We start from the raw sequence: 144,179 nt of genomic DNA on the forward strand, positions 1-144,179 counted from the left end.
CACTGTGGTTACTGGATTTAAACCACTGCCCTGTGTTGTACTTCCTCAGTTTAATGGGTCTTGCACCTGCTGAACCTGAAGCAAATGCTGGAGGAAGCCGAGCATGGCTGATAGGAAAAGGAAACTTGCTTTGCCTGGGACTGAGTTATATTCTGCCATAGTCCCTTGGCTTGCCAGAAGGGAAGAGCTGACCTGCAGGAATGATGAGCAGAAACCAGAAGAGAGAAAACCTCCTCTGTTTTGCAGCACAAGGCAATGCAGTGCTTTGATAACCACAGGGATGGATAAGACTCACATTAAAAGGAGTACCAGAATTTCATCTGACAAGAAGAACTGAATGATCTGGAAGATGTGGAAGAAAACAAGGCCAGACCCTGGCTCTGCTGTGTCAAGCTCTGGATACCATGAGGCTGCCACGTTTTCAGTTTTGCATTCCTCTCCCATCAGTCTATTTATTCAATACTGTTTGAAGTAATACAGTCAATGAAATAATATATCCCCACCAACCCTTTTCACACTGATCCTGCACTCTACTTAGAGCTTGGATTTCAAAGTTCCTCATTCATTCCCTGAACATAGAGCTATTACGTTGGACAGATGACAGACCACATTACTCAGAGTAACACTAGCAAACCCAGCAAATTAACTGAGGCTCACATAACTTCACAATCCCCATTTCGATGAGACATTAAAGTTAAAACCCTCTTCAGAGTTGTTGTTCTCTAGTTCAACCCCACCTCCCAAAATGATTTGGCCCAAGAGGGGGGCTACAGATGGAGATCAATAAAATTGAATTTTCAGGAGCAAGAGCTATTCTGCTAGCATCTTAATGGGGGACTGTACTGTTTTTCTTTCTAGTACTGCCTGTAGTATTTTTCTTTGATAGAAAAAATTACATGGAATTGGAATAGAGATCTGATCAGAGGAACTGAACTGAAAATAGGAACCTATACAGTAAGTATTCATGTGGCATTATCCATAATAGAAGCAAATATATTGCTGCTATTTGAATTAATGACCAAAAAAAACAAAAAAAATAAACTTAAAGGTGATCCCCCAAGGCAAAGGATGTACAGTGTTTTTTAAAACTACCAGAAAATGCTGTCTCTCCCTGGCCTCATTTTAAGACTCAAACTAGTTCAAACTGCTAATAAGATAAATACTCATCTTTTTTTTTTTTTTTTCCTTCCTCTACCATCTACTTCTCCTATTTTTACCTATTAGAATTATCGTAATATAGGCTCATTATATTGTACATTGGGCTGAATTTTGAATGCCTAATAAGAAATCCTCACTTACTCATGTACCCCTATTAACCCAATGGGACTATTTGTGTGTGAATTATTTACATAATTAAGGTTGTGCTACAAGATGTGGAGCTGACTTAGCAACATGTTCTCTGTATTCAATAATTTCTATTAACATATTTATTAACCAAGTCAGTATGTCTAGATGTATAATAATTGCTGTTAGTCCGTTGTCTTACAATAAACAAGGGAGGCAGGTCTCCTACCATTGCAATAACCATAAGGCAAGTCTCAGAAAAAAAAAATGGAAGTATGGAAAGGAAGGAAGACACCACGCAAAAGAGAAACTAAGAAGAGTAGAAGGAAGGGAATACCAAGAAAAACGCATGGACAATGGCAAGAGACTGTTGTGGTTTGACCCAGCAGGCAGCTAAGCATGACACAGACATTCACTCACTTCTCTCCCTCCCCCTCAGTGGGATGGGGAGAGAATCAGGGGGAAAAAAAGCTAAAAGCTCATGGGTTGAGATAAAGACAGTTCAATTGGACAGAAATGGAAGGGAAAATAATAAAAGAAAATAATAAAAGAATATACAAAGCAAGTGATGCACAATGCAATTGCTCACTATCCACTGACTGATGTTCATTGCATCCCCAAGCAGCACCACCACCCCACCCGTCTTATTCTTCATCATGACCCCATAAGGTGTGGGGCATCCCTGTGGGCAGTTTGGGGCAGCTGTCCTGGCTGCGTCCCCTCCCAACTCCTGGTGCAGCCCCAACCTCCTCACTGGCAGGGCAGCACCAGAAGCTGGAACCCTTGTCTCTGTGCAAGCGCTTGTCTCTGTGCAAACCCTTGCTCTCTGTGCAACAACTTCCCTTTTCCAGCACTTGTGGCTTCTCAGTGTTAAATTTCAAATTTCTTTTGACTATTTACTGTTTGAAGTTGTAATATTTCTTTTGCCCAGAAGATACCCACTCACACAGAAATGACTTGGAAACTCGACACAGCAACATACTCACCCTAGCTGTAGAATCTCCTGAGAGGGGTATACATGCTCTTGGGATTCAGTTGTGAGAAACACTCCATAGCCAATAACTTAGGCTCAGGTGAGGATCTCAGTGAAGCAGTAATTTATTCGCAATTGCAATGGCGGGTGTCCCACAAGCAGGAGCATGCCTACTAGTCACACAGTATGGTTTATATACTTTATTTCTTGATGACAGGGACCCTCCCCTGTTTCCCCATTGACTGGGTAATCCAGGTTCACAACCTATCTTTTAGCTTTTGAACCCAACTCATTCTTTTCCAGGAGTGAAATCAGATCTGCTATCTGACATCTTTTTTTTTTTTTTGGTGGTGGTTGAAAAGGATTTCATCACTCTTATGTGAGAATAAGTACCTTTAGCCATGTCTTTCCAAACAGGTGAAAGTGCGTTTGTCCAGTACTGAACTGAAACCTCATGTGAGAAACACTCCGTAGCCAATAACTTAGGCTCAGGTGAGGATCTCAGTGAAGTAGTAATTTATTCGCGATTGCAATGGCGGGTGCCCCACATGCAGGAGAGCGCACCCACTAGTTCCAAAACACAGTTTATATACTTTTTGATGACAGGACCCTCCCCTGTTTCCCCACTGGAGTGGGTAATCCAGGTTCACAATCTATCTGATGCTTCACAGACAATGCCTGGCCTTCAGTTGCCGGCCTGTTTTTGAGGTGGTAATGTTTTCTCCCCTTATCTGGCTTGACTTAACATAGTGATTTTTACCTGGTTGCTCTAAGGAGTCTGGTTGTCTGCATTTACGAGGTCACCTGCTGAGCTTTCTTATCACTGTAAGCATATCTCAATACCACATTCCTTCCTTCTAAACAATGTAACACTGCAAAAACAACATTTCTATTCCCACACTCAGCATCAACATTAGCTGTTTTTAATGCAATTTCTGTTGTTCTGTACATACCCTGAAAACTCCTCTCTCCTAGCACTGACAGTCCTAGATCTTTCCCTGGTATCTTCAGCATAAACTCAATTTTTTCATGTCTAGAGGAATAAATAAATAAATAAATAAAAAGGGAAAACTAAACACATTAAGGAAATATCTAGAATCAACTCTTTATGGATTATGATTTACTCCATATCAGTTTCTAATGGTTTCAGTTTCTCTTTCTGGTTTTTAATATCAGCAATTACTGACTTTATCGCAAAACCAGGGAGTGCATTTAGCCAAAGGACAGGTTTCGCATCAGTGCACTAGACGCCTTCTGTAGATGGTGGTCAGGATACGATGGTGCCAGCATACTTTTGGGCTAGCATTCTTTTGCCCAGAAGATGCCCACTCACACAGAAATGACTTGGAAACTCGACACAGCAACATACTCACCCTGGCTGTAGAATCTCCTGAGAGGGGTATACATGCTCTTGGGATTCAGTTGTGAGAAACACTCCATAGCCAATAACTTAGGCTCAGGTGAGGATCTCAGTGAAGCAGTAATTTATTCGCAATTGCAATGGCAGGTGTCCCACAAGCAGGAGCATACATACTAGTCACACAGTATGGTTTATATACTTTATTTCTTGATGACAGGGACCCTCCCCTGTTTCCCCATTGACTGGGTAATCCAGGTTCACAACCTATCCAATGCTTCACAGACAATGCATGGCCTTCAGTTGCCGGCCTGTTAAATTTCAAATTTCTTTTGACTTTTTTACTGTTTGAAGTGGTAATGTTTCTTCACTTATCTGACTTGACTTGACACCGTGATTTTCACCTAATTGTTCTAAGGAGTCTGGTTGTCTGCATTTTACAAGGTCGCCTGCTAAGTTTTCTTATGGCTGCAAGCATACCTCAATACCCCATTCCTTACCTTTAAACAATGTAACTCTGCAAAAACAACATTTTTATTCCCACAATTCCCCCCCCCCCCTTTTTTTTTTATGAATTGTTGATTTTTGCAAAACTTTTCTCTAAAGTGTAATTTGGTAGATATCTTCTTCTTCTTCACCTTCTTTGCTTTCCATCTCCTCTAATATCATCACCTTATCTGAGTAAGGTGGTGGCTTCGCGGTCATTTGTTTCAATAGTGCAATTTCAGTTAACCACTGGACTAGTCCTTTTACACAGGGGATAATGCAACAACCAACGGCTGCCAAAACTCCTGCTACTGCGATCAAGGATGTAAATATGCCTAATTTTTCTGCCAATTCACTGGCAAGGGTGGTAAACCCTTGCAATGCTCTAGTTACTATGCCATCCGGGCCAGTATTGTTGGGTATAAAAGTGCAACAATGATTGCTCAGTATCACACACACACGCCTCCTTTCTCCGCAAGCATCATATCTAATGCTATTCTCTTTTCCCAAGCCATTTTGCTGGTGGCATCTAGTTGTTCAGCGATTCCTCTTATAGCACCCCTTGTATAATTTATGAATCTCTGCTGATTATAATAAGTATAATTAATCCAATCCACATTCTTATTGATTGCTACCCACCAGAACAGTGACTCAAACCCTGCAGCAATTTGATTCCTGGCTTCCTGTTCATCGGGAACTCCTCTAGGCACCCCAATAGAATCTATGTACACTCTATCGTCAAATGATACTCCTAAGCTTCTTTTACTTCTTCTGGGTATTTGTGATGTTTCTCTTTCAAATGCCAGGGTGAAGGGTATAGCTAATTGCACAAGTGCACAAGTGCCTCCCCAATTAGATGGTAGGGTGGACCATAAGGTCTTCCCTCCACAGTACCACCAGAGATCTGCCCTGGGGATCTCAAGTCTTGAGCAGTTTCCCATCAAGTCCTTGGTAGCATTCAAGGTCCTCGTGCACAAGGCAAATTCTCCCAGATGCCGGGTAGCACTCACACCCTGCCGTGAGAGGCAAGCTGTATGGTTACCTATAGCTGTAGAGAATGCAGGGGGAACCCTGATATTGCTATCACGCGAGGAAGGGAACAGCAAAGAGAGAGACTTACAAGCCTCATTTCCCCAGGCAGTCTTTTCTTGGTACAATGCAATCATACATCGCATCCCCTGGGAATCCTTGGTCCACCCCAATGGGAAGGGCACTGTCTGGGCAATCGGTCATCCCGAGGCACAAGCATAGCAAGTGCTATGGTTGAGACTCTGGACAGTATATTTGACCCATTCTATCCAGGCATTCACATCCCCATACCCTGTTTCAATCTCAAATGTTTGAACTGCCGCATTTCAAAGTGGGCTTCCTATTTTCTCTCCCGTTTTCTCCTTGAGTTTCTCCCTTTCTCTGATGGCAATAGAGGATCATTTCCACACAGCTATTCTCAATCTGGCTGTTGGGTCTCTCCCAGTTATTTGTTCTCTCTGCTCAGTTGTCGTTGGGCATTTAAATCTCCACAAGCTAACACCTCACAAGCATCAAACATGACAGATTGTGGTACATAACCCTCTGTCACGTTCACCCATATTTTGACGGGGTATCCCGTCTTACTATTATCTGGTCATGCCTTTTCCAAGTTGCCAATTGACCAAGGCTTTCTCTGAGGCCTACAATCACTAAAAACAAAATTAATAATTGATTTTTCCCTGTCATTATTTTTAAACCTTAGGTTTCCAAATAATTATCAATACAAAGAATAAGATGCACGCTACTACTATAACAAAAACCCCTTGGGAGCACTTCAATTCGCTATAGGTCTGTCCTTTCTCTCAATCACAAGTCACACTCATTAGTTACCTGTGAAAATAAAAGGCTAGTTTACAATTGTAAGCTTTTATCCCGCTCAGAGTCCACTATGAGATTTTTCTCTTCGATTTCAACTTCCAACAAGTCTTCTGTAGGAACGGCTTCCCAGGTACTAGGGTTGATGGATGCCTTCACTCGAGTATAGTGAGTCCAACTTTTTTCCGCAGTTCCTATGGCTGTTTCAGTGGTTAGTAGTACTTGGAAGTGTCCTTCCCATTCAGGCCGGAGTTGATCCTTTCCAAGTCCGAATCAGGACCCAATTTCCCACGGGTCCTGAGAGATGACAAAGAAGAGGACAACCCCAGAATACAGTTCTTAAGAAAACTCTCTTGTTTCAAATTGTGGTATCTCACCCCTTCTGCCCAGATAGGGAAATCCGAACAGCATCTCATATGGTGAAATTCCTATATGCTTTCTTGGTGCTGTTTGAACCTGTAGGAGTGCTAAAGGTAAGTATATTACCCAAGGAAGTTGGGTTTCTAACACTAATTTAGTTAATGGCTTTAGTTAATGTCTGGTTCATTCGCTCTACCTTCCCGGAAGAGGAGGGGTGCCAGGGGGTGTGAAAATCCCACTCAATCTCTAAAGCCTGCATTAACCCTTGCAGTACTTGTGAAGTGAAATGACTTCCTTGATCTGAATCAATGTTTTCAACTATCCCATATCTAGGGACTATTTGCTGCAGTGATACCTTAGCCACCGTGTTCGCAGTGGCAGATACCAAGGGGAAAGCTTACACCCATCCAGTCACGTGGTCAATTAGGACAAACAAGAACTTAAGTCTCCCTGCTTTAGGTAACTCAGTAAAGTCTACCTGTATACTTTGGAAAGGTCGAATCCCTGGCTCCCGTCCCACCCTCTAGGTGGGTTACGGATGACCTTTTTATTTACCTTTTGACATATGGTACATCCTCTGCATATTTGCTTCAGTAAAGTGTATATTCCTACACAGACATACTTTTTTAGCTCAACGTCACACATTGCTTGCACCTCCCAGTGACTCTCTTGATGTAAAACATCATATTTGCCTCATTGGTGCTTTATTCAGCATTTCTCTCCCATCAGGGAGTATCCATTTTCCCTCTGACTTTGTGGTTCCTGATTCCTTAAAAAAATCTTTCTCTTAAAACTTTTTAGTTCTTTCTTAGTTTTCAACAATTCCCTGAATCCTCTCTGGATTTATTCTCCGTTTTCCCTCAGACATTAGATGCCTTAAATACCTGACTTCTCTTCCTACATATTGTAATTTATTTTTCAATACTCCCAAGCCCTGCTTTCCTAGAAAGTTGAATAGCTTGTTAGTAGCTTTCTTCACAACTGTCTTCTCCTGTCCTGACAATAAACGATCATCCACATATTTGTAACAGTAATACCTTCTCCGGAGGTTGGAATTGCTCCAAAATCTGTTCTAGAACTTGCCCAAATAAATTGGTGGCTCTGTAAACCCCTGAGGTAAAACTGTCCATTTGTATTGTTGCTTCTGCCCCGCCCCCATTTCAGGGTCTTCCCAGTCAGAGGTGAATATATCTTTGCTCTCAGGGCCTGAGAGCACCCCATTAATGACACTGTTATTCCAGTCTAACAATTTACTACTTGAATGCCCAGTTTCATCATCAAATCCCTTCCCAACAAGTTAGTCCCTGCCTTGGGTACATACAATAATTGCCCAGTAATCATTTTATCCCCTAGTCTCAGCTTGGTATCCCCCAAAGGTGGCACTGTTATCCCAGCCCCTTCTACCCCCATCACTTTTTAGGGTTTCATTAGTTAATTTAATCCCTGATACTTTACAGGCCAGTAATGACCTAGCTGCCCCAGTGTATTGGGTTCGATGGCAAGGTTCCGGGGGGGCTGCAGTGGCAGTCCCCGTGAGAAGAATCCAGAAGCCTCCCCGTGGCAGATAAGGGACAATTTCATCCAGCCCCAAAGGGGCCCACCGCTGCCCAGAGCCAGGCCATGAGCAACACAGTCCGTGCCTCTGTGAGAGCACATCCAAGAAAACAAAAACAAACAAACGAAAACCTGCTGCTCAACAGCAGCTGGGAGGGCGAGGAGCGAGGAGCAAGAAACCTCCCCGCAGACACCAAAGTCAGCACAGAAGGAGGGGGAGGAGGTGCTCCAGACGAAGCCTCCCTGCGGAGCCGAAGCCCCCTGCGGCCTGTGGAGAGGCCCCTGGTGGAGCAGGCTGCCCCCGTGTCGTGCCCCCCCCCCCCCCTTCTCGATACTTGGGAAACTGACCAAACACCACAGCAAATATACCAAAACTTCTAGACTGTTACTTAGATTATGCCTACATCCTTTTTCCCTGCTCATTCAACTTTCCCAACTCATTCAAAAAACATTACATACCACAACTTTAACACCTTCAATAACCCTTTTAAACACTTCTTTTTATCTTTCTCCAGCCTGTACTTCCCAATTTTCCTTTTCTCCTCCTATTCCTATTTGAAGTGGCCAGCCTGGCCACACTTCAAAGCCTGTCCCTGAGCTTTCCTTGCCTGCCATTCCTTCATCTCTCTTCCTCTCCTTTCCATCCTGGCCCTGACTCCTCCTGAAAAGTTTCTTCCTCTTTCTGCAACCCTCTGCCTCACTACCTGCTACACTGTCAATACCATTAGTTTCGCTCTCTGCTTTTCCTTCTCATCTCCCCTCCTGACATACACCTCCAGGGCCTCCTGCAGGAGGGTCCCCCCCAGTGACTGTTCACTACATCCCCCCACCTTCTGGAGCTTTTTCTGTGTATCTTGCCAGGCTTTAATCACAAAATGTACTTTCAAGAGCCCCCGGGACACCGGGTCCTTGGGATTCATCCACGAGTACATTCTCATTCTGACCCCAAGTCTCTCATATGATTTCTGTGTTGCGCATTACTATTATTCCAGACACGATTGGCACGTGGGTATTTCTACACCCTGCCGGTATTACCCGTGGTCCTGGAGGATGAGCTCTCTCCCATTTTTGTATAGCAGCTCTCCTCCTGATCATTCCCATTCCTTTCCCTGTAAACAACATACTTATAGACATAATTTCCCCCCAAGAGTATAAGTGAGGTCCTAGGAACTGGTCTAATAGTTCAGCTAGCCTGTTGGGGTCCTCAATTAAAGACTTCATCTCCTCCTTAAAACCCCTAACACCTCTCTGCCGGTAAGGAGAGGGGGGAGTTCACCTAAGAGGATTCACAGTTAGTGTTATTACTGTTAGTATCAGGGAAGGCAAAATTCTCAGAATCTCTTCTACCTTGTTCTAATTCTTGCCGGAGCCTAGAGTACGCTCTTCTCTAGGGACAGTGTTAATTGCAGTCCCTGTCTCCCTTCCTGGAGCAACTGCTGCTGCCACTGGTGCAATATTAGGATTATAGGGAGCTTAACTTGTCTTCTTTTCCAAAAAAAACCAAAAGGAATCTTATTGTTTACATATAAATTTAAAGCCTGAATTTTCATCAGACCCATATTTTGGCCAAAATACTGCTGTTTCCTTAATTGGTCCTTTTGTCCAGACTGATACACAATATTTAACCTTTTTTTTTCTTTTATCATCTACTCTAATTTTGAGATTATTTGTCCAATTTCTTATCATTCTTCAGGAAGAACTTTCGGTAGGCACTCCCCCAGGGATATCTCCCTGTCCCCTGGAACTCATATTTCCCATTTTTCCTAGCCCTTGTCAGTGTGCTGCTACAGAAATTTCCCTCCTGCAGGGTACCACACACTAAGGTTCCGATTTCTGGAAAATGGGGGTGTACTGCCAAACACTTCACCGTGCAAGGGGTACCGCACAACTATGAGTCTACCAGATTCCCTGGTGTACTTCCAAGCACTTCCCCGTGCAAGGGCTTACCGTACACCAAATTTCCCTGGTGTACTGCCAAGCACTTCCCTGTGCAAGGGCTTACCATACACCAAATTTCCCTGGTGTACTGCCAAGCACTTCCCTGTGCAAGGGCTTACTGTACACTAAATTTCCCAAGACTTTCTTTCTCTCCCTTATCTCACGCTTTGTCCGTCTCCGGCCACGCCCCTCGCAGAGCTATGGAACCACGGATCAGGACTCCACACTCGCTTCGTACAAAAGTACGCCTCAATCACACGTCACACAGAGTCTCATCCGACCCCCAAGGCAATACTTGATATTTCTTACCTTGGTCTGTGCACAGAGTTACCGGATCAATTCTTAAACCCGGAGTGCCTACCTTCTTCCCTTCCCCACTACTTCATGGATCCTGCCTCTTTAATCAGTCTCGGGCCCCTCTGTCAGCTCTCTGCAGAACCTCCACCTTCGATGCACAGGACCGCTGAAATCAGCGGGGCGTGCCTTCCTGCTGCTGCGGCGGTGGGGCTCCCCGGTAGGTGACTGGATCCCGGACGAGCCCCCAAATTGTGAGAAACACTCCGTAGCCAATAACTTAGGCTCAGGTGAGGATCTCAGTGAAGTAGTAATTTATTCGCGATTGCAATGGCAGGCGTCCCACAAGCAGGAGCATGCCTACTAGTCACACAGTATGGTTTATATACTTTATTTCTTGATGACAGGGACCCTCCCCTGTTTCCCCATTGACTGGGTAATCCAGGTTCACAACCTATCCAATGCTTCACAGACAATGCATGGCCTTCAGTTGCCGGCCTGTTAAATTTCAAATTTCTTTTGACTTTTTTTACTGTTTGAAGTGGTAATGTTTCTTGACTTACCTGACTTGACTTGACACCGTGATTTTCACCTAATTGTTCTAAGGAGTCTGGTTGTCTGCATTTTACAAGGTCGCCTGCTAAGTTTTCTTATCACTGCAAGCATATCTCAGTACCCCATTCCTTACCTTTAAACAATGTAACTCTGCAAAAATAACATTTTTATTCCCACAGTGTCTTTTTTTTTTTTTTATCAACACATATGTAGGCATTTAATTTCAAACTTTCTTCTGGTTATTACTGATCATGTTTCATTCATGTGTCTCTCATTGTCTTGAAGTGTTAGGTCTTCCTAACACTTAAGTCTTGGGAGAGGTGTTGAGGGTATCCGTGGGGCAAAGGCTGTGGGGAAGCTGTGATGGGGAGTTTGGGGAATGACAGAGGCCGTGTGGGAGAAGCTCCTCCTAGTAACACTATTCAAACATAAGATAAGCTACGTGGAGTCAGGACCTATCTGAACATGGTTTGGACTGCATGAATTTAGTGGCATGTGTAAATGTAGGAAAAGTGGGAAGTGCTGCTCTATTGAATCTCTAATTGTGTGTATTTGTGTGTAATTGTGCTGCATCTGTTTGCTCTAGCCCGGGTGGACATTGCTGTTGGAGTGGTGCTCCTGCAGGAAAGCTGGTTTGAATCAGTGGGTATTGCTTTTTGCCCTGATGATGCTGAGAAAGCATGCACAGGACCATAAAAACCTAGGTGGCATCTCCTGAAAACACTGCTGTGATTCCTGCTATGGCCCATCAACTCATTCCAGCAGGTGGAAGAAGATATGTGGATGCAACTGAAGATGAGGAGTACATGTGCTTTGCTTAGACCTGGATGGAAGGGGAGGTGCTGCAGGTGTCCTTGCAGGCTGCAGGTGGGCAGGGCTGGGCTGGCTGATGGCCCCAGGTTGTTCCTTCCTGCATGAGAAAGTCCTGGTAGATGTATGTATTACAAACTCAGCTCATCTAATGGTGGGTACAACTAGTGCAAAGTTCTCTAAGTTTCTCGCTCTCTTACAGCATTGCTTTGGTCTGCCCTGGATTCAGTTGCAACTCCTGGTTCAGCTGATGTGTTAAATGCTCTGGGCTGCATGGCACATCTACAGCATTTCACCCCAGAGTATTCCTTTGGAAACTGCCAAAGGAAAGTGCACTCCATGCTCAAGTTATATTATTGAAGTGCTGTTGCCTGCCATTATTATTACCCCGAGTTATCAGGGGACTGAAAACAAGGCAATGCTGGGAAACACCTAAGTTTCTGACCCTCAGGTACCAGCACACCTTGATTTGGTAACAGACAGCCGTGCACTTCACTTTTTTAATTATCACACTGTTCCCTTAGGATGCTAGGAAGATAAAGCATGTCCACTGCCCATTACCAAAGACTACATGACAGGCCCAAACTTGCTCTGAGACATCTCATTTGTATGTTCCAGCCCTATCTGTCTATTGTGTTATTTATTCCTGTGGCTTTCCCCCTTTAATCTCAGTTTTCAGTGATTCAATTTTCCCTAGCTATCACGTTGTGTTGTGATGTGTCATGAGTCATGCCCCATATACTGTGCAGTAATAGCGCATGCAAAGAAAATTGTTAGAGCCAGCATATTTGAAGAAAGCATCATTTTTGTGAAAGCTGAATCTGCCCTGCTGCAGCAGAGCTAGTTTCAAGTTTCCAGTCTGAACAAAGTTGCTACCTGAACATTTATTTTCTTTGAGATTTATTTTGAATACATGCCATTACAACAGCCTTGGTATCTTTTATGACAGGGGAATCATTCTTCTCTGAAGCCAGCAGGACTGTAATTAGTTTAATGTCCACTAAATGACAGCCCAGTGTGTGAACTTTAATCACAGCTTCTCTGGGTGTTATTGGTCTTTCAGGACTTTGACTGAGCCAAGCCATGCAGAAATGGTGTTAATCTTGCACTGCAAATATGATTGAGAGCTTATTATGAACTTCTCCAATTTCTGCAAGATTGATGCTTTAGATCAACCTGGCACTGTGAGCTCCAGCTAGCAGATGAACAGGATATTCATGCAAAAAAAAAAAAAATATTGCACCAAATATTGAACTTTGATTAGAAGGCATCAAGGAATTATTAAAATTGGTCTTTTATTCAGCAGGAATGAAAAAGTCATAACTGGATGCTTCACACATGTGGCACAGGGATCAGTTGTCAGCTCCAGGAGGTAAATGTTTTTTTATTTTGCCAGCCATTGCAAAGCAAAGGGTATCCTTTTTATCCAGTTTGTTTTGGATTAAGGTGAAAGGCAGAGTGATGATGAGAGGCTGCTAATTTATCTGAAAACCCTCACTTTAGGACAGCAGCCTGTTCCAAGGTGTAATTTCCAAAAGACCCTGGCCTTCTGTGGTTTGATGTGAGGATTCACTAGGAAATGGGCATCTAGGGCATAGAGAAGCCGAAAACTTAGTCCTGGGTGCCAGTGCCCCAGTGTAAATACTATGAATTGTTCAGTAACAGACAGAAAAGAAATTTTGACTTCTGAACACGTGGTTGTCTCTGAAATGTAATTTCACTCCTGTTTCCTCCCTTCTCCCAATGAGTAAAAATTTGTAGCAACCTCATATTATCAGTAAATTTAATTAATTTTTCCTTCTGGAAACCTTTCCCTTCTTCAGGTTTCCTCTGAGATGAAAGCTTGTTTTGACAGCTGCTCAGGTGGCAAACTGGGATCCTGCCTGCTCTCTGGAATGATTTCAGTGTGTGCACGCACAACTCGGCCGAAAATCCAAACGGGCTCAACTGTGAAACATGGCAGGCCCTGCTGATAGGCACCATGACACCCTGCAGCCCTACTGCAGCTTTACAAGGTCTGAGTATGAGAGGCAGCACTCATTGCCATCTCTGTTGAATGGGTTAAAATTTTTCTAATGAAATTTCTTTTGTAGAAATTGCAATTTGTAGATACTGAAGCATTTGTTCTGAGATTTTGTTTACGTTGATGAAATTCCAGCTCTGAATATGCCACAGGGAAATTGTTTGCATAGGTATGCGATATCAAATTTCTTTAGCAGAGGATATATCAAGCTTAATGGAAAAGTAGAAGTAAGCCATGTGAAAACTGATTGTGGTTAAAAGGTCATGTGTTGGACACATCGTATCTCCCACAGACTCCTACGAATATGGGCTTTTCACCATAAAACACCAGTGCTACATTCCCAGTTGTCCTGATTATTTTGTTATGTTGTGTTGGCTCTTCAAAACAGGCCATTTCCCCAGCTCCTGGGACCTCCTTTAGAAAGGAGTCAAAACCACATGGTGTTTTGGTGACATCATCTGCCTCTGTAAATCAGTGCTGGGAGTCTGCATCAAATGTGAGAGGAGCGCAGAAGCAGGAGCTTCCTCGGGTTTCATTCACACACAGGCTCATGTGAGGAGGAGGAGGATGGTGGCATGGATGGTGACTGTGCCAAAAGGCCAGGGTGAATTGCATGTGAGCAGCATGTTGCTAGAAAAGGAAAAGCTTAGCAGTAAGGCAGTGGAGTCTCTGTTACTCTCTGTCATACATAATAAGCCCTTAATGCAAACATACTTCATCAAAAGGGTGGCATCCCTGAGAGATCAAAAAATGGGTGGCAACAAGTTTATTCATTCAGACAGTGGATTTTCACATCAAAAGGGATAAGCAGAAAGGAAATACCATGCAGGCATTATTTTGGGGTGTGATAGGGAGACAGGATGCACAAAACCAGTAAATATATATATATAATGAGAGCTCATCCAACCCTGCAGCTGCAGCAGTCTAGGGCATATATCTGTGGTGACTCCAGAGCCTAGATGGGAGAGAAAACTTTGTCACAGAGATGCATAATGCAATCACTGTCTGAAGCATACTTCTTCTGGAGCCTCAAAGGCAGCTGACTTTCAGCTCCTACTGCTTTGTCTGTGTAGTACCAACATGGCTAACATAATTAGGAGGAAAGGCAGAGTCAGAGGTTGCCAGATGAATAATTTAAATCTGTAAATATACTCATCGCCATAAATATCTTTCTCGATTCCTTTATTGTTTTTTTTTTATTTTTACCTTATAACTCATTTTTTTCTTTTCTTCTTGTCAGCTAAGATTTCTCACTCAATTTTTCTCAATAACTATCCAAATCTGTTAACTATCACCTGCTACTTAGCTGTCCCCATCTTACTCATTTCAACTAATTGCCATGCTTAAATGATCTTTTCCAATCTGTGCTAACCCCAAGGCAACTCTTATCTGCCTGTCTTGATAGGTGATTAATGACTTTCCATTCTGGGAACCAATGTGAAAGACAGAAGAGAAATAAGACAACCCAGAAAAGACTCTTCTTCTAACCTTCCTTTCACCTCAATCATTTCAGGAAGGAAGGCAAGAAGAGTAATAAATGTTTCACTCTTCTTCAAGCAACACCAGCTCTGATGGTGCCCAGTGTTAATTACCTGAAAAATATTTAAATGAATGAACAAGACTGAAAAAGAAAAGTCCTTTTCTCTTGCCAAGTTGGACTGGTGGCAAAAAAAAGAGATTCCCTTCATGTCTGCTGACACTGTTAACATTCTCTCCCTTTGAGGAAGGTCTTACATTGCTCCCCACAACCCAGCCAAGCCTAAGAGCAGGAGCGATGCATTTCATGGGTGTGATTTCAGGCCTGCCTGTGTATGGCCTTGGAGCTAAACTAATTCAGTCTGCAGTGATTTACTGAGCACCAATTGCTACTGCCAGATGTCTGTGTTGCGATAATGCTTTGGACTCCAGCACTAGCTTGGGTACAAGATTCTTGATGTGTTTTGCAGCTCTAATTCTCTCTAATGGATTTTTATCACTCCTGCCCATTTGTTCTCAGCCCCCAGTAGCACGAATGAACATGAATCCAAGCATCAAATGATGTCAAGTTGTTCCTGTGCTTGGGCCCTACAAGTTTTATTTGACCTACAAGGTCTTCCTGATTCTATTCATCCTCCTTAAGCCAAAATTGGGTTCCCAAACTTGTCTTGCCTGTTATAAATTACTCTTAGTCAGAGAGAATTTGAATTAAGTCAATTAGTTTATTGAGTAAGCGATCAGCAAGCAAAACAGTGCTGGGCGGCAGGGGAGCTCATGCTCCTCCAAACGGCGCGCAACTTCCCCCTTTTGCAGTCCCCTTTTATCATCAGGCTCTTCCGGGGTTACGTGGCTTTCTTCTACGCGGCTGCATCAGTTGTTGCTAGGGAGTCATCTCTGTCCCTCTGGTGGTCGCACAGATGAAGGCAGTCATCCCTCTCTCCCTTCCTTATTTGGTTATATTAGTCCTCAAGACAGGGGAGTACGTTATCGGTTTAGCAACCCACTATTTACACAATGTTCCCTTAGCCATGTATCTGAGATATCCTGTTTCTGGGGGATGTCTCAGCATTCCAACCTTGAGCAACTCCCTTTGTTCCCTTCTTAATGTAGCAAAATAATGAACAAACATTCTTATTGTCCATCACATTGCCTACTTGAGTGATGATCTCTCTTGTAAGGCTTTATTACTGGTACCTGACTGTGATACACAGCTGTGGATTTTTACATACCCAGGTCTCCCTATACCATTTCCACTGCAGTTCACCAGCACTACTTTGATCTGAGCAGGCAAGCATCAGCTGAGCATCAACCCAAGCATCAACCCTTCTTATGGCAGCCTCAAGCCCGTGGTTAACTAGCATATCACTCAGCCTGTGGCTCAGCATGGAGTCACCGTTCCTCTGCAGCTCCATGCAAAGCTGAGTCCCTACCTTAAACATTCACCAGCAGTGACAGAGCTTGTCCCCATGTCCCGACCAATGACTGCTGTCTTCATCCCCACGTGTGCTGCTGGGCACCGCTTGCATCCAACCCTGGCCATGCAGAAAGTGTGAAATCCAGCATCACATCCAGAGGGGCTGGGCCAGGCATGGGTTGCAGAGATACTGGAATTGCTGCAAAGACAGGGGCACAGGGCTGGGAAGGAGGACTTGTGGCGATGTTCAAGCTTGGAGACAGAGTCTCAGGATGCAAGAGTATTTACCTTATTTAAGAGTGATTTATGGCCTCATTTTCAATTCCTGCTGGGACTCCCTCTGTTTAAGGGCAGCCTTGAGAATGGGTTTGATATTGCCTAGAGGGTTTTGGTTTAACTCATACCAGCTCGTTTTATATCAGGCTGATCAGGCTGCGTCTGGTGTGGCTGGGGGGTATCATGCAAGCTGGCTAGCAGATATCTCTAATAAAGCAATGAACCCTGAAAGCAACATCTGTCTCACCCTATTCATGCTCTCAGATGATACTTGCATCACCTGCTCTGTACCTCATTAGCACTGACAGCTCTTCCTTCCCTTGCCCCCAAGACAGTGGGGGTAGGCACTTATCCCATCTGTGTTTGAATTTCCACTAAGCATCTGGTGAACCTTCATCTTGTGTGGAGAGACTCAGAGGCTACAACAGCACCTGAGATGCTGCTCCCTCTACCCATCAGGTCCTTCCCTGGCTGGTCTGAGACCAAAACCACAGTGGCAGTGGTACTACTTAAAAGAAGCTGGGATCATTAAAAGAAGCTGGCTATGAAAGTGGCATTACTCTGAAGAGCCAAGGGGTTTTCCCCCTGTGGGAGGAAGGTCTGGCTCGTGTTGGCAGGTCTGCTTTTTAAGTGAGAACACGCACAGAGCTCTAACCAGTGATGCTTGCCTTAAAAAAAAAAAAAAAAAAAAAAAAAGAAAGACTCCTTAGACTCTTTGGAGCAGGGGATGATCTGGCTTAGTCCTGGGGGAGAAGCACCCTACAAGAGTGAGAACAAAAATTACCATTCCTGTTACGTCCGCCACCCCTGGCTGCATGGATCTGGCAAGCAGAGGAGCTCTCTTGCAGAGGCTGCGCTGCAGACAGGAGGCTGCTTTGATGCCTCTGGCTTGCTGCAGACTGTTTCATTAATTGCTGGCATTAAATGTGACAAGCATACTGAATCTATGAGGGAGTTAATTGGGGCACTGAGGCAGCATGACTTCTTGAAGAACTCTTAAAACTCAAGACATTATGGAGCTTCCTTTTCAATTAACAGCTTTTGTGTAATGGAAGATGAGGGGGTAAGCACAGTGCTGTTAGAGGAAGGACCACAAGTCTGCTCCAGCACCTGATCTCTCAACTGATACATTATGTTAACTGGGTTCATGTGTGGTTTTGTTTGTTTGTTTGTTTGTTTGGGGGTGTTGGGTGGGATTGTATAGAGAGGCAAACTGTACCTTCACAACCCTTACTAATGTCACATAAGCCAAAATAAAGGCCACTGAGATTTTTGACAAACCAAGCTAGAGCACTGTGACCTAGGAAAAAAATATGCAGTCCACACCAGGCAGAGCGCTGCTGCACAATGGTGTTGCCTGAATGCAAACAACAAAGTAATGCTTTTATGCAGCAAAAATCTAGCCTGTGCACCAGCAGTGCTGCAGAGAAGCTGAGACTGAGCCCACAACCAAGGCTTCATTACATTACAAAAGCACAGGATACAAAGATTGTCCCACTTAGGATTGCATGCAGGTTTGCATATCCTGTTGCACTCTTGGTTTTCTGATGGGAGGCCAGCACAGTGTCTTCATGGTGTCTTTGAGGTGCTTACAGAGCAGAGCTTTGCAAGCCATGTGGAGAATAGTGATAGTCTTGGAACTGTGGTCTTCACGAAGAAATCTGTCTCTTCCAGTCCAGGTACATGGGACTTTTTGCCCTTCTAAGAAAGGCTGAAGAAAACATCATTTACTGCCCAGTACAGGAATTAAACTGATTCTTCCTTCCTTCAATAAAGCACCTGGGAGTTCTTCTCAGGATGTCAGTAAAGCAGATTTGCCTCCCATTTGTACTAATGATTCATATTACAGTAGCCTCTCGAGGCCACAGGACCATACACATCTCTACAGGAAGTCAATCTACAGCAGACAGTTTAAGAGCTGCATGTTTAAGATGAAGGGTAGGAGCCAGGGAATAATTTTATCTTGGGCTATGTAAGTGTAATATAGCATGGTGAAATGATGCAAACTGGATAAACACAGAAAAGCATATACCTGCTCTAGTATGCTTTTCTAGGCTGTCCCACCACAGCATTAACTCCTGTACTGTTGGATGAAGTGCCTTCTCCATGGTTAAGCAAGAAACTGAACCTATGGAGTCTAGGTACTATTTTTATGGGGTAACCTTCTCCTTGGACCGTAACAGTCTGGGCATGCTTCTTCCTCGTGCTGCTGACAGATTGTTCCTGGCAGGACTGAGGCCCAGGTTGCTCAGTCAGTGCAGGCAATGCTTGGTGCTGCAGATAGCAGTGCTTCAGGGAGACATTTCTCAGGTACTGTCAGCTTAGCGTCCCCTATGCCTGCTAACATAGGAGGATGTACTTCAGGCCTGGATGTAAGTGTGAAGAAGTGGCAAGCAAGTCTGCTGTGTGTGATTAGGAGCCTGATCTCTCCCCATCAGTCAAATAATTCTCCTTCCCAGTGCCCATTTGGCATCTACTGGCTTCTGGTTAAGGTGTGTACGGTGGTTTAAAAAAAAAATCAAAAAAAAAAATCTTGACCCTACACCTCCTTGCGAGAGGAGTGAATTGCAAATCAGGTTGCTGCACTGGCCATTTCAGACCTAACTGTGGAACAGGTCTTTCAGTGGGTCCAGATGCTGCCCAGCTGCAGATCAGGCATTTTGCATTCCAGTTGCTCCAGGCACTGCCCAGAAAACGAAAGCCTTAGTGAAGATCATTGCGCTCCCTCCCTTCCTTCTGCTTGGGCATCAGTGTCCATGGTGTTAACTGTGTCTGCAGGGGAACTGCTATGAGACACTGTCAACACAGAAAGCCTAGCCCTAGCATCCTGCAGAGGAATGTTTCACTGCCGCTTGGATAATCTCTGCAAGAATTGCCTTTGACAGGAGGAGCCAGAGAGGGGAACCCTTTGTGAGGCTGAGCACAAGGACACAAGGAAGTGGCTGATTAGGATGTGCAGTGAGTGCAAAAGAGAATAAAAGACATTTGCATTCATGTTGCATTTCTTGAGGCAAAATATGCTGACACAGAGTACTAAACCATGTGAATGGGCTGGTCACTGAAGATTTTCCTCCTGTATTTAGTATGACTCATGTAACACTTGGGCCTTAGGGACCCAGACTTCTCCCAAAGAGTCAAAATAAGGTAGCATCTGGTTTTCTCCTTCCATCCTTGGTCACACAGCAGTGGACCCTCTCCATCCTCAGTGCTGGAGGGGCTGTGTCTCACAGCAGCCCTCGAGTGAGGGCTTCCAGCTAGTTTGTAGGAGGTGCCATGTAGGAAAGCTGTTTGACTTGGGACAGACAGCAGGCATTTAATGGAGCAGACACACTAGGTGACCCTGAAAGGTTTTTCCTAGCAGGACAGGGAGTGAGGCCACTGTGCTGGTAAGAAAGGTGCTGCAGCCCGCCCAGCCAGAGGAGGACCACGAGTGGTGGAGGGAAGTGACTCCTGGCAGGGAGGCAGCAAGAGTGGCCATTTTCTGTGGCACAGTTAGCAACATGTGCAATAAAGCCGGACCCCCAAGGTTTTTGGGGGTATTGCTGCTTTGGCTGCTTTGGTTTTGTCTCTGTTCACTAGGGATAATTTCAGCTTTCTTCTTCTGCCAGACGCAAGGGCAAGCGGTGACCAGCCAACAAGAGGACAGGTGATCCCTGGAAGGAAAGCGGTGGGAAGAGGCTCTGCCAACGTGGGCTGGGCACGCCGGGAAGAGCCTGGGGCTCTGCTCTATGGTTGTCCTGTCCCACGCACAGTGCTGCTCTGGGGCGAGGGCATGGGGTGGGAGCCGCTGCAACCACCACCCGGACTGGCTGCACTAGGGAGAGGGCTGCAGGGAAAAGCCAGAGCACCTTGAAGGGATTGCTTCAGTGCTGCAACTGGACCATTTCCTTTAAAAGTCAGATTTTACCCTCAGCTGCCTCTCTCTCTCTTTTTCGTGATTCAACGCTGAAATAACTCTCAAAGTCTTTCAGTTTTGTGTTGTCAGCTTCTGACCCTACCAGCTGGCAAACCTCTGGTAGTGAGACAGGGAACAAGATAAAGGATGGTGATTCCTAGGTCCTAGCTACCACAATTGTATGTTAACGACCCAAAGATAAGGGAACAAAAGACTCTACGCATAGATAATGGAACCAGCAAGAACTGGCTTGACTGCTGAAGTCTGTCAAAGACAGGAAAGGCCAGAAGATAAGCAGCAAGGAAGACTTCTGGCCTTCAACAAAAGACCACCAGAGTATGCCAGATGACTGACCACCCAAGGACTCCAGTATGCATACAAATAGAGACGGAGCCTACGTTAATGATTCTTCGGAGACCTGATGAACATACAAGAGACTTACGGGAAATGGAATGAATATGTATTTGTCCCACTAATATAAGCACACTGCCAGTAACCGTTGGTGCGCAAGTTAGGTGGAGCTATCCCCCTTGTGTCCAACGTGTGTGCGCAGCACCAAATAAACATACCTACTTACAGATTTACATATTTACAACTTTAGTTTTAAGGTCTGTTTTCCGCAAGTCAGTAGCATAGTAATTACTCAGACGATGATTTACTTTATTCTAATGAAGGTAAATTTATGTGCCCTCTTCATGGTGTGCGTATTTGACTGACTAGCCCTTTTTTTTGTTAATTTGAAGCCCACAGGAATGCTCCCTGTTTCTTCCTCTCCTTCAGGCCTCCAAGGAGAAGTTATTCTTTATTTTCAATATCTCATTATTGTGAGGCAGACAGGTCAAAGAGGTATGATTTACAAGTTGCTCTGACAATGTTTTCAGGCTGCCTGTTTGTATGCAGCATACGGTCCTAACTTTGCTTGATGGATGACACGCATTACAGATCAGTGAGTATCTTGACTGTGCTCAATGTGTTGCATATTTGCAGTTCAACTGCCTGCAACTCTGGGTTTATATGTTATATGCTTTGTCTAACACAGATAAAACTTGTCAGGGCTACACTTCTCTGTCCATATAGCTGTCTGTCTCAGTACTTGTAGGGCACCGATTACTGTCCTAACCAGGTGCTAAGCATGTTAAGGTAAGGAAGAAATCAGCTGAGACAGATTTTTAAGGGAATGGTGGTGTGGTTTAACTCGACTGGCAGCTCAGCACCACACAGCTGTTCACTCACCCTCCCCCCTCCCTCTCTGGGATGGGGGAGAGAATCAGGAAAAATGAAGCCTGTGGGTTGAGATAGAGACAGTTTATTAGGACAGAAAAGAAAAGGAAAATAATAATAACGATAATAGTACTTCTACTAATAATGTATACAAAACAAGTGATGCACAATGCAATTGCTCACCACCCGCTGACTGACGACCAATCCCTGAGCAGCTGGTCCCCTCACCCTGGCTAGCCACCCCTATATATTGTTCAGCATGACGTCACATGGTATGGAATACCCCTTTGGCCAGTTTGGGTCAGCTGTCCTGGGTCTGTCCCCTCCCAGCTCCCACTGCATCCCCAGCCTGCCCTCTGGCAGGACAGAGCGAGAAGCTGAAAAGTCTTTGGCTTGGTGTAAGCACTGCTCTGCAACAATTAAAACATCAGTGTGTTATCAATGTTATTCTCATCCTAAATCCAAAACATAGCACCCTACCAGCTACTAGGAGGAAAATTAACTCTATCCTAGCTGAAACCAGGACAAACGTCCTCTTGCCTTTGGCTTGATGTTACTGAATGATGTTACTGAATGTAATAAATAATTATATATAGATATTCATATATATCTATCTATATGTTCGTGCATTGTCTGTATGCATATATGCAAAACAAGAAAAGAATGTCAGCTTATCTGATAGAACAGGTGATGTTAATTCGAGTAGGTGTTGAATAGAGTTCCTTGAACCATTCAGGAAAAGGACATACATTCAGAACTGAAGCAACCCTAATGTAGTTTTTCTGGGCCTCTTTATGTTGAGTCTGCCAAGTGTTCATTCCCTGGGCCCATGACAATTTTCTATATAAAGAATGGTTTTAAAAATAACACTGATGTACCTCTTAGATTCAGATGCTTTTTTTTTTTTTTTTTTTCCCATGGAAATCTCAACATTGTGATGACATATATTCCCACTGGGGAAAGTATTTATTCACCCTGCTTTACAAAATGTAGTGCACACATTCTGGATGATAATTTGAGTCTACATTTTTCCGAAATGTCTGAAATAAGAAATGAAACACTTGTGTTGTTCTGAGCCTACTTGTAATACAGTAAAATATAAAAGGAGTATTCATGGGAATATCATTTACATTTCCCCCTCTTATTATTTTTTTTAAACAGGGCCTGACCTGTGTTGTACCTGTTCACTTTCTTTTGTGCTGTGAAATTTTCAGTGCTGTGATACACTGTGAAATATTAATGGAAAATGAACCATACACTAGTCTACCTCCCCAGGACTATGGTCCCTGTGTGCTACTGTTGCTGTCAGAATTTTGGGCAGACACTATTCTTGCAGGCAGGGATGGGTCCAGGCTAATATTCTCCATTTTTTTAAAAATTAAAACATTTTAAATTAAAATGTCCTTAGGATTAGTTCAATACTGTATTGAAGTTATATTTTTATTTAAATGCAAAATATTCTATTTAGAAAGCTGCCCTTGCCCACCAGCTAGTGAAAGAAATTCTATAGAAAGAAAACAGGGAAAAATGCACCTCTTTTTTTCTAATTTCTGATAATAATCATAATTAGCAACTTCATAAGCATTGTAAAAAGCACCAAACAGACACATGGTAGTCACATGTATTTGTTATGCACATGTATGTGCCACACCTACACATCTAGAAACTGGGGCTAAGAAGTCTGTCCTAGTATAGACCTTTCCTCTACAGAGGTCTGCATATGATACAGCTATCCAAGGCTTCCTGGAGTGTCAATGAATAGAAACAGGCACTTGTGAGGCACAATATAGCTCATACAAAAGCAGAAGGCTTCAGTAGGTCAGATGAACCACACTATTGAAGTGCCCATTACTCTCTTTTCTGGGGAAGGGGGAGAAGACAATTGAGTTACTAGCTTATTTGTAGACATTTTCAGTTAGATCAGATAAATTACATCACAAAGTTTTGGAAGAATGGTAATACTGACCAGTCTTTTCCAAGATAATAGATGAACTCCAGTCCCCGTGGAATTCAAAGATTCTTTTTACAGTGGACTTTAAATGAGACAAGACTGATATGGTTAGGTGCATTTATTCGGTGTCCTTTAGGGAAAGAAAGATGTAATTTGAGTGCCCAATAAATCAGACTTGTCTGCATACATTTAGAAGAAACGAGTTGGGTTCATTCTCTAAATATATCTGTCCAGTGCCATTTAGACGATTTACATGGTTTCCAGTGGCTTCTTCAAAAGGTCACGGCTCTTCCAAATCCCCAGTGTCACTGCCTGATAGTCTTCTCTAATGGCAGATCATGCCTGACAAATCTGGTGGCCTTCTAAAAAATGGTTACAGTGTTGGCAGATAAGGGAAGAGCAACTTACATCATCTACCTGATTTGTGTAAAGCATTTGGTGCTGTCCCCCATGACATCCCTGTCTCTAAATTGGAGAGACATGGATTTGATGGATGGACCACTTGGTGGGTAAGGAATTGTCTGGATGGTCGCACTCAAAGAGTTGTGGTCAATGACTCCAGGTGGAGATCAATAATGAGTGGTGTTCCTCAGGGGTCAGTATTGGGACCGACGCTGTTTAACGTCTTTCTTGGTGAAATAGACAATGGGATCGAGTGCACCCTCAGCAGGTTTGCCAATGACACCAAGCTGTATGGTGTGGTTGGCATGCTGGAGGGAAAAGAGGGACCTTAATAGGCTTGAGTGTTGCGCCTGTGCGAACATCATGAAATTCAGCAAGGCCAAGTGCAAAGTCCTGCATCTGGGCCAAGGCAATCCCAAGCACAATCACAGCGTGGATGGGGAGAACAGTTGATAAGAATCTCAACATGAGTGGGCAATGTGTGCTTGCAGCCCAGAAAGCCAACTGTATCCTGGGCTGCATCAAAAGAAGCATGGCCAGCAGGGTGAGGGAGGTGATTGTCCCCCTCTGCTTTGCTCTTGTGAGACCCCACCTGGAGCACTGCATTCAGCTCTGGGGCCTCCAGCAAAAGAAGGACATGGATGTATTAGAGTGAACCCAGGGGAGTCCACTAGGATGATCAGAGGACTGGAACACCTCTCCTGTGAAGACAAGCTGAGGGAGTTGGGGTTTTTCAGCCTGGAGAAGGCTCTGGGGAGACATTATAGCAGCCTTCGAGAACCTGAAGGGGGCTACAGGACAGCTGGGGAGGGACTCTTTGTCAGGGAGTATAGTAATAGAATAAAGAGTAATGGCTTTAAGCTAAAAAGTGTAGATTTAGATAAGATATTAGGAATGAATTCTTTACTCAGAGGGTTGTGAGGCATTGGTGCAGGTTGCCCAGAGAAGCTGTGGATGCCCCATCCCTTTTGGTGTTCAAGGCCAGGATGGATGGAGCTTTGGGCAACCTGGTTTGGCAGAGGGTTGGATTTAGATGGTCTTTAAGGTCACTTTCAACCCAAATCATTTTGTGATTCTGTGACTCCATGATTCTTGTGTAGGCTCCTCAGTCTGTAATGGCACTCGGTGCTATACTTAGTTAATTGAACCTCAACCAATAATTACAGCAAAAAGGCCTGTAAGCAATGCTAAAGGCACACAGTGTTTGTAGGAATAAGGAAGTGTCTTGTTCACCAGTGCAATGAGTCTGCAGCTAAGCATGTACTGCAGCATCTGTTGCTGAAGTAAGTCACCGAGTCAAAGTGGTTGGGTGTAGAGCAAGATGATAATACACTGAGATAGATACTGTGTTGTTTATGGGTGGGAGTAAATCAAGGCTCAGGCAGCTCATGCTCAACTCATGTTGGTCAAGTCTCCCTAGCACTTTGAAAATATTCTGTAGCCAGTTTTATGCTGTGATGAGATGTGGAATGGCTTAAAATATGTTCTGATCTGCCAGAAACAAAATTTAGGATGGCTTCAAGACAAAACTTTATGTATGCAGTCTATACTTACTACATACTTTACAGAAGAAATACTTTAGGAATGGTTTGCTAAATATGGCAAATGCAAGAGCTGTATTTTTAAATGGCAATGCTCAGTAATGTCTGTTGCTGATGATTTTACTAAATGCTCTTGAAGGTGGCTAACTGAAAATGATAGAAGTTGATGCAAAGAAACCAAGAAACATACACTTCTATTCTCCTTCCAACCATTGTGTATTCTTTATTAAGCAGAATATTAAAGTAAATGTGAACAGCATTCATCTCCGAAAGTTCAAATTTTCTGAGCAAATGTCAGATAAATTCCATTCCATCTTCTGTCTGACTTTTAAGTGCTTGCTAATTCAGTATCTATTGCAAACTGCATATGGTAGGAAAAAAATAATGGGATACTCATCTGGATTCAGAGTAAGGCATCCAAAATTAACTTGAGGAAAATGCCTTTAATTCAGCAAAGTGCTTCAACTTTAAGCATGCAAATAGCCAATGAATCACATGCTTAAAGTAAGACTCATGTATGTGTTTCTTGCTAAATTAGGCGTAAATTATGTCTCCATATCAAACAGCAACAAAAACTCAGTAAAAAGGCAAAACAAAATATACAAAGAAAAAGATAACCATGAAAGCTTTGGTTCAGAATCAATACTTGCTCAGATGTAGTACAGTCCACATAGGTTTGCTTTGTTTTACTCAATCACTTTATTACTTATTGCTCAGTATCAAAAGGAATCAAACTGACATTAATTAAAGGCCATTGTGAGTTGTAGGTAATATTCATATCATTCTTAGAATAGTATGATGCACATTGTAGGGATAAATTGAAATCATAGAAGACTCAAATAGGGAATCACAGTATGATGCAATCATGTAAACAATAGCACATATATATAAGTTAATACAGATTTCCTTTGCCTACTTTACAGGCCTGATCAAAAATAGCAAATATTTCAATTCTAACAAACACTTGAGCTTTTTCTTTGAACTGGTGAATATATATATATATATATATATAAATAAAATCTTATAAAGCAGAGTGGATTAACGTCTCTACTGCTTTCCTCTTGATCTTTAAGGCTTATCAGAATCCTCTGTCCTCCCATTGAGTTTACTGTTACTTTGGAAAATGAACTGAGCAAACATTCATTGTTTGCACTGAAGAAAAGCCATTTATAAATTGCTGATATTCTCATAGAGGATGATATGAAATCAGATACTTTTAATCAGCCAGAAGGACATGAATTATCGGTGTAGACCATTTGCACTACAAAGGACGAAGTTTCAGCAGTCAACAGCCCTGCATCTCCTTCCTCTGCAATTAAGTAATACGTAAGAGCTGCAAAACGTGTCTCTGAGTGGCTGCAGCTTGATCTACCATGTGAGCTTCTGGTCATGTGTAGCATTGCGCTGGATTTCTTAAGGCTTTGCGTAAGATCAGCTGTTCAACTAGGGCAACCAGACTATGACACTTGGGCTGTGCAACACAGATTCAAACTGGAAGCAGACTGACAGCATCTTTTTAGAAATTGTGTCAACTTTGCAAAAAGGCTTTTACAAACCTAGCAGCATCTGGATTTCTTTCTGCATTATTGGCATTTAGGGCATCCATTAGGGGCCAATTACAGTGGTGTTAAAGACTGGCATTCAATCTCAAACTGGTCAAATAAGGCATGAATTCAGCAGAGAGCTTTGGGATAGGATTTAATCTCAATGTCATAATGCATGCTAGGTAGTTTAAATGTATTTGGTGCAATTACATCCAATCAAATACTTGGAAATTAGGTTCCCTGAAAGATCATCCCTGAAAGGTCTTGAAAGATCATAAGGCCCCTGATCTACAACAGGATTGGCACCGGCTGACCTGTGTAATTTGGTCAAGATCCATGGGTCCCATGGGCTGCCCTCTGGGTACCAAAATGTTCATATGCCCAAAACATATTTGAAGGTGGAGGCTTACGCAGCAGACCAGACCTGGCTGCACTGTCTCACTGGGATTGAAAGGATTTATGGGAGGCTCCTGGTGGTTTATGCCAAGGTGGAATTTATGTTAGTGTATTTACTGCTGAATCTGCAAAACTTCTGTTTTAGCAAATGAAAAAGATGGCTTTGGTGGGTGAACAAAATGCTAAGACACTTTGTGCCTTTCTGTCACAAGTTCTGGATTTTGGTAATTACAGACTTCACTTCTATGTGCAGTCTGTCCTTTCCTACCATTTTCAGTCTTCCAGGGTTAGTTAGCTGCCTGATTTTTTACAAATAGGATTAATATATAAAATCTTTTAAGTGCAATAAACACAGAAAAATATTCATTTCAAGTCTGTGTCTCTCTCCCAGCATTTTTTCCCATTTTCTGCCTCACCAGATAAAGGTTCAGGAAACACAGAGAGATGCTTCCAAGCAGGCTTCTGAATTGGAGGACCAGCTATTGTTGTGAGCTATGAGAGCAGCCATCACACCTGATGCAGGCTGAGAGATTTTGTTTGTATACAGAGAAAACAAAGGACACACAAGGGTCGCTACTGTTTCGTGTGGTAAGATGGCACAGAAAGAGAAAGCTGACGACCTCCAGGGCACAGTGCATTTCTTGGACTGACGTTCACATGGTGACTCCAAACTGCTTTGTTATGAGGCTAAAAATCAGGATTAAACGCTTAAACTGATCGGCTGATGCTGGAGACAGAACTGTAGAACCACAGCCACACTTTACTACAAGCATTGGACTGAAGTACGAGGACAGTTTGAATGGTATTTTCTCCCCTCCCCCCAAATACACACCTCAAAAAGGAAAGCTGCCCAACAGTTACCTATGACACAAGAACAGGACGTGAATTTAGTTGTTCAGAACAGCTGTCTTTCTCCATCAGGGTCGTAATAGCCATCTTGCACTAGAAATCAGCCCAGACTTCTTTTTCTTACCTGATTCCTGTTAGTTTCCAAGGACCTCTAATTTTCCTGCTGTTTTCTGACTATATTTTCTTCCGATCATTTCACTTCTCTTATTTCTTAGTGTTGCTGTGGCAGTCTTTTTCTTCTTGTGGCAATCTTTTTCTTCTTGTAGTTGCAGTTTTCTCACAGTTTCCCTGAACATCTGCAAGATAGCCCATCTGGGTTGACACAGTGTGAGATGAGGCAGACAGGCACTGCCAACAAAGGGCAAAGTGGGGTGCTGAAATCAGATGTTTTCTAAGATGTCTATGGGGACAAAACCTTTCTTCTTCCCACTGTATACTTTGATAAAGCCGTCGCGTTCCTTTTCTGAAGTCACGCAAATCTGAATGCAAAGAAGGTACAAAACCAAAAAACTCTTTGCCATGATCAAAAGACAAATTATTACACGCTATTTATCAGGTGGGTTAGACACTCTGCTAGTTACTTCTGTAAGCATAAGAATCTTTTGTTTAATTCTCACTGCTTTGACAAGAAACTTGAACTCGTATTCAGAACATTACCTCTCCCCCTGCCTCCCTGAAGTGCCACATATGCATGAGACATCAAAATCATTAACAACTTTGTAGCAGATCAAAGATTTTGAAGCTTGAATTATGACTTCAACCTACTCTAACTACCATGACTTACTTGTCTGTATATGAGAAGTGTGGGTAATTCAGACCACAGGCTACCTGGCTCCCTCAACAGTTGGTGTGGAAAATAATCATGATGCCAAGGTGGGTCACACATAGCAGCTGATCTGAATGCAGGCATATTTTTTTTGGCATGTTTAAAGAGCCCAGGCACTTCTCAGATGGGCAGTGTATGTTATTTACTCGTCTCTCTCACCAACAGGCGTCTTTGTCTGTTTTGGATACCAAAGTATGTGATCTGAATACAGCTCTGCAAGTGTGTTTGTACAACACATGCTCCTAATGGAGGCAATTATGGTGGAAACCATATGGTCTTTACAATAGTACAAATACGACAGCAAGGTAAAGATTTGCATTTCCTAAAGACCTTTGTGAACTCAGATATTTCCATTTTAGTGCCTATCCTGGGGCACGTTTGATAACATCTGAGCTATTTGAAAGCAGAGGTACTGAGCAGATGAGCATTGAGGCACACAGAATTAAGAATTGTTTTCAAACTTCTGTTCCAAAGAAGTATGTATTTCCTATTAATCAATTATGGCTAAAAATAGACAGAAAACTGATTTTGAAACCAACTAACTAATTTCTCATGATGCCATGTCTTTTAAGCATTCTGTCTGGACTAACAATCACAAATGCTCTGTCTGATAGCTATTTACAGTGTTTAATTATAATAATTCAGAGAGTATGAAGTGAACAAAAATGGCTCTAAAATGTTCCTGGCTAAATTAATTTCAGCATGACTGTTACAGATTGCATGGTGATACTTCAATACCACATCTGAATTCTGGGCTGGATTGTCCTCCTTTTGTGACACATATAAAATTTACTAGGAATACTAATGCTGCCAGTGAGAAATGAGTGGTCTTAAGATGGAGCTGAAGTTGCTTCATATTTGCCACCTCCAGTATTTGGAAATGGTCAGGTGCATTTCTGTAGCTACAAACAGGGGTTTGGAAAGCAAATGTACTCTTTAATATTCTTACTTAAGCTACCTATGTAATTCTAACTGAATTGCATCCCTGGGGCAGAATGACTGGTCTGTGCCTCTGAGAAAGACTGTGGAAACTTCAATGACAACAGAAGAAGCCTACAAAAAAACCCACCAGACTATAAGAATGACTGAGCACAGCAGAGAATCCAAAAACCACTTCGGTTGAAAGAGATAAAGTAAGATATATTCAGAAATAACTTAACTGGGATCTAGTATTATAAAGTTACTTCCCATTCTTTCATCTATTTTTTCTGCTTCTGAAAAAGAAAGAAAGAAACAAAAAACACACAAAGAAAACAAAACAAACAATTGCTCAGATCCTGACTGTTGGCTGAACTTGTCAACATCTGCCCTCAGGATTTTTTATCCATCAGTCAGCCCTGAGCAAGATGAGGGACACAAGCAATCAGGAAACAATCCTTCAAGCTGTTCAGTCATTTATAATTTCCTGTTCTTCTAAGTCCTGTGTTTTGAATTTGAGCTCAAGTGGCAAATTCTCTTTGTCCAAGAGTAACTTCAAATTCACTCTAGTTTTCTGCAGCTGTCTTTTGCTTATCTTCTCTCTCCCATCTGTTTAACCTGTATGTCAGCCACAGGCTGGTTCTGATGATCTAGGAATTTGGTTATGAGGACAGCACGGTTTTGAGGGCTGTTCTGGAGCCTGCAGCTTTCCATTTCTGATAGCTCCCTACCACACAGCAGGATCTGTCAGTGAACAACACATACTACTTTCTGTCTTCTGGCAACTCATTATATGGTGGTGCCTCTTCAGCACGGGTTACCTCTTCTGTCGGCACTCCGAAATCTCTGCCTTCTCGCCAGTCCATGATCTCTTCCAGGATTCCTGGGTGGTTAGGTTTTCCCACTTGAGCCCGCTGTGTAATTAATGCTATCCACTTACTCCACGTACTGTCAGTTGCATGGTGTGTAGTGGGAATTTTCCCTTTGAACATCCAATGTAACACAGGTAGCCGTGGTGCCAAGAGGAACTGTGCTTCTCTACCCACAACTTCTGAAGCAGCTCGAACACCCTCATATGCCATTAGTATCTCTTTTTCAGTTGGGGTGTAATTGGCTTCTGATCCTTGATAGCCCTGGCTCCAGAAACCCAGAGGTCAACCTCGAGTTTCTTCTGGGGTTTTCTGCCAGGGGCTCCAAGTGAGGCCATGCTCCCCAGCTGCAGTGTAAAGTATGTTTTGCACAGCTGGTCCAGTACGGACAGGCCCAAGGGCTACTGCATGAGCTATTTCTTGTTTGATTTGTTCAAAGGCCTGTTGTTGCTCGGGGCCCCACTTGAAATAGTTTCTCTTCTGAGTCACTCGATATAGAGGACTCACAAGCTGACTATAGCCTGGAACATGCATTCTCCAGAATCCCACAAGGCCTAGGAAAGCTTGCGTTTCTTTTTGCTAGTTGGCAGAGACATTGCCGTTATTTTGTTGATCACATCCATCGGAATATGGCGACGTCCATCCTGCCATTTTACCCCCAAGAACTGGATTTCCTGTGCAGCTCCCTTGACCTTACTCTGTTTAATGGCAAAAATAGCTTTCAGGAGAATTTGGATTACTTTATTCCTTTTCTCAAAAACTTCTTCTGCTGTGTTGCCCCACACGAGGATGTCATCAATGTACTGCAGGTGTTCAGGAGCTCCCCCTTGTTCCAGTGCAGACTGGATCAGTCCATGGCAAATGGTAGGGCTGTGTTTTCACCCCTGGGGCAGTCGATTCCAGGTGTACTGGATGTCCCTCCAAGTGAAAGCAAACTACAAAGGTCTGCATGCTGCTGCCAAAGGGATGGAGAAAAATGCATTAGCAGTATCAATTGTGGTGTACCACTTGGCTGCCTTTGACTCTAGTTCGTACTGAAGTTCTAGCATGTCCGGCACTGCAGCACTCAGTGGTGGCATGACTTCGTTCAGGCCGCGATAGTCCACCGTTCGCCTCCACTCTCCATTAGACTTTCGCACTGGCCATATAGGACTATTAAAGGGTGAGCGAGTCTTGCTGATCACTCCTTGGCTCTCCAGTCGATGAACCAACTCATGGATGGGGATCAAGGAGTCTCTGTTGGTGCGATATTGCCGTTGGTATACTGTTGTGGTAGTGATTGGTACCTGCTGTTCTTCAACCTTCAGCAGTCCTACAACAGAAGGGTCTTCTGAAAGTCCAGGCAGGGTAGACAGCTGCCTAATCTCCTCTGTGCTCAAAGCAGCTGTGCCAAAAGCCCACCGGTACCCTTTTGGATCCTTGAAGTACCTTCTCTTGAGGTAGTCTATGCCAAGGATGCATGGAGCCTCTGGGCCAGTCACAATGGGATGCTTTTGCCACTCATTCCCAGTTAGACTCACTTCAGCTTCCAATACAGTTAGTTGTTGGGATCCTCCTGTCACTCCAGAGATACAGATGAGGTCTGTCCCTTGATAGCCTGATGGCATTAAGGTACATTGTGCGCCAGTGTCCACTAGAGCTTTGTATTCTTGTGGTTCCAATGTGCCAGGCCATCGGATCCACACAGCCCAATACATCTGGTTATCCCTCTCCTCTACCTGGCCAGAGGCAGGGCCCCTCTAGTCCTGGTTGGACTGTCTGCCACTTAATTCTTACAAATGAGAAGCAGAGGTCCCTTCATCAGGGTCCAGAATAGCATCAGCCCTTCTACTGCCTCTGGAGTACTGCCCAACAGAAAATGGAGCAGCATTTTTCTTAGGAGACCCTCTTCTTGCTGCTGTATTTCCTTGCAGTTCACGTACTCAAGCAGCTAGGGTTGAAGTAGGTTCACCTTCCCACTTCTCATATCTTCCCCGTGGTCATGCAGATAAAACCACAAGGCATCATGTGGTGTGCATCTTGGGTACTCTCTCCCTCAAGCAGGAAAATACTGATTCTTAGTGGCTGAAATATCACTCTGTCTGGATGAGGAGGGATATGCTTGTTCTATGAGATGGTCAAGCCTTTGGGAGAGTTTCTCCACAGCTGAGGCACATGCCCATAGTGGAACAGAGAGATTGTCCTCATGTTTTTGAAGCTGGCAGGACAGAGTATACACTGTTGGTCCCATCCCCTCATCCCAATTAAATACTGCCAGCGTACTGGCATGTGATGATGGTGCACTCTGCACAAATTTATGCCACATGGATGCTGTGCACTGGACTTCATCGGGATCCTTAGGTATCTGGGCATTGTCCAAATCACTATAAACCATCTCCAGCACAGCTAATTCCCACAGATGCCGGAGACCTTTATCCATAGTGGTCCACTTGCCTATTTGATATACAATATCTTCCTTGTGGGGATACCTTTCTTTCACACCTGCCAGGAGTCGCCTCCAGAGGCTGAGAACCTGTGTCTCTCTCCCAGTTCCTTTGTCAATTACCATTTCTCTAGAGAGGGACCCTAGCTGCTTGGCTTCATTGCCTTCTAATTGTTGGCTATTGGCCCCAGTGTCCCAGCATCGAAGCAGCCAGGTGAGGATGTGTTCACCTGGGTGCTGACCATAATCCTTTCATACTTCTCGCAACTCACTCAGGGATAGGGATCAGGTGGTTTCTGTTTCCTTTATGATTTCCATCTCTTCTTCCTGCTGTTTTTGTGATGGCTCCGCTTTAGAGGTGCCTGCCTTTTCCCCTTCTCCCTCCTTCTTAGAAGAGGCTTCTTCCCTTACTAAATGAGCTGACTTCCGTTTCCATTGTTTTGACTTGACTATGGGGACAACTGATACCATAGTCGGTTGGTCCTCTGGGTCAGCCACAGCTTGTGTTATCTGGTCATCAGATTCAGAGACCTCCTCCCTCCCTTGAGGGTGCTGGGCAGTGTTAAATAGTGTTTGATAGGCGTAAGCCAGGACCCAGCACAGTGCTGCAAGCTGTCGTTCTCTGGCGTTGTCAGGGTCAGGGCATACGACTCTCAAACATTCTATCAGGTTTTTAGGATTTTGCACTTGTTCAGGGGTGAAGTTCAAAACTATTGGAGGAGACACCCGTGACAGGTGTCTATATCCTCCCACACACCTTGCCACCCAACTGTTTCAGGACAGATTCCCGGGTAAGCTTTCTAAACAGTTGATTAATCTTACAGAGAAGAGGAAACCAATAAGTCAGAATTAGAAATAGCAATATATGGGTTACACATGGATATTCAAAATACTCAAAAACTGTTGTAATTAGCCCACTGTGAAAGAAGGAGGAGGTACCATTCCTGATATTATTCATAAACTGACTTCCAGATGAGGAAAGGAAGGCAGTGTAATTCTGAATATTCTCTAAAAGATAGTTTCCATGAGACCCAAATGGTAACAGTGCAGAGCCTGAATGCCAGATTAAACTCAAGGCCAGTGCTTGGCAGCACAGCGAATTAAAAAAAAAAAAAGAACACAGACTGTAGCACGCTCTCAGATCGGATATAGAGGAGAAAGGAGAACATGACACAGACTACATGACACATGATCAAAAAAGCAAATATTAACAGGACACTGAACACGGCGACTAGCAAGTAAGTGTGTTAGTTGTAAGAGTTTTAATCAATTCTATTGTTATCTCAACCCTTAGAGCCCCACGTTGGGTGCCAACAAGGACTGTAGTGGTTTTACCATGCTAGGCAGCTGAACTCCACCACAACTGCGCTCTCACTCCCCCTCCTTAGAAGAGGAGGGGAAGAAGTAAAGGAAAGAACAACTCATGGGTTGAGATAAGGATTATTTAATTTAAGGGAAAAAAATAATTATTAAGGAAAGATTATTATTAATTAAACAACTTAACTAAAGGGAAAAAAGGGAAAGGGGAAAAGGGAGGGGGAAAGGGAAAAAAAAACAAAAAACAAGTAAAGGCTGTGTGGATGTGCAGAGGAAAGAAATTATTCTCTGCTTCCCACAGATGAACGATGCTTGACCACGTCCTTGAAGCAGGGCCTCAACACACGTAGCCAGTGTTTGGGAGGACAGACGTTTTCACAACAAGAGCTCATCCCTACCCTTTTCTTCCTTTTCCTACCTTTTATTGCTGAGTGTGACATCATATGGTATGGAATATCCCTTTGGTTGGTTTAGGTCAGCTGCCCTGGTGATGTTCCTTTCTCACTTTTTTGCCCACCCCCTAGGAGGGTTAGAGAGGTCCTAATGCTGTGCCAGCACTGCTCAGCAGCAGACACAACACTGGTGTCATACCACTTATGTTCTAGCTACAAGTGCAGAGCACAGCACTGTATGGGCTGCTGCAGGGAAAGTTAATATCCCAGCCAGACCCAGTACACCAGGTCAAGAGGTCTTCTGTTTGTCTCTAGGAATGACAGGGACACCATGAATTTCTACATCTGCTGCTGTCTGTGCACTGAAGTACTTGTCTAAGTGAGCTCTGTGGATGGAAATGATAAGTAATTCAGGTTTCATGCCCATTTTTGCATAGTGCAAATGATAATGACAGGTTTTATATCAGCAGCTTCACTAGCTTTTGGACCAAAAACACCAGCATGTTTTACATATGGCACTTATTTAGGGTTTTAAAGTTGACGTGGATGTATAATGGGCTGTGTTCGCGTTGTAGGTCCTTGCAGAATTTGTGTGCCACTCAGTGTCTCTGAATGAATGTCCCTGTTGAGAAAGACTGGCATCAGTGCAAATCAAAAAGCTGGAAAAAAAGACCCCTTTTCCTTCAAGCCTAGCTCTCAAGAGCAGCATCTATTGCAGGGGAGCACAAGAATAACTGCAGCTTCACTTTCTGAGCTGGGTTTGTGTCAGCAGTGCAGCTGATTTTCAAAGGCAGCTGAGTCATGCTTTTAGAAATTCAGCTCCTTTTAGAGTACTTCAGGATGTACAGTGTGGGGACCTAAAGTAATTCCCAGGCAGTGAAGTGAAAAACCAGATACCAAAAAAGCACCCTGACTAACCAGAAGAAGACCTGAGCCTGTTGGATCCCCTAGGCTGCAATCCTGCCCTGTTGAGCCCAGCCTCAAGGTTGGGAGCCTGTGCTTGTGTTTAAGTCCATTCCCAGGCTCTCCTCGGGTGGCTGGATCAGACGTACACATAGCTGCTTATGTACATGTACCTAAAAGTTATGCCTTTTGAAATTTGGGTGACCAGGTGTTGGGGGGTGCCTCGGGGACAGCAAGGCTGACAGCTCTGGTTTAGAGGCTATGACCATCGCAACAGCAGAGGACTGTTTGCAGTCACTGTAGAACCTGACTGGGAGATGCTTTCTGCAGTGGGGCTAGTTTATGTCAGTAATATTTAAAAACTACATCCATTGCAAAAAGTTGCACTGACCTTTACGTAAACTCACAGTCCACATTTGGATAAGGCAGTTTCTAATTGGCAATCTTGTTACAAATGTCGTGGTTTGGGGTTATTTCTGTTGCACAAGAGCACTTGTGCAATTTAAGATCAGTTGTGTTATTTAATCACAAAGAGCTAATCCCTAAAGTGGTTTATATTTGTGAGCCTGTAAACATCAGAAGAGCTGCCAATGAAGGGTGTGAGTAGTTTTTTTGTTTTTGTTTTTGTTTTTAAGAGTTTATTTCCTTTATTTAAATAGGATGTTAGAAGAGGAGTGAAAACAGACATTTAGACAATAGACTATTATGACTTCTTTAAAAATAAGGATGACCAAAAATCTTAGAAGCATTTTAAGAGAGATGCTTTTCCAAACCCTGATGATATATTGGATATAACTTTTCAAAATGGCAACTTTTTTTTTTTTTTTTTTTTTGTGAAAAGAGGTCAAAACAGAGCCTGTAGGTATGCAAAGAAACATTTGTATAATATGAGGTTATGAATTCAGGTAGACTAGAGCAAAAGTTACAGGCTGGAGAAAACTTTATATATCCAAGTGAAGCTGCAATCACAGCTGGAAACTATGAAGACAGTATTGTGTGTGGGACAGCTTAAAAACATAAAAAACAAACAAACGAACAAACAAAAAAACATAAAATGGCCGGTTTTGTTTTCCCTGTTAAGAATCCTGCTTTATTGATATCAGGGGCTAAGTCTGCCTCTGTCTTGTAGATTTCTGATTGAGCCCAGTGGTGCCCAGTCACCTTCTGCATTGGTTTCAGGAACCACAAGTCTGCCAGTGAACCCTAAACTCCAAGATGCTGGTGTCTCTGAAGCAGTACACTTCTTATTCCCCAGGCTGAGTTCCATATTCCATAATGAAATTTTCAAGGAATCCTTTGTGAAGACTAAACCATGCATATTGCACAAGATGTGCAAATGTGCTGTTTTGTTTTTCGCTTAGTGCTGCTCTACCTGAGTACTGGCTTTGCCAGAAAGGTCTGCATGAAGCTGAAACCCAACATGTTCTTCACAGGACCTGAAAATGTCAAATGATTCCAGAGAAAGCCTCACCCACTGTGTTTCAAACTTTGAAAATGGCTCTGCTTGCCTGAAATGGCTTTTTTTAGGCGTTGTTAATGTGCTTATATTCCTTTGTGTAAAGAATACCCATCATTTTTTGCCTTTTGCTTTATAAGTCTAGACTCTCAATCTGAGAATATTCATGTAAGCTACAGAGGAGATAGAGAATTGCAGTATAAACCATGGATGTTATCAAGCAATATACTGAAAATTCATATTACTGTCACTGAATGTTTTTTCCTGTTGGTATATCTTCCCTGCCTTCATTGTATGAATGGCTCTGGCCCCCTCTAAAAGCCCTGCAGAATTTTACCCAGTGAATTAAAACAATAAAATGAAGGTGGTCTGCCATAAGAATAGTTACGGGAATTTATTAGATGAGTTAATGAGTTTTTCTAGCTTAAGTGAGACTTGACAGGAATTGGTAGCAATGAATGATCTCTCCTTCTTGCTCATCTGAAACAAGCCAGTGCTTTGCACATAGTACATATATTGTGCTCATGGGGCTCTGGACACTGTGCCCAGAGAAAGCTAAAAAGCCTGCTTATATCCCACAGATATTTCCCAAATGGAAATGGAATTAAAAAAAAAAAAGTGATTTTTTTTTCCAGAAGTCCTATTCAGATGATTTTTTTTAAACTTTCTATGCATTCCATGCTGTTCACCTCTCCTAGCAGGAGAAATAAACGATGGGAAAGTAAAGGACAGAAAATAAGAGAAGTGTCTGAAGAAAGAAGGAAGGAAAATTGTCTTTGGAAATATAACAAATTTTTAAAGTACAAAATTCCCAGTAAAAATTAAAATGTCTTTTTTTTTTTTTTCCACAAGAATTATTTTTCCACAGCAAAGGAAAAGTTGTTCTGCTAAAAAAAAAAAAAAAGACAACTAATTGTGCCATTAAGGAAGTGATCTCTGAGGCAGGCACATGTCCTGCAGGCTGGGTCGTGGAGTCCTTGTGCTCCTGCCTCCACGCTGCAGCTGCACACTGGTCCTGTGCAGGCTGCCAGCTCCCACTGGGGACTACTATGGAGCCCAATCCCTTCATGGAGCTACAGGGGGAGGCAAATGACTGTCTGGAACTCATACCACTTAGAAATTACTCAAAATGTCTTTGAAGCTCCTTCAGTGTCCCCTCTTTGCATAATTTGTGTGAGGACGGAGCAGGCTTTGTTGGCTCCACTCCTTTTCTTTCAGTGCCCTGCACTCAAATGCTGGTGCAGCCTGATCTTTGTCCCCTGTTTTACACCAAACATCTATTTCCTTTTCTTCCTCTGAAGCTTCACCCATGTGGAGCAAGAACATGTTAGCACTCACTTTCACCCTCAGCATTTTTATGGATTTGAGATAGATGGGGTTAAATAAGTTTGCCAAAAAAAGGAGGGAGTAGACAGACAGGATGGATTCATCCCCTTTTTACCTCCTGCCCTACCACAGACAATAATTGACTCAAGATTGTGAGCTCCTTTGTAAACCTATTAAGAACTAGGGACAATCTGAAGCCCTTGTGTTCAGATGCAGCTGCCAGACCTTCCCACTTAAAAACTGTGGTCTTGTGAGAAATGAGGCGAGAAACTGTGCCCTTGCTGTCTGCTCTGCAGACACACTGATGGAGAGAATATGGTACGCCCACTGAAGAGGAAGGACTCAGACTGTGACCATTCCCTCACGCTGGCACACCAATTCCACACTCTCATTTCCCCAAGCTTTGCCTTTGTGCTTGGTTTATACTAGAGCACAAAGGGTGCCAAACCTACAGTTCTGCTTTGGTAATGATTTTCCCTCTGCGTGTGTATATATAAACAATCAGAAGAAGAGCTGGGTTAAAAAAAGAGAGAAAGAAAATTAGGCACCTTATCTCTTTCTAGCAACTTCAGGGCTGCCCAATGTAATAAGTGCACAGGAGCAGTTAAAATATATTCTGGTTACTGTATTGCTATGCCTTCCTTTAAAAGCTGCATACACCCAAGGACTGTTAGCACTTGTACGTTTTGCTATGCCACAAGGCAGCTGCAAAAGTACAAGTTAACCTTATCTACCCCTGTAGTGAAACATTACAGAGGTTCTGCATGAAAAAAATTATGGTCCTGACGTCCACTCTGGTTTTTGCCCTGCTTATATTAAAATCAGTGGCTTTCCAGGCACTGTAAGGCAACCACCTCCTGGTAATGTGACATAAATTAGCTGAGGAAAGGAAATGCCTAATGAAGTGGAAGAAAGCTGGACTTGACAAGACACAGTGAGAAAAATCTAGCTTCCTGTTTCATCCAGGTGTTGTAGAACCTAGGCTGTACATGGCCGTTAGTCAGCGGTCCTCCCATTTACATGAGCTTATGCCCCAAACTTGACTGTCCCTTACTACAGATTTTGAGCTATATTCTTCTCTCACTTTACCCCAGCAAGCATTTATTGCAGCATCACTAGACTTGACACCTGGATGTATTAAAAGTCCAGTAAAAATTGTCTTTAAAAATGTACTTAGAATCAGATCAAAGGCACACAGCAAAATGGTGGCCATAGCTTTTATGTTGTGAGCCCACCGAAACAGCACAAAGTAGAAGAAGCTGCTGAAAATTCAGCAGGATGAATGGACCCTGCAAATCTTCTCTGTTTGTGGTGTACTATAATTCAGAGCAGCACTTGTAGTTTAGAATAAATTACGACTTGTAGAGAGGATGTGTAAGTGGCATCAGAAGCAATTAATGATTAGGGATATTTTGTAACCAGTGAGTAAGGGGTACATTTAAGATTCAGAAGTTTGTTCAGTGCTGTCTTAACTCTGCTCCTGCTGAAGCTGAAACAATACACTGTGCTAAATATTTAGGTAAAGTAAAGTCTGGGGAGGGAGCTAATGTATTTTATTAGATTAGCTCTAATTGTGTGGAGAAAAGCAGACCATTTGTCAGGCCCTCAAGGTCTATTTCTAAGACTCTGTGTTTTCAAGCTGTTCTTCTGAGGTCAGCAGGTGAGTGACATGTAAAGCATCTTTATGAACATCTGTGAGACTGAAAATTTAGGCCACAATAGGCAGGGAGTATGTGTTCACACAAGGCCAATGCTGCTCTTAGCTGGTTGCTAGACTATTACCACATCAATAAAAAATCTTGAATATGTAGTTAAATTGCAATGAACAGTATCTGCTTGTGCTCAGTTTAGACAGCTTTCCCTCCAGTCACATCAGACTGCTGGATGCTCAAGTCTCGTGGGGATCCAGCCCAGGGGATCCCCATGCAGTTACCTGGTTCTCTTTCAGAGTTATCTGTCCCTGCTCCTTGCAGCCAATGAATGTCCTGATACACCTGTAAATCTTCTCATCATGTTGCACTCTCTGAACAAAGTTAGCAGGAAAAAATCCAGTTCTGTCATCAATTTTGCCCTGTAGAGAAAACATATTGACAGAAGAACCTTATTAACACTTGGAGCTTTAATACAAGTTCAGCATTGAAAATAACATATTTTTTTCCCTCTGGAAACAAGATAGATAGATACAAAATAATTAGCACATACCTTCCACCAGTCTTCATTGGAGTCTTCCAGAAGAGTGATCATATCCCCTGGCCTGTAATTAGAAGAGGGAAAGTGGATTAAGATAACTCAATAGTTATGCTGCATCAGCTTCCACAATTAGCTTCTAATAGGAAGGCGGTCCTTCCTTGGTCATTTTATCTGAGCATTTACTGCAGGTAAACTCAATGAGGCAGCAAGGTTTTCTTAAATCAGACTCAGTAATGTAGGAAAAGAGTCTGTATACTGAGGCTAGATCTTTACTGGGAGACAACATCTTCTGTGAACTGGAATTTTTGTTTCCTGTTTAATAATAAACTGTTTAAAATACAGTCTCTATTTGTTACACGCATTGTCTTGTTACTTCAAGACATTTTCCACTGTTGGGACACACTACTTTATCATCTGTGTTTTCAAGCTGTGATTGCAGAAGGAAGGCAGCAGGAGAATAGTTCTACTTAACTGACAAAGGCAATTAGCAGGAAATATAATTCTGCCCAGGAATGTCTTTTTGATTTGAATGGGACATATTTACCTTTATAATGCATGGTGCAGGGTTGTAATTGCTAAGTATCAGCATCCAGCTGACTAGTTCCAAAGCAGAGCTAGGAGAATAATTCGGCTGGAAATGCTAATAGTGAAATGTACTGAGCTGATTTTTTACAGGTAGTTGAACAGTAATTAGACCTCCTTCCCCCCACTGGTAGCACTTCATCAATGTTATTATGTAATTATAATAGTGCTGTGTTGTAGAAAATAAGTGGCAGCCCATTTGCAAATGGATTAACCTCAGAAATCTGTCTGCTTGATAAGAGGTATCTCTTTGATCTTAAAAAAATTAATGGTTGACCCCTAATTATTCAGCTTTCCCTGCACACCGTGTTAGGATTATTGTGTCACTGAGGTATCAGCAAAAGAGCTTGCATCACATCTGAAGTAAGTGATGAACAGAGGGTTCAATTTAATGGGCTCTCACAGAGTACACATAGAAGATACGGTCTTCTCCAGCTGGAGGTGGGGGTAGCAGTGGACCTCTGGTCTACTTGCCCAACAGTTATCACTGCTGCTTATGAATGGCGAAACAGGCATTTAGTCTTTCCTCTAACACTGTGGGATCTGAACCAGAATGTTCTGGTTTCAAAGAAAGGTGTTAATCAATAGGGCAAGAGGGTGGGATTTTCCTCAATCCTTCCTCAGGAAGCTGTTCCACTGTTTTTGGAATAATTAAATGTTACTGCAGTGAGAAAGGAAGCTAGAGAAAAAGCATGACTTGGTACCCCTGTGGTAAAAGATTTCTTCCATGGTAAAGGACATCCAAGTCCTTTATTCCAGTCAACATTTAATATAAAATACTTAGGTTTTGAATGAGCCCAACTTGTCACTTCAAAGCAAATAGGCTGTAATGTCACTGGTGCCCTTACACTGCAACGGGGAACATTTTCAGAAAGAAGGATTTAGGGAACTCCATCCTCCAAACACCTTCCAACCTTGTGGATACAAGAAAAAATAAGAAAAAAAAACAAAAGACAAAAAAAAAAACACATTTCAGGCTGTCAGAGAAAGAGGGCAACTAAACCTAAAGTTTTCCATGTCAGTGGTCTGAGCACTGAGATTTTACATGCAAGACCTGCAAAGTTTACTTTCTGATTATTTTAGTACAGGACTAACAGATGTATCTAATCTCCCCAAAGGATTCACAAATAGAAGTATCAGGTGAATCTATATTACTTTTACTGCCTAGACTTAGGCTGCTAAGTGCCTGAAAAGAGGCAACCTGCTTGGTGATTACTGCTGGTTGAAATGTCTCTCTGGCCTTATCCTTCTTCACAGCCCTGGACAAGTTGTCTGCTCAACATCAGTGCTCTAGATTTCAGTAGGTGCCAAGATAGGTGCTCATCACTTCAGAGTCTGAAACACAGGGGTGCATGTCTCCAGGACTTGCTCTAGGCATTGTAAAATACGGCTATCTCTTAGAATAAGATTATTATTGGGATATCCCATTTTGCTTATGCGACAGTTTTGGAAAACCATGCTGGCTGTTCCTGCTGTTGAAAAAGAAATCACAGCTGTGTCAAATACTAATTACTGATGTCATCAGGGCTGGCACCTCTCAGCTGCAGCAGTCTGCCACCCATTGCATCCCCTCTGACATGAGCTCAGATTTCCAGAAATCTCCCCTAACTCTTCATCCCAGCTCAGCTCCTTCCCCTGCTAGTTCCTGTCATTCTGTTAGGCAGGATCAGTGTTCAACTGGTCCCTGACTCGGGGTCCCAGGACAGGGCATGTCAGTCTTAACAATGCTGCTATGCTGAACCCATCTCATGTGGGTTAACTCAACTATGTTAAATGAAAAGTCATTCAAACAACCTGAATCCTTCCTGGCTCTGCAGCCACCAAACAGCATTTTGGTGCTATTGGCTATTGGCAACGTGTATGTAATAGTGTTAATCCATCCATTACTAATTTATGGCCATGGAACAAACAACATTGCTGTAGCCAAGTGACACAAGTCCAAATTGTGACTGGTGTCTCAGTGGAAGAATTGTCATGCCTAAAGAAATGCTAACAAAGCAGACTAATAGGGAAGCTTGTTATTTCTGCCTTACATCCCACCCATTCTTTCCAGAGCAATGAGAAGCTGCAGCTGGGAACACCAAAAAGGCTTTCTGTGAAGGAGGTGCTGACAACAGGGACATTTCTCTAGCAATTCCCTACATTCTGTGGCATGTGCATGATTATTTTCATGCGGGGGATGCCTTGAAGAGAGTTGACACATTTAAAGTCAACAGCTCTAGCAAGGTCCTGCAAAATGTGAGGAGCATGAGTCAAGCTAATTGTACCCAAAGGAAAGATGCCCTTACACTTCAGTGGGTTTGGATTAGACCTTGCAGTGCTAGCAACTGATGCAGAATTGAGGCAGGAAGTGTTAAAAATGATAATTAACAAGGTTATTTTGCAAAGCTTAGAATGCATCTTTCTGGTGAAAACACTGCCATCCAGCAATTGGACATCATTCTTTTTTTCTTTTCTTTTCTTTTCTTTTCTTTTCTTTTCTTTTCTTTTCTTTTCTTTTCTTTTCTTTTTCTTTTTCTTTTTCTTTTTCTTTTTCTTTTTCTTTTTTTTGATATAATCTGAATATGAGGGAAAATTAAACAGGACTATTAAAATGTTCAGCATTAGCTGAACACAGGGGTGCTGAGAGCTGGTGAGGAATTCCTAGCTGAAAACTTCTGTTTGAAAAAAAAAAAAAAAAAGGCAACTAAAAACTGAATGCTTTCTAGCTGAAAGTCATCTTCCTCCTGAAGTGATGTAGGTATCCTTGAAACATTTTATCTGTTGTGTCCTTGCCAAAAAATTGGTCGCCAGTTTTGTTTCTATGAGACTATGAGTGGTTTCTATGAGTGGATACCTATATTAAAAAAATGTCTAGAACAAATGTCAGAATAAATTCTCCCTTCTTCCAAATACCCTCTCTCCCCTATCACCTCCCTAAGTCATATGTAGCCATATGAGCCTCAGTTTGCTTGGGTCAAATCAACTAATAAACATTTTGGGACTTTACCTCATCTCTAAGTCTTCATTTTCTTGTGGTACAAATTTGTACAAGGCAACATAAGTGTTCATTTGTAGCGTGCTTTTATAAAATGGTCCCTTTAAGAAAAAAGATAAAGAGAAAATGTAAATATCTGTCCTTCACAGAGTTAGAAATGAGGTGTAACATGTACCGATATCTGGTGCTTATTGACGTGTAGGAAAACTCAGGAATTTGGTTGACTGTCACAGTGAGGAACCAGAGCCTGGTCTTCCAAGAGATGAGCCAGAATCTCATTGCTTTCACATCTTGGAGGACTGTCACCCAGAAACACTGTGAGCCACTAAGGCAGTAAATGTCTTCATGTATGTGACACAAGATTCTTTGAATACCAAAATCCAGTTTCAGGCTTCCAGAGGAGACAAGCAGAAATCTGCACAAGTTGGTCTTTTGGGCAAGCTCTTAAAAATGAGTCTGTCTTTTGTTCTCTGTTAAAGTATGAATGTTGCAAGTCCAGTAATATATTACTGGCATTATATGATGTGTCTATTATACAGTCCTCATTACGGATGAGCTAGAGCTGTGCAATGCATAGCTCCAATGAGCACAGAGGGAAAATCACTTTCTTAAACAGAAAGCTGTTTGCACTGAGCTTCCCATGGAGAAGACTCTCTCACCTCCTCTTCTCCACTGGAAATCTGGAGCAAAATAAAAGCACCTAAAACAAACCCCAGGTAATTTTTCAGATTGTGTCAGGCCTGTGATTTTTATGTTACTGCAGTTCTGTTGTAATGACATGGCCTCCACAGTGGATTTTTTGTGTTCACAATGTCAATTTGTAATAAACAGAAGAAAGAACACAAAAGGCTCCATAATGGGTCAACCAAAGAGGCATCCAATCCAGTATACTGCTTCCAACTGTGGTCAGTGGCGCAGAAATGGTATAATTATGTGATAGTCAGATACCGACGCTTCCCAATAATAGTGCCCCAGCAGTCGCACTACAATTCCACAGCCTAAGGTAAATTCACAGCTGTCTGTAAAAATAAGCTTTATATATGTCTTCCCATTCCCATTGCATTCTCAGAAAAAAATGCCCATACCAGGGAATGTATATTTTTTGGTTCTTCTCCAAAGTGTTCTGTGCCATTTTCAGAATATGTAAACACTGAAATAAAGCAAACACATGACATTTTAGGAATAGGTTAAGGCTCTTGACCTCATCAGAACCAGCTTAATTTTGTTAAACTCTTCCTTTCCCCCCCTTACTTTCTTTGATCCCCTGTGCTCTCCTCTGAACCTTTTTATACCCCCAACAAAACCAGGTATCCCACTAACCTTGGCTCATGGCTGGAAACAATCTCTGTCCTGAACAATTTACAATCATAATAAATAAGCCATTTTTATCAGATGAATATGCATAGGTACAGCATAGAACCTAAGTCCCCCGGTTGCATTGCTACTTAAAGCCCTGCAGCCTTTTCTTCATACTCAATGCTGCATTTTCATGTTTAGGACCAGCAGGATTTCCATTTAAAAGCAACTGCAAAACCTGATGACCACACATGAGTGATACTGAGGGAAGTTTGTAGCCAACCCTGCTTCTGGACTCTCTGTCCCTGAATGTTTGGGAGGCATTGCCCTTTGTCTCCAGTAGACCCTGCCTGGGGACACTAGATATGCTGCCTCTCCTTCTGATTTCATAGGGCTACTTGAAATGCCTTTAAGTCGAGATGGGTTATATGAGACACAGGCCTGTATGTTTGGAAATTTGCTTCTAAGTTACTAAATCAGAAACTTATGGAATAGGGCACAGAGGCAGCATCTAACAGTACATGATACTGATCAGTTATGCTGTATTCGTAATTGCTTTGTGAGCTGACAGATGCCTGTCTTCACTTATGTCCCTGGAAACACCACAGTGGCTTTATTACATTCACTGAATCTCCCTTCACATTTGAAAAATCACTTGGTGTTTTCTGCTTCTGGATAAAGTTTGAATATGATCTTAATAGCTGGAGTCTTTGAGCAGCTAGAACCATCAGCTTCTCCTCCCACCATTTACACCTGCAGGTGTTTCAAGCAGAAGCTGTATTTTGTAGTCTCTAACAACATTTTGCAAATTTCAGAAACAGTAATAAGGAGCAGGCTTATTGCTTGAGTTTATTTTCTTTTTGTTTCATTGTGATACTGCTTCATGTGTTCAGAGAAAAGAAGTGGCCAGGGAACCAATAAATGGTTGAACTTTCTTCCCCATCTGCTCCTCCTCTTGCTCAACTTTCTGCCATGAAAATGTATTACTGTGGCTATTCTAGATTGCCAATGACCAGGTAAAGAGTCTTTGAAGAAGTTTTAGGAGTTAAATAGTAAGGATCCTTTAGAGTAGACAGTTGTATTTAGATCTTGAAAAAATGTAGTGGTCCTGTAAAAGGGGAAAGATAGATAAAATGGCAGACAGCATGCATGAGAAAGACTTCATACAAAAAGACTTCATACACACAAAAGCACATATACTCCTATAAAATGTAAGACAATTTTGAAGTCATAAAGTCCAAACTGTGAATGTGAAGGCTGCACGTGAGCTGACACCTACAGCTTTTAACCCCCAAAATGCCTTACGCTGTCTCCAGGTGGTGTGACTGTGGCTGACCTGGAGGCCTCACTGCTCACTTCACCAGGTCTTGTCACAGAGGGACACTGACCCTGCACACTGTCACCAGCACCAGAAGGGGAAACCTTAAGAAAAAAAAAAACACTTTGCAAAATCTTCTAACAGAGAGGTATACAGGTACCTGGCATGTGTACAAAGGGGTATAAAGTGCTCTAGCAGTGTTTAAATCCTACTCAAATTTCTATGCCTTTCTTTTAATTATTATTATTATTATTTTTTATTATTTTTGTTTTGGTAGAGGAAAAGGAGATAGGGAAGCAAATTGAATAAGTCCTGGTAAATGAGTTGAGTAACCAGGAGCACTTTGGACTTGCAGAAAGTCTTTCACCAGGGGAAGTGGAAGTACTGCAGCAGAGCAGCATGCTCAGGGTAATTTCTGCTCAGTGACAGAAAATAAAGCCTGGTTACTAACATGTCTTGTGAGCTGTGGTGCTGACCCAGGTGGTGGGGAGGGGTCATGGACCATATCCTTGTGTATGCAGAGAAGTGCCCACCAAACCTGGCTTTGCCAGGAAGAAGTCCCATATTTCCTGAAATCCCTGTTGATAACAGGCTCATACATACCATTTAAAGTACATTTTGGCCTGTGGGACTTCTGTTACAGATGGTAATTCACAGTAACGATGGAGTGTAACTGGCTTAGAGGAGGCTGAAGGGCTGGAAATTAAGTATGCTATCTTACAGTTCTAAACTAGGTAGCTTTGCTATATAGTTCGTGTGCCAGGGCCTGAAAGACACCATCTTCCCTTGAAGTTACTGTCATATGTCTATAGGATTGATTACATTGCCATCCATGTGCTGAGTCCTTTCTGCTGTTTGCTGTTCCCATTGTTCCCATTAAACAAAGAGGCTCAAATGTGCATATTCCTAAAATCTTATTTCCAGAAGTCAGCTTTTTTTTTTTTTTTGGAAAGAAAAGAAGTGGAATGGACCTGATTCATCAAGGCATTACTGTGGAACCACCTGCTAAAGAGGCAGTGGACAACTGAGGAAAAAGGAGTGGTGAATCACCCTGTAGCAATATTCTGAATTTACTTTGTTAAATTTTTAATCTCTGTTTAGCTCATGGTCTCTGGATATTACTAGGAGGCACTTGGAAAAAAAAAAAAAGCAAACAAGAAAAAAGAGGGATTTTGACAGTCTGAAAAGGATTTTACCATTTCCATAGTTTGTGCAAATAGTGTGGGCAGTTTATTAAAAATCTACCAAGGGGAAATTTTTGGAGTGACTTATGCATAATTTATACCCTAAGCCTCTGAAGGATGGACTGTAAAAAAGCCAGTAGTGATCAAAGGAATTGTTAATGTGCCATGGAAGTTATTTGGAGGTTTGACACATGCTTGGTTTTTAAACTAACCTCTTTGAGTAAGTTCCTTGAATGCTTCTTAGTGCATTCAACGAAGGCAGATCTCACAGTAAAAAGTATCTTTGGATTTCAGAAATGAAACTCCTGTTCAACAATGAAAAAAAAGTTATCTGGAAACTCAGACAGGGCCAAATTAATCTCAGGTGGGCAGGATTACAAAGTGTGAAGCAGTATGAATTCTTTATCTTTAACCAGGTCAGGACAACTTACACTTGCGAGATGGAAAAGCTAAATAAATTGTCAGAAGAGAAAAGATAATGTAGATGGGATGTTTACAAAATGAAAGGAAGGGAATGACTGAACACAGTGAGGAGAAGTGATGGCACCATGTGGAAAGGAAAGGAATGAGGAGACGGTAGCATAAAGGGGGAATAGACAGCTAAAGCTGGCATTTCACCTACATATATTACCAGCTGTATGTAAGGATCATGGGGGTCTAACAGAAGAAACCTATGCTCACTGTGATTTATTTTTGTAGCGTATATCTCATGTGAGATTCAGCAAAGTAGACTCCTTGTGCTATTAGAAAAGATTTGCTAGAAGTGCTTCAAACGTGTTTGTACTTATTGCTTCCCTCACCATGCACCTCACCATTCAAGAAGAGGGTCACGAACACCATCCTGCAGTGGCTGAGATCTCACCCCTAACTCTGGTCTTAAAAATCCCATCACACCAACACTGTAAAAACATTACTCTCACGCCGCAAAGTAGACAAAGGAATTGGCTACTAATATTACTGAGGCACATACTGTAGTTGTACTGAGAAGCTGCAATTATAATCAGGATTCATTGTGATAGATATTTTACAGACATATGGATATTATATGATTCATTTCCTATCCCAATAAGATTATGGTATACAGAGATATGTAGACAAGTTAGACATATAGAAAAAGAAAACAATAAGGTTTATTTTTGTTCCCCTTTACCAATGTGGAACTGAAGCTTTTAAAGTGATTACAGCAATGTTCATGAAGCACGGGAGATAGGGAATGGGCCTGAACCTTGTCCCATGTCAGGACACAACAAATTAAGAAAACCAATGGCTTGGATCTCATCTGACATTCAAAAAAAAATCACTGAAATTCTTTCACCAACTACTCGTGCCACCCACCTCCCCCTTCTAAAACCAGAATACTGCTGAAACATAGACATTCTATTAAAAAAACATCCAAAATAGGTTGCACACATGCCTAGCATAAGGCCAATACATCTGAAGATGCTATCCAGGAGTTGGACTTGATGATCCTTATGGGTCCCTTCCAACTCGGGATATTCTATGATTCTATGATCCTGGCCTGGCAGCACTCACCACTGTTGCTGCGTTTCCTGGTTATGTCAAGGCTGCTGTCAGCTTCCTCAGGAACTTCTGCCAGGTCAGCTGTCTGCAGGGACAGAAAGAGCAAATGAGATGGGAAAAGCCAGAAAAAGCAAGTGACAAGGTGAAATAGGACCACACATGAGCCTTTGGGGAATGCAGCATTTGGGTGCTATCAGAGCAGAGCAAGCCAGCCTGATGGGATTGCAGAAAACATTTTATCTGGTGGTACACAACAAATACCCTACTCCACAGGGAGCAGTAAAAGCCCAGAAAGAACTCCAGAACAGATTTCCAGCCTGGAGTAAAAAACTTTTGCAGTGAAAAGTGAAGTGAAAGTTAAGGAAAAAAAGACTATACGTTAAAAAATGTAGTTGTCTTTATATAATAGAAGGGATTTTGTAGAATTTGTAGATGATGCAGGTTTTCTAAAAAGCTGTCTACAGAAGAAACTGACCGTTAATTGAAACTATTGACTATCAAATTATTAACCTTAAATATTTTTTTCAGTAAAATAACTGTAGCATAACTGTGATTTTAATTCTGTTAACATGCTTTGAAAGAAGGAGCTGGAGTGTGCTGGAGTTGGTGAAGTCAGTTTTGAAATATCTGCCCTCAATTTCTTTTTATATAGTCATCTGATTGGTATAGTTAGAGACAAATTAAACCCAAATATTGTTGTTAGAATTACTATGATTTCTGATGTGTACAATCTTAATGTTAATTGCTATTAGGGACCCATTGTTCTAGGATATAGGGAAATATGGGATGACAAAATCCCAAGCCTTGGCTTCTCCATGTATAGCCTGAGAGGAACCACGAGCTACTCCAAACAACTCTCCAAATCTGACCTTACGGATCTTCAGTTTCTGAACTCTACCCCCGTGACTTCTTTTGGGTAAAACATCTTTTATAACTATACAAACAAACAAACAAAACTTTACACTGACGAATGAGAGAGTATTTCCAGTACGAAAAACTGCAAGTCCTCATATGCTCCTAAGCTTTATTTATTTCTTGTAAACAGGATTTTAAGACACATGGAAGGATTTAACTTAATTATTCTATGACACTCTAGAATTACACTGTATACACAACTCTATCCAGTGATTTGTAGACCTTTGCCTGAATTTCAGGAAGAAAAGCCAAATGAGAAACATTAATTGCCTTTGTTCAGGGAGCAAAAATCAGAATTGCTTTGCAGCTTTTGATATTATGTTTTCCTTTCATTAATGCTGACAACAAATATTTTTTTTAGAAAATACTTTAGCAATTTAGTATATTTCCTGGTAAATTTATTTCCAGTATTACGTACTTTCCTAGCTACTTCTCAACCCAAGTATACTGATGAATGAAGGAGTTAAGAGTAGATTTATGCCACAGGCATCCTGTGATTATCTTGTTTCCCTTGCTGTTTTCACACCCTTATATTTTACTGCTCTGTTAAGCATTGTTTTTAGACTCAACCTTTTGGACCAGGCCATGCTTGTCTTGCACCTTGCACAAATGGGTCACCCCTGGATGAGAAGGCACTGCAATAGAAATGATAACTAGGAGTCAATGTAGAACATATCTAGGGATTTCTAATCAATGTGTGGGGAAGGGAAAGACTGGTTTTGTTGAAACAGTAAGTACCGGCTACTTTTCAGCTCATTGCTATGGCATGTTTCTCAGTCTTCATAGACTAGCATCAAAATTGTTAATTAGCTTCATACTTTGTTGGGTACTACTGCATGTGGGATGTGCAGTGTCTGTCTTTTCAACATATATCTCATCTGAAACCTCAGGCATGCTTAAGGACTAACTCAGTTAAGAGTTATATGACAAAGGGTCTAATAGAAATCACAGAGGTACAAAGCTGCTTTTGAGAGGAGCTGATCCCCCAAACACTAACAAGAACTGGAATCACATTTACATCACCTCAAGTGACTTTCTGTATAAATGTGGGTTGCAGAAACACATTTTGAAGGAAGCAGTAGGTAGTAAATCTGGAGCATATGGCTACTTTCTTTTATGGGAAATGCAGAATCTGGGCTGAAAATCATAGTGGGTGCATCCACACTGCTTAGTTGTGTTAAAAATACCTTGGCTAATTCAGAACAAGACAGTATCTCTACGCTGCACAGGCATGAGCTGCAGTCCTGGAAGCTGAAGAGGCAAATCCCAGCTCCTGGCCTTTTAACTAGCCTTGGCAGGTGCAGCTATACTGCTCTGACCCGGAGCTAGCCTTTTGATGGCTTGGACACACCTGCAAGGTGCAGTAGGCTCCCAGGTGTCACCATATCCCTGGTGTCCATGGTTTGGTCCCACAGCAGAACCCCGAAGCAGTCCCCAGCTCCCAGGACTGAAGCACGGATGAGTGCAAAGCCCCAGTGATGCTGTGAGCCTCACAGCTGCATTGCTGCTTCTGTTTTCAGAGGAGTAGAGCAGCACAGAGTTGAGGAAGCACTGGGGAAGGATTTTAGTCCCTATGTGTTGTTAACTGCACAGTTAGCATGCATACTCCAGTACATTTTTACCTGGGCACTAAGGGCTCTGTGTCACTCTCTGCTCTGGATACTGGTCAGTGCCTGCTCCCTGGTGACACATAATGGCTGTGAAGCTCTATGGCCCCATCATTTTGGATAGGATTGGGTCTGCCCCTGGTTTTTATCCTTGACTTAATCTACAGGCTTGCACTGGCAGAATGTATGGTTTCACATGTCTGTTTATTCAGTTCTCTAGTGTTCTCTATTTTCTGTATGCTGACACGTTTTATATTCTCTTTCAGTGTCAATACCCTGGAGAAATTCCCACAATGAACCCGCGTTCCTCATTCTACACCCACACCCCACCTAGTTATGATCAGCTCTCTAGGGAAAGCTGACACAGCATTCATGATTTCTGTGCATGAGTAGTCATTCATAATTCAATGCTTTATTGATTTAGAAGGCAATAATTACATTTGTAGAACTTCTGTTTCAAAGTAAATGAAATAATTGAAAGAAAGAAATGTAACCACAATATGACAGGTGGTGGAGTCATTTTGTGTTTTTTTTTTGTTTGTTTTTTTTAAAAAAAGAGTGAAAATTACCAAGTTCCTTTTAAGGCACATACAAGAGTATATGAAGGACATATCCTTCAATAACCCCCTTGCAGATTACACTTGGTTCTTGTGTAAATTTGTCTGCCTTCCTTCCCATCTGAGACAATTGCAAGTCTGTTTAGAGGTCACCTATACCATCTGAAATTACAGTTCAGTCATGTGAGTGAGCATACGTTTAAGTCCTAGGAAAACATTTTACCAAACATAAATAGAATTTAGCACAAGTTTAAATTAAACATGTAAGTATTTATTTTGAGGCCTGCAGACCAACTCTCATGGTGCCTCTGTGCATGCCATTTTTTTTTTTCTGAGGTGAGTGCAGGAAAGATTGTCAGATGGCATGGGTCTAATTTTTAGACATGACAATCAGCTTCAGTCTGCAGTGCCTTCAGTTGTGATTGCTTTTTGAGGGGTGAGGAGAATCTCTTGGGAAAAGAACCTTCTCCACCCTCATGCCATAGTCCTGAAGAAAGTGACTTTCATGACGAGGGAGAATGAATGACAAAGATTAACGTTAAGGTGAAAATCTCTTTCTTGGGATATAACAAACTGAGAACACCTGTCAGCATTTGGGATTTGGAGAGAGGAGCCCAACCCTGTGATGCTCCCCTTGAGAATACAATGGAGAAGGAAGAAGGTGTACTTCTAAATCTAGGCTCTGAGGACTTCAAACCCAACACTATCGTTTGTGTGAAGGGTAAATGTCCACTACCAGCAACAGGCAGGATGTGTTCACTCTGGGATCACAGTTAAATATTTCTGTTCTGCTTTTCCACAGATATGCAAAAATAAATAATATAATTACCTTTTCCAATCTGATAAGAGAACATTATTCACTTAATTTGTATTTTACTCTTTTCCTCAAGAGTCATTGAAAAGATACTTAAAACCTGAGTTTATAAAAATAAAGTGTTTTCTTGTCTCATTTCAGGAGCTGGGAATGAGCTTTTATTTATTTATTATTATTATTATTATTTTTTCAGCTTGAAATGCAAGTTTTGTGAACTCCAGTACCAGCTCCTGTGAATCAATGTGTGTTGCTCCTCTACAGAGAAAATGGAACAAAGGTGTGGGATACTTACAGAATTCCTATTGGGAGAGTCAGACCCACTGCCAGAACTGCCCTTCTTAGTTTTCTGAGCTAAGGAAGTCCCAAAGCGGAGAGTTTCGTACACAGGATCAACTTTATTGCCACAGGCTGCAACAGAAGGAGCAAAACACGCATCAATCCCTGAAAGGTATTTCTGGCTGTGTTCCTGCTCCACTTGGAGAAACATCTGCTTGTACCAACATGTTGGGATGTATGTTTAGAAATGTAAGTTGAGAGACTATCCTGATAAAAAGCACTTGAATAACTTAGTGGAATTGGCTTTTGCTAGCAATTTTTTGCTGCCTTTCTGCTCACATAAAGATCATCCTTCCCTCATACAGGTTCTTTGAATCCCTGTCATTCCCTCATCTCACTTCACCTGCAACCCTCCTTCCCTACTCACCACTGATACTGCTTATGTCAATGTAAAGGAGACAATATACCAAGAGACTTTAATCCATGTTTCCTGCCTGTTCAGGGATCACTTTCAATACTGGCTACTTGATGGGAAAAACCATGACAGAGCATCTGGGTGGTGTGCGTGGGCCATCACCTTTATGCCATTAACCCTCATAGCGCTGCTACTGCGATAACATGGATAAGCAAGATGACCTGGATCTTCCTGGAGAGATGTTGATATCCCCAGTGTGGGACAAACTGGGGTCTGGGGGCAGTCATCAGAAAGTACTCACAACTCTCCCTCTTAGCTAGTCCTGAAATAGTCTCCCATGGCAGAGAAATGTCTGTCTTCAATTGGCATGAAGGGATCCAGATGAAACCCTTTTATACTTACTGCATTATTAGACCTCAGCCTCCTTTGTTATACAAGGCAGTAAACATTTAGCATACAGTAACTTAGCAGCAATGTATAAAAGGAAGTGAATTTTGGCAAAGTACTGAAAAATACAAGGAATTTTGATTTTTGATGAGAAAAAAGCACACCTCATTTTTTAGTCAAAAAAAAAGTCATTTTCTCAAAATGTTTCAACTACTTTTGACAAAAATGACAGATGTTTTTTAGAAAGAGAAACATAAATGAAATTCACTTAATTGACTTTTTTTTTTTTAATCATTAAAAAAAAACAAAATGCCATTTTTAACAGGCTCTTATTTTTGGCATTCATCTTTTTATACTGCCAGGTTTGCTTGGTCATAGTACTTGTGGAAAGGAGTATTATCCAGAACCAACTCAGCTTCTCCATTTCAAAATTTTCCCTTTCAATTATTACAATGAGCAAAATCTGTTCTTTTAAATACTTGGGAAAAGTGTAGAAACATTCAATAAGGAAAAAAAATAAAGTAAGAAAGGTGGGTGAGAAAGAACAGGAACCTAGCAAGTCCCTCAAGAGCCAGACCAGTGATGTGAATGCCTCTCATTGTTTTGATGTCTGTCTCTTACCTTGTTCTTCCCAGCTCAGACCTTCACCTCAATATTCTACTGTCACCTCTCTTCTAAGTTTCTACCTTGAGATCAGGTGGCTATTATTATAAACAAGATTATTGCTAAGAGGTTATGTGTAGGGGGTTTTGAGTGAAATGCACAATAAACACACCCTCTCCTCTTCCAGCTTTGTATCTTTGAAGTGGTCCTTTCCTGAGATGGCAAAAGGACATACAGTCACTGAAAGGAGCTGGAAGGCTGCTGAGGGCAAATACCATGGCTGGAAGTCTGCCACTGCTCTTGCAGAGCACTGCCAAAGGGAGACTGAATGGAAAAGCAATCAAAACCTACCAATAGGCATCACTTCTTTGATGCAGCCAAACTGTTCATGAACGAGTAGTGGTGAGCTGTAGTACCGTCGAAATCCCTTTGGCTGGAGGGGGAGAAAGCAAAAACATATGACATGCGTTGCTGCCATAATTGACATAGTAGAAATAAACTCAGCTCTTTGGCTAGTGGCATAACAGAGAGGATTTTTCTTCTGTGAAGTGTGGCAAGGATGGAAATTTGCCTCCTGTTGTTGAGTCACTGCAGGGTGCAGAGATCAGGGATTTATTTGATTTTTTTCTCCTGGAAAAAACGAATTTCCCGTATTTATGTAGAAGGAGGGGCTCATTTCCAGCCTCCTCTTTTCTTTCATCTTACACAAAAGCAGCACTAATTAATTGCAGCAGAAGTGCTGAATCATTAGATGTTCTGGGAAGCTCTATGTTCACCTCTCCCTTTCTTCTTATGTGAAGTGAATTTGCATTGATTTTCATTTGCTGAACAAGCATCTATCCTTCCTCACCCTGTCTCCACATTTCCATGTTCTCAAGTAAAAAAGTTGTGAAACCCAAGAAACATAGAGCAATTCTATGTATTTTTTTAAAGCTTGCTGCTGACTGACCACAGCTTCCACTGCTTTTTTTGTCTAGCAAGGTCAAAAAATTCCCCAAGTCAACACCAGATGTCCCCTAAATGTCTGTTTGTAGAGAAATGCACTATAACAACTCAGGCTATACCATTAAAGAATACCACAGTATTGTCAATAAAGGTGTCCTATATCACTCTAAAGACCATTCTTAGAAGATTAAATATTTTCTGTTAATTTTCTATCTACCATCTCAGGTTGGAAGTATCTCAGGTAAAGGCTGAGTACCCAAAATGAAGGTGCTAACACCTAAGTCTTTGGAAATACCTTTCAAGGCATTAGAGATTCACAAAAGGATTTTCAGACCTCTGATCTTTGCAGGCCTTTATAACCTCTAGCCACACTGAGAAGTGGAAAAGCCTCATGAGGATATGCATATTTTCTGTACCCTATATTCAATATACATTAAAAAAAAAAAAAAGATACAGAACTAGTTCTTTCACTAATGAACTGCAGTACGGATTAAGAAGGAATAAGGGGACTGATATATGTGGTTTCTTACAAGAATAAATTCCAATTCCCCAGCCTCAGTTTGGCCCCAAACAAACCAAATTCAGACACCACATGAATTCGTAAAACTCCCATGACTTTGCTGGACTTCTTTCTGCTATAAATTTTGCCTCTTGTTTTCTGTTTTTGTAAACTAGTGACCACAACAGTTGAGGCTGGGATCAAGCAATGTGTGAAACAATTAGTGTGACTTAATATATGGCTTGCCCCAGGCCTGCAAGAGGGTAATTCAGCTCTTCAACTTCCTGTACCAGAAAGACTCACACTAGGGCTATGATTATGCTTTAAATGTATCAAGATTTGCTTCAGGAGTACAAACAATGATAGCATTCACTAAATATACTTGGAGAGAAAAGATCTTTCCAGGGAGAGGTAGGTTTTCTGGCCCTTTTGAAGTCAATGCTTGCTTTTTTTCCTCATTTAATATATGAGGCTCTTTTTTTTTAGCTTAGATTTGTCTTAAGTGCCTTCAGTTGGCACGTTTGCAACAGAACTGAAAACATCTGAAACAGGAATATTTATACCCATTTTCCATATTCCAAATAGTCATTTTCCCAAGTGATTTTTCTTTTTTCCCCAGAAGTAACCAAAAGAACCATTTTCCCATAAAAAGTCACCAAGTTAGGTTAGAATCATCTCAAACACAGTATCCTGCCTTTGCCAGTAATGAGAACCTGCTGCTCAGAAGGTGACCCAGGCACTAAGGTGCTGTGTCCATACAGGGCAGGTCTCCTGTCCTACTGAGAGATTGCTTCAAGCTCTGTACTGTCTCACTGTGAAATCTCCTTCAGTTTTTTTTTTTTTTAAAGATGAATTATTGTTTTTTCTTCAAGCCCTAACGGTAGAAAAAAACCAATAAAACATAATTTGAAGGCTTTTTCTTTTGTTAAACTCCGCCAAAATATTTTGACTAATATGTAGCTTTTCCTGTAGAGATTTCAACTACATCAAGTACGGTTTCAATCATAGGAATTAATTCTGATATGTAGCTAGGTTTGGATTATGTAATTGTATTTTCAAGTAAATGCTAGCCTGGGGGATTATGTAATTGTATTTTCAAATAAATGCTAGCCTGGGGGTCTGGCATACAAAGCAAGGTATGTCATGCCCTGCTCCACCCCCCCCCCCCCCCCCCACTTGCTGCCCTGGGCTGCTCACTTACCAGCTTGCCCATACAACGCTGTTGTCCAATACTGTCTGCACACTTGTGGTGGATACTCATCTTACAAACTTTACAGCGCAGTCCATGTTTAGTGTTTGTCCCTGTGAAATGCAAGGAAATAATTTAATTAGGCAAAATCAATAGTTTCCATGCACTAAACAAATTTCCATGCATTTAACGAATGACCCGAAAGAGATGATGGGTAGGTCAGTTGTAGTAGTGTAAATAGTGATGGCAAACTTTACCTTGCCTATTTTTTTGTACGCATATATACATGCATTTTCTTTACATCCTCTTCAATTTAGGCATTTCTTCCCTAGGCTCTTTCTCAAGCTAGTGCTGCCTTCAGATATATATTGAATTATCCTCTATTGTGTGATAGTTCTGTTAGTGATGTCTCATCCTTATGAACATCAAGCAAAATTCCTTTGCTATTTCATAAGGGTTTGGCATGGGAGCTGTGCATGGCTGAGGGAGCCACCAGAGGACCATCCAGGCTCTGAAGCTGTCCTCGGGAGCCAAGCCATCAGCAGAGGGACAGGTTTCATGGGTAAGAGGTAGCTCCAGATGTGCAAGAAAGGGGCTGAGACATCTTGCTTAGTGTTACCTTCCCATCCACCTAGGGGCTGCAGCTCTTGCTTCCCCAGGCCAGTGCTCAGGAACATGCAGGAATTGCTCCCTGCCCCTTGCATAGCCCTGAGCTGGGCAGCAAGGATGTCATGGACCTTTCCTTGCTCTCTTTCACTGACAGTGAAAAAATCTAGTCCCACAGTTTGGGGAGCTCCAGCAGAAATTTTGCTGTACAGAAGCAGACTTCTCCTTGTTGGGCAATAGTTGTTCTGCATTATCTTCAATGTGGACTTATTCTTAAATATCAGAGCTGAATCTGTGCTTCCAGGTAGCAGCAGTCACTCTTATTCATACACCTGTAAGACTTTCTGAACTATGCAGTATCAGTTAGGCTGCAGCAACTCTTCTCCTCCTGCCATGGGACTGTATAAGTAGGATGAGTAAACAGTATGTCAGTTCATTATCATCTACTGTGAGAGTGAATGATGTAGTAAAAACAAAAACAAAAAACCTGAAACAAACCAAAAAAAATTCTTGACATTTTAACCAGCCCTCATTAGTCAGCTATGATAGGAATATTAGTCAGAGGAGTCAGAAGATCCCACATCTGAAAGTACTCATGTAGCTCTTGGTTATTTGAGTAGTCAGCACCATGTACACGCTGCTGACTTCACTCAGTTAAATGCTGCTTCTGAAAGAAACATTTCAGGGAAAGATGCATCAAATTGGTGCCAAAAAAATGAGCCTTAATAGGACTGCTTTCAGGGGAGGATGTCCCTGAAGTGGCCACTTCCATGCCAGGCATAGGCAGGCTGGAGGAGCTGGGGTGGCTGCGCTGAGCAAGGCCCAGGCGTTTCATTTGTGTGCTGTTTGTAGGACAGGGAACCGGCATCTTCACTGCCTTGCTGCCAAGACCATTGGAGAGACAAAGAGTGAATGGAACTGGGCATTTTGGGGTGCACTCTGGGGGCCCCCCATGTGCTGCCTATCCAGCCCTTCTCAGGTGAGCTGATGCATGGAGACTCACTGCTCAGGTACCTGCAGATTCCTAGCCTCACTCATAGGGCCTTTTTTTCTAGTAAGCACAAAATTCACTGGAATATATCCCTGCAGTTTTGTTTGTTTGTATGTTTGTTTGTTTTCCTGTGTGGTTGCACCTGGATTAGTGTGCTGTGAGGACTCTTTTTCATCCCTCCTGATGGTCAATGACCAACACAGACAGCTGTGAGAAACTGGGACTTCCTCCACATTGCTTTATTAGATCTACTGAATGGAACAAGAAAGGAAAATGACATCTTTGCCTACAAAACAGGTGTTTAGCATCAGTGTTTACACTGGGTCTAGCTCTCTTCTCAGGCTGGTCTGTAATGGTGTAACTCTTACCTGCTTTACCAGATCATTCCTGAGATTCAACTAAAAGGGCAGACAGTGGGAGTGGGCAGAAAGGTAGTCCTTTCTGCTGGCTGTTATGCTATTCCAGCCATTTTAATGCTAATGTTACATAGTATAACTGTGTGACCACAGAAGATGCACATTTGTTGATGTAACTGAGCATCCAAATGATGTGCAAAATGAATGCAAAGTAGATGTGCTACTTTCAAAATCAAACAACTTATTCAGAAGAGAAATCTGTGGGCATGTAGAAATAAGCCATGATCAGTGTAATGCAGTAAGTTACAAAAGAGTAATACTTTACGTTTCTGTTACTGAATGCCATTTGTTACATACGGATAGGTAAATAGTTGCTTCCAAGAGAGGAAAAGTATTTCATACATTTGAGTCTACAATAAGTTTTGTTTTTTTTTTTTAATAAAAATGAAATTGCCTTCAACTACCAAAAGCTTCAATCATCAATTCATTGTCACTTTTAACTACTTGGTTTACTTTGGGACTAGGCAGCTTGGAAGTAATTTGCATGTATCTCCCACCCTCCCTCTGAGGGCTTAAAGAAGAGTTTATTCTGTATTTACACTTACCCATCATACCTCAAGCTCTGAAAAAGGCATTTCTACAGGAAACATTTTAATTTTCCCCCAGGATAAATCTTTCTTCTCCAGTTTCTTTTCTCCATCACACTAACTCAAACCTCCTCAGAAGATCATGGCTAAGCTATTTCAAAACTGCATGCCAGAAGTTAGACAAATACATACCGGCAGTGCATCTGCCCCCAAAACTCCTGAGATTCAGCACTGAGGTACAGTCACAGCTCACGCTGCGAAGAAGACTGGTCCACATGTGGTACAGGTGTAAATAAGACCAGGGTTTGACCAATGGGGTCAGTTTTGGGGCTAACATGTAAGCAAGCTTGATGATTTTGCAGGGGCTTTGTTTGGCTTTGCTGGTTTTGGAAGGCATCCCTATAGTTTGAAACTGGGAAAAAGCAGGCCGAACATGGGTGTTGCAAGCAATTTACATAAAGCTGACTGAACTTGTTGACAGTCACACCAGTACGAAAGAGGTATTTCATGATGCCTAAAGTAGTAGCATAGGATATAGCAATGTCTAGAAACATTATTTGAAAATAAATTCCCCCAGAGAGCATGAGAAAGCAAGGAATTTGGACTGAACATACATTAAATAGTAGAAAATAAGTGGCATTAATCACTAAAAGTAAAAAAGAAATAATGTAATAATGATGGTAATAATAATAACAACATACTGGGGCAGACTATTTGAGGGAACTTGGGTAGGTTCACTTATCTCTCATAGGACACCAGGGTGTGTTTGAAGTTGAAAGCCTCTCTGTGGTGGGCTTATTCCCACTGGGTTAGTCTTTCCACAAACTGAAATGTGGGGATGGGAGAAAATGAGGAAAGAGTTCATATTTGAGATGGCCAAAGCAGTTTCTGGAAGGGACACTATTCCTGCAGAACCCGTGAAGTTTGGGACACTACAAATGCTCTTCTCAGGGATTTCTGCTGGGCATATTGCTCTGGTGAACAGCAAGCCTGGTCATTGCTCTTTGCTTCCTGCCCCCTAAATATCTGGCAGCATGACTGCAGCCTACGATTTATTTCCAATAGCAGATATTCCTCTATGCCAACCTTAATGCACAGCTGGAAGCTACTGGTATAACATACCCACTGAAATGCCTTTACCCATCCCAAACATGCTAGTCATCTCCATTAGTGGTGGATCAGAAATAGAGGGACTAAAGGCTTTGCAATTAAGCTGAACTTTGAGTACCCTAACTACCATTTGCTTCAGTTTTCTCTCAAAGGAGGAGGAGATGAACAGCTTTGATGGACTCTTTATCATTATTTTAAATAAGTAATGATCCCTATTCCCTTCTCTGAAAAACCTTATTGTGGTTGCTTAAATTATTAAATGCTGAGCATAACAGAACAAAGGTCCTGCTCGGTCCCTTTTTGTTTGCAGTCTTGAGATTATTTTTATTCAATGCACAGTACTTCATTCAGTGAACAGAGTGGACAGTGTTCAATGAATGGGCACCTTTATTTAATACCTCTTTTTTACCTTCATCGGTCAGTATGTGTTCTTTTACGTCATCTGCATATTTCCAAATAGAAGATGATTAATAGCATCATTAGCTTTCCTGTGGTCCCACTGTCTTTGCCTCTTTATGCCTTGCAATATGAACATGTTTGCCAAAACTAGGATGCCATGGCTCCTATCTGAGGGACTAATAGGTAAAAGGGGAAGAGGTGTCTCTGATAAGGCACTACTTGGCCCAGATGCTGGTGTTTAAGTTGTGAAAATTGCAAGCTGTTAGAACCGTGGTTTAGAATGGAAAGTACTAGACATGTTTAGTTGACTTGTAGTGCACATAAACATACCTGTCAATGTAGTCACAAAATTCATATAGGAAGACAACACTCACAAATGCACGTGCACATGTCTGGTGTCCTGTTTATTAACACATCTATTCATTTTATCATGGTCAGTAAAGTCTGGTATAGTTTTGCAAATGAAAAACCCAAAACTGCCAAAAGAAACAGTGTTTCACTGGAAGCAAATGAGGAAAATTTATGTCAGGATACTTGAGTGGCTCTTAAACTTACAAATGAGGTTCTGTCACAGTTGTTTTCTTCAGATACCAGTTAATGCATCCAGACACCTAACACTAGAAGGACACATTGTTTTGAGAAGCAGGTCATATTTAATAACACCTTGCTAGAAATACTCTACAACTGGGTCAGCTCCCATCTGAATATCTAAACCAGGGGCTAGGTTTTTTGGAACAGCCATGGAAAATTCAATCTTAAACTGTTCTGATAATGTGACCCTAAATACTACCAAAAGGACATCACTTTCATAAATCTAAGCCTTTTCTGGAGGAAGTCCTAATGGGATCAGAACACCTCAATTCAGGTGAATGGAAACATTTGAAGGCAGAGAGAGATAGAGGAGATGGAAAGGGCAGAATTCGATTCCAAGGCTTTATGCCTGTCTCTCCAATGAAAGTAATTTAGTAACTACTCTTCATTTCAGGAAAGTGACATTTATCCTAGGGAATGCAAATGAGAATTGCATTTGTCACATGCTTGCAAACAGAACCTTTATCATCCTCTTGGCCAGCACAGCTATGGCTGCAGCACTGTTGGATGATGCTTTTTGCCTGTTGTTTCTAGACTTAACGTAAGATTAATAGCTAGTAAGTGAGAATGAGCTCTACAGCCTGAAGAAATCTGAAAGAAAATTTCAAATGTTGGTAACAACATGACATCATGCTGAGTATATAAAGATAACTACGCACTTATGCTAAAGTGAGAAAAAAAAAAGAAGAAGAAAGGGTAAAAAGATTCAGGTCTATATCAGTAAGAGACAGAGAAAACTAAGAAGGGCAAAGACACAGGCTGGCACCTCCAGCTAGCCCAGCTGTGACCCAACCACTATTTTTTGTTGTTCCAGCTGAGATGAACATGCCAATCAGAAATTGTTTTGATTTAAAGCTTTCATAAATAAATACATTTAAAATTACTTATTTTCCACAGAACTTCAACTTCTGCTGTGGGAGGCTGATAAAAATAATGAGTGCCTTGCCCCCTTTCTCCCTGAGCACGTTTGGAGTTGTCACCGGAAATCTGTCTCTGTGCCAGAATTTATGGGAAATGGAGAATTTAAAGCAAGCTAGGCCAGTACTGTAGCAGTGAGGGGTTTGGGATGTCACCTTAGAAGGAGAAAGAGAAGTCCCTGAAATGGCACTGGTGACTCTATATCCATCTCTTAGTCTTTGCGCAATGTCCTCCCCTGCCCCCTTCTTCATTTTTTTAATTAATTGTTTTTGCGTAAAAGCTCTGACGCTGAAAGGATGGAGACTATTTTTAAAAATTCCTCTATGGCTACTTCCTTTCCCCACATCTGGCTGCCACTGGAGACAAATGCTCACTCTCCTCCTTTGTCCTCACTCTGCCTCAGACCACAAGAGCTGCAGGTAAAACAGAGAATGACATTTTCTGTGCAGGATACCTACCCCTTTTAATTTAAAAATCTTGATTCCCCAAAATCATTAGGTTAACGAGGATAAGCTAGGCATCATTTTGCTCATCCTTCCTTGGTCTTCATCACTTTGCCTTGGCTGACCTCAGGAATTGCTCCTTTATCTGCCCTAGACAACACCCTCTTGCTTCATCTTCCTAAATGACACAGGGATCCCATCACTTGCCCCAGCTGACACACAGAATCCCAGCTGGCCTACAGATTGGAGTCCAAACCCATGCTTCCTAGACATCCTAGACAACCAGCCACTGAATGTCAATCCTGTGTGATACTGTTGGATGCAACGTTGCCAGGTGTATTGACTGATACACAAATATTCCTCTTGCATAAAACTACCTGTGCCATTAGCAATTGACCCATTGCACTTTCTACTGTTAAATACAGGACCAAATGGATTATTCAAAAAAAGCAATAAGGAGAGGAAATGTTCCTAGACTGTCCACAGATAAATGGATTATAGCAGCTCTCGGCATTTCCATTTTGTCAATACAAAAGGATCTATCTTCCTTTTTGAGGAGAAAAAAATCACACTTTATAGGTAGCCTTCCCTTTTGACTTGCCTAAATGGTCTACGCTCATTTGAACACTGGCAAAAACACTCCATGCATGAATACCATACAGGTAGGATGAAGAGATCAAAGCATATAGATAAAAGCAGGTAAAAATCTTATTTAGGCAAGTTTTCATGAGTAAAAGCAGCATGGGATTGACTTCAAAAGTTTTATCTTCTGGTTGTTTTTTTTTTTATAGTTGAATCTGCCAGTTCAAAACATGCTGAGTTACAGGTAGGCTAAACCTGTAGTTCTTCTGGAAGGGGAATACTATACAAAGAGGTCCAACACCAGGTACGATCTAGAAGAGGAACCTCTCTATTTGCACCCAAGTTGCCAGGTCCGGACCTGACACCTCAACTGGTTGGAGTGAGCATCCCCTTTTCCTGAGTTCATTTTGTGCCAGTCTAAACTCAATTGGGTGCTGGGACAAGCAGTGACTTGTATGTTTGTATTTTGTAGAGCAGAACTTGATTTCTAGCCACAGTACCTGTCCTGTCCAATTAATAATTTTTAGATTACGTGTCCCTGAGAGGTCTGGGTCTATCTGAGTGCCTACCTCATTCAGTTTCCCTGTAGCAATATACAATGTTTAAATAGCACAAAAAGTTGCCTTGTATGTAGGCAGGCTACAAAACAGTGCATAAAATTAGAACTGACTTACTAGAGAAATAGTTTTCTTTAGAAGCGATGTGCTGAGAAAAAAATGAGGCAGTAATAGGCAAGTTTTCCTTCAAGGGCTGTTACAGAAAAGAAAAATATCCATGCTAAAATAAAGTTCTTTCTAAATTCATGGTTTTAAATCATACATAACAGCAAGAGGAAATGCCTTTATTTCTCCTGCAAATCAACTTCATAACTTCTTTACAAAGAACTTCCAATGCTGACAGCCCTTTTATACTGTGGTACAGGAGCAATGAGATTTACTTAAAAGGCAAATAGGCTTTTCATATCTCCTGGTCCAAAAGAGATTCTCATTGTTGATGTTTAATGATCAGAAGAGGATGAAATTCACTGCCCTGTACTGAAAAAATCAGCTGCAAGGGTTTCTTTTGGCAATGCACTTTTCACATATTCAGCAGCTTTGCTATAAATGTCTGCCCCTGAAAGGAAATATCCACCTCCATATTTCTTAAAATATTGTCTTATGTTTTTGATCATCTAAATGTTAGTTGAGATGCAGGAACACCATGATAAATAAACTAACAGCTAACTGTATTATCGAAAGAAAAAATCCCGTCCTCTAAAACCCAAACATAATCAATGTCTCTAATGTTCTTTGCTCTAAATAAACTGACACTGATATCTCAATAACAACTATTGTAGACAATCATTAGCACTCCCAGACTTCTTTGTAGATCTTTGCACTGGGTTATTTTTCTGAGAAGGAAAATAGCTCAAAGGTGATAGGCATGGACTTGTCTATGGAGGTTGATACTGAACTACACTGGAGATGATTGTACCAGCGCTGAGAAGGACAAGGTGATACGGAGAAATTAAACCTGGTATGGTGGCCCAAAGAAAGACTAGATGGCTGATTGGTGGCTGATCTTGGTCTTAGTAATATTAGCAAATACAGCATGGACAGTAACTCTCATTGATATGAAAATGATTAAAGGCAGATTTCAAACAAGGTCCCCATGTTGGCAAGCTCAATTCATTTGTACCTCTGTTCTTGCATATGCTGAAATGAAGAGCTGTCCAGTTGCAACTTTTTTTCCTTCTGTTTTGAGATGCTTTGAAAAAGCACATGAATATTTTAGAACCACTTATATATGCTGAAATCTTGATTTTTTTGAAGGGCTTATGTGGGAAACGAATTTGCAGGTGGCTTTGCGCTGTTTCACATGTCCCTGAATTAGAGATAATGAGGAACCAAGCGGTAGAAACAAAAACTTGAGCAAGGTCGAGATAAAGTAAATTCGCTACAGTGTTAAAGATGAGCTTTGGGCAGTGGCCAATTGCTGGCTGGCTCGAGGTGCGTGTCTGAGGGTCTCTAAACAATTGTATGACAGATTCAGGCGAGTGGACAGCGCGTGGGGCTACAGGGAAAGTATATGTAGTAGTGAAAAAGGGCAATAAACGTCTCCTGTTCGAGAGCCATCAGGAGTCCGTGTCGTGCATCCCTTCAGGCTTATACCATTATCAAGGAGTTGAAAACAAGAAAAATAGTATGTGAACAAAGACTATGCTGCAAAATGAAGAGTGTGTCTCTAGGCTTGCTGAAAATGTGGGAAAAGAGTTATAGAATAAAAGAACAGCCTGCCCTTAGCAAAGGGATTTAATATCCTCTCTGCTCTGTTAATGGATTTTTAACATTTCTTGTTGGTTACAGAGCTCCATCATCAATGGGCTTGAAATGAGAGGCTGCTATGTGCTAGAAGATGAGGGCAATCTGACTATAAAAGGTTTAGTTAAAAAAACAAACAAACAAAACAAAAACAACTGATATGTAAACAGACAGTGCTCTCTGCCCTTCTGCTCTTTCAGACTTACTGAGGGTTTTGGCTCTACTGTGGTGCAGCATGAATACTCCTGTCATCAGCGCAACTTCTCTCCTTGTTCCTGTTTTTTGTTAGCACAGACAGACTAGCAGCACCTGCAGCAAAGGGCCTCACATGACATGTGGTTTACCATGGCCATGATTCTCCTCCCTCTCCCTCTTTTATCCATTTCACAGTAGCTGGCAACGAAGCTGGAAAGTGGAGTGACAGAGGATAACTACACTCATCTCTGCCTAACACCTATTGCATGGTCAGGATGCGGCCAGAAACAGGCTTCTGCTCCAAAGCCATTTCTGTCCTTGGATGCACACATAGCTGGGTAAGACTTCATCAGAAGCTCCAGGTGTAGGTGACAGCAGGATGTGGTGAGATCAGAGGTGATTCAGGGCACTGCTGTAGGTAACTGGGCATTTTGCTGGGATCAGTTTTCAGGGAATTATTTTTACTGTTAATCATAGCATGCTGCTTCTTTACAGGGTTTTACAACCATATTGTATAATGAGGTGTTTCAGTTCCTTTTCCACAGCAATTATGAAAGCAAAAAAATGAAATGCTAGATGTGGAAAAACATTCAAATGAAACTTTTCAACCCACGTGCAAGTTTTCAGAAAAATCTTTTTCAAAACAAACTAACACATTTCAAGAAAAGGTTACTGATTTCAGCGAAGTGACAGAAGTCAGGCATAAAACCACTTTTGACTATTTCTGCCATCTGCTCAGAGAGGCAATCTCAGCCTTCACTGTTACAACCTGAGACCAAATTTAGACCCTGACTCATTGCAGTGCTGGCTTAAAGCACACTTACAAGTGCACCTCTATGTGGCATCAATTATTGTTTAAAAGAAAAAGAAAAACTTCTGTTGAATGATTATATGCAAGTTTCTGCAGCTCAGCAATGCAAAATAGTGTTACCTGCCTTGGGGTCAATCTGGGAAGCAAAAAACACCGAAAAGGACATTTAGCTGAAATTTTACTTGATTCCTACAAATTAAACCAAAATTGCCAAACTGCTTTCTAAGATTTTACCTGTCCCCAGGAACAGCTTCAATGCATCACTGAAACTCTCCAGGGTTAACAAAGATTTGCATTATCTCACCCTAGATTTAAGTAGGAATAAGCCAAACTGATTCAGGTCATAACTTTCCTCATCTATATGCGTAGCTTGCACCAGCATGATGATGTCATTTGTTGCCCAAAAGCCTGATTTAAAGTATTGACCACATAATTATGTTACTGCTATCAGAGATAAGGAAAACTATAGGCATAAACAGTCTAGGTAGCTACAACTGTCTGGCCTGTACACTGATATAACCTGTGAAAAAAAAAAATCCAGTAAATTCCATCAAACAACTTTGCTTTTAGTAAAATGATTTCCAGTGCAAGAGGAGCTGTTTGTTGGTGGGATGCCTCTGAAGCCATGGTGTTTATTTATTTATTTATTTTTGGGGGGGGGGGGCGCTGGGAGGAGGGAAGATTGTTATGTCAGATTGCACTGGCACAGATGGATTTTACTAACAGGCAGCTGGGTCAATACATGTATTCAGATTTAGGAGATGGAGTTGTCATAAGCAAAAAATAGCTGAAATTGTGAACACTAATTGGCAGCAGATAACTGTGTGTATGCACGTGTGAACATCCAAAACTGAATTCCTGAACCCTAAAGAAGGAGTCTGCTCCTTGCAAGCGGTATGGCTGCTTGGAAATTTTGATAACACTTGGACTAAACAGAAGTGACACATCTCAAATCCTCCAGCTAATAAAAAGACATGAGACAGACCCCTCAATTAAGAGGCTAATCGTGCTCTGTTCTTCTTTTTGCACAGTCTACTTACACTGGAGAAACTGTAGGCTTGGTTTCCAGAAGAGCTGGTGCTAGAAGATGGATTTCTGAAAAGAAGCGGTCTCAGAGAGAACAAGGTGAAGACTCTGGTCAGAGAGAAGATCCTGATAGTAGGGAAGTGTCTTGGAGATGAGGCAGACATGGAGATCAATGTTGGGGAAGGTCCATGGACCTTGGCCAGGGGTGCTCAAGATTACTAAGTGTAAGCAGCATCACTGCAGGAATGAACATGGTTCTTCAGTATAACCCAGTGTCTCCTCTATGTTGGCATTTATGCTGCCTTGCCTATAAGAGGTCAGCATTATTTCTGATTCTTTCATTAAGCAACAGGCTCAATTTTACAGATGAGGCATTTTGAAAGAGCATCTGTGAGAGATGCACCCAAATTCCATCAGTCCTAAGTGCTGAATTTTCTGTTGCTCTCAGAAAAATCTGTTTCAGCTAACAAAGAATTTGTTGCCCTTAGAGAACACCACTAAGCAGTACAGTCTGCCAGAGCATTTCATCAGCTTGTTATGGAAAAAACTGCTTGTCAGAGGTTGTTGCTCATCTGCTGCTCTTCAAGAGAAACCATCCTGTGTCCTCCCTTCTGGTGATATTTAAGATTTGTTGTACTCAGAGGTCATTTGTCCTATCCAGAGATTATTAATGGAAAATGGATTTTTATGCTCAGCTGAGTTGAGGGACAAGGTTTAGAAAAACATCTTTGGTGTAACTTCTCCATGTTTATTAGCTATAACAAACATTACAAGACAGACAACATCTTAACATGCAGCTGTAAACAGATGTGCAGATGAACCCCTGATGATGCCAATATGTTGTGCCTGCGTTTAGAGAGGTAGACAAGGTGTCACTTTATGACACTACTTTGTCCCCATGTTTCAGAAAAAGACCTGGGGCAGCACTGAGTCCGCCTAGAGAGTTTCATATGCCACAGGGATTGTAAAGCCTGCTACACTTCTGAGAGTTGCAGCTTGAAAAGCAAGCTATATTAGCATTGCAAATACTCATTCCCTCATCAGTACACAACCCCCATTAATGTATAACACTACACCAATCAGGGAAATACTGACTATGGCTTTGTAGTTCACAACAACTCAGAGACTATGCCATCCATAACCCATTTCCACTCTTGGCTGGGAAAGTGGAATTGTTTTCAAGGGAGGAAGACGCATACTTCCATCCCTTTTATTAAGAAGAAGTATTTCAAGATTTTCAAAATCATTGCTTGCATGTTTTAAAGGAAACTATAACATAACCACAATTTCCAAGCACAGAACACGTCTTCAGAATTTGAAGAAAAGGAGGGGATCCGTGTATGTGCAGCACCCTTCATCACATAAGATAAACTTATGTCAAAGAGGAAAAGTTACAGATTCTGTATAACCTGGAAAATTAAACTTTATGCAATTTAGAGTAGATAACTACTTAACTTGCATTTACTTGCATTCATATTACAAAAGCAGAAAGAGTCTGGGAGAAGTGATAAGTCTCAGCAATCAATGCTTCATATGAGCCACAAGAATCACTGCTCTCTGAGACATATTAAGGACAACAACAAGCAATGGTGGGCAGGCATTTTACTCCACATGACGGCAATGCCCTACTTGAAAAAACATTTCTGACAATTGCCTCATTTTATGGTTTTTGCAACTTCTAGTAAGGTGGAGCGCTTAATAATTTCCCTTCTAGATGATGCTTTTGTCAGCTATATGACAATGTGTTATCCACATAATAGTGATACTTTGGTCGACAGAAGGTTGGTTTCAAAGAAGATGTATCTAATTTTCTTATCTGAAAACACCTGATGTCCCACATGAGCTCAGAAAAAGTACATAGAAGGACATTAAAAAAAAAAAAGTTTGTATTCTTCTTCATTCCTGGGTCTTTAAAAAAAATTAAGCTTACCATTACGTTCCTCTCTAGGGCTGATCTCAGGAGCAATGGCCAGTACCGAGCAGTCACAGGGACCTAAGATAAGCATTACTTCAGCTACATTGGTGTTTTTCAATGTACTTTTGGGTCATAATCATCTAGGCTAACATCACTGAAATACTGATTGTAGATGTACTGGAAATGTTTTTGTTTTCAGTCTAGTTAGGCAGCAAATGTTGGTCAACATCTTTAACGTCTCTTTTCACTAAGCATTAACTGCAATTTCATATTAATAGCAATTTTACAAAAATTACAGTGAGCTTGGAAATTATCTAGGAACAAATGTGAAACATGCTTGATGCTGTTCAAGGACAAATTTGATTTTAAAATATATTTCCACCCTCTTTTCTCAGCTAAGCTGTTCCTGATTATCCAATTTACTGATAACATTCCTGCCTCATCTCAGAGGAGGAAGCCCTCCCAGAGGATAAACAGGCTAAATATTTCCTTTTCAATATTTGCCTTAAAGTATGTTTAACTATTTATTACCAAAGAAAAATACTAATTTAACACATGTATAATGTCTGACCCTCTGTACCTACTTCACAAATGTGGGGCTGCACAAATAGGATATTTTTTGTCACATTTAGAAGAAATAGGAGAGGTACCCATGAAACATATCTATACTACGTATACTGTATGCATGTCTACTTTTCTTTCCACCTTTTCATCCACACTCTATTTATTTTGCTATACAAACTATCCATTTTCTGGAAATTTTACAGAGTCCAGATGACATTGTCTATACCTGACTAGTCTATAACTAGCAGTTAACTGCATGCTGCATAAATTGATTCATGTAGCACTTAACTTCCTATTTCCAGCAGGCTTTTGTTTAGCTCTTGTTAGAAGGCTCTTCCTGGGAAGATCTACGCTTATGGAGAATTATTAACTCAAGAAAGAAATCATAAGAGAAGCTTGGCTGAGTATTAAGCTAGTAGATATGTTAAGATCATTATTTTGCATATTTTTTTTTCAAATGTTTGTTAAAAAAAACAACACAATGTTTCTTTTAAACTCTTGCACAGCAGGTCAGAGGGGACTGAACTAATCCTCACTTGCTCAGTGATGCTCAAAAGTACTAGAGGATTTAGGTGCCCAGATCCATTCTGAGTCAACTGAAGTGAGAAGCTAATTCTCCTAAATCCAGGACTAGCTTTACTGGAGGGAAGGAGAAGAGACAATGACTTTAGGCCATTTAAATAACATATGGGTTGACACCTGGTAGCAGTCATTGACAAGGTTACACAACTACTCCTTTCCCTCACAATCAAAACCAAAAGAGGCTGGATCCAGATTTTTTTGAAAACCTCTTTCCATAGGGAAACCTGTTGCCCACTTGCATTAATAATAAACTATAATCAAAGACACAATACTATACCATAACACACTATCATCTGGAAAATGGACCTGGGAAGGCTCAGCTGTGACTGCACAAGCCCATTGGAGAGGTGGTCACAAAGCTTCATTCACAAGCTGCTCCAGAGGCACCTCCTCCTCACTGACAGCTCTTCACCCTTCTCCATAGGGGACAACTCCTGTGTTGTTGCAGTGGCAACGTGCATCTATCTTCCTGAGTTCATCTGGGCTGGCAGGTGTCAGAGGGACTGGGAGGAGGGGAGGGAAGAATGAACACTGAATGAATAACATTTTTTCCTTTAGCCTGCAAGAAAACTTTCAGAAAATAAAATTACCTTTAAAGAAGAAAAAAAAAAGCTCTGGGGGAGCTTTCCAAACTACCATTGCTTGAAAACGCAGTTTCATTTTGTGTAGATGTCAAGCAGTGGTGATCAACCTGTGACTGTTTATAGCATCCTTGTCTACCTGCATAAAGCTGCATAAATGCAGGCTTGGATCAAACCAGAGTATCTACTTGAAGCAGTGAGTCAGCAAGCTTAAAATAAAATGTCAAGAATACTCTTTATGAAGGAGCTGGTCAGACTGGAGGCAAAAAGCACTGACTGACAGTTTCTGTGAAATTCTACTATGTTTAATAATAATAATAAAAAAACACAACACATAAATTAAGGTTAGATAAACACTTTCTCAAACTATGGAGTCTTTCCATCACTTATTAGTTGCAGTTACTGATAGACTGGAAGAAGAGGTACAGATGTAGCGATAAAAAAATAGGGGACCATAGCTGCAAACTAGAACTCTTTTTTTTTTTTTTTTTTAAAAAAAAATCTCTTGCATTTGAAAAGCTGGGATCACTTTATCAGTGTTGAGCCCAGCTTTATGGAGGAAGTTGCATTACCACGTTGAGGGGAGAAGATAGTTGAAAGTTCCAAAAGCCACAGCAGCACAGTGGATTAAAGAAACACAGGCTGTTTTTAAAAGATGTGGCCAGAAGGAATTATTCATGGCACTTGGATGGCTGGCTGGAGTTCCAAAAACACTGGGTAAACCAGAACAGACGGTGGTAGGAGTGAATCAGTACTGAAGAGACAGCACAATTTCACTGTTTAAGTGCACAAAGTGTACTATTAGTAGACTAAAGTAAGCTGTGCTAGTTTTTTGGAGTTATTATTAATTTTTATCTGTTTGTTTTTTACAGGTTTCTCTGTCTGCAACTGAACTAGTTCCATGAGAGAGGAGGTACCGAACAATTTACCTGCAAAAGGACTGCAAAGGTCTGGAGGACCTGCATCCAAAACAGAAACGTGATTGCCTTGAGACCAACTATAAATGCATATATCTCAGGTACCTAGACCACAGGCTTGACTGTCCTGTTGAAGTTTCAGATTAAATTCAACCTTATATTGTCTGCAGATTGTGGGCAATCACAGCAACACACCTTTTTTTGAAAGGTGAACAGACACCAGTCCAAAAAACATTGCCTATATGTAAAGATTTAATGAAAACACATTTTGTTCCTGAATTTGTAGTCTTGTTGTTGCTGGTAGAATAAATATTACAGAATATCCAAGGGCAGCATGGCAGTGGTACGATCCAAAAGGACATGTTTTTAATTATTGTTGGATGTTGCAGACCACAGTTTTGTTTTGGTCATTCTGAATGCTTGTGGCCATCTACCATGTCTTTCCAGGCAAAGATACCCCTGCATGTATTCCAGTAAAGCAGGTAGTTGGTCAAAATTGTGTGTCAGAGTTGAGGTCAAGCATGCAATGAAAAATGCTAGGTACACCTCAGAAACACAAAGAAACAGAGTAATGTTATAAATGAGTACCTCTTACCTTAAAACAGAGTTTAAAAAAAAAAATCAACTTTCAAGTCACCTATTTTTGAAGGCAAAGTGACTTACTTTTTTTGCTACACTACTTATATTTGACTTAGATGGAAGTACATTAATTGCATGTAATATGCTTTGAATGTGTGGGAAATAATTTTTTTTCCATATGAGTCAGCACAGGAAATGAACTGCAAATGAGTAAAATGTTGAGAAGTCTGGAGATTTTTTTTAAAAACACAATGTTTTTCAAGACTAGAGTACTGACATCATGTTTTCTTACAGAGCGAAGTACCACAGAGGTGACTGATGACACACCAGAGACTGAAGAAGAGCAAGAACTTCCTTCTGATCAGCATAGTTAAAGCCTGTAATCTGATGCAACATTAATTTAACAGTTTCTCTCTTTGCTAGTGCCAGACAGCTTTGCCTCCCTGTATTGGACATTGCCAAAGCTTACCACATTTTTGCTAAACACAGAAGATTGTAGATAACACCAAGCCAAAACATCTCCGAGTTTCCTTCATTTTCTTTTTGGTAATCTAAAATAAACAAACCAGTATCTTCTAAATGATGATTGAGCAATACTTTACCTTAGATACTTTGGTTTTCAAAATTTTCCCTTGTTGAGCTTAGATATTAAAATAGCAATAACAGTAATTAAAACTAAGAGCAAGAACAGCAAATCAAAACAGTTTCTAACAGTTGTACTGTGAGAGAATGTTCATGAGTAGGAAAATATGTAACCCGTCATGGAGCTGAATCCCCATTCCTAAATCAAACAGCACCTCGAGCTCACAGTGGCAGAAGAGGGTGAATTCAGAGTGTTAAAAGAGTGAGTGGCAGAACAGAGTACAGAGCCCTGCTCCAACACACTATTGATTTACTCTGAAATTACGTGAAGTATTACTGTTGACTTCAGTATTAAAAGTGAAGATTTTATCATGGTATTTGATGCTGCACAAAGGCCCCATTAACTTCAAATGGATGTTCTGTGCACTTTACAGAGCTGCCTTGTATCTGAAGTAGTCTCCCATATTTCATTAGGCAGAAAATTGCTGCTTCTATGTCAAATTTTCCTACTGTTTACAGAGCTGGAGATTTAGCCCCAGTTTAGTACAGTTAGTAGGAACACAGTGACTCCCGTCTTTAACGCGAGGTATAAATACACTATTAATACTGTTTTTTCTTCATTGAAAGTAAACCAATAGACAAGAGTTTCTTTTGATTATGTTGCTATACACTCTGAGATGCATGAAAAGCTTTTGAATGAGTAAATTTGCATTATAGTCATCCTCATAAACATCTTTCTCTGAACGCTGAAACCAATTATATGCATTTGGCTTTTATCTTATGACTGTACTTCTGTCAAATGAACAAACAGGTGCACATGCTGCATCCCAAAGGCAAAATTTGGCTCATGGTGCCTAACGGTCAAGGAGAGATGATGCACATATTTTTTGTAGGAAGATAATGTTTCATGCTCCTTTGCTTTAATTTTGCTGTCACTGAAAAGAGCAGCACAGGGATCCTGCTGCCTCCACTCCCAGTGTTCTGTTCATGCTGAAGCTACAGACAGGCTCTGCCAGGCCAGAGACCGAAGTGCATACTGCATGCTTGTGCTATGCACAGTTCATCATGCTGCCCCGTACCAAACAGAGCTGCTCATTTCATAGATTGGAGAGCCATTTAAGGTGAACGTGGAATCATTCTTGGTGGTAAAATTGAAACCATCTAAAGTCAAGCTGGGATTTTCCTGGACTCTTTCCCCCAGTCTTCAAAACATATATCTAGCCGTTGCCTTTACTCTCATCAATAAGGAATTTAGAGCCATAGACTCATTACTCTCAACTGTCACTGCCCATAAAAATGCAAATAAATGGAACAAATAGGCTCCAAGTTGCAAGCATAAATTCAGAGCCCCTGCACAGAAATGTTTTTTTTTTTTCAGTCTGCCTTGGGAGCAGGCTTGACATGATTTCCTGAAAAGCTGCCTGCTTTGCTTCACCATCCCCATGACCAACAGTTGCACAATTGACGTGGATTAATTGAGCTACAAACAGTAACACCCAGATCTCCCATGCTGCTTAAAATACCATACAGTGAAAACATGCACTGTGGTAAGGGTCAAAGACAGAGGATCACGTTAATAGAGTAGACTTTTGTCTATGAGAATAAGGGCACCCAGACTAGTGCATTATAATGTAAAATTCTTAACAACTTTTCTGGTCTGCTATACCTCCAACTGAAGATGTGCTGGAGGAGGTCAGAGCAATTCGCCTGACTCAGCCTGCCGCCAGACAAAAATAGGTTGCATTAGCTTCTTCAGCAATTATGAAAGGTTTCTTTTTCTAATTAAGAGGCTATGATACAGAATAGAAAAGGGAAGCCCACCGAGGATATAAAAGAAAAGGAAAAATTCAGAAGGCAGGTGGGGTTAAAGCTGATGTTTTGAAGCTTATAGTCATACTTCAGGACTTTCCTATCCCAGGCAGGATGCAGCCTAGCAAGGGAGAAGGGCACGGGTGTTTATGAACTGGAGTTGCTCTCTGCAAAGTTTGCTGCCAGTAATAATCTGTCTTGATCAGCAGTGTTTTGGAATAGTATTGCTGACTCATACAGATTTGTGATCATACTAATCTCCATACAACTTTTATGAGAAGATGCCAGAAATGAGCACTTACATTTGCAGTATACATTTGTGAAACTGAGCTACAATAAAACATCCATCCACATTACAAAAAGAGACAAGTTCTGGGCCTGCTTCCATACAAGAAGTTATTTCATCTGCCTGTCTTCCAGACTTCCTTTCAACCTCTGGACTACAAAATTCCTTAGCACTACTTTTCTCCTTTCCTCTTTGACTTGTTCTACCCCTTAAAGTACAAGTAACCTTAAGAGGCTGGAAAATAAGACCATGCATATGGAATCAAAACTCCTCTATTTCCCTGGATTCAGTAGAGTTGTGGTACAGAGAGGATGAAATCAAGACTCATGCATTTAATCCTGTAATTTTCAGAAGCAGTATTGTCTTGCATTGGAATTAACATTCTGCAGACAGCTGCCTTTTCCAAAGAATAATAGCTGCCCACACAAGTGTGTATGTGTGCATGGGGAGATGACACCGAGCACTGTCATGTGGAAAAGAATGCCCCATTCTTTGAGAAAGGTCAAGCAATCCTATCAGCATCTTTCAAGAACTTACCATACTTTTATACAAAAGGCAGTGACTTTCACATCAAGGGACAGCTTCTTACAGTAACCTAGTTTCTAGCTTCTTACAGTAAGCTAGAAAAATTACAGGCAATAGTTTGTACTCAAAGATTTGTACTACCTCTACATGAAGCTAAACCAGTGTTTCAAGTGTTCCACTCCATTTACTGCCTAAAAACATTGGAATTTTATCACTCTTACACTGGTACACTGCCACTGAATTTATTTCTATCTACTGTGCAGGGACAACTAGATGATAAACAGCAAGAAGACCAAATCATGTGCATACCAAGCTAGCCACAGAGATGTGCATTTGTAGGACCACACTTCTGAATAGCAGCTCCTGCAGCTTCCCACAGTGGTCACCATGCACATTCTACACCTCTAGCCACTTGTCACCACTTCTTTCCTGACCTCTTCCTGTATAGTTCCATGGGCAGTTTCAGAGAAGAGAAAGGGAGAACCTTTAAAGGTACAGAGTTTGTATGAGGCTTTTTGAGTACCAGGGACAGGTAGAAGGGAGAGACTTAAATCAACAATCTCGAGGAATTCTGCAGTGTGAATTCAACTGTTATTTATCTGTTGACCTGGTCTGCTAAAACACGTCCTAGAGAGCCAACACATAAACACAAGTAGCTTGGAGCCTACCACCCAGCAGATGCTACTGTCACCACAGTAAATGGGAACTGGGGGCACTGCAGGGCTGGGGGCAGTCACAAAGAGCAGGAGAGTTATAATTACTTCTGTAGAAAAGAGTAAGGATATTGGACACAAATTTGCAAGATCAGCTTCTGCTGATTCTAGTATAAAGTGCAACAAGGCTTGGGCTTAGTGCTCAGTGTAACCTGGATGAGCATAGAATTTAACTGTAGCAGAAACCTGTAGAATTTAACTGTAGCAGAAAGTGAACTGTGAGTGAATGTAGAGTTTACATTAGTTTAGAGCAGATGTGACATGAACACAGATCCTTTTTGTGTGAGTACTCTCAACTAGACATCTGAGCTCACACATTATGGAAAGGTCACCTTGCATGTTCTAACATGGATGCCCACACAGAGTTCAAAAATTGTTTCTTACCAACAATCATGTGGTTGCAGACATCACAGAAGGTGGGTTTTTTGAAGATGTGCTCGTGGAAGATGTGAGCCTTGTTTTCTGGCAGCTGCTGGGCTCTGGTGGGGGAAGATGCCTGGCTCTCTGAGCTGGGGAGCTGCCCTGTGCTCGTGCTCACCTCAGGCATCAAGTCCACTTGCAGTTTCACGTCACTGTTAGTCCTCTGGAAGAAATTGTCTGCACTTTTACTCCGCAAGCTTTTGGTCTTGAAGGAGAGTGACCGTTTCAGCTTCTGCAGCTGCAACAAATAACCAAACTATAATTAGTGCCTCTTCCTCTTCAGAAGCAAGGTAATGCTGTTGGTTTTGGTGTGTGCTACTGCTAAGCGAAACTACCTATAGCACCTAGGAGCAATCAGCAAACCTTGAACCACCAAAATAATAAAACTGACTCTAGAATTTAACTAGCAATTTCAAAGCAAGGCAAACAGATTCCTATTAGGAAATAACCCACTCTACATAAGCTTTCTGATAGATAATAAATGCTTCTATTTGTTCTTTCTTTGAGGTATAACAGCAAAAAAATACTGCAGAGAGTTGTGCACATAGTCATTTGAAGAATATATCCTTTGTATCCAAGCATGAGAGAAATTAGAGCATTGCATGGTCCTTCAGCAGTCTGTAAAGCCATTTCAAGGACAGATGTTACATGACATTACAAGAAGAATGAATTCAGTGAATAAATTTGATGTGGTTATATAGCTTGAATTTGACAGAAACAGAGACTACATGCAGTTTTGACTGAGAATTTTTTTATTATTATTGATAATTTTCTTAAGGAAAAAAGTCTAAGGAGCAGTAGCCATATAGTTAACTAGTCACCTAGTAGTTAAGACATTAATTAATACTAGTTAATAGAGATATTCACTTATTTTCTTATACATTGCATTGTGTATTCCTTGTCAGAATATTAAGCATCACAAAAAGGCATCATTAACTCAAATTTATATTATGATTCTTTAACCATAAACTGTCTCGTACCTTATCAGAGCTCCTCTTATCCTTCCCCCAAAAAAGTTTTATACAAGGCTGAGATGGGCACCACGTGAGCCACAGAAGCTATCAGCACATCTAATAGACAAGTCTGTAGTTTTATCAACCCTGACAGCCCACAAATAGAGTCTGGGTAAAAGAAAAACATTGTGGAAAAGCCAGCTTTGCATCTACTTCATGTTTGTTAACTCTGAAGTGTAATATCTCCATCTCACATTTTACCTCAGCATTATTTCAACCATCACAAAATCATTTCAATCAGTGCTGCAGCTCTCTGGGCAAATGCGATGTAACGACTGAAATTTTCCACGCCGCACAGGCTGTCTGTGGTAAACCAGCATGAATGGTTTATATTAGAAACTGTTTATGTTAGAAACAATGATGATCGGGAATCATAATTCACACTAATATAAAGGGAAGGAGTTCACATACTTTCCCAAAAAAACATGGCACTGGTCTGTCACACTGACAGTGTCTCAGAGCACTTGCTCTTCCCAGTTACTGTTTCTGATCCATCATATTGTCTTTATGAGTCAGTCAAAACCACGCCATGGGACAGGAGCCTCCAGGCACCCTATGGGAAAGCCCCTCTCCGACCTTCACATGCAGGCAGCTCACTCTTGGAGTAGGGGAATGCTCCAGCTCTCTTTCGGTGTTGTACAACACCAAAATAACCTAAGTCCAATAAATGGGCAAAGGGATACCATTGCCTCTGGTTAACAGTGTTTGTGTTTGCTGCACAGAGGGTTTTGCAGCACCCTGCTGGAGAAAGCTTCTGCTCCCTGAGCTGTTTCCCTACTTTGGGAAGCTGGAAGGGATCAGAGCCAGGGGCTCTCTCTGCGCTCACAGGAGGAACCCCAGATCCAAAGGAAGGAAATACCCACCTGTTTGCAAGAAAGGCCCAGCTGGTGGGGAAATGTGTAAATAAGAGCAATTAAGTCATTAAATGCCAACTGTGAGGCAAGAGCAGTTTCTGGTTTCTGAAGCTCTTTCAGCTGAAGGCTAAGTTGTGGACTTGCTGAGCCCCAAAACCACCTTACAACAGCACCAACGAAATGTGAGATCCTCCCTCTCCTGCTTTGATGTTAGGTCAATGGCACCCAAAATCACTGAGGTTATTAAGCACTGAAATTACTTCATGTCCCCAGTGATGACCAGAGACTCAGTAATAATTTGTTCCTTGCTCTTGAAATGCTTCCCACTGAAGTCAGACCTAATTAGTGCTGCAAAACACAGAGAATTACAACATCACAAGGTGACTGAAATGGCATTCATTATTGATTTGCCATCCATTTCTACAGTGCCACATGAAGTTAATTAAATTTCAAAACACTGCTTCTGCCACAGAAAGATTAAGCTGTGCAGTACAGTATTTGTTTTATCATGAAACAAGCGTCTTGCTAGCTCAGCAATGCAGAATGTTTTAAGGAGCTCTGCATTTTATACCTTTATTGCATTCTCCTGTGCAAAATCATTTGCCAGTCTAGGGATGTACCAGCACCCTTTCCTCACCTAGGCAGAAAAGACAGTAGTTTTCCAAAGAGTACAGCACTCAGGCTATGCATGTCCACATGTGCACTCAGGTGAGCATGCAGGAGTGCATATTACATGCATCTACAGCCACAATGTTCAGACCAGAACACAGACATTCAAGAACAAGTTGACCAAGTTACATCTATAGACCTAGCAAACATCTCTGCACAAGCTAATAACCCTGAGATCTCTTGAGCTCTGTCCTGTGCTAAAGTTGTCAAATCGTTTTCCAGACCAGGTGGGCATCCTTGTTGCTACCCAAATGCAGATCCTCATTTTGCAGTTTGCTATGGACTGGGCCCACTCCTTAACTAGAAGATTTTAAATGTTAACATAGGCATGTAATTTGCCTGATTTTGATCTGACATAAACTGATTTAAAGTACTTGTGATGCCACTCCTAATAGAGATGCTCACCTTAGGCAGGAATCAGCTCTATCAGTAGAGAGAGGGAAGTATGCAAATTTGAGTATTATTAATTTCTTTCTGCAGAATTAACGAGTCCAAAGTTAAATCATAGAATGAAACACTGCTGAACTTTGGAAAAAGGCGAGACTAGGGTTGCTCTGCAATTGACAGTACTTCAACACTTCAGTGAAAAACTCATATATTGGGACTGAACAAAACCCTAAACCAATCATGAAAAGGCTTTAAGAAACACATCTGAGAATTCTCCTGGGCCTTTCATATTTTCTCCTTTGCAAGGAAGAGGAGAAGCTTACAAATTATCCTTCATTTAAATAAATAAATTAAATCAAAATAAAATTCCCACAAGCCCAAGAGCTTTTCTAGAATTGTGATAGCATCACAATACTTCACAACACTGACATTTCAGAAACCTGAACCCTTGCTATAAAATTCAGGATGTTCTGGTGGCTTTAAATTAGACAGGAAAAAAAGTTTGTCTCTAGTCAAACGTATTTTATCAGTCACATGACTGAACGTACTGAGCCTACAGGCAAGGAAAAGATAAGTGAAATAGCTAAACACTGGGCTTGATTAACCTTTTCTTCAGTAACATCCAGCACATTCTCCATCTTCTTCAGAATTACTGAATGCTCATGCTTCAAGGGATTGGGAAGCTCTGATGAACCACAGCTTATCAACACCTCCTCTGTTTCCTAATTTCCCTATACTATAACTCTTTAGCTGCTATAACTAGAAAACAGCAGGCAGTGAGAGGACAGCTACTGAAATTCATTCCTAGAGTTAACGGCTACCACTGATATTGATTTGAATGGGAATTGTACCTGCCCTCACTAAGACTTTATTTTAGTCAAACACTGAAAATACACAACTCTTTTCTACAATTTTGTTTTAAGAATTTCCTGTGAAAGTTAGGAAGATATCAGTGATTTGAACTGTTTTATAATCACTAGCTTTGCAATTAGGAAAGATAAACATATTTCCAGTCATCCACCCTGCAAAGAATAATTTATTCAGGCTCCTAACTGCTTCCTGATATCTACAACCTTTTTTCCCCTGCCTCTCCGGCTCTGTCTACAGTAGCAGACATTGTGGCTCAGTAAGAGCAGATCTGCAGAATGAAATGGGTGCTGAGGACCCAGCATACATACTGTATACATTTCAGGCCACAGAGTACTCTGAACCAGCCTAGCCCAGCAGCCCTGGTGTGCAATTGCTGCACACCTGGAGCATGAGCAGGATATAACCCCAAGAGATGCAGCCTGTGCTCAGCAAGGCTGTGCCACATGGACCAAAGTGGGGTGATCAACAAATAGGAGGTTTACTTTGAAACTGCACTCTCAAATCAAACTAAAATGCTAAGATAGGTGCCCTACCTGTCACCACCGTTTCTCTAGCACAACTTCTCCATCACACCTCTTACCATTCAAAGCTCAGAGAAAGCCCCCCTATCCCTCCACATGAATGCTTCATTCCCCTTTCTGAAGCTCTCTGTTTAGTGATCTCAGAGCAAGCAACGGTTAACTGGGAAGACAAGCTGTTCTATTATATTGTGTTTGCTTGGACCATCAGCTTTGGCATTCAGAGCAACTCTTGTGGAGTCTGCTCAAGTCAGCTTAGTTCTCAATACGCTTAGTCTTGCCCCCTTCTCAGCCGTGGCTAACTATCCTTGGCAGCGTCAGAGGCTCCTGTGTGGCACAGGGCCAACAACAAGATTGTTTTTATACATTTCTGCACTTAACTACCTTTCACAAGAAAACAGCAAATGAAACAGGCTCATCAACTGTCCTTTACTGACAGACTGTATAACTAAACTCTCATTTTAAGACATCAGCTGTGCTACTGTTCTACCAAAAAATGATAATATTGCTTGCTCTTTTCTATCCCTTTCTTTACACTAGCGTTATCAATATCATTAAATGGATTACAAGTAATGCAGGGCATTAACAGAGTTGGAATGAGCCATCAAGCCAGTTTGATTCCTGCAGTTCTTATAAAACATACCTATTTTATTAGCTATACAGACTAAAAGTGCTCTGTCAGTGGTTTTCACTCATCACTGTGAGATAAACATCCACCTTCTATTAGGAACTATTTCTACTTTATTTCAGTTTCTTAGAGTAACTTTTCAAATTATTTGACTCTCATGTTGTTATAAAAGACAGACTTCAACATGCAGGGTTGTTGTGTAGATTCACTAGAGATCACGTCAGGTATACAAGACATTTACCAAAAGGGACTCAGACCAAAACCCTTTCAAAAAAGGGAAAGGGCAACAGTGTTGACAAATGGAATCTATTCTACCAAGTACAGTCCATTTTCTGGGTCAAGAAGCATTCAATTTGTACTACCAACCCCTTGAACATACTTCAGATGTTAACTAGATTTATTGAAGGGCTGGATGTTACCAGCATGTCAGCTAGCCTGGCAGCACTGTTGGGCTTCAGCTAGCTACACTGATTAAGAGCAAACAAAGAACATGCTCAAACAAAAGTGCTTGCTTTTGTGGGTATGGAGGTTGGTTATTTTCTTGTTAAAACTGGGGGACACAAAAGTAAGGGATTTTGAGCACAGGCGAGCGTGGTAGGTTTTATTTATTTATTTTTCTCTCTCTTTTTTTTTTCTTTTTCCTAGTTTGGATTTAAAATGCACTGCTTTGGCATTTTAATGAGCAAAAATAATATTATGACATGCCCAACAAGTATGCAATTTCATAAATATTACATGTGTTTGCTGATGAGAGAAGCACCATGTCTTATAGCATTAACAAAATAAAATGATATTTCAAACACTTAAGGGGTTAGTATTGTTTACTGGCAAGGCATCCATGATAAAATCTGTAAGAAAAGCTGATCCCTTTTCTACCTTCTGCTTTCTAAATAAGAAATAGAACAAATACAATGCTAGTACAAACTGAAATGGCTAAACTGACTTCAATTGCTGTTTATTTTTACAGTCTGAGAATCTAGCTCTATCGTGTATTTGTGTCTGCCCTAGCCAGCTTTCCTGGAAGCTGTATCTTTTTAATCCACTGCAGACAAAATGGGAATGTTTGTTACTGCAGAATCTGCTACATATTATATTTGTGTATTTTCCCAAACAGATTGCATAGCTGGCATTGGAACAAATAAGTTTGTTATTGCTGTAAAAAAATAAATAAATCTGTCTACTTGAATAGTGTATCAGACTAGTCAAAGGGGAGACCTTTTCTATAATACCTAACAATAATGTTATTGATTTATTGCGTACCTCCAGCTACTCTGGTTGGCTCTTGCTGCTCTGACTATTATCCTTACATTACCCTCCATGCCCTCCACTGTTTCTGAAACCTACCCAGTGATCCTCAAACCCAATTAGGGTGTAAGCCTTTCCAAGCAGGGCTCTTTCTGCGATTTTGTTTCACATGTAGAGTCCTAACTACAATGAAACACTCTGACTGGCACATCAGAGCATAGAAGCAAAAATCCCTGAATGAGCCTCAGGGTTTCAAAGCACGAAATCTGAAGAGATGCTCAGTTGTCACCTCCCCAACAAATGTCACTGAATCACACGTTATCAGCCCTCTACTGATGTAGTACATGCTTGGCAGCTGTGTGTTTGCATATCTAATTGGCAGACCTCTAAATTATCAAGAGGTACAGTCTGCACATGTACCCAAAGTGTGTTTGCTTAGCAGATTTGTCCATTCTGTTCAACTCTCTTGTCTGGTTTAAACCAAGCTGAAAACTTTTTCTAGTTCTCAACAATTCCTCCTGCTGTTGGTCTGAAAACTTACAGTTTGGGGTACATCTTCTAATATTGCAAGGAATCAGAACTAGCAAATACGTGAAACAAATGTGAAATACAATGTCTGAAAAATATGAAAAGTCTGCCTTGCACTCCAAATTCCTTTATATAGACTCAAAATTCAGCATAAGGTGTGGCAGGACAAAGTACTGAAGTCCAGGGAGTGGCAGGTTTGAGGGGTTATTTGAAGCATAATTTATTAACTATAGCAATTGCCATCACATTTCAAGGAAATCCTTTTTTGTTTCCATTATGTTCAGAATAGTCTACTTAGTCCTTGAGGTATAAAAAGATTAAACTCTGTGTTAGATATTCTGCAATTGTGACTTACCCTGAGTTTGTTTCTTCTTCACTGCCAAATATATTTTTGTATTAGCTTCAAAAGACTCACTGTCATTTAAACATTTTAAAACAGCTTGTAAAAAGGAGGCAACATATGCAAAATAAATATAACAATATTTGTAGGCATGTGAAAACCAGGACGTTTTTTTAAACAAAAACTAAGCAAATCATTCTCCCCCCAAAACAACTACATTAAATACCTTTATTTATTTAGCTAAAACTGTCAAGTTTTCTATCACATTTTTAAACAGCCTTATTTTGAAGTATTCATCTGTATTCTTTTAATCTAGCTCTACTAGAAACAATGATCTAGAAAGAAAACACTGTATGTTATATTTCTGTTTCTGAGAGATCTAGTCTCTATGAGTATTTCTTCAAATTTCATAACATGTTTGATTCAAGTTTGGGGAAAATGCTTGTGGAAGAGTGGCCATGTTTTATCATTGTATATGTGTTGCTCAGCCATAGCTTGTATTAAGCCTGTGTCTAGCAGAGAGGAAAGACAGTGCATCTTTCTCAAATTTGCAGCATTTCAAACTAACAACTCACAAGAATATCTTTCAGAGAAGCTTACCATCAGCTTTCCCAAGTTTATCATCCAAATCATGAAAATCAGACTAATAGTCCCAAACTAAGATATATTGGTTTCAGTGTATTTACCTCAACAGTCATCAATTCTTCCTCCTCTGTGAACATGTGCATAACTCAAAACATGTTACAGATCAAACTAAGCAACACTTCATCCATGACCAAAACCTATTGCTTGGTGTTTTTTTTTGTTGTTGTTGTTTTGTTTTGTTTTGTTTTGGGGTGGGGGGGTGAAAAAGGCTTTCTCCCTTCTATTTCTTCTCCTGCCTCACCTAGCAAAGAAGAGCTGCTCTTCTCCAGGCCAGACGGAATGACTGTAAATCCTGCGTTTAAATCCAGGATTATATTTCCTTTTACCCCAAACAGCCGTTCCAATATAGGTGGCACCAGCTGCAAGAGATCTCTTATAATTCAGGTTATGAAAAGTGGCTGGTGGAATAGCTGGCTACAAACCTCTGTGTGACTCTTGTGTGGTCGGGCGATTGAATAATTTCCAGTCTTTTCTCCTGAAGCCAACAGGCAAGCTCAAAAAGGAAGCAAGAGATCGTTAGGAACAGTCCTTCCATTTCTTTAAAAATCTCCTTCTAACATTCAGATTCAAAATGGATACATTTACAACATCTTGGTTTCTACTTTGGGTTTCACCTCAGGCATCTGGTCACTAAGCAGCTGGTCATCTCCATACTTTGTGCCCATTAGGATGATGCACACGCATGGTTATCTCCTGCCTCTTGACACAGAAGGAATTTGGGCTGTTATCTCTGAGGTCCCTTCTGGGAATCCTGCATTTTGCTGCCCCATTTGGATATCTCTTTTCCATTTCATCTTCTAAACGAAACAGTGATTTCCCTTTGGTAACTCCTGATGTGCTCATTTACTAATTTTTGCTGCAGCGGAAGTGGCACAACAAATTTTGGAGATTAAAAGACTGGATTTCAGAATAATGTAAATCCAGGCAGCCCTGCTCAGGTGAATGAAGCTACACTGTATATACCTGCTGAGAGTCTTCAAGAATAAAAATAATAGGGCCTGAGTTTTGCTTCTTTCCCTTCTCATAAATAATCTGTGGCGAATGTTATTGCAAATGTAAGATTAATCATCCTTGATTGTATCTTTTGTCTGTCCATCTATGAAGTGTACATCATAATTTTCCACTATTGTTCTTATGAGAAATTAACGCTCAGTAAGAACCACTCAGACCTTTTAAAAAGCATGACTTCTGCTAAGAAGTGCTGGTCTACTTCTACTAATAATTTCCATTAATTTATTTTGCTCCTTTTTTTTTTTTTTTTTTTTTTAATAGAGCTGTTTTATAAGACTTTAAATGGTACTATGTCTCTTGAAGCAAATATGGAAATACATCTGGCAGGGAGGCTGATACTAACCGAGGGCAAATTAACATCAGCACCAGATCCCACATACTGTATAATCACATTTCTATTGTCTTAAAAGAAAAAGGAGGACTGAGATCTGCGGGGAGTTGTTATAGTTAATATTCTGCCAGTGTTTCCATTCCTCCTTCTGGGGTTCCAAACTTAGGCTGTTAAAATTGCTTCATGATGACAGCATGTAAGTGCTCAGCTCTGCAACAAAGTTGTTGTCACTGGGCCAAATCCTAAGGTCTTTGCTTGCTGCTAATTCCTGCTGACTTCAGTGAGAATGATTCCTGAGTAAAGGCTTGGGGTTTGGCTGGACTATAATTTTGTTTGTTTTGACATGAAACATTTTTTTTTAAACTGTTTTACACTGTGCATTAAAAGCAAAGGATTTGTGCATGCAGCATGAATAACCACCTGGCCACATGTGGGATCCTGTTATCTGAGTGACTTTTTTCATCCCTTCTCAATTCTCCCCTCTTTTTCAAACCCTATTACTGCTTCTCTACAACCAAATGTAGAAAAATCCAGGGGACACATATGCCTCCTGCTTCTTTCGTCTTTCCTAGATATTTGTTTCAAATTTGTACCAGATGTGACTTAATTCTGTCCACACTTCTTGCTTAACTACTATGCCTTTACTCTGACATGGTGTTACCTCATTTTCTGATCAAAGAAACAACAGAACTGCAATGCAAGAATTTGTGTGCTTTGTGGCCTATTAGTTTAAAAAACAAACAAACAAAAAGATGGCTTATTTGATCCACAGGTTGGCTTTTGGCTTATTTGATCCCACTGGTTTCTGCTCCCTGTTTCTTGCTGTCAACCCAGAAATGGAGATTCAGATCCAGATTATACAACTTGTTCCCATCTTTCGATTTCAAACTCTTCTCAGTGGAAAGATCGTGTAGGAACTTATACCTTAACAAAATATTAGCAATGTTTGCTGACTCACTTCCAGTTTTCTTTTTCACAGTCCCCTTCATGTGCTTATTTTTACAACTTGGTAGCAAATTTTCTGCCTTCCATCTGCTTTGTTTCTCTCCTAAAGACTGACACTGTGCCACCATATAAAAGCTGCTTCTTGCAGCTTCTCTGGAGGCCAGGACGTGTGGTCACTTTGGCAATGCCATTCTGACACCCAGCAGGACCCACGCTGTCCTGGTGCGGAGCCACGTCACTGACCTGGCACCACTGGTTTTGACACTGGCACCCGTGGTTTTCTGGGGAGTATCACAGCACTAGTTGAGCAAAGCCACTTAATTCCTCTGGGCTTCTCTTTGCTCCACCTGGGGGCCCATTGAGTTTCTTTCATCTCATATTTCTGGTTCTAATATCCTACAGCAGCTACCAGATAGAAGACAAATGCTGTGTCAATTAAAATCTTTTCCCACCTTGGTAACATCTTCCTTGTTTGCTCTGCATCCAATTATCTTACTGCCCACCATGGCAGAAATCTATTTCCAGATCCAGTCCAGATCTGGCACATTTTTCTGGTTACAGGTCTTCTCCAAATGCATCTTATGGCATGCATCTATCCCTTTCAACACATCTACTCCATTCATTTTCTAATTTTCAAAAAGTACTTCCAAATGATTTGAAGAAAAATTACTCCTGCAGTACCCAGTTTCCAAAGAACCTGTTAGTAGTACAGTAAGTTTCCATTTAAGTCTGTCTTTTGTCATATGATTATTACAAGTTAGTAATGCCCAGCAAAAACTGCATTTAGTATCCTACATAAAGAATAAGTCAATTCTCCACATGAAGGGAGTTTAATTTGTTGATGATATCATCATATATATGACACACAATTACTTGGCACTTTATGGAGAAGTTTGAAGGCCTGAACACTGCATCAAGTTGATAGTGTAAACACATATATTTGGAGATGTTAATTGGCGAAAGTTATGCATAATATTTATCATACATTTTTTACTCCTTTACCTCAGGCTAATCCATTTCTTTTGCATTTTTTCCTAAACCTGAACATCTGAACATCTTCAGCCAGCTATTGTTTCAAGATCAACCCTGCAAAACAAAAACATTTTATTTTTATCCTCACCAGCTGCAGAACTTTCCTCCTCAAATTACCTCTATCAAAGTTTCAAGATTAAAATGACTGACTGCGCTGCAAAAATGTGTTTTTATAATGAGACAGCTAGCTTCTTGTAAAAAGAGTTATATACAGAGTACCACAAACAGAAAGACAGAGAATTTAAGACTATAACACTTTCTGAAGTACTGCAATTTTTACTCAATGTAAAAAGAGATTATTTTAAATCCCTCAGAATATTCTAAAGTGAACCTGTTACTACTGAAAGATTGCACACAAAGAACTAAGCATTAATAAATAAAAAAGACTTGTAAGGCTGCATGAGTTTGTACTCACCTAATAAATGAAGCATATTCAAACTTCATATTTTTGGTGTTGAGAGAGAAAAGAGTTGTTGGTATTGACATAAGATGCCAACATATTTAACAGGAGTTGCTTAAATGATAGGAAAGCAAGGGAACTTGGCCCAGTAAAACACTGTGAAGCCCTGTCTTGACAGAAATAATGGAAGACTTCAGTGGGAGCAGTATGTGGCATGGGATTGCATGAGGGATTCAGGCAGGCAGGGGAACAGTGGAACAGAAGAAAGAAGAGGAAAGGAAAGTCAAGGTAGGACAGAATGCATTTTGAAGAATATGAACATGAATCCTGTGTAAAAGTGGGTATTTCCATGAAGTATCTCACTTCATCTAGTCTACTGTCAGAGTAGTTAAAATTCTTGGTATCAGCAAAGTGGCACTGATTTATAAGGAGTGTAGCATATTACCACAGAAATCAGAGTATGGACCAACTGACCACTGCTGAACTGAAAAGCAAGCACATTGCTAATTTCTGAGATTTATGTTTTCTCCTATTGACTGATTTCATATATATATATATATATTCAGTGGTGGCTATGACTATGACTGTGCTGGAGGGATGATAACTCAAGGAAAGGAGATATTTTTTCTGAACTTCGACAGCTGGTAGTAAAGACGAAATGATGTTACCTCAATTGCTACTTCAGGAATATTGTGTTTATTGCAGTGCATTCCCTACAGCATCAGAAAAATTAGGTTGGTTTTCTCATCTTGTTTAAAAAAGGTCTGACTTTTTCTTGTCTTGACTGAGTTTACTTCTTGTGGCCATCATCTAGTCACAGCTGAATTCTCCTCAGAGGCGTATCAGGCTCTTAAAATTTTTGTTTTAGGCATGGCTGTCATTTTTTTGAATCTTTGTGAAATTCTTTTAATTTATCTACACTTAAGCAGGTCTACTACAGCTGCTAGCATTCATCTTATCTTTGATAATATCCAGGGAATCATTTATTGAGAGCATTTTTCTTAGATGCCCCGTAGGAATGTCTTAAAAAAAAGTGCTGTTGAAGGGCGGCATAGGAGTCCAAGGATGCATGTAGGAACCTACATCACTAGAGAGGCAGGATCTCAAAAGCCCTTCACTGGCAGCAACGTTGAAAAGGGATCATCCTTAGTTACATTACTCTTCACCTACCTACCCAGAGAGGAGACTAGGACAGACTAAGACAAAGAGAGACTAAGAGGGTTTCATATCTTCCAGATCAGGAATGTTTTCTATTACCTCATTGCTTGGGTTCTAAATTCATGTATTGTTTCCTGCAAATACATACAAAAACCCATGATGTTACATTAAAAGATAAAGAAATAGGCATTCACATGTAGGGAACAAACAGTATAATGCCACACAATACAAGGAAACTAAAATGCAACTTACTTACAATATTTATTTGTGAATAAAGCAAGCACAGCCTGGATATAGATGCAAAAGAATGTGCAAACTGTAAGGTTTGCTTTTTTTTCCAAGAGTACTTACAACATGAGTGCCAGTATCCACACAGTGTTTATAAAAAAATCCCTCCTCCTAACAGAAGAACCTCCATTAATTTTCTTAACAGGCATCTTTAAACTTGGCTAAGCTTGGAAATCTAGAAGTTTTGCCTGTAAAGACTTATCTTGCATTGGCTTATTGTACTGGAGAGCTTGATCCATGATTAAAACATCTGGGTGAGAACAGGAACACAGAGAGAGAGAAGCACTGAAAGGCAGAGAGTGAGCAAGCAAGCTAGCAAAAAAGAAGTTAAGCGTTCATCTGGATCTTTTGGATGGCTATGAGAATGAAGTCCATTTGTCATTACGACTAACTAGAGAAGATAGATCTAACTGCTGTGCACCTGCCAAAGACTTCTCTGTGCCCATACTTCATGAAACTGGTACATGATTCATCTTGTAGCTACAGTTTAATAGCAGCACTTCACATCTTGAAGACCGGATAGGCTCACATTTTTCTCTCTTTTTGTCATAGGTACATTCCATTATAGGTCTGGCTGGAAAACAACAATTCCACTTAACAAAAGTTTTCAAAGTTTGAATGATTTCATTCCATGTTGACATAAAAAACAACTGCAACCTTTCAAAACATCTTTGAGTACTATTGGCAGAAGAGTAAACTTCCAGGAGAGGAAGTGATCTGTCAGTTTTTGTCTGCAAGGTTTAAGACCTTGCTCTGATAGACTCAAAGTGTTGTTCACCTTACTTAAATTCAAGCTCTTAATTCAGCTGTAGCTGTCTACTATGACCAATGGAAAGTGATTTCCTCTCAAAGAGGCTAATTCAGAGCACATAAGGCAGGGCTTTGCTCTAAATCACCTTTGATGAAACAATTTCAGTCTGTCTGTAACACAGAGAGACTGAACTTAACAGCCTAAAGTTGGTCTCTAATTACAGGTGGGACTGTATCACTTAACCCATGTTTCTTCTCCTTTTTTGACTAGAAATTTCATCCGTAAAGAGGGAAGGCTTTCTGAATATGGTTTACACAACAAGAAATATGAATACTTCCACAAAAGCACAGGTTTTGACCTAAAAAAAGAGCACTTGACAGGCATGTATTTGATTGAAATGTTCATTACTAGAAATGTTTGGCATACCATTACAAGTCACATTATGTTTATTTGTAAATAATTCCTTAATGAGAGTTGAATTAACAGAGGATGTGTGAACAAAAGTGAGAAACAAGCTGCATGCACTTATGAACTTATGAAGTATACTAAGAGGTGCTCTTAAAATAAAAAATTGTATATACTGGGTCCCTTAAGCTGATTGATACTGGTTGAAAATGTAACGGTAGGTGCACTTTAAAAATCCACATGGATCTGAAGGTCTTAACAACTGGATCTTCAATTTAACAGCACAGAAATCAGTGGCACGCTTCCAAGTTTGCCCTGATGAATTTTGCCTACTGCATTTTGTTTACATGTGTGGATCGGCTCTGGGGCAGACGCGTTCTGCAGAGGAGCGGGGGATCGAGGCGGGCAGAGCTTTTTTTCAGCATCAAGGCCACTCGAAGGAGCCGCGGGAGCTGCCAGGACTCGGCAGCCCTCGCGAGGGAGGCTGACGAGGAGTAGGCGGAGCCAGCAGCGCCCCCACCCCTGACGTTCAAAAGCAGCCCCTAGGGAGCGCGGCGAACAGGACGGGCAAACAGGGCATGAGGCTGCAGTTCGCTCAGGGAGGGCCGAGCGTCCCTGCCCGCTCATAAGAACAACTTATCTACCGGCTGTCTACCTATAGCTAAACCGCCATGGTCTCCAGTAGGCAGAAAACTCTTTCTAGAAGGTCTGTGGCCACCCAGACCAAGTGCCTGCTCAAAAATGCGGCAGTTCAGGTCTCTGGATGCACAGAGTGCCTGAGGTTGTTGCTGCCATCTGAGGGAGGCAGAGACTGTGTGTGTGAGGTACGAGCAGGTGGATGACCTGGTCTGCCTGGTGGCAGAACTCAAGGAGGAGGTGGAGATGTTGAGGGCTATCAGGGAGTGTGAGTGGGAGATAGACTGGTGGAGCAACTCCCTGCAGGGCCTGAAGGAGAGGTACCGGGGTAAGACTCCCCAAATGGGGGTGGACCCCCTGCCCTATCGCTGTTGGGCAGAGGGAGGGGACCTAGGAGATGAGGAGGAATGGAAGCAGGTCCCTGCTCAGCGTCGCAGGCAACCCCCCTCCCTACCGGCCCCACCTTCCCAGGTGCCCTTACACAACAGGTTTGAGGTCCTGGAGCTTGAGAGACCGGTGGGTGAGGATGAGGTGAAAAGTCTACCCAGGAGGATGCCTAGGGTGAGGAAGTTGACTCCATGCCTCAAGACTGCCTCCACTAAGAAAGAGAGAGGGGTGATCATTGTAGGCGACTCCCTTCTCAGGGGAACAGAGGGCCCTATATGTCGACCTAACCCTACCCGTAGGGAAGTCTGCTGCCTCCCTGGGGCCAGGGTCAGGGACGTAGCCAGAAACCTTCCTAACCCGGTTTGCCCCTCTGACTACTATCCTCTTTTGATAGCCCAGGCTTGAAGTGATAATACTGAAGAGAGAAGCCTGAAGGCTATGAAACGGGACTTTAGGGGACAGGGACGATTAGTAGATGGAGCGGGAGTACAGGTCATGTTTTCCACCATCCCTACAGTGGCAGGGAGGGGTGCAGGGAGGACATGGAAAGCCCACCTGATAAACACATGGCTCAGAGGCTGGGGCCAACACAGGAATTTTGTGGGTTTTTTTTTTGACCATGGGGTGCTTTACTCGGCACCTGGCCTGATAACTTCAGATGGGTTCTACCTGTCTCTTAGGGGAAAGTGGATACTAGCCCAGGAGCTGGCAGGGCTCATTGAGAGGGCTTTAAACTAGGTAAGAAGGGAAACAGGCATGAAAGAAGGCTTGTTAGAGGTGTACCAGGGGGAACAATGTCAGGGCCGGGGAAGAAAGCAATGGCCCAACTGAAGGGTATCTACACTAATGCACACAGCATGGGCAACAAAGAGGAGGAGCTGGAAGCCATCGTGCAGCAGGCTAGCTATGACTTGGTTGCCATCACTGAAACGTAGTGGGACCACTCCCATGACTGGAGTGCTGCAATGACTGGCTATAGGCTCTTCAGAAGGGACAGGCAGCACAGAAGGGGTGGTGGTGTAGCTCTCTGTATTAGAGAGTGTTTTGATGTTGTGAAACTCAAGACTGGGAATGATAAGGTTGAGTCCCTATGGGTTAGGATCAGCGGGAAGGCCAACAAGGCAAGCATCCTGGTGGGGTGTCTGTTACAGACCGCCAAACCAGGATGAGGAGACAGATGAGGAGTTCTACAGGCAGCTGGCAGAAGTTGCGAAATCACCAGCACTTGTTCTCGTGGGGGACTTCAACTTCCCAGACATATCCTGGACATGCAATACAGCTCAGAGGAAGCAGTCTAGGAGGTTTCTGGAGAGCGTGGAAGAAGAAGCGTCCTGATGCAGCTGGTTAGTGAGCCTACCAGGGGAGGTGCCCCGCTAGACTTTCTGTTCACAGGGAAGGACTGGTGGGAGATGTGGTGGTCAGGAGCTGTCTTGGGCAGAGTGACCATGAAATGGTAGAGTTCTGTATTCTTGGCAAAGTAAGGAGGGGGATCAGTAAAACCGCTGTCTTGGACTTCTGGAGGGCACTTTGAGCTGTTCAGGACCCTGGCTGGCAGAGTCCTTTGGGAGGCAGTTCTGAAGGGCAGAGGAGTCCAGGAAGGCTGGGCACTCTTCAAGAAGGAAATCTTAATGGTTCAGGAGCGGTCTGTCCCCATGTGCCCAAAGACAAGTGGGCACGGAAGAAGGCCGACCTAGCTGAACAGAGTTGTGGCTAGAGCTTAGGGAAAAAAAAGAGGGTTTATGATCTTTGGAAAAGAGGGTGGGCCACTCAGGAGGACTATAAGGATGTTGCGAGGCTGTGCAGGGACAAAATTAGAAAGGCCAAAGCTCATCTGGAGCTCAATCTGGCTACTGCTGTTAAAGATAACAGAAAGTTTATATAAATACATTAACACAAAAAGGAGGACTAAGGAGAATCTCCATCTTCTACTGGATGCAGGGGGGAACTTAGTGATGAGAGATGAGGAAATGGTTGGCGACTTCTTACAGCACTTGCATGTATGCAAGTTGATGGGGCCGGATGGGATCCGCCCAAGGGTATGGAGAGAACTGGCAGAAGAGCTGGCCAAGCCACTTTCCATCATTTATCAACAGTCCTGGCTATTGGGGGAGGTCCCAGTCAACTGGCAGCTAGCAAATGTGACGCCCATCTACAAGAAGGGCTGGAAGGTAGACCCAAGAAACTATAGGCCTGTTAGTTTGACTTCAGTATCAGGGAAGCTCATGGAGCAGATTATCTTGAGTGCCATCATGTGGCACTCGCAGGGCAAGCAGGTGATCAGGCCCAGTCAGCATGGGTTTATGAAAGGCAGGTCCTGCTTGACAAACCTGATCTCCTTCTATGACAAAGTGACGCACTTGGTGGATGAGGGAAAGGCTGTGGATGTGGTCTACCTTGCCTTCAGTAAGGCTTTTGACACCGTTTCCCACAGCATTCTCCTCAAGAAACTGGCTGCTCGTGGCTTGGACTGATGTACGCTTCGTTGGGTTAAAAACTGGCTGGATAGCTGGGCCCAAAGAGTTGTGGTGAATGGAGTTAAATCCAGCTGGAGGCCGGTCACTAGTAGAGTCCCCCAGGGCTCTGTACTAGGGCCAGTTCTCTTTAATATCTTTATCAATGATCTGGATGAGGGGATCGAGTGCACCCTCAATAAGTTTGCAGAGGACACCAAGTTAGGTGCGTGTGTTGATCTGCTTGAAGGTAGGAAGGCTCTGCAGGAGGATCTGGATAGGCTGGACCGATGGGCTGAGGCCAACTGTATGAGGTTTAACGAGGCCAAGTGCCAGGTCCTGCACCTGGGACACAACAACCCCAAGCAGAGCTACAGGCTGGGAGATGAGTGGTTGGAAAGCTGCCTGGCTGAGAAGGACCTGGGACTATTGGTTGATAGTTGGCTGCATATGAGCCAGCAGTGTGCTCAGGTGGCCAAGAAGGCCAACAGCATCCTGGCTTGTATCAGAAACAGTGTGGCCAGCAGGTCTAGGGAAGAGATTGTCCCCCTGTACTCGGCTCTGGTGAGGCCGTACCTCGAGTACTGTGTTCAGTTTTAGGCCCCTCACTACAAGAAGGACATGGAGGTGCTCGAGCGAGTCCAGAGAAGGGCAACGAAGCTGGTGAGGGGTCTGGAGAGCAAGTCTTATGAGGAGCAGCTGAGGGAGCTGGGGTTGTTCAGCCTGGAGAAGAGGAGGCTCAGGGGCGACCTTATTGCTCTCTGTAGGTACCTTAAAGGAGGCTGTAGCGAGGTGGGGGTTGGTCTATTCTCCCACGTGCCTGACACAGACACACAGACACAGATTTCTAGGTTGGAAGAGACCTCAAGATCATCGAGTCCAACCTCCGACCTAACACTAAGTACTCCACTAAACCATATCGCTAAGCTCTACATCTAAACGTCTTTTAAAGACCTCCAGGGATGGTGACTCCACCACCTCCCTGGGCAGCCCGTTCCAATGCTTAATAACCCTTTCGGTAAAGAAGTACTTCCTAACATCCAACCTAAAACTCCCCTGTCGCAACTTTAGCCCATTCCCCCTCGTCCTGTCACCAGGCACGTGGGAGAACAGACCAACCCCCACCTCACTGCAGCCTCCTTTAAGGTAACTGTAGAGAGCGATAAGGTCGCCCCTGAGCCTCCTCCTCTCCAGGCTGAACAAGCCCAGCTCCCTGGTGTCACCTGCCTGGTGACAGGATGAGGGGGAATGGGCTAATGTTGCACCGGGGGAGGTTTAGTTTGGATATTAGGAAGAACTTCTTTACTGAAAGGGTTGTTAGGCATTGGAATAGGCTGCCCAGGGAAGTGGTTGAGTCACCATCCCTGGAGGTCTTTAAAAGATGTTTAGATGTAGAGCTTAGTGGTATGGTTTAGTGGTTTAGTGGAGGACTTGTTAGTGTTAGGTCAGAGGTTGGACTAGGTGATCTTGGAGGTCTCTTCCAACCTAGGTCATTCTGTGACTGAGGTGCCCAGTCCATGGCTATTGCTTAACCTGTGTATACACAGGAGCAAGTGCGGCGAGGACAGGATTGTCAGTCTCTCTGTTCAACCCTAAAATATTTTGGTTTTCAGAATCATTACCACACTATTTAAACTGGCAGGAGAAACACTAGCAAACCAATAGGGAATAGTACACCTGTATGTGTGGTATGTGAGGAATTGACTTGTATGCATCAGGTCAGAAATCTGACTTTTGGCCTACAAAAGCTGGCGCTTCCCTTCACTATGCATGAGTATTTTTTGTAAAATTCAAATGAAGTTAGATATTGGGGTAATGGAAATGTGAGTCCAGCTCTAAAACCATATTTAACAGCATTTACTATAGCAACCTGTCAGGTTGAATTTTCTCGCTCACCTGAGCTGTGCATCTGTAGCCTATATTTCTTTGTCTTACTCTGAAAAATAAGCTAAGAAAAAAAAATCCTAAATGATGATTTTAATAGTTTTGTGAACACCAGTGTCTAGTATTTTGCTCCTTACTAATTAAATCTAATCATTGGTTACTGTAGGTCAGTTGCATTTTGCTTTTCTATTCAAAACACTAGACTGCTAAAATGATCTTTATTAATAAAGCAGTGCATGTATGGCATTTTAATAAAGCTTTTAAATGGCACTCAGAAATGGAGCATATTATGTCTCAAGAAAAGAAAAGCATTGAATTTGTCACTGCTACTCACCTTAACGACTCTTGTCTGCAATTCTGTATTGAACTTGCAGCCTTCTACTGCTGGGAAACACCCTACTCTAATAATTATTAATGCTGGGTAACAGCTTCATAACTGCAGCCCTTAAACTATAACACTTATATGGGACAATGCTTAGCAAACTACTCTCAACAGTTGAAAACAGGTCAGCTAAGAAATGCACTGGGCAATGAGGAAACTTCTGTGAGTGCCTAGCACATTCGTGTGAGTACAGACATGCAACACATTTTTTAAAGAAATAAGAAGATATGCAAACCATTTAATATATTTAACTGGTGATGTCAAAGACAAGTCTGCTTTTCAGACTTCCACTGTAGATACGTTTTGCAAGTTTCCCTATCAAGAAGCATGTAGTGTATCAGTTGGTCTGTCTAACCAAGGGAGTTTCTTGAAGAAGGAGCACGTGTCAAAGGAAAACAAGATCAAGTTATTTCAGTCATTCACACATAGATTTATAATTTTCACAGCTGGTCATCTTTACTAATGAACATACAATGTTTGCTTAAGCTTCAGTTAGAATATAGATACTCACTTGCTTGGAAAAGGCAGTGCATTTAACATTGATTGGCCACTTGCCTATGCAGCTGCAAGTCATGCAGAACTGAATACAGAGTCAAGAATATTCAACTCATGCATTCACTACTAAAAGATTAGTCTTCTGCCTGACAAACATGGGGAAAAATTGTCAAATATGAGTCTGATACAATCTTCTACCCATCATGAGTATACATCAATGGCTCAGGTAGGCAAAAGGAAAAATACTTGTCATGGAAGGACATATAAACAACAGTTTGGAATCAGGTTTTAATGATTTACTTCCATTTAAATTAAATAAACTGTAAGGAAAAAATGAACCTCTAAGCAATGTTTGGTAGTTCAGGAGGATAGCCTTTGATGTGCTACATTTCCTTGAAGAAATTCAAAGCCTTCACTACTTTCAACTCCCTAGGGATTTATTTTACACCACATAACACTCTGGAATGTGACACAGAAGGATACAAGCTAGAATATGTCTGAACTAACGTCCACCAAAAGATGTATGAAGGTCTTAGCAGTGGTCTAGAAAGCAGCATAGCAATGTAAGCAGTCACTGCATCTCTGCTAATGAGTGCTGGCTGTCAGCAAGTACTAAGAGCTGATGAACCTACATGGCCATTGGTTGTGCAATAGCTTTGGCCTTTGCTAGCCATGAGGTATCAGATTAGAGATGTGCTTCACTGGTAAAGACGACTGAACAGAAACAGTCAGATATTGGATGCACTTGTAAGAGGTGTAGAATTTCTTCAAAGCAAATATGTTAATACTATCAGAACATGAAATGAAAGGAAATAAAAATATTCCGTGGATGTGTGTTCCTGGCAAACTACGTGAAAATAGTTACCTCAAAAAGGAAATCAGGAAAAGTCCACAAAAAATGGTGGAGAGGGGAGCAAGAGAAAGAAAAAGAGAAAAAAAGAAAACTGCAAACAAATATATTATGCAAATAAAATCAGATCTTTCAAGCTGAGTTGCTTAGGTTTAAGCATGTTAATTGACAAGAAAAGATGAGAGTCTCTGCAAAAGGCATTTAAGGAAATGTCAAAGGACTGATGCAAGCTGAGAAAAGGTAAAGAAGAAATAGGCTGAGGTACAGTAAAGATGGGATAAAAGGTGGGCTCAGAACTTAACGAACACTTCATCTCACTTTCTTCCCAGAACAATGATCCTGGGGCAAAATAATAGGAATAATAGGAAAGAGTTTGCAGAAATAGATGGTGCGACAGCCTGTTTCAAGAAAGGGAAAAAGGGATCCCAGCAAATTATTTGTAGGTCCAACCTCAGCACTTCTCAATGAATGTAGAAAAAACAAACAAACAAAAAAACTAAGCCCTTGTAGACCAGTTGTCTTGGACAAGATGAATAATATTCCAGGCAAAGAAAATGTGTTAGGTTGAGATAGATTCCGTCTATTCAGATTTTGTTATTTTTTCAGTATGCTAGCAAATAGGAATCTATTAGCTAAGCTTTAAAAGAAGGGAAATAGTGGAGATATTGTAAGATAGAAAGGAAAGTGAGTTCAGTGGAAGATTGCAACTGCTGAAAGCAGTACTAACTTGAAGGAAGGTCATTAGTGGAGTTCTTCAAAGTACAACACTGGCCATCTTAGGGCCAGTCTTGCTCTCTGTATTTTCATTACTGAATTTGATGCAAAGATTAGATAAGTCCATTTCCTTCTGACATGGAGCTGGAGGCATCGTCAAAACTGAGAAGGCCTGGGGCTTGAGGGATGGAGTCACAGAAATATGATGAAAGCTCAACAGTGCAAATGCAAGGCACCTGAGACCTGTTCCAAACCACTCCAGATGAGAATGGACAAATCTACACTATTCACTGGAAATTATAGAGGAGAAAATGAATGGTGACCTCAGGTTGACCACAGAGTGACTAGGAGACATAAACAAGGTACAGGAAGGACCTAAAAGGCAACAGAAGCAGGGTTCCTGGGAAAGTTAGTGAAGTATTAGTAGTATTGTACAAGGTCATATACAGAACACTGTGCACAAATTCAGTCACCCTTTTTCAAGAAAGATTATTCAAAAACTGAAACAGGTGCACAGATCTGCTACTAGAATGAGATGAAGAACTGAGAGTTAATGTTATATCAGCCTGCCTTCTTTTGTCTAGAAAATAAAAGGCTCAGAAGGGATACAAAAGTCTACTCCTAATTGATGGAAGCACAGATTTTTTTTCCAAGAAAGGAAAAAACTGTTTGAACTAAAGTAACATTATCAAAAATACAATGCCACACAAGCTGGACAGAAATGAAATTAGACTGGAGTTAGAAGGAAGAGGTGAGCAGAGGGCATCTCATAGCCATTAGAGCACCCAGGTGTTGAGACAGCCTTTCAAAAGAAGTGGCAGTAAATCCTGAATTCAATAGCATTACTCTCTGAAAAAGAGTACAGGGTAACAGGCTGTGATAGTAGGGCTGGACTGTCTTCCAGCTTTGAAGACAACTTGTTTTGTTTCAGTGAAAATTTGCACTTTTTAGTAAATCTTTTTGTTTGTTTGTTTTTTTAACCATTTCAGAGTAGAGTCAAGTCATCTTTAGTTGTTGAAAGATAATAGACACTTTCTTCATTTTGGCAAAGTAGAAAGTGTGGATAGAAGAGAGTGAAATGACAATTCTGTTTTGCCTTAGATACCTCAATGAGCCTAAGAAATGATCTGACATATATATATCAAAGCAAAAAACAATACCAGAGTGTTTTAATCAGGGAAAGATTAAGAAAGAAAGGCCAAAATAAATGTAAATATAAGAACTCTGCTCAAAAAATTATCGATAGGAACAGAGTATTACTTTCTTGCTCTTAAGGAAATCCTCCTGTACATAATCTGTTCTAACACTTCATGAAAAAATAACACATTAAAATACTTAAGCTCATTTCTTTCCCTTAGTCTTACCTTCACAGTATGTACTCAGCATTTTATGCAGAGGCATGTGGGTAAGATTAAGGAGAATCCTTTTTTTCTTATGCTTCCACATGATTTTTTAAAACTGTTTGGTGTTCCTTTGAAGACTGTAGCAGTAGTTTACATACTGAATATTCATCACTAGTATGGAGGGTGAAGCACTAACTGTACACCATACTCCCTGCCTTTTTTAAATATTCATTGTCAAGTAACCATCCATGGAGCCTCATAAAGTATTAACTATTTAAGTAGGGAAGATCTCTGCGTAACTGCATAGCACAAATCCTACATGATTTAAATCCCACACAATCCTATTAAAACCCAAAGAGCTTGAAGTTGTTTATGTTAGCTCAGTATCTAATATTAACACCTGGTTTTGAAAATTTACATAAGCAATACTGCTCCACTAGACCAGTAGGACAGGACAAAGTAAGTCCAAACTTCTTGACTGATTTGGGTATATAAATAAATTATGTCTACATCTTGAACTTCAGCACTGCATGCTTTACTTGGTTCACTGCTTTTCAAAAACTTCCATTTTATGTATTATATATCATGTTAGAAAGTACAATTGTGCTACATCTCCTGAATTGTCTTTCCTGAATTTGAAGATAGCCTGTATTTCCCTGAATAGTGGCTGCTGAATAGACCATGTATGGAAGTGTCAGACTGATAGATTCATTTATTTTGTGAAACGTATAGTCCAAATGCCGTATTTAGTTGGAGGAGTAGTTTCTATTTTTTTTTTTTTTTTATTTTTCAGCTATTCAACTTACTTAACTGACCCAAGTGTAAGCAATTTGTCAGGACAATGAAATCATGGTGTGGAGCATTCACACCAAAGATGTATTACTGCAGCACATCACAATTGCAGCTGAAGTTCATAAAAATTAGATGGAAATGGACAAAGCTGTGAAAGAATATTTGGCCTTCACAGATATCCACTGCTATCTACAAGTAAGTAACTTCTACATGACAGAATGCTTCCAATAGCAAGGATCAGGGCTTGATACCCTTTCTGGGGTGTATGAAAGAACTGGACAGATATTTTACATATTTTAAATGAAACACTAATAGTTTGAAGTCCAGTACTGACCAACCCTGCTGCTACTAGCTTAAGCATCACAGGTGCTCAGGTCCCCTTAAAATTTAAAAATGGGAAGGGCATTTTCTAAGATGTAGTCCACTGGCTATGAATACCCCAGCTATTATTCAAAATACAGCAATAATGCCTTGACTCACACCTAGAGAAAAATCAGCAGATGGTCTCTTTCCTCTTCATATAGAAGTGTGTCCTGGTTTCAGTTAGGACAGAGTTAATTTTCCTCCTAGTAGCTGGTAGAGTGCTATGTTTTGGATTAGGATGAGAAGAGCGCTGATAACATGCTGATGTTTTAATTGTTGCAGAGCAGTGCTTACACCAAGCCAAAGACTTTTCAGCTTCTCGCTCTGTCCTGCCAGCGAGCAGGCTAGGGGTGCAGCAGGAGCTGGAAGGGGACAGACCCAGGACAGCTGACCCAAACTGGCCAAAGGGGTATTCCATACCATGTGACGTCATGCTGAACAATATATAGGGGTGGCTAGCCGGGGTGAGGGGTCCGGCTGCTCAGGCATAGGCTGGGCATCGGTCAGCGGGTGGTGAGCAATTACATTGTGCATCACTTGTTTCGTACACATTATTATTATTAATACTATTATCATTATTATTATTGTTATTATTATTTTCCTGTCTTAATAAACTGTTTTTATCTCAACTCACAGGCTTCACTTTCCTGTTTCTCTCCCCCATCCCAGAGAGGGAGAGGGGAGGGTGAGCGAACGGCTGTGTGGTATTTAGCTGCCAGCCGGGCTAAACCACAACAAAGTGCCAGTTAAATATAAAAAGGATAAAGCTAACAGTTGTGTGCCAACTATGCCAAAACATAGAAATATTGCCAGGTGTATGAATCTTTTCTTTTGACTCGTATGTCCCTATATTTTAGTTTTCTTTACTAAACTCCAAAGTACCTGTGCACGTAAGAGACATTAGAAATATCTGATCACTGCCACTAGATTTCTGCCTCTATTGCTAACTTAGAGATTGTACCAGCATGCAGTGTCTTTAATTGCTACCAACAGGAAGAAATCTTTCCTTAGGATCCATTAGCTAATGACTTCCTCCCTTACTAAGTTGTAATTCTACAAAATTGTTTGTCAAACTGGCCATTTGCCTTCTTGGAAGCCAGATGTGAAGGATCCAAACAGGTAGGAGACATGACTACAAACACATACGTGTAATCGTATTAGCAATTATATGCATTTATATGGTAACCTCATAAAGTTATTTTCCTAATACATTTTAAGTATCCACTCAAGTCATACTTAGGTCTGAAGCAAATATTTTCAAGAGCCAATAAATTAATAAGTTAATTACTAGTTTTGCAGCATTCTTAACCATTCAAGCTCTAGGGTTTTTAGATCAGCAGCAATATATATAGTTCTATAGGATGGCCCAGATACAGTGTGTTTGCTAGCCTTTGGACATCTGCTTGAAGTTATATCAATAAGACAGTACACTGGAGGTGTTACATGTAACGCAGCTGAGGACACACAATCCCAAAGACACATTCACAGAATACACCACTGTATCTACTGTATCTACTACACCACAAGGCAAACATATACTTTGAACATGTAAATAGGGCCCAGGCAATGTGGTGTACTGAAAGTGCATTTGAATTTCCTCATTCTGAGCAGCTGCACTGAAATTCAGCTGTGAAGATGCTCATGATGAGGAGGACATGCGCTGGTCTTTCAGCTTTCAGTATCTGAGTGTGTTCACCTGTAAATGTACTCCTAATCCATAGGAAAAGGCAGTGGGAAGTTTCAGTGTTTATTAAGAGTGAGCTGCTTTCCTGTGGCAGGGCTGTGTGACTAATGCATGAGAGTCATTCCTCGCAGTTTCAGCTACTTGTAACAACCTAAAGTTCTGACTCTCAAACTCATGCTAGTCAGGAATTGCAATATCTCCACTGTATCATCTTCTGAGTACAGTCTGGAGTATGCTAGAATAAAACCCTTTTATTGGACTTTGGTACTGTAAGTGACTATCTGCCACCATTACCTACTTAAAAAAGACTGGAAGCAAGCTTTCTACATTAGCTCAACATTAGTTTTTCAAAATTGTCTTTCTGCTGAAATGTTTTCAAATGCATTTTGAAGGTTGGTATTATCCGTGTTGTTTCTGTTTCTATATTTGGAGTCATAATAGTGTTTTGCCACAGAAACAAGTCATTGTGGGGTAATTAGATACTGCACAAACTGTTCTGCAGTAACTGCAGAAGATAAGAACTTGTTAACCTATGTAACAGAGAAACCTCAAGAAAGCTTAGGCCTCTGTGAATGACAGGATAGTTCCCTCAGCAGGGGACACCATGGGATAAAAACTTGTGCACAGGCTGTTGGCACACACTGACTTATGCTTTTGTCAGAGACTTTAGCTTCTGAAGTATATCAACTCCCTTGGTAAAAATAAAAATAAAATAATAATAAAAAAATAATGTTTTCGTGAAATCATTGAGAATTTTTCCATCCTCCTGTTTACTAGGACCAAAAAAACAAAGCAATTCTCCTAATGATCTGAGGGCTCTCTTGACTCCATCTATCGAAATAATACAACACATTTTCTTATTCATAGTTCTAAAATGTGAATACACAGTTTATATGTTTACTTAAAATATCTGTATGCAAGTAATGGCATCAACTACACAGCCAGAGATTTTGCCAATTGCAGTGTATCACTTCAAATGCTCACAAGACTGGGAAAATTGATGATGATAATGTTTGATTATAAACCATTTAGTAGTCTATTTGCTCTCTTGCCAGACGTGCCTAACTCCTTTTGTCATCCTTGAGAGTGCATTCACATGCAGCAAGAAGGATCCCTACATGTAGCACTTCTCTTTCTGTAGATTTAGGATTCCTGCCTGTTCTTTCATTTTGGGCACAGTGCTCTGTCACCCGATGGGAAAGTCCCTCAATGTGAGCAGCACCTCGAGCTCCATATCCGCTTGCTTGGCACTGAATGAAGACTCTAGCTGGGAGAAGAAGGAGCACGCAGCCTGCCAGGCCCTGGGCACAGCCCAGCACATGTGAGGAGCTGGTGCTGGCAGTGCAGTGAAGGCTCCTGTTATGTCTGGGACCTCAGTGGCAGGCTGAGCTTCCCACCAGACAAATAACAACTCAGCAGTTCTAGGGAAGTGCTCTCTGCAAAGGATTTAGGTACCCATCAAATGGATCCTTTTAGAGTCTGGGGTTGAAACAATAATCCATTTACTTTTCATTTCCCACTAACCAGAGAGACTGCAGCAGTAAGTCCCAGTAGTGCTGAATGTGTATAGTGAACAGTGTGAATAGGGAATGCTATTGTTGCTGGGAGAGCTCTTTTCTTTTACAGAGGCTGTTTTCTATAGGGAATACCTTAGCTATCCTCCTTGGAGTATAGCATCTTAAAAAAATCACGAAGCCCATGTCAGAACTCTTCCCAGAGAGACTCTTGCGACTCGCTCTCTGGAAACCTAGTTGTAACTGTGGAATAACCTTCCACAGCCTTCCTACATTAGAAGGCTGTGGATGTAGGAGCAGCCTTCCTACATTAGACCCAGGCAGCCAGTACCTTCAAACACGGGCCAACACGAACCTTCCATGTCAGGCAGCTGTTTTGCTCATACGGTGCTTCCTAAGGCTCTAATCAGCTGTAAGCTCCTAGTGACAAGGACCTCCCTATTTGTACATGTTTACCCAGCACACAGCATCACTGTGGAAGCCTACAGGAAGATCTAGCAGGTGCTATCATGGTATCAATCATAAGTAGGTAGCACAGGATAAGCAAAAGCCCATTATCCAGAAAAGCTGCAGAGAACATTCATTATCTAAGGTTCCTACTTTTCTCCCTTTACCCCTCTATCTTCCAAATCACATACTGGCAGACAGAAAAACTTTTCATGTGCAAGTCAATTAAAAATTTAGAGGTCATGCCTTTTGAGCTGGATGTTGGTTTTCAGTAAGGTAAATTGAACCACATTTAGTAATCAATAAATAAAAGGTTGGGGAAAAAAAATCATTTTCCAGGTAGCGTACATAAGGACTCTTGTGCCAAAACTGTCACTTATATCCCGTTTCAACTGCTGGCTTGTTAAACAGTGAAAGTTCACTGATGGGTCTGACAGATTAGATGAGGCAGGTGAAACATCCCAAGCCCCCACCAAAAAATCTCCTCTCCATACCTGTGAGAAAATCAATCTTTCCAACTATGAACAAAACCCTTTAAGTGATCTGATGCTCAGTGTGAAAATAACTAAAAATCACTAAACTAAATAACTAAAATCATCTGTTGGCATCGATCCCCACCTTGACCCCCATCACTTCCCCAGGTCATTTGAGTAATAAGGAGATGAAAAATAAAAACCAAATTCCCCAGACACAAACATCTCAAAAGGCAAATGGTTTCCAAGTTCAGAACCCTGAGCCTCCCAGGTGACAGGGAGAATTCAGAAGTCAGAAGTAGGAGTGTCAGAGCAGGCACCACAATCAGAGGTGGCTCACAGCACTCTAATGCTGATCCTGGCACAGGGCTGCAAATAAAAATCAAAGCAACACATCTCTTTTCAAAACAAAGGAAGAGTTAAAAAAAAATAAAAAGGAAAAGAAAACATCTAATTCTTCAAGTACCTTTGATTCCTGGCTGGTGGTTGATGCTGGAGAGGGGGGCTGCTCTGTGCTCTCCACTTCATTCTCTTTCTCCACACTATCCACGCTGACTTCAGTCATGCTGCTCGGAGGAATCATTTCGCCTCTAAAACACTGTGACTATCGGGAAAAAGGGCTACAGACCTTTCTTGCTTTTTTCATTTAATGTCCTCTTTCTTCTCTGCTCTTCTCGAGCAAATGAACTCCAACCACTCAGTTTCACTACATTTACAAGAGCAGAATTCTCTGGATTTTCTTTTTTCCCTTATCCTCCTCCCCCTCCCTCCCCTCCTCTATGCAATTCTGCTAGCGAGGGGAGTAAGTTATCGATAGCTCCATAGGGCACATGTGTGCCTGCTTCTCTCCTTTCCCCGATCCTCCTCTCCTCTGTGTGAAGCCTGGAGGTGTGGAGCAGAGTCGTGACCATCAGCCCCGCGATCAGATGGAGTGAAGCAAAGCAGAAAGCCCCAGCCATGCACATACACGGGGCACCGGAGGGAGGAGTTATATTTCCAATGCTTTGAATAGCTTTGGGGAGCATGTGCTGTCATAGTAGTGAAAGAAAGTAATGCGTGCATGCACACACACACACACACAACACACACACACAATACACACACACAGGCAGGCAGGGTACGTGAGGTTTGGCAACATTTTATCTTTTAATCACGCTGAAGAAGGCAGAGTTTGAAGGGCAGCTTTATATTCTCATAAATCTGGTGATTTCCCAAGAAGGGCTCTAGAAACTGAGAAGAAAAATGACCCTCCCTTTACTTTGTCCCAGAGAAGATTATTAAGAATCCTAACTACTGATGTCTCTAAAACACCCACCCTGCCTTACACCCCAAGCAAGTGACAGGACAGGGGCAGGGGAAAGGCACCTGTGGCTCCACATGCTTTTTGCTCCCCTCTGGGGCAGGGGAGCCCCACTCTGAGCCACGCACACGCAACCATGGTCAGCCCGAGCTCCTGCCACCACACGAATCCTGTACCTGTAGGTTGTCATAGTGATAACACTCAATCGGGCTGCAGCGGAGCAGAGGCAGCTGTTGGAAAGGGCCTGCCAGCATTCCCCAGTGCCGTCTTTCCCAAGGATGCGGTGCCCAAAGTCACACTTGGGGGGCTGCAGTAGCGCTGGCAGAAGGTCAGTACGACTTTGCTGGCTGGCTCAGCTCTTGTCTTGGATTTGAATCAGCTGCAAAGGTGCCTGTCAGCTCTCTTCCCCGCTGACTTAAGGTCTGCGTGGTGAAAGGTTAAATGTATTTGCTCCCCACCAGATGTATGTTCTGCAGAGCAGAAGCCACTCTGTATGGCTGCTGGAGATGCCTCTTTATGTTTCCTTTGAAGAAAAAGAAAAAAGCAACCCAAACATGTTTCCAATAAGCAGTGCTTATATCCCTTAAAGTGAGAAGGAAAAAAAAAATCTTGCTAAGTAGATTTTTTCCTGGAGATACAGGTAAACATGTTTGGAGATGATTTGCTGACATCTGAGCCAGACAGGAGTTTCAGGACCTCGTCAGCTCTGGGAGAGGGTACCAGATTCCCTTCTGGTCCCATCCCTTAGAAACACAATCGCTACCTGGGGCCGCCTTGCAGGCCTTCTCTGCCCCCAAATGATCCATGGGTGAAAGTGAAGCAGTTTATCAAGACAGGAATTGTACGGATGAAAGCCTGAGCAGAAAGTGCCCTGCAGACTCTGTATTCTTTATAACTATGCAGAAACCGGGGGGGGGGGGGGGGGGGGGGGGGACTTTCTTTGAAGCTTGTGAAGCTTTGTGAATTTTTAGGACTGGCAGTTAGATGAGGAAAAAAGCCTTTTTCTTTGAAATAGAACATATAAGATACTGAAATCTTTAGCAGACAATAAACATGAAATACCGCAATGCTATTTGTACCACCACTTCAGAGCAAAAGCTCATCTTAGGAGTCTGCCAGCAAAACCCATTATTTGGCCTGTAGTCACTAACACCATTACAGGGATCAAAACGAGAACACAGGTTGCTGTTGAGGCAGCTTCAGTGACAACTGAGACTGAAGCAAGGAAACACAGAGCTTGGAGGGGCAGATTTGGCAGGTAAGTGAAGGAATTTATTTCCAAGGGTTTGGTTTCTAAAATACAGCAAAGTCTTAGACTGTTCTCTTTAGAGCCAGAGGAATTCTCCAGGCACAAAGCTCACATCTTCCACCCACTAAGTGAGATTTACGTGCTGCTGTACAATCAGCCTCCTAGCAATGAGGAGGGACTGGGCAGAGTCACAATTTGGGGAGAATGAGGGTAGCTGCAGGCAACAGAGATCTTGGCAGGGCGACAGCAAATGAACAGTCCAGCTCTGGCAGTGGTGTCCTTCCCTGATGGTCCAGCCCAGACAGGGCAAGGGCATGGGGTCTGCCTGCTGCAAGGTTTGCTCTGTGTGTCCAGCAGTGGAACAGGTGAGAATCACAAAACTATTTTTCATTCATGTCCCCAGCAGTGCCAAGAAACAGTCTTTTCTGTCAAGAGGCTCAAAAGCATCTTCTTATAGTGAACTTATAGGCCACATCTGAAATAGGCCTGGAGTGGCTGGTTAATAGTTAATGCTCTAAGTGTTATGAAATCCTGCACACATTTTGTATGAAAAGCTTGTAACGTCATGACTATGTAAGTGACTGTCATACCACCCTCTACTCACCCCCCCCCCCTTTTTTTTTTTGTTTTACCAAATTAGTACTGACACCTGCTGCACTCCCTCTCTTCTTCCAATTACTCACTTGTCAACCACAACTGATCTGTCAGTTTCTTGACAATTAGCCTGGGAAAGATGAGTCAAACCTAAAATCTTACCAAAAAAGCAAAAAGAGAAAGAAGCTGGATTTCTTACATTTTTATTTCCTTCCACAGAAGCTGGCTACTGAAAATCAAATATTCAGTATAACAAAACAGACTGATCAAATTAGATGAGCCTACAACTCCCACTCTCTCCCACGCTTCACTCTTGAGAAGTTGGACTTATGATTAGTGCCGATCAGTCTCTAAGTGAAGGTACTCGGCGGAAATGTGAGCACTGCAGCACAGTGCTAAACAAGAGGAATTGAACGGATTCTCTAGTGAAGAGATGAGTAGATTTCTGAAGTGGAGAAAGGAAATTTGGATGAACAAAATATGAGAATGGATTCTCAGCCCCCAGCTGAAGTTGTTGCACTGTGTAAAGGCACTTGAATGCTGCCTGGAGTCACCACCAAGCACTCTCTTGTTGGGTGGTGCAAAACTGAGTGCATAGATGCTATGTTTCATCCTCCCTCCTGTCTCCGGGCCACACACATGAAGGTGACAGGGTATGATGCAGAGCTCTCCTCTGTGCTGGGGCTCCAGCTGTTCTTCTTGAGCACTGTCTGCAGCCCGCTCAATCAGAGCATCCAAAAGGCTCCTGGCACCAGGAATACATACTCTGATTATTAATACACACGGCTGTACTGCCAAGTCCTACCTACTGTAGAGCTCCACAGTGGCAAGATTAACTTGATGTAGGTGTTTTGGCCCATGCCATGTTCTTTCACCTTCTTCTTCTGGTGCAGACATTCCTCTGATATATTTAGACACCCTTCTGCAAAAGAGTTACATGAGCACAGCTGGATTTCTCTAAGAGGAAAATTATGAAGTCAGCACTTATCAAAAGATGTTATACCCGATTAGACACCCCAGGCATTTACTAGAGAAAAATACTAAGTATAAAGGAGAGAGGGAGCTACAGGTATCATTATTTACTGCCTGGTGCATAAACCAGCTCATAGTCCTGAGCAAAATGGATATAAGCTTGCTTATAGAGACAATACCAATAAACAACACTTTTAAACCACTATGTTCCACCCTCTAGGAATAGACAAAGCAGGGGGGAATCAGGATGTCTGCCACCAAAGCACAGTGCTAAAAGGAAAGAGGATTGCAGTCTACTGAGAGTCCAAGTGGTTGCAGACTGAGTGCTACAGAAAAACCATTAGACATGGAAAAAGGATATCATTCTGGTACTTGCAGTGCAACTTTATCATCCTCTCTCTACGTCACTCAGTTCGATTTGTGAATGTTCCAGGTGAGAAGTTGTAGCTTCATTTCTTACTCCATCCAATTTTGTCTTTGTGGAAACTGGCAATAGGATACCCATCTAGTACCATTTGCAATGGGAATTTTACTTTTGGCATAGTGCATTTGGCCAGACGTATCAGCAGACATGCTCACTAGGCTGTACTCTCAAACATCCACTATTGCCCACAGCTGGCTACTAGACTGCAAAGACCAGACCATTGCTTTAGCAGAGAATTTGCCTGTGTTTCCAAGTAACAGGCTTGTGGGCACTTCTCCACCAGAAAACATTGTACCCGCAGAGAAAACAGTATTAAAATAGCATCAGGTGGCTGGTTTTTTTTTTTCCTTGTTATTTTGTTTTGTTTGTAGCCACATACCCCTTGTTTGCTATCGGTAGAATCTTGGCAGTTCATCAAGCAGCTAACATAGCAACAACCCTTCCCACACCCCAGGATTTCATTTATCAAAATGCCATCCAAGGGCTACAGTCACCAGCTCATCAAGCTGGAAGCAGAAGCCAGTCAACGCTCTGAAAGCATTCACAGTACTAGTGGGATAATGGTGACTTGTATTTTGACTAAAACGATCTCAAAGTACTTTTTGGAGTTAAAGTAGTAAGCCTCCCACTGCTTCCAGGAGTGCTTATACTGTAACAAGGGAGTAAAGGTAGAGGAAGCCAAACCAACAGATTTGTGCTTGTACTTAAGCGTGAGATAAATAGAACCTCTGCCTGAGCATTAATTTCAAAACCCATCTCTCTCTCCATCCATGGCAATGCTACAGGGAGTGATGCAGAGACAACAATGCAGCTTGGGCAACTTGAACCTATCTTTCAGAGAGATTATGATGAGATTGAAATACTGCTACCCCATCATCTAGTTCAAGAAAATGAAGAATGCTGCATCCTCTTGTGACAGCAAGAAATGTTTGAGAAGGGGAGAAGAGGATGTAATTATAAGAAGATGGAATTTAGCCAAGATACAGCATGTAATATGTTCAGTCTTACAAAAAGCAGTGAGGTACCTTTAAATAACTAGCAACAATCCCAACCTGATTTTACATCTTTGCTAGCAGTGTGATTCCTTCTCTCTTTTTATAGGAATGTGATATAAAAAAGAGGCCTGTGGAATCAGTAGCACCACTTCCTGCAACTCACAGATACTCGTAGAAATCCCTGCCATTTAATAGCCATCTACTGACTCGGTCCAACATGACTGTAGCAGGAATGCCCTCATCCAGTTCAAAGGGTTGCTGTGGTGGTGATTCAGCTATGCAAGCACAATGTACTAAATCCTTTCATGGTATCTGTGCTCCAAATATTTAAAGAGGTAACAAAGTTATGATAATTAATACTATCTCCCCCCCTTTTTCTGGACTCTGCTTTAACCTCACCTCTGTTCCCCAGGATGAAAAGCCTCACAGAAAGTAAGACTCTTCCTGATTACTGTCAGTACAACTCAGAAGACTCTTATATAAACCCAGCCAGCTCTACCTACTTCATCTTCTTCTCAGCTGTTTCCAGGGTGGGGTGGGAGGAAACCCCAACAGGGTCACCATCCTGGATCTTGGGCCTTTTTTTTTTTTTTTTTTTCTTTTCTGAATAGCTTTCAGTAGGAGGGAGCTTTCAGTCATCTTTCTTTCCTAAATCTCCTCCAACCTGAATTCTCACTGAAATTTCCTTGTCCAATTGTCATCCTTTTCAGGTATGAGTTGAGTATTACAGCTCACTGGGCTTTACTGGATTTGTCTTAAGTACCTGCTTGTTCCATCACTCTGGTATTGAAGAGTGTATTATAATGAGCTAGTTCTTAACTAATGCCAGTGAAAATGCACTTACAGCAAAGTTTTGTTTAGAATGTAAATAGAATCCAAAACAAGATCTGCCAAACATTCCCAGCATAGCTAATGGTGAACACAAGGATATGTATATATATACATACATATATATTTTTTCTCCTACAGATATCTTATGGCTACGCACCAATTTTTAAAAGGCTGTGCATGCACAGAATTTCCTGTCTTAGGTAGTTATAGCGTGCCTGTCACTGTAATATTTAGGCACAAACATGTATACTGAATGCAAAATAAACCTCCCTGTTTACTGCAAACCTGCAACAATTGTGCTATCATATTTTGCGTTGAAAGAAAACAGGATTTCTTAACATGCCAATGACCTCTGTCAGAAAAGCAGGACTTTTCTACAGAGTGTCAGAACTCAGTTACACACAGCAAATCTTTAAGTGCCTTTGGACCTGGTAGGATGAAAGGCTTCACAGAAATATCAGAAATTATCATCATCAAGATTAACGTTCCACTCTATCTGATTAGTGCATGTGTCAAATGGAATAGGAGTATGTATGATGAGTGTTGCCCACTGTTATGTAAGTTATTATAATGAACTATTACAGTTCTTAAACAAGAATAAATAAAGTGTTCAGCCTATTATAAATTGAATTGGAAAGCGAATATCGTACAACCCAAATATATTGTTTTTGTTTCTTGAATCTTGATAAGGTGCAAAACTTAAAAGATATTGATGGAAGATGGGCTGTGCTTTCTCTACGTAGTTACCAAAATTAAAAAGTTGAAAATTAAAATGTGAAGTAAAATTTAATTATTAAGTTTCAAAAAAAAAAAAAAGGTAAATCTTAAAAACACTGCAAGAGGTTATCTGTAATATTTTGTATTATTTTAAAGTAACAAAAACTCTTATAATCCAGTGCAAAACGAGAGTAGGAGGGTAGATATGATCACTATGATTCTATCAAATATAATCAATACCTTTTTAGAAGGGCTGTGAAAGGTCAATTTACAGAGGAAAAAAAATCAGGTCTCACTATTATGTCTAGAAGCAGTTAAAAAAACCACTAAGCATTTTAGTTGAGAACCTTTCCAACCAGATCTCTCCATGGATATACCATCATTTTTTTGAAGCACTCCAGTTCATACAATAGTTGTATTTTGTTGCTTGAAGCAATAGGAAAGAATATGATCACTTGTTGCCATTTGAAATCTCAACACAGAGCTTTTTGGAGTCACTGCTCCTTTTATAAGTACATATCATTGCCTCATTATCCAAAGAGGTCAAGCCCAGCTGCTACAGCAAAGAATTTCATGAGGAAAGACAGTCAAGATTTTTAGAAGTACAAACATCAGAAAAGAAGAGAAATTGAAAAAAAAAAAAAAAAAAAAGAGTGGAACATTTTTCAAAGTATGAATGACTTTACTTTCCAAATTTCTAATTATTTCTATTCTTTCTTGGATAAAAGAGAGACAAAAGCAAACAAACAAACAAACAAACAAGGTTTTATTTTGTTAGTCATACTGCCTGCTCTAACATCATGCCATACATATAATTCTGATGTCTCAGAGTGGCTGTTCAGGCAGAAAAGGCACACTAGACCCAGTGAAGAGCTTTCCACAGAATGGGTTACCTCAAATTCAAATGCACAATAACTGACCTCTGTGGTTTTAGACTGAGTAAGCAGGATCACAGAATGATTTGGATTGGAAGGGACCTTAAAGATCACCCAGCTCCAACACCCTGCCATGGGCAGGGACACCTCCCACCAGACCAGGTTGCCCAAAGCCCCATCCAGTCTGGCCTTGAACACCTCTGGGCTGGGGCATCCACAGCTTCTCTGGGCAACCTGTACCAGTGCCTCACTGCCCTCTGAGTAAAGAATTTCTTCCTTATATCTAAGCTCAGCCTCCTCTCTTTTAGTTTAAGGCCATTACCCCTTGTCCTATCACCACATTCCCTGACAAAGAGTCCTTCCCCAGCTTTCCTGCAGGCCCCCTTCAGGTACTGGAAGGCTGCTATAAGGTCTTCTTGAAGCCTTCTCTTCTCCAGGCTGAACAAACCCAACTCCCTCAGCCTGTCTGCATAGGACAGGTGCTTCAGCCCCTTGATCTTTGTCGCCCTCCTTTGGACTCATTCTAATACTTCCACGTCCTTCTTGTGCTGGAGTCCCCAGAGCTGAACGCAGGATACTGAATTATGTTGTAGATTTATTCGTATGATTGGTCAAATTGATTTTAGCAAGATTATTCAGCCAATTAAATTACACAAGTGATGATTTAACTAATAGGTTTATGTATCATTTTAATTTTTTTTATTTTTTTTTTTTACTGGACCATGAGGAAAGAAAAGACTAACGAGCAAAGAGCATGAGGATAGCTGAAACCTAGAGGAAAAGCAAGTTATTCCAGTTTCCTAGGAAGGACTAATATTTAGCATGCTTTAAGTTAGCCAAAGCAGAACTAACAGCAAGGTACAAGTGGTTTGACTTTTAGAAATGCAGGGGCCTAACAACTAAAGAAAGAAGCTATTTATAGCAGAAGCAGCAGCCATCATCACATAATGCAAGGGATTGTTTCAAACTGGGGCATTCTTCTGAGATCTCAGAGAGAAGGAAATCCAGTGGATTTGGTAATCCAAATGATCAGAACATTCAAGAGGCACAAACACTAGGAAGATATAACATCAGTCAGAAAAGGATTTTGATTCATAAGATAATACGAAAAGGAAAGTACTATCAATTAAGCTGCAATACAACAGAAGAGATTCTCTTTCCAAGTGAATGTGACCAGCCCTCAAACATGAACTCATATGAACACACAAAGTTTATACCTGAACTGTGAGCTCTTCAGGCTCTATTCTTCAGTCCTGCTATTTTGAGTTTGTACAGCACATAGGATCTTCCTTTGCTTTCTGGCTTGTCTTGGGTATTACAGTAAAACAAACAAATAATCATTTAAAATAGTGGATGCGTGTCTGCTCAATCCCAGGAGCACTGTAAATCTAACTTGTGAAATATTTGGCTGTGTTCAAAGACCTTATCATCAAAATTTTCCTTTTGTTTTCCCTTCTCCCGCACGCTCCCAATTTGCTGTGGTAAACAAAATCCTGCTTTTATGCACTGACCATCAGAAACTAGAGGAGGAGGTATTCAAGCATTTTAGCAATGAAAAATAAACCCACAATCATATTTTCAAGACCAAAATATTAAAAAAAAAAAAGGACATCAAAATAAGAAAGTAGAAGCTAAACACTAGATATTTTTATATATACGTTTTTATGCTGCATACGTAGCCCAATAATGGCTTCACATATTGCAGAAACATTGAGTGATAGACAATACTAGGCAGTAATGCTCAGGGAAGGTGGGGAAAAGATCGCTGCAGCAAGGACTCCATACATCAAAAAAAAAAGATCCAATTGGAGAAAGATCCAATTTGGAAACAAAATGGCTGCCGTATATTTGTGTGACCCCCTAATAAGAGCTTTGTGTAGCAAATCTATTTCTGTCTTCCACACAGAGAAGAAAAGAATGTGCAGAAATGTGAATGACATGTTTTAACTGCAGATTGTTGGTAAAGCTTTTGACTTTATAGGGTGTATTTTTAATCCTGTTGCAGCTAGTGGATTTATAAGGATACTTGCAATACATCTTAAAAGCCGTTTCTCCATTAACTGAAATACTCTGTCCTCAAATCTCCATGGGTGGGATTTTCAAAAATGCATCATGGGGCTTTATCTTCTTCCAGAGATGTGAAAACTGCCTTCCTTTGACCCAGACAAAACAGTTGGACCATAACTGAGCAGTTAGCTGAAATCCCTACCACTACATTTGTACAGAAAGGTTTAGATATATTTTACTTGTTACTACTTCTCTTACTATTAGTCACCTAGAAATTATGCCTGGACCATATGCTCAGGAAAAAAATAAAAATAATCTGGTGCTGGATTCACTCACCTTATGTCCATATTTTTTAAAAAAAGTCATAATTGAAAGCTTTATTCCACTGAACCTGAATTTTATCTAATCTAAATGTAAGAAGGAAGTTGAAAGTAGAATAAAATACATGATAACAATGCAGCTGTAACCATTTTTTCCAAATCGCTTATTGTCAGATGTTATTTGCTTAGCAGCTGGAAAATAGGCTATCAAAAAAGACATGGGGAGAGTTTTCCAAAAGACATGAATGACACCAGGGCATCAAACTTTGGTTAACCAAAGACAGATAAAGCTAACTTTTTAGAGAATTCTCTCAGTATAAAGAGAACATATCTCCCTCCCACCCAGGGAGGCACTTTGAGAATTACAGTAAAAGCTTCTGTGCCAATTCTATAAAACACCATCCCTGAGCAACATAGCTTTGCACATGAAGTTTCAGTCATATTATACTACTGACAAGTGGAAGACATTCACATTCAACTTCCAAAAGACTAAATATTTTTAAAGAGAATTGTCTTAAAGGGGAATTTTGAGGATGCATGCAAAATGCTGGGACCACTGAAATCAGTAAATGGTCCCAAGATTTCATCCCTGCAACCAAATACAGATGGTTCCAGATAAGGATGTCTGGCGAGATATCTGTGGGAATAAAATGATTCTGAAAAAACAGGCCATAACAGTTATCTGGCAAACAGATCAGACAGTGCTATTATAGTCAGCAGGCAAACCATTTTCCCTGTTAATTATATGCATCTAATATCAGAGATCTAATTATCCAAGAAAAAATTAAAATTCCTAAAAGAGCAGAGAACTGAAAAAATGGAATACAGCCAAACATCCCTAAATTTTTCACTCATGACAATCTTAGCCTCAGAGATCAGCATCAATTTTGACTATGCTTTAACCTTTTTATTTTTTCCCTTCAAATAGCATAAAAAAAGAAAAAAAAAAGTTCTGTATATATAACTTTCAAATATTTACTGCCTTCCAACACTTCTTGTACCACTTGACTATACTGAATTGCCCTGATTATTTCTCTTTTTCTGTCACTGAGAGAGAAGGATCCCTGAAAACAAAAACTTACTTTGGAAAATACAGTTTTACACCAGTATTCATTTCACCTTTGAGGAGACTGGTCACAAATTCCTAGAGCCATGAAGTATAACAATAGCTACTTTGTTAACTATTTAATCTCATCAGTTGTGATCATTATGTAAAACAGAAATTAATGTTGGAGTGAAATTCCTTCCTGAGAATGTAACAGTTTTCTCTGAATACATATACAGTTTATAGCCTATTTCACATAACACCCCTGCTCAAAAAAAAAAAAAAAAAAAAAGAAAAAAAAAAGATCATCTGATGGCCAATATCTAGACCTCTTTCCATCTATGGAAAGAGGATTTCATTTATGTCCACTGAAATACCTATGAATCAAGATGCTATGGGACCATGCTCTTCATACTGTTTTCCTTTAAAAACAGCATTCAAGGGAAAAAAAGGGGGTGGCGGGGGGGGGAGGGGTAGTGAATACAAACCTGAATGCAACAAGAGCGAAATTTCTGTGAAAAGTTCAAGTATTGGTATTGGTTGTGGCCAGATATTGGTTGGTGTTCAGATGGGTTTAAACAGGCATAGCTCAACTGACTTTAGGGATCTATGCTAATTTATACAAATAAGTAGCACTAGAAATGAAGTAGCATTAGAAATGAAATAAAAGACCAGAAAACAGGATAAGCTGGAAACTCAAGTTGCATCTGAAGACACATTTAGAAGTTACATTTTGATAGCTCTTAAACTTTGTTTTTAGATGAAACCTAAAACCCCCAATTCTCAACCTTCGACTTCACTACTGCCAGAGGGTATAATATGAGCTGAAGGCAAATTTACAGAAGAATATACCAAAAGGAAGAATAAGTATTATCTTGGCATTACAGAAACTATATTAAACTATATCTCCTAGGACCACAGAAGAGACACATGTTAATGGAATCATTGCTCTCATTTTGTAAAGGTCTACCCATGTGGGAGCAACTTGACAAAATATCAGTTACTATTTTAAACGACAAAACCGAACCAATTCGTCTTAGGTGTCAGACATCCCTACTCAAAAAGGACAATTCCTGGTTTTAGGAATTGTCCTTTCCTGTTTTTCTGTAGATTTTCTTTTAATCTGTCTCATAAAGATGTGTAACTATCCCAATGAATTTCAGCACAGTTTAAAAGCCATGTCCTTATTTCTGCCTCAAGGGCTCCTATTAATTCCTTACAAATGTTACATGTTAGTTCAAGAAACAGAGATTTTCTGTTTTAACTAGTCACCTTCATTATCAACTCATATTCTATTATCATTCCTGGACAAGTAAATGATTTATATATTCCTTACAGGGCTAGCTTTGATATTGGGGGACTGATCTAACAAACAGATTGTCAGGGCTCTCCAACAAATTTAATATATCATTGTTTTATTCTGAGAATACCACTACACTCTAATCTCTACTAGGATTTATTGCCAGATGCAGAAACGCAGTGCTTGTCAGATGAGGCAGTGTTGTAACCAGCTAGGTAGGTTTTCCCAACATGAAGGAGGTGAGTTGTTGCTCAGTGAGAGCACTTCTGGTGTCTTGACATTTATTGAAGTCCCCTTGCAGACCTGGTAGGGAGCCACCAACACTAAGGCTTCTGGGGGACAGCTCTGAAAGTATCTGAGCATGCCCATTTGAGCTGCAGCCAGAGGATCTTCCATTCTTCCCCAGGTGGGGAAGCAAAATGTGGAGTTACAGAGTGATTAGTCTACACAAAATCTGTGCGCCTGTGTTCACACCATGTGGACTTGGGAGTGGGATGCAGGCAGGTTTCACAACACATTGGGGAGAAAGGTAGGGTTTGGTCATTGATTTGCTGCCTCCTTGGATGTATTTTTCTACTGAGCTGAGAGGAAAAACTGCCCACTATTTATCAGAAATGAATGCCTACCCACCATAGACTCACTGGTCACTGTGTCTTGATGCTAGCATGAAGGTCTGTTGTTTAAACTGAAAAGGAATGTTTTTTTGTTTACTCCTAAATTTCTAAATCAACAATGAAAAGTATCTTAAGTATCATATCAATGTCTATTAAGCCTTTTCTAAGCCCACCTTTTCCATTGTAAAGCTTCAGTCATGTTGGCATGAAGACATTAGGCAATACACTCTAAAGACAAATACCTATATATCTAGTTATTGAATCATCAAACACGTCTCCTAATTCCCCCACTCTTAGACCAATGTAAACTACTCTCTCCCACCCAAAGTATACCTTAGCCTTTCATTGGAATAGTTGTGCATAATTTCTCCTGTCTCCTCAGACAAATCTGTACAGTGTTTATCATTTATGGCGTGGCTAAAGCCTTTCAAATCTGTGAGTCATTAGACCTCGATCAAACTATGTGAGCTCACGTAAGAACAACATGAAGCATGCTTGTAGAAATGCTTTGCTTGCTTACCTGTTGTATTTCATATAAGCCTTTTTCTAGGCAAATACTCATGAGCAATGGTCTTTCTATAAAAGGAGGGAATTCACTGGGTATACTGCGTTCAAATGAGCTTTTCATTCTGAATGCAAAATTCTTACTGGATGTGAGGTCTACATACCGATGCATACTTGAAATAGAAAATGCATCAAATGGAGCAGAGTGCTGCGGCTGTATGAGCTTCTTGTGTCCCAAATTTGTACAATTTGATATATATATATCAAATATATATATATATCAAATATATATATAAATCCCTTACTATCTTGCTCTTTTACCCTTACTTATCCTTAAGAATTCGTATCTTGGCTGGAATGTGGGGTTTGGGTTTAGTTTTGCTGGGTCAGATATGTGAATGGTGGAATTCACTGCAGTGTTTTCAAAGCTGATGGCAGCACTTGAAACTTTCACAGCAGAATGTCCTATTATGAAACACTTTCACATGCAATCAAATGAAACTGCAAAATATGTCTGTGATTTTGATGTCAGTCTGTCAGGCAGTTCATCTATTTCAAAGGAAAGTGATTTCAGCGAACTTTGATGTACTTGATATTAGGAGTGCCTTAGCCTTAACAAAACTTGAACACAGTAGAGGACCTGATAGATCTAGGTTTCCAGACATTTAGAACCATTTCCCTTATAAGGGTCAACAAAAAAAACATTTGCCCATACTAAATTTAATATTATCACATGAATGCTGTGTAACTGCTTGTCAAAGTCAGCAAATAATTTAAAGGCTGCATTGTAAGACCTACATTTTCTTTGTTAGTAGGGCACTCTCACATTTAGGAGAGCATTAAACATTCAAATATATACATATGAATGCTGCAAAGGCATGGTGTGCTGTACTAATTGTTTTGATCATAAGAATTACAGCAAACATAAAATTAGCTCCTGGACCACAACTACAGAGTGAATAAATCTCACCAGTCTAAACATCTCAAAGTTTGTAATTTAAAAAGACAAACATACATCTGAATTGTGCTTCACACAGTGCAGCCTTCTCCCCTCTGCTTCCCTCTTGATTTTGCAGCCCATTAATCAGACAATTCATCTCAGTCACAACCCTATCGCATCCTTCTCTCTGCTCCAGTGCAACTCACCAAGTGCAGCCTCTTCACATGTTTTCACATTGATGATACTACAAAATCTATATCTTATGCAACACTGGAAGCTGCATTTCTAGGGTCAGTGGTCTTAGGCAAGTGTCTCAGTCACTAGAATAGAATTGAATGGAAGCAATGAATTATGAAACATCTGCAAGAACTGCGGTCCAAAACTGCATCTGACGTGGCCTCTCTCAGTCTCTGAAACAAACACAGTCCACACAGGCATACCTTATATGCAGATTTAAAGAAATTTGAGATGGCCCAGCTACCTTTAAATGACAAGCCAGTTTAAACAGCATACCCTAATCTCCACGTACTGATTGATATTTTGTGAGCCTCTCCAAGTCCTTAACCTGCAAATTCTCCAGCCACTGTTTCCCTCAAAACAGCCCCAACCTAAAACTATGACCTCTGTATATTTGTGATATAGCTTACCCACAGCATGTCAGCAGTACAGGCTTTACTTCTTTGGCATTATGTTGGCCATTCAGCCTCAATTCTGTCTGGAAAAGCAGCTCATGAGGGACCTCAGCAAAGGTTCCTTTAAGGAAAGGCAAAAACAGTTAGAAATCAGGACACTGAGCCAAACATGTTTCTCAATCAGGTTGGCTTGGTGCTGTGAACCGATCAGCCTAATTAGGCAGACATGATGAGGAGCAACTGTCCTCTCTAGAAACACCCAACTGTGCATGGAGCTGGCAACGATAATCAGCCCTTTATCAGAGAGCTCTGAAAGAAGCAACACATTAGCATGGTGATTACCACCGAATGACACCCAGGTGCAGAGACTTGTGTAGCTGTGTATATGGTACTGGGGAATTTTAAGCCTCTCATGAAACTGTGCTCCAGTAGCTAGGTTCTCCAAGAAAAGATATAAAGAAGACTGAAGGATTGATGTACATTCTAGCAGAATTAATCAAAAAATGTCAAAGCTATGAAATGTTTTTAAAAAAAGGCAATCATATTGCTGCAGCTTTATGAAGTTATTTCTGCTTTAATACAGAAAGAACTGAACAAAACTTATTTTAAAATGTTGAAATAAGAGACAATTTCTTTCCATACTGCCATATCTGTACAGTTTTTTGAGTAATTATAGTTCCTAGTCCTTATGATTGTGACTGTAATTTAGAAAACATTAATGGGAACACTATAAAGAGTAGAAGTATCTGCAGTCACTGTCTGAAACAATAGCTTGGATGGGTATGAATTACTTCATTCACCTTAGCATATATTAACTCTGAAGACTGATAATACTGTTACCATTTCACTACTCTTAATTTCATTTGAAACATATAGCTAAAGCACACGTCTCAGAGACTTACATTCTCTCTCAAGCGACAAAAAACCCTGACTATCTTTTGTGTAATTCAGTATGACCAGCTATTCTCCATCCAACCTGCTGGTTTGTTGGAGTTTCTTTGACAAAAATGTTTTCTTCTGGCAAATGGTTTCTTTCCTCTTCTAAAAAAAAGGCTCCATTTCCAGTGAAATATGAACTTCAATAAAATGAAAACATTTTTCTAAATCTAAAGTTGCCAAAATCTCAATTGGGAGAAGCAATTCCTTTCGTCTTGGGTCTATAAAGTCATGTACATTTTCCTTCTGCCACAATGTTACCTCTCCCTACACACCTTGCCTGAGACTCCAAGGACCCAGAAAACTGAGGGTCATCCCTGCAAAATGGATATAACCTTAACTAACATTTAAGCTTAGCCTCAAACAGTCTTTAAGCTCCTTCAGGATCTGTTTAACCTAGTTAAAAGCTGTACCACATTAGACAAAAGCCAGAAAACAGAAAACAGTAAAAGAAGGAGCCAAAGTGAAAGACTTTGTTTTCTCTCAATCTAATTCCTGTTACATCTTGGTGGTTATTTTATTTATTCGTTTGTTTGTTTTCCTCCCTTGCACATTCTTTCAGATGCAGATCTGGAAAGTAGTTCCCCATTTCTAAATTTGTGTCGTAGGCACATGTGGTGGTTTTACCATGCAAGGCAGCTGAACTCCACCACAACTGCGCTCTCAGTCCCCCTCCTTAGAAGAGGGGAACTAAAGGAAAGAACAACTAATGGGTTGAGATAAGGATAATTTAATTAAAGGGAAAAAAATAATTATTAAGGAAAGATTATTATTAATTAAACAATTCAACTAAAGGGAGAAAAGGGAAAGGGGAAAAGGGAGGGGGAAAGGGAAAAAAAAAAGTAAAGGCTGTGTGGATGTGCAGAGGAAAGAAATTACTCTCTACTTCCCACAAATGAGTGATGCTTGACCACGTCGTTGAAGCAGGGCCTCAACGCACGTAGCCGGTGTTTGGGAGGACAGACGTTTTCACAACAAGAGCCCATCCCTCCCCTCTTCTTCCTTTTTCCACATTTTATTGCTGAGTGTGACATCATATGGTATGGAATATCTGGAATATCCCTTTGGTTGGTTTAGGTCAGCTGCCCTGGTGATGTTCCTTTCTCACTTTTTTGCCCACCCCCTAGGAGGGTTAGAGAGAGTCCTGATGCTGTGCCAGCACTGCTCAGCAGCAGACACAACACTGATGTGATACCACTTGTGTTCTAGCTACAAGTGCAGAGCACAGCATTGTATGGGCTGCTGCAGGGAAAGTTAACATCCCAGCCAGACCCAGTACAGCACAACAAGCTGGTGGGAGATGAAGGCAGCGGAATTCCACAACCCCCCTCTGACTGCAATTAAAATGAGGGCCAGGAAGCAATTACTCTGTGAAAACATATATATCTGCAACCACCCGGGAGGGGTGGCATTAATAAAGAGTTTTAATGCTGTTGCCTGATTAGAAAGAGGAAAGTTAAGGTTAACAGTTTTTTGCTTGTTACAGTGATTCAAAGCAAGGCTATGGGGAGTGAGAAATAGTACTTTTAAGGAAAGGGAAGCTTCACTTTCAAGCTCACAGCAGCTATGCTTTTCATCTGATGACTGCAGAAGTTGTAGAAAGAGAAAGAAACAGCCCTAAGAATCCGCAGCCTAAAAGAGCATCATGGATTATGGAAAGCAGTGTCTGCTTCAAGAAAAATGAAACTCGTCTGCATCAGTCATTAGGAAAGGAGGAGCCTTATTTTACACATTTCTTCTGAACTCCAGTGCTATCCCATTACACCCCACCCAACATGTCTCACATTTGGGCAAACACCTACTCAAAATGTGTTTCTTTGGGTTCTGGATGCTTTCAAAATTTGTTGGCACTTTTATTCTTTTCATCAACAAGTAGTGAGAAGTTCAGGGGCTGACACACCTCTCTTGGTGATGTCAGAATCACTGTGAAAGTGTCTGCCACCCTACTCTTCATAATCAGTTCTCCCTCCTTGCATTCAGAGTGAGCTTGTCAGGTACCCTGCCAGGTGTGGGCTCTAGTCTCTGGCTCTTCCTCTTAACAACAATACCTGTATGAAAAGCTCTATTTTTTTGCCTCATCTCAAAGAGCCTGAAGGACAGGGACCAACTGTTTGTCCAAATCCCCTTGTACTACAGGGTTTGCTAGAAAACTTTTTCCAAGGCTGCTGTACTGCATCCTTGAAGACAAGGATCGTGAATGTTCAAGATCTACACAGAAACAGAACAAAGTCCCTAACTGGGCACGTGAGAGAACTGATTATTCTTGTTAAGGAGAAATAGAGAAAGGAGAAAAAAAAAAGGGAATTTCAGATTTTTCTCTTTAAATTATCAGAGACACTAAAATGGCACTTGGTTCTAGTCTTATAATCTTCTGATTCAATTTTCCATACTTTCCCTCTGTTTCCTCTTCCCCAAGTCCTCATTCCCTCCCACAGCTGCATTCAGGACATTTTAGTGGCTTGATGGAGAAACAGTGCATTTTCTCAATACAAAATTGAAACCTTTCCCTTCTGTAATTTGAATTGAAGTGTGTTTATTTCTATTTTAGGGTTGGCGTCATTCTCATGCAATGATGTATGGGCAGTGTCTGAGTTAAGTCTATCAAGGAAATCTGCAGTCAAGGGTACTCTCAAGAAATCCTCCACAATAATACTGGACACTGGTGCATCATGTTTGGATAGAAGTGAGTCATAATTTCCAGCCAACATCAACACTTGCACAGTTTGTTCCTCATGCTGCAGCCAGTACCCCACTGGCCTCTGATGCCAAGCGCAACTCTGCTTCTGTACCAAGGGGATGGCTATGTCAAGGCCAGTGACAAGTTAGAGATCCATCCTACCTTGTATGCCAACCTCAATGTTTTTCATGTTTACTAAACACCAGCAACTGTTCAGTTCAAGCAGAGTATCTGGACAGAGAAGAAAACTTTGATGACAAAATAAAAAGGAGGAAGATGGAGACTCCTACAAGTATTGATTGCTCTTCATTATCAATAGGCACTGACTCCATTAAGAAAGTGGTAAACTTATACTAGAATACTGAAAAATAACATAAACGTTGATTGTGCCTTTCAGTGGTTATAAATAAAAGACGTTATCACAAACCACTCTAACCTTAGGGAATTGAAAACCTCATCAAACAAACAAAACCTGCCAACCGCACAACCTTCCAATTAAATTAGAGCAAAAATGCATTGACCTGAACATTTTTTTTGATTGGAAAAAAAAAAGAAAGAAAAAAGGTTTGATTTAAATTCTGAAAAATGAAATATAGAAAACTTAACAAAAGCATATAAACTTTCTCTGCTACCAGAATATGCAAGACACCTACAATTCTCTATTAGTGACAGGAAGAACTGGGTCTGCACGGTCAGCACGGGGCTCCATGGGTGCACAGCCCTTTGAGGGAGGAGTAGCGGCCTGTCCGAGCAAGTGTCTGCCATGCTGTTCACGTTGGCTCCTACTGACAGCACAACAGGGACAAGGTGCACTTAAAATATCCTCTGTGGACTCCCAGCACATCAGGTGTTGTGCTTGCATGGCAGTTCCCTGAAGTTCAACAGCAGACAGACAGCTGAAGCTTTAGGGCTTGAACTTGCTGCTGGGGATGTCTTTACAGGACTATGTAGACACAGCCACTACCATGAAATGTCAAAATGCTTTTCACTTCTCCAGATTCCCAGCCAGAAAGATAAACAGTAAGGTCCCAGATAAGCTTTGTGATGTTTTTGTATTATTTTGGGCTAGCATGAATGCATGTCTGCATTTTTATTTATTATTTATTTATTTTGCTGACAGATAATTTCTAACTAGATTGACATGGAAATTGTATGATGACTTTTTGATTGATTTTTTACTCCCTTTTTATTAAGATACACAAAACAATGCATTTGCTAGGACAAAAATGTAAAAAGAAGATTACAGAAACAGACTTGATATTATAGAAAATGTTCTGTCACTTCAGAATCAAAATGATTTAAACACTTTTCTAAAATGGCATTTCTTTTTATAAGGAATGAGAAGAAACACATAGAAAAATAATTTGAACCTCTGGCCAAACAAACAAATGCTAACAATTTGTATTCTTCACTACTGTTTTCTTTTTCCAGGGATGGGCGAGGGGGTGGAGATGTTGGTTTTTCCTTAAATGAAAAAAGTCGATCAAAGGTTGGCAGAATCTCAACAAGTTGTCCTTACGGGGGACTTCAACTTGCCAGACATCAACTGGGATTACCACACAGCTGACACGAGCAAGTCCAGGAGGTTCCTAAAGAACCTAGATGATAACTTCTTGGTGTAGGTGCTAAGGGAGCCAACTAGGAAAGGCGCCCTCCTAGATCTGTTGCTCGAGAACAGAGAGGGTCTTGTGGGGGACGTGGCAATTGGTGGCCATCTCAGTCATAGTGACCATGAAGTGATTGAGTTCAAAATTTTTGGTAACAGAAGGAAAACTGCCACCAAAACTTCAGCCCTAGATATGAGGAAAGCAGACTTCAGGCTGCTCAGGGAACTAGTTAGCAAGGTCCCCTAGGAAACTGCTTTTGAAGGCACAGGCGTCCATTGGTGATGGTCAGTCTTTAGGCAGTGCCTCCTAAAAGCACAGGATGAGGCAATTTCAAAATATCGGAAGTCAAGCAGGCAGGGCAGAAGGCTGGCCTGGCTGACCAGGGATCTTCTTTTGGAGTTGAGGCAGAAAAAGAAAATGTACAGCTGCTGGAAGCAGGGTCAGGCAACGCAGAAGGAATACAGGGACACTGTTCGCATTTGCAGGGAGAAAATTTGTGTGCCCAAAGCCCAATTAGAGTTGAAGCTGGCCAGGTCTGTGGGAGACAATAAGAAGGTTTTTTTTTAGATATGTGAACAGAAAAAGGAGGACCAGAGAAAACATAGGTACGCTACTTGATGGGGAAGGTCACCTCACAGACAAGGACATAGACAAAGCAGAGATGTTTAATGCCTTCTTTGCCTCCATCTTCAATGCTGATGATGGGCTTCAGGACCCAGGGTGCCCTGAGCTGGAGGACCATGATAGTGGGCATGATAAACTCCCAACCGGCCCTGAACGTGTGCGGGATTTGCTGCTTCACCTGGATCCATACAAGTCCATGGGTCCGGATGGGATTCATCCCAGGGTGCTTAGAGAGCTCACTGACATCATCACGGGACCTCTCTCAATTATTTTTCAGTGGTCCTGGGAATCTGGAGAGGTCGCAGTAGACTGGAATCTGGCAAATGTTGCACCAATTTTCAAGAAGGGCAAGAAATAAGACCCTGGCAATTACAGACCTGTCAGTCACTGCCTGGTAAAATTATGGACAAGATTATCCTTGAAGTTATTGAAGCGCACATGGGGGACAATGCAGTCATTGGTCCCAGCCAACACGGGTTCACAAGGGGTAGGTCCTGTTTAACAAATTTGATTTCCTTTTATGATAAGATCACCCATCTAGTCGATCAAAGGAAACCAGCTGATGTGATCTTTTTGGACTTCAGTAAAGCTATCTTGACACAATTTCCCATAGGATCCTACTGGACAAAATGTCCACCATACAGCTAAACAAAAACATCATACGATGGGTGAGCAATTGGCCGGCGGGCAGGGTTGTGGTAAATGGTGCCACATCAGGCTGGCGGATGGTCACCAGTGGGGTCCCCCAAGGCTCCATTTTAGGGCCAGTCCTCTTCAATGTTTTTATAAACGATTTGGATGTAGGACTAGAAGGTGTTTTGAGCAAATTTGCCGATGACACTAAACTTGGAGGAGTTGTGGACTCTGTTGAGGGTGGAAAGGCCTTGCAGAGAGATCTGGACAGATTGGAGAGCTGGGCGATCACCAACCGCGTGAAGTTTAACAAGAACAAGTGGCGGGTCCTGCACCTGGGACGGGGCTACTCTGGCTATACGTACAGACTGGGCAACAAGACGGTGGAGAGCAGCCCCGCAGAGAGTGATCTGGGGATTATGGTTGATAGCAAGTTGAATATGAGCCAGCGGTGTGCCCTGACAGCCAGGAGGGCCAACCGTATCCTGGGGTGCATCAAGCACGGCATTGTTAGTAAGTCAAGGGAAGTGATTGTCCCACTCTACTCTGCACTGGTGCGGCCTCACCTCGAGTACTGTGTGCAGTTCTGGGCACCACAGTACAAAAAGGACATAAAACTGTTGGAGGGTGTCCAGAGAAGGTCTACAAAGATGGTGAAGGGCCTAGAGGGGAAGACATATGAGGAGCGGCTGAGGTCACTGGGCCTTTTCAGCCTGGAAAAGAGGAGGCTGAGGGGAGACCTCATCGCGGTCTATAGCTTCCTCATGAGGGGGAGTGGAAGGGAAGGCGCCGATCTATTCTCCTTGGTTACCAGTGACAGGACCCATAGGAATGGTGTCAAGCTGAGGCAGGGGAGGTTTTAGGCTAGACATCAGGAAGAGGTTCTTTACTGAGAGGGTTGTCACACACTGGAACAGGCTCCCCAGAGAAGCAGTCACTGCACCAAGCCTGTTGGAGTTTAAGAAGCATTTGGACTGTGCACTTAGTCACATGTTCTGAATTTTTGGGTAGACCTGTGTGGTGCCAGGAGTTGGACTCGATGATCCTTATGGCTCCCTTCCAACTCAGGATATTCTATGATTCTATGTTAGAAACTCAGGAATCAGTTATAGCAGGATGAGAATTTTGGATTACCTTTCTGAACATCTTGCAGGTTTGTGAGAGAGAGGGGGTTAGGCAGAGGATGATGGGGGATTGGGGACAACTTTGACAAGTTCTCTGTGCCTAGTAAAATAGCTCATTTCGAGTTTCTCACTCATCCTTCTAGTCCTGGACACAAAAGGAAGACAGACAGATTTTCTTCTGCTATTTTACAAGTTATGTGTGAAGGCAAGAGTCCACAGCTGTAAGAATAATTAAAGAAAGTCTCAAAACTTTTAATCTGCTTTTCAGCATAGCATTTGGAAAGACGGAACTGCAGAAATAATTGATTATTTGAGGTTAGTGACCGAAATCATAAACCAGCCTGCAAAAAACAAAACCTAATTTAGATGAGGTATTCTGAACTGTACTATTTCCTCCCCCAACTTCTCACTAGATTTAAAGAAGCAAAAACATTTTTTTAGGATTTAAAGCTGTCCTTTTCCATTGACATTGGCTATCTTTCCAAAATTTTAATTTTGTTTATCATAATCTAAAATGTGAATTTGAAAAAGGAAAATGGTTTCACTTTGAAAATGCAGCGTGACACATGAGAAGGAATGTTATGATAAAGCCCTCAATTTTCCCAAAGAAAAATGATTTCTGAACCAAGTTCCCACTGGTAGACTGTTTAGGTCACAGGGAAATTGTTTTTTTCAGCTACTAAACAATGTCTAAAAACTTTTTGCCTAAATCTAACATCACATCCAATTTTGTCAAAAGCATTTCACCTATTCTTAAGCTCATTTCATAGGATACTTTACAGATTTCTTAACATTCACTTAAAAACTACCATCAGATATGCCATTCAATCAAGTAGTAATTGCATATTGAACTAAATCATATGTTTTTCAGAAAACACATTCACATGAAGTGTATCAAAAGCTTTGGTCTTTTCTGATTGCACATCCCCATGAGTTTATTAGCACCCACTAACAGGCATTAACACACTGGGCTCTCAGTTCCTCTAAATGTAATATCATACCATATATAACAAGTGTTTAGTTGCTGAAGAAAACAAACAAACAAAAAAAAACCCACACCTCTACAGAATTATAATGCTGGGTAAAAAAAATACAAAACAACCTGTATGTAACAATGTACAAAAGAAAGGGAGCTGGTAAATAAAAGAGTTTGGAACAGGGTGGATAATCCCACTATGGCTGAGAGGAGATCAAAAAGCATTAGGAAGATAAAATGGAAAATTAATGTGTAAGCACATTTTTTGATCTAAGAAGAGGGGATGAAAAGGATTAAAAATGCAAGGATGATTATATATCCTAGCTCTGTGCTCTATAGTGAGTACAGCATAATATGTTTCTGATAAGAAAAACAAATACAAGTATAAACTGAAAATTAATAAGGATGACATTTTCCTGCCTTTACCTGTAGTTCACTGATGAAGCTGAAGAACAACAGCATGGAGCAAGGTCTGTCATGACTGTAGGGCCTACTGTGCTTCTTTGGAATAAATCATAGCAATTTCTGTAGCCGCGAGAGCTATTTCATTTTATTTGTCCATTTGAAGATGTCAACAATCTCATTAAAACTGATAATACTAGGCTTTGTCTGATGTTACCAAATCATGGAGCTTGTGCAAGAGAATCTTCTTTTGGAGATGCAAATTCTCATCCTTAATGAGGGAAAATTACATACTGCAGCCACGCCAGGCAATGCTAGCAGGTGACACCATGTTAGACCGTGCCAAAATACTCACCTGAGTCACAGCCATCAGAACTGTCACTGTCTGTTGGGAATTAAACAAGGTCTGGAAAATCTGAATGCTCCTTGAGAGATATCGGTGTCCCACCTTTGTGCTGCTAAACAGTGAATGGGAGTGGAGGCTGAAGAGTTGGGTCTCCTAACAGCAGCACAGGACAGCTTTACAATTCAACACCCTGAACCACAAACAACAGCCTATGCAGCTTGACAAGAAGATGCTCAGAGGTAGCTGCTGTCCTCACCCTCCATCTTGGCTTTGGAGTATTTCACTGAATTAGAATCCTGTTTGTACAAGCCTTGGGTTTATAGCTTTTTAGTCATAAATTTAACTATGGCTTACTGGGGCTATTGTTTTCCCTTGGTAGCACATCTCAGTGATTCAGAGGTCTGAAATAATGCATTTAAAAAAATCAGGAACATTTCACAAGACATTATTTTTGGAAGCAGCCAAAACATTCAACCTTTTCATTAGCATCCTGAGAAGTCACTTGTACAAAGGCAGAGGAGATGACCGGCTGAGAGATCATAAGTAGGTTCCTACAGCTCAGCTGTAAGCCAGTGTGAAGAAATTTTCCTTTGTGTACGTCCATTTGGCTGTTAATAAGAAACTGGAGAAAAGAGTAAGCAGAACAGTGCTATGACTCATTAGGGCTATCAAATTATTATTTTTTTCACCATCTCAGCACTTCCCCTTTAGCTTTTCATCATTATTTTTGTATTTCATGACCAAAGTTTTAATAAATAAATAAATAAATAAATATAAAGGCTAGAGAACAGACACGTCATTTTTGTTTGGAAGGATTTTTAAATGAGTTTCCCTCTAGGTAAATAATTCTCTAACTGTTCGCATCTGACACCAAAACCATTGGCAATCCAATGCTGTCAGATTTGGAAAAAATCCCTAGTAGTAGAGGGAAAAAAAAAAAAAACACGCTTATTTCAAAGTCATATGGTTCAACAGCCTTCCCTGAATGCAATGGATCAGTTCAGTGGGGGATGTTCAATGTGCCATCACCCCACTCAGCCCCAGTAAGACAAATTCTGAATTAAATGTAAAGAACAAGAGCTTTTTGCCTGCTTCTCCTGGTATGAACAAATCAATGGGGACAGCAATAAGCACAGAAGCAGTCCTGGTTTCTCTCTCTTGTCAATAGAGGAGAAATAGCTGTTGGCAGCATGAAAGGGAAGACCACTAGAGTGTGAAGTAACCGCCTTCCCCCTAGACTGAAAGGGAGTTTCTCACACTCATCACTTCTGGTTTTATGGCCATCTGTACAGTTTTCCCTGAGTAAGAAGTTGTGCAAAGTCACAGTACATCTACCTTTGTTACTGGCAGCTGTGCAATCTTAGCATCACAAGGCCAATACCTCCCCACAAAACTTGAGAGACTAAACTACCTGAGCTTTACTATAAAAGTATGACACCAAAAACATTCAAAGAGGTGAAGAACAGCATAAAAGAAGAAAACTTCATGCAGACTCATCCCTGCTCTGAAGATCAAGACAGTAAGTTCAACTTGCTCTATGCTTTCTGGTATGAGCAAATGTGTATAGAGGTGATAAGTCAGAGAAAAAGTCTAAAAGGCTCTGGAATATTCTATATTAAACACAGTTTTGGAGTGGAGTGGTGTTTCTTTGCATTCAGTTTCTGCAGCTAGTCCTTTGAAACCATAGTCCTCAAAAAAGCGGTATATTATCATCATCTCCTTTTCTTTACATATCTACCTTCTATTTAGAAAATACATTCCTACAAGACAGAATGCATCCTTCTGCCTACATTAGAAGCTCCAATCAGTGAATAGCAAGACTTTCTGAAAATACTGGTTCTTTGTTTCTTGCAAGGTTCAGGACTCTTATGGCATTACATAAACAGTGATTTTACACTCATGGTAATTATAATTCTCTCACACTTTGTTTAGGAGTTTGTAACTGTTATGCAGTCTGTCCACCCTCTACATTTAGATTCATAGAACTAACATCCTTTGCTTAGAAAATATCATGCACTTTCACGCTCAGATCTGTCCTTTCATCCTCCAAGGATTTCACAACTCTGCAATAGTACAAAATGAGACAGAAAGGCTTAATTTTCCCCTATGTTTAGCTTCATGGGACAACATCATAGTCTAAGCCCTCTCTTTTTCCTAAGAATTATGGCTTGCAGTAAGTGTCGCAGCTGCTTTGTCCCAGATCCTATAGGAAACTTTGCTGCTTATTTCTGTACAGGAAGAACAGTTTAACATGTTACTCTAAACATGATATGAATTATCTTTAGGATACCACAGTGGTGTTCCCTCTACTCTTTCACATTATTTCCACTACTGGCAAGTAGGCTGATACAAAGAAAGGCAAAGCATAGATGTTATGGATAAATTTGTTCTTTGCAAAATTTCTTTCTATTAGACTATTAGACTTCTGACCCTACATGACAAATTGAATTTTGTCTAATGCAACTGAGTATTCTTTTTTTTCAACCTAGATTGAATAGCTATAGCAAGCAATGCTATTTTCAATACTATTTTGCAATAATGAAAATAATGCAGTATTAGTCTCTATTAAGTGTTTCATGGGTTGCATACACACCTGCTGGAAGCTTGGGTCAAAGTCTAATAGAATATCAGACAGGGTTAAATGAGAGTACAGACAATTAGTTGCATCATTGATTTTCCTGTTTTTAAGTACCGGTTTGTTTGCTGATTGTATATTTTTCATCAGGCTGGCTGCTTAGCATATGACAAAGCACAGAATACATTATCCATAAACAAGAAACAAAAGTAATCACAAGTGGAAGCCAGAGACTCTCAGCTACAGTCTACCTTGAGATAGCTACACATTGTGTCTGAGAGAAAAAACTTCTTTTATAAAAAGGGTATAGCACAGATAAAGACAATGAAATAAAAAAGGTATTTAAGCTGAAATGTACCCATTAAAATAAGATATAGAATAATATCCAAGACATGGATTACAAAAGATACATGTAGAAGAGTGAGATGTTTGTATTGCATGAGAGACCTTTCTTATCCAAGTGAGGAGGTTATTTATGGATGACTTCTATGCATAATTTAAGTACATAACCTGTTTTGACACATGCACACAGCTGGAAAAGTTCCAGCAGAGAAAGAAGCATAAAATTTTCTCTCGTGTACTTTACATGACACATGCGGCTCTCCCAACTGATACTTAATGGGAACTGAACTGTAGCCACTCAAGGCTGCACTCAAATAGTGAGTCTTGCATGACTTGTAAGTATGGTTGAGCTTAGTGAATATTCACACATTGCAAATCTAAATGCCCACAACAAATAATTTCCTAAGATGCTGTTCGTGGCTTCACAGACTAAGATAACTATTTTACATGGATTAGAGTTTATAGCAGAAAAGGCAAGGCTGGACAGTGGAGGTGAGATACTGACAAGGAAGAGGTTTCTAGGAAAATTAAAAACCAGCACATAAAAAGTTACAGACTTACAACTTTATTTCTACAAGAACTAACTTCAAACACGATTTTCAATCCATTCCCAAAGTGTAATGCACCCAGCTGTGACTTCCAAACACACTCCAAAATGGTAGGAATCCCTCTGCACATCTGAAAGATGACAATATCCAGAGAGATATATCCTGATGCTTTTATCCTTGAAAGTGGGAAGAGCTGCATTTTCATTTTGTGCATTCACCAAGAACATTTTGATTTATTATTATACTTAAATAAATAAATAAATAAATCTCAGTACCTGTAGTAATTGAGAAATCACAAAACGTGATTTAGTAATTGTCAAAAATGCCTTAGCAATTGGCAGCAAAGAAAAATCACAAAGGAAAGAAACACATTTAAGTAGATAATCCTGGCTCCTTGAACATAGCAGTAGGGGAACACGAATTGCTACAGAGGACTACTTTGAAAACAGTGAGCTGCATTCATTTGGTATTTTTCTCAGTGCTTGGTCTGAAATATGGACAAACAAAAAAGTTATTATAAAAGTAGCAAAATCCAGACTGGTAACTGCTTTGTCAGTACCTTACATGACAAGATCTGATCTCCAACAGACTTGCATCTAAATAGCAAGAACCCGTACAGATGGGTTAACATGAAGCAAGTTTACCATCTCTCCCAAAGACACTTTTGGGCCTCTTTCTCCCTCCGACCTTGCAGTCACAAAGATAAGTTCCATACTTCTGACAAGATTTGCTAACTGTATCAAAGTTATCAGTGAAAGACAAAGGGGAGAATATCAGTAGCTGAACTTTGTTGCCCTAGGAAATGCAACAAAAAGCTCTAGAAAATTAGTTTCCACCACCATTCAATGGGGAGAGCGTTAACTTTAGCGTTACTAAGGGCACGTTTGTCCTCTGGACCAAAGTGACAGGGTAGAAGAGTGCATTACAGCTCCAAATAAGGATGAAATAGTAGTATCACAGGCCATTAGATATCTTGGTTCAATTCCTGCTTTCTTAACCAAGATGGTAACTGTCACACCATAATAAATCATGCAGAAAGATATCTTAGGAGCAGTCCTGGCAGCTTCCTCTACTACCTCATTCTTAACTCTCTATTCATAAGTGACAATATCTGTGGAGTATCTGTTAGGGAATCAGGGCAGAACCTGCAGGACTAGACAAGTAGAAAATGAAGACGTTGTATTTCTGTCTTCAAAGAAGAATTTGGGGGTGGGCATCTTGGAGAGTAACAGCAGCACAGCTACCTGTCTTGTGAGTATGTGTAGACCTCACTATCAACTTTAATTAAAGTGCTTCTTCAACACACTATATAATATATTTATGTCTGGCTACTTCTGATCAGTCAAAGAGGAGATGTTTTTTCTAGCATAGCACAAACATGAGTGAGTAAAAAAATCCTATTTTAATGCTCCTACCTTTGTGCCCTTAAAGGTCTTACTATAAAAAAGCAGGAGAATTCAAACCCCAAGCATCTAAACATATGCCAGCATTACCAGAGTATTCCTGACCTTTTGCAAAATTATTTGGTAAAATCTCAATTAAAATACAGATCATTAAATTGTAATTATATAAATTTCTTTCCATATTTTTCCTGTACTTTCATGCAGCAAGCTGTAAACAAAATATTTATAAAACATACTGTGTCTATAATTAAATAGATCACAGTGTTAGTAGAGAGAGAGCTAAATAACTTTACATCAAAGTCTTCCTCTCAGAGTCTCTACTAATTTAAGAGTATAAGCTTATCATCGTTTTTCTGCATATCTGAAAGTACTAGGAAATAAGAGAAAGGCTCTTTCTTCCCCTTAACTCAAAAACTGTGTGAATGCCTAAGTTTTGATTAGTTCTGTTAACCATCAAGTTTTCCAGTCAAGGCTTTAACGAAATTAATCCCCATCCCTTTGTGTGCTTTATCTTTGCTATGGAGTTTGATTTTTGTTCTTTTAGCACTGAAGTTAGGGAACTTACTTGCTCCCTAAGGGACTGCAACGTTGTCTAAGGAAATCTCCACATTGCTGCGCTCAGGTAGAGTTTCTAAACTGAAGTCTGGTCTTGCTGAAAGAGAAGAGACTCTTGTGATGCAAATTAGTTACCCCTTCTTTACAGGACAAAGGGCAAAAAGGATCAGATGGGCCCAAGCTGCAATGGAGCTGGGCCAAATGCTTATTTTTCCAACAAAATGAAGGTAAAAAGAATAGCAGTACTTACTGTCACACGTGTTTTTTTTTTACATGTTGTATAACAAACTTTAAATGCAGTAAAATTTGTTCAGTAGCTGTATTAGCTATTTGAACACAGTAAGTTAGACTAATCCTCTTATTAGCCTCACATACTAATTGTCCCATTCCAGGCTTTGTTGCCTTTCACGGAATCATAGCATCATTTATGTTGGACAAGACTTCTAAGTTCATCTAGTACAACCTCTGAAACCTATCAGAGAAAATGCCTCTAAAGAGTCAATGAGTGAAAAATACATGAATGAACATCCATGACAAAAACGTGCACTTAAAATATCCGTGTGGACAGAGTTTGCTGCTTTAAGTAACTGTGTTGCATGCTGTGAAGATGCCTTAAAATTGTCAGCAGGCATCCACATAACAGCATAATGAGGATGCCAGGGGAAGTACTTGCTCTGGTTTTGTGCAGGAGACAAGCTGAGGCTAAAAAATTGCAGATATACTGCAGGAGTCACTTCCCAGAGTTGAGAGCTCAACCTGGAGCCATTTTGTCTCTAGATTAGAGGACAACCCTTTTTCTACCTTCCATCCTCTTATTTTGCTTTCCATGGAGAGGAGAGTTGGGCATGTGAGTCACAGCCAGCTGGATCACATTGGACTGCAGTACCCAACAGGGAGTGTACCAACCTCACTAGACAAATACCCACATCACAGGCTGACCCCTAATGCTCCTTTTCTGTTTCACATTCACTGCAAAAGCCGGCCTCGATATAGTTGTGCTATAGCTGCAGAAATGTGCTAGGCAAATGAAATGAGAAATTGCTTCAATATTCTCTTTTCATGGGCTCCTTTAAATGTTAAAGTCTCATTTTCTGTTCAGGAAATCTGCTGCTGTGCTTTCTGCTTCTGAGGCACAATATTAAATTCTGTCCACAAGTGAGAACTAAGAAGAGAACGTGACAACTGGTCTTTTCTTTGTTCTCATTTTCCATGACATGACATGAAAAAAATCAACAAAACAAAACATTTTGACTGACATATTTGAGGTTTGTTCTTTTCTGCCTGCCATAAACAATGTTGTAATGAGTTCATTTTAGTTCATTCCCATTTTAGGGACATTGCAAATTGTAGCACTTATCTCTGCACTTAAAATGGAGCACACTTTCTGGTCCTGACAAAGGCTCCACAAACAGTAAAAACTTTTTTGATGCGTATATTATGTTTTATATTTACACTACTTAATTAGAACCAGTGGGGAATTTTCTATTGGAACAGCTTCTTGATGGAAAAAGTAGGGTTTTTTTTGAAAAAAAGTTTCAGTTAAGATATGAAGAAAATGAAATACTGTGCTTTGTGTGTGTTCAACTCAGAATATTTCTATTTCTTTGTCTAAAAGCATTAACTGCCTATCAGATTGATAAAATAATATACTGAAATGTCTCATCACTGCATAGGCTTGAAAAAAAATAAAAAATGAGTTTAGGTCTCACAGTTTCCCTGCGTTACACTCCCTAGAAGTACACTTCTTTAAGGGCATGGTTATACAATACTCTACCTTCTAAAGTAAAAATGACATAAGATGTCCCAGCCCCTGCCTGTTCCTGTCCTCTGCCTCCTGTGCCATCCTGCCAGGAAACTGTGCTCTCACCCATATCCCTGGGCTGATCCCAACTATGACAACTGTATTGGAAACCTATTTTTAATTGCAACTTCTCAAAATCTGCATCAACACAAGAGAAGTGGAAAGAGCACTTGCAAACCAGAGCACCTCTGTCTGTCTTTGATTCCAAGTTCAGCTTAGCCTCAGACTGCCCCCTGTAATGCCAGCTGTAACCATCTGTCTGAATGTTGATCCACTGTATCCAAAGGATGAGAGTGTTACAGGAGATACATCCCATGGGATAGATTTTAAACTTTTTTTTTGTGTGTGTGTGTGAAAATGTACTGTAATAAGTTGCCTAACAGTGTTGTGTGATTTCAACAGAATCTGCCTCTGAGATTTTTTGAGAATTTTTATTGAACTTCTGAAACATTTCCTCAGAGAATAACTTGAATTTTTTTTATGGCACAGATATTCTAACTTTCCCGCTTTCACCAATTAATAAAATATCCTATAGTTTTCTGTAAATAGAAATTCCTTTTTTTTTTTCCTCCTTGTCATTAAAAATCCTGTACAGAAATATCTCATTAACCTTTCCATAGTCCTTTCAGGTTAGATAAATATTCAAGGACTGTAATAAAATATGCAGCATCTGATATAATTTAACAAATCAATTTAGTATATTCAAGGGACTTAGCATTTCAGTTCTGCTTGAGTCATGAAGACTTCTTCAGACTTCTGTGGAGTACAGAAAGTTCCCTAGTATGTAAAGCAACTTAGAAAACACCCAAACCCTAGGTTTCATCAGAGAAAGTATGTATTTTTTTCCAATATGTTATTCATGGTGATATATACTTAAACACGAGGTATTATCAGTTTGGAAAATATCACTGAAAGAAGCATCAAACAAAATATTCTGACCCTCCTTTGCTCTTCTAAACAGTTCAGTAAAATAGTCAAGCTTGAAAAAAGAAATTGGTCAAGTCAAAGCTACAATTTTGGGTGTAAAAATACATCTTGAGGGGAAAAAAAAAGTTGCCCTTCTCTACACCAGTTGCTATTTGGTGATCAGTGCACATGGTTGATACATCCACTACTGAGCACAGGTGTTGATGATCCACCAGCCTAAATGAAAGATGGAAATTGAAAAGTATCTGCCATCGCTAGTGGCAGTGGTTAAATTCCCATGGTTCTCATTATTGCAAGACGTTAACCTTACAATGGAAGAAGAACAAGTTGGTTTTCCTGCTGGAGCAGACAGAAAGATGATTGTTCTAATTATCTCTTTCTTCACTATCCTAGTATAGAGGAGTGAGCTTGACTATAACTCATCTTTTGCATGCATAAGCATATAGCATTCATCAGGTTTTGACGTAATGTGTCCCTAGGCATCAGAAGAAAATTTCAGAGAGGACTGACTATATTGCATTAGGAAAACTAATTACCAAAAGTACAATCTAATTAATATAGGGCATTTAGGACACAGGATCCCAAAGCTAGAATTGCTAGGGGACTGTAAAACAGCAAACAGAGTTTCTTTGTATGGTATCATATCTCCTCTATACTCCACGTTAAACCAAGGCTGTTTTCCAACAATACTCTTGAGAAATCATTTCCCTGCATGTGGTCTTACAAGCTATGCAATTTCATTATATAACATAATGCTTCTAAAATATGTGTATTAAGCATAATATATGGGTTTTCATTTCTACATCCTAAGGACCTGTGTCCTTCTATGAAAGGTAATATAAGTCAGACATGAGCATGGATATAATATAAATATTCTGTACAAAGCCACCTTCAGGATGTAAATACTCTGCAATTACTTTTTAATAGTCTCCACAGAACTACCTCAATGTATCTTGGAAAAGATTTCAGAAATGAGCCTTTCTACATGCTTAATCTGCAATACTTCAGAAAGATCTTGACTGTTCAAGCTTTTCTAAAACTAACTCCCCTCAGCAGTTTCCAGGTGGAGACCCAAATCATCAAAAATCTCATTCTTTATAAATACCTATGCATCAAAATTGCACTTCAGATGAATGAAACAAGCAGGGGATTAAACCTCCTACTACTCTTTTCTTTTTTCTTTCTTGAGGTTGAGAAGAAGGCAAGAAGACATCAGATGACTTGCCTAAAACCTCTACGAAAGTTTACAAAAAGTGTAGTATCTGATTTCTTGACTATGACTTTAGCCATGGAACTGTGTCTGCTGATGGACTCAATACGGGAAAAAAAACTGCATGAAATTGAATTGTGGTCTCTCAATAAACAAGAGACTTAAAGCAAGCAGAAACTGATATATTTAATGGGAAAGGACTGAAGGGCATGTACTCTAGCACTTGTAAGATATATTTTAATTCGTATTATTTAATAAATTCTTTAGAAATGTAATTTCTCTTAATGACTCAGCAAAGAGATAATCCAAACACAGCAGTTGTGGTTAGTCATTTAAAATGTACCTCAGAGTTTAAGCTAAAATAAAGAAATCCAGGCAGAATTGTTAAAAACAACAACAACAAAAAGTTATCTGAAGTATTCATAAAGCAGTTACTGAAAAAAGCTTTCTCAGAAGAGGCATACTTATACTCCCAAGGCTCATTGGTTTGACTGCATTGATCTTTTGGGATCAATTTATGATATGTCTGGACTTGCAGAATGTTGACCACACATAGATGCAGGGTGGGGAGGGAAGAAGGGGGAAGACTGGACCTAACCCCATCAAATGTTTTTAATGCAAATTTTGGGTAAACAGCTTTAGAGAAGTCTTGAGGTTGGCCTGTTCTCTGTCATGGTCAGTCTCCAGCCAAGCAGGGAATCACAGAGCTGTCAACAATTCCTCTGTTGCTTTCATATTTCTTGACAGAGGAGATTTGGGTCCTGCCAGAGAAACAGGCTGGGGAAAAAAAAAAAAAAAAAAAAAAAAAAGAATATAGAAAGCAAAGAGAAAGGGGAAAAACATCTCTGGAGACTGGTTTTAATATTTGTCAGACTGCTGAGGTTACTTAAATAATAGTGTACAATAATAGAAAAACAGAAATATTTCAGGCTCATTCCATCAATCTAGAATAAGCCATAGAAGTAAATAAGAACATTCTAAATAGTCATTTTAAAGGTAACTGCCTTAATGTAGTCCCCAAACCTGGTCCTGAGATACTCATGTTCCCTAGGGTCACACACAGTGCTTCACGTAACTACTTAATTATCTTTCAAACCCTTACTGCTCACAGTAAGTGCCCCTTTCAAAACTGAAGTTTGTTCTTGCGTGTAAACACATTATATGCACTGGAGAAATTACTGCGAATGAGCTCTGACTGTATCTGTACACTGGAAGTCATTATGCTTTCTGTGGAAATATGGAATATGAAAGACGTTTTGCATGATAGTGAAAATTTGCTGGCATTCTAAGTCTACTGAGAGGTGAAACTTATTATCAAGATGACCTAACAGCTACCTAGTTTCCATGCCATTTCATAAGTAAGCTGAAACGAAAATTTTGTAAGCTACACTGTTTTTGGAAGCTAACAAATTAAACTGAAAATAAAGGTTTATTACAGGGCCCAACTACACCTATATTATATCTCAAATTAAGCATACCTAGAGTAACACACTGTTAGGAAATGAAACTCCTGCTGCCAGAACAAAGCCCAAGAAATCACAATTAGTGAGGTCTGCAATTCAGTCTTATCCCTTGTCCTGAGAAGCAGTCCTAATGTGTTCCTGCAACAATACCTATGGAAAGACATGCTTTCTAGCCTATTTATTTTAACATTTCTTCCCTTTCTTTGTGATGCCACAAACTTTATGATTTTGTCTTGTAATAACTGGAATTATAGAATCATAGAATATCCTGAGTTGGAAGGGACCAACAAGGATCCCTGAGTCCAAGTCCTGGCTCTACACAGGACCAACCCAACATCAGACCATGTGTCTGAGAGCACTGTCCAAACACTTCTTGAACTCCAGCAGGCTCAGTGCTGTGACCAAGTCCTTGGGACCTCTTCCAGTGTCCAACCACCCTCCTGGTGAAGAACCTTTTCCTAACATCCAGCCTGAACCTCCCCTGTTACAGTTTCATGCTGTTCCCTTGGGTCCTATCACTGGTCACCAGAGAGAAGAGATGAACTGTCTTGTGATGACATCAGCCAGCACTTTCAGTACCTTGGGATGAATCCCATCGGGCCCATAGACTTAGGAGCATCCAGCTGGAGCAGCAAATCCCATACTAGTTCAAAGTCACCTGGGAATTTGTCATTCCCACAGTCATGGTCCCCCAGCACAGGGCTCTGAGGGTCCCAGGGACCATCATTGGTCTTAAAAATAGAGGGAAAGAAGACATTAAATGTCTGTGCTTTATCTACATCCCGATTGATGAGGTGACTAACCTCATCAAGTAATGGACCAATGTTATCTCTGGCTCTCCGTTTGATGTTAACACATGTTAAGAAGCCCTTTCTGTTGTCCCTCACAGTACTGGAAAACTTCAACTCTGAGCTTTAGTTATATAAATTTTCTCCCTATAATGGTGAACAGCACTCTGTATCCTCCTGTGTTGCCTTACCTTGCTTCCATACACTTTCCTTTTCTGCTTATGCTCTAGAAGGAGATCCAAGCCCAGACAAGCAAGCCTTCTGCCCCACTTGCTTGACTTCTGACACTTTGAAATCTCCTGCTCTGGTGCTCCTAAAAAGTAACCAGCACTGATGGATCCCAATACCTTCAAAAGCAGTTTCCAGGAGACTTTACTAACTAGTTTCTTGAACAGCCAGAAGTCTGCTCTCTCCATACAGGGCTGAAGTTTGGTTTCTTCCTCTCATTTTCAGTCAGCTCCTTCCTGACTTGGGCCTTCCCAATCCCTCATCTTTGATTTCATACAAAGCGAGGAGGGATGTCACTTCTCAGCCCAAGTTGATGGCCTTCACTGTTCCCTTGGTAAATATGAAAATAATCTCTCTGTGCTTTCCTCTATGCTATGTGAAAAGGTTGGAACAAGCAAGTTATTAATAACCTTACTATTACATCCTTATCAACCCTGTCTTCCCTAAAACTCTTAACTCTGATGATAACAAAAAGAGACAAATTGGTGCCCATTCCTCTCCTGCCTCCCATGCATTAACAACCAAACATATTAGGCCACAGATGTGCTAAACCCATTCATTATTATCCAAGAACTTCTTTGCATCCTCATGCCTGTCTCCACCTATCTTGCATTTCTATCCTAAAATCTTGGGAAAATATATTTCTATTTATGTAGTATATAGTATAAGGTGCAGCTACTTCATACATACTGATTCTAGCTACTTGAATTATAAGTAATATCCTTTC

General features: G+C 41.0%; 1 protein-coding gene across 2 annotated transcripts; it reads right to left on the minus strand.

The window, feature by feature from the left end:
* Positions 1-28,794: 28,794 nt before the first annotated feature.
* Positions 28,795-107,551, minus strand: STAC (SH3 and cysteine rich domain). 2 transcript variants are annotated; one of them, XM_035560251.1, is made up of 11 exons: positions 107,435-107,551; positions 78,501-78,774; positions 58,161-58,261; positions 55,867-55,948; positions 54,127-54,242; positions 49,954-50,026; positions 45,708-45,772; positions 44,635-44,723; positions 41,076-41,127; positions 40,807-40,944; positions 28,795-28,923 (listed from the first exon to the last, which is right to left on the minus strand). In XM_035560251.1, exons 1-11 carry the CDS (start codon positions 107,549-107,551, stop codon positions 28,825-28,827), a joined length of 1,206 nt encoding a protein of 401 aa, XP_035416144.1. In that variant the 3' UTR covers positions 28,795-28,824. The 2 variants fall into 2 exon arrangements, with proteins under 2 accessions (XP_035416144.1, XP_035416145.1); XM_035560252.1 differs by lacking the exons at positions 55,867-55,948; positions 58,161-58,261.
* Positions 107,552-144,179: the final 36,628 nt, after the last annotated feature.

This window comes from Cygnus atratus, chromosome 2, assembly GCF_013377495.2.
Source record: "Cygnus atratus isolate AKBS03 ecotype Queensland, Australia chromosome 2, CAtr_DNAZoo_HiC_assembly, whole genome shotgun sequence".
Taxonomy (NCBI): domain Eukaryota; kingdom Metazoa; phylum Chordata; class Aves; order Anseriformes; family Anatidae; genus Cygnus; species Cygnus atratus.

What these genes read in the sequence shown, in the direction of transcription:
- STAC (XM_035560251.1), bottom strand. Translation starts at nt 107,551, where the DNA reads ATGATTCCTCCGAGCAGCATGACTGAAGTCAGCGTGGATAGTGTGGAG. An exon ending in AGCGTTGTATGGGCAAGCTG is followed by an intron (nt 55,949 to 58,160) that starts GTAAGTGAGCAG and finishes CTCCCCCTCCAG; the next exon opens with CCAAAGGGATTTCGACGGTA. An exon ending in CAGGAAACGCAGCAACAGTG is followed by an intron (nt 45,773 to 49,953) that starts GTGAGTGCTGCC and finishes GCTTTATTTCAG; the next exon opens with TGTTTACATATTCTGAAAAT.